The sequence below is a fragment of the Clavelina lepadiformis genome, chromosome 6, assembly GCF_947623445.1.
Source record: "Clavelina lepadiformis chromosome 6, kaClaLepa1.1, whole genome shotgun sequence".
NCBI lineage: Eukaryota > Metazoa > Chordata > Ascidiacea > Aplousobranchia > Clavelinidae > Clavelina > Clavelina lepadiformis.
In genome coordinates, this window is record NC_135245.1 from 4,232,016 (window position 1) to 4,372,505 (window position 140,490).

General features: G+C 36.8%; 16 protein-coding genes and 2 long non-coding RNA genes across 22 annotated transcripts in view; 11 read left to right on the plus strand and 7 right to left on the minus strand.

Annotated features, from left to right (window-relative positions):
- Positions 1–1,915: 1,915 nt before the first annotated feature.
- Positions 1,916–5,158, plus strand: LOC143462909 (retinoschisin-like). The gene is made up of 9 exons (XM_076961223.1): positions 1,916–2,220; positions 2,530–2,595; positions 2,962–3,072; positions 3,218–3,412; positions 3,505–3,618; positions 3,739–3,858; positions 4,074–4,214; positions 4,466–4,635; positions 4,899–5,158. The coding sequence occupies exons 1-9, from the start codon at positions 1,953–1,955 to the stop codon at positions 5,046–5,048; spliced, it is 1,335 nt and encodes a 444-aa protein (XP_076817338.1). The 5' UTR covers positions 1,916–1,952; the 3' UTR covers positions 5,049–5,158.
- A 9,158-nt stretch (positions 5,159–14,316) lies between these two features.
- Positions 14,317–17,890, plus strand: LOC143462904 (EGF-like repeat and discoidin I-like domain-containing protein 3). Its single transcript, XM_076961218.1, has 10 exons — positions 14,317–14,400; positions 14,576–14,877; positions 15,180–15,245; positions 15,618–15,728; positions 15,874–16,068; positions 16,160–16,273; positions 16,391–16,510; positions 16,727–16,867; positions 17,120–17,289; positions 17,590–17,890. The coding sequence occupies exons 1-10, from the start codon at positions 14,360–14,362 to the stop codon at positions 17,731–17,733; spliced, it is 1,404 nt and encodes a 467-aa protein (XP_076817333.1). The 5' UTR covers positions 14,317–14,359; the 3' UTR covers positions 17,734–17,890.
- A 2,875-nt stretch (positions 17,891–20,765) lies between these two features.
- On the minus strand, positions 20,766–35,461 carry LOC143462903 (UTP--glucose-1-phosphate uridylyltransferase-like). Of its 3 annotated transcripts, none has more exons than XM_076961215.1 (12): positions 35,107–35,461; positions 25,792–26,000; positions 25,534–25,641; positions 25,097–25,282; positions 24,808–24,941; positions 23,724–23,923; positions 23,468–23,559; positions 23,057–23,254; positions 22,771–22,849; positions 22,462–22,628; positions 22,058–22,162; positions 20,766–21,705 (listed from the first exon to the last, which is right to left on the minus strand). In XM_076961215.1, exons 1-12 carry the CDS (start codon positions 35,267–35,269, stop codon positions 21,598–21,600), a joined length of 1,749 nt encoding a protein of 582 aa, XP_076817330.1. In that variant the 5' UTR covers positions 35,270–35,461; the 3' UTR covers positions 20,766–21,597. The 3 variants fall into 3 exon arrangements, with proteins under 3 accessions (XP_076817330.1, XP_076817331.1, XP_076817332.1); XM_076961216.1 differs by lacking the exon at positions 35,107–35,461 and adding an exon at positions 31,673–31,805; XM_076961217.1 differs by lacking the exon at positions 35,107–35,461 and adding an exon at positions 28,962–29,592.
- LOC143462902 (protein O-mannosyl-transferase TMEM260-like) lies at positions 30,667–43,905 on the plus strand. 2 transcript variants are annotated; one of them, XM_076961212.1, is made up of 15 exons: positions 30,667–30,958; positions 31,334–31,365; positions 37,722–37,873; positions 38,161–38,356; positions 38,669–38,782; positions 39,079–39,170; positions 39,674–39,886; positions 40,045–40,143; positions 40,361–40,470; positions 40,547–40,626; positions 40,797–40,957; positions 41,121–41,300; positions 41,389–41,525; positions 41,653–41,900; positions 42,067–43,905. In XM_076961212.1, the coding sequence occupies exons 1-15, from the start codon at positions 30,772–30,774 to the stop codon at positions 42,427–42,429; spliced, it is 2,364 nt and encodes a 787-aa protein (XP_076817327.1). In that variant the 5' UTR covers positions 30,667–30,771; the 3' UTR covers positions 42,430–43,905. The 2 variants fall into 2 exon arrangements, with proteins under 2 accessions (XP_076817327.1, XP_076817329.1); XM_076961214.1 differs by having other exon boundaries at positions 41,653–41,909; positions 42,067–42,203.
- On the plus strand, positions 43,559–51,553 carry LOC143462181 (bifunctional glutamate/proline--tRNA ligase-like). Its single transcript, XM_076960236.1, has 19 exons — positions 43,559–43,692; positions 43,870–44,001; positions 46,097–46,266; positions 46,495–46,607; positions 46,710–46,841; positions 46,996–47,124; positions 47,267–47,460; positions 47,783–47,927; positions 48,085–48,207; positions 48,370–48,522; positions 48,689–48,790; positions 48,871–49,029; positions 49,182–49,253; positions 49,448–49,573; positions 49,884–50,057; positions 50,169–50,324; positions 50,460–50,543; positions 50,702–50,766; positions 50,986–51,553. The coding sequence occupies exons 1-19, from the start codon at positions 43,559–43,561 to the stop codon at positions 51,137–51,139; spliced, it is 2,517 nt and encodes an 838-aa protein (XP_076816351.1). The 3' UTR covers positions 51,140–51,553.
- A 40-nt stretch (positions 51,554–51,593) lies between these two features.
- Positions 51,594–53,130, minus strand: LOC143462926 (uncharacterized). Its single transcript, XR_013118227.1, has 2 exons — positions 52,250–53,130; positions 51,594–52,132 (listed from the first exon to the last, which is right to left on the minus strand). It is a non-coding gene; the product is annotated as an uncharacterized LOC143462926 (long non-coding RNA).
- Positions 53,131–54,223: 1,093 nt separating this feature from the next.
- Positions 54,224–55,049, plus strand: LOC143462928 (bifunctional glutamate/proline--tRNA ligase-like). Its single transcript, XM_076961243.1, has 2 exons — positions 54,224–54,281; positions 54,486–55,049. Exons 1-2 carry the CDS (start codon positions 54,238–54,240, stop codon positions 54,637–54,639), a joined length of 198 nt encoding a protein of 65 aa, XP_076817358.1. The 5' UTR covers positions 54,224–54,237; the 3' UTR covers positions 54,640–55,049.
- A 3,298-nt stretch (positions 55,050–58,347) lies between these two features.
- Positions 58,348–72,005, minus strand: LOC143462929 (bifunctional glutamate/proline--tRNA ligase-like). Its single transcript, XM_076961244.1, has 32 exons — positions 71,862–72,005; positions 71,567–71,669; positions 70,766–71,040; positions 70,516–70,637; positions 70,233–70,403; positions 69,937–70,011; positions 69,613–69,805; positions 69,313–69,484; positions 68,915–69,070; positions 68,394–68,471; positions 68,023–68,167; positions 67,366–67,476; positions 67,000–67,152; positions 66,145–66,336; positions 65,857–65,969; positions 63,586–63,755; positions 63,252–63,364; positions 63,018–63,149; positions 62,750–62,878; positions 62,415–62,608; positions 61,949–62,093; positions 61,679–61,795; positions 61,369–61,521; positions 61,100–61,201; positions 60,864–61,019; positions 60,620–60,691; positions 60,295–60,420; positions 59,813–59,986; positions 59,546–59,701; positions 59,342–59,425; positions 59,120–59,184; positions 58,348–58,915 (listed from the first exon to the last, which is right to left on the minus strand). The coding sequence occupies exons 1-32, from the start codon at positions 71,896–71,898 to the stop codon at positions 58,762–58,764; spliced, it is 4,338 nt and encodes a 1,445-aa protein (XP_076817359.1). The 5' UTR covers positions 71,899–72,005; the 3' UTR covers positions 58,348–58,761.
- Positions 72,006–73,526: 1,521 nt separating this feature from the next.
- Positions 73,527–76,342, plus strand: LOC143462654 (radial spoke head protein 9 homolog). The gene is made up of 5 exons (XM_076960891.1): positions 73,527–73,857; positions 74,931–75,096; positions 75,451–75,580; positions 75,690–75,836; positions 76,080–76,342. Exons 1-5 carry the CDS (start codon positions 73,631–73,633, stop codon positions 76,238–76,240), a joined length of 831 nt encoding a protein of 276 aa, XP_076817006.1. The 5' UTR covers positions 73,527–73,630; the 3' UTR covers positions 76,241–76,342.
- On the minus strand, positions 76,310–81,563 carry LOC143462655 (serine/threonine/tyrosine-interacting protein B-like). 2 transcript variants are annotated; one of them, XM_076960894.1, is made up of 7 exons: positions 81,225–81,563; positions 80,817–80,903; positions 78,763–78,860; positions 78,555–78,692; positions 77,316–77,366; positions 77,141–77,210; positions 76,310–77,051 (listed from the first exon to the last, which is right to left on the minus strand). In XM_076960894.1, the coding sequence occupies exons 1-7, from the start codon at positions 81,249–81,251 to the stop codon at positions 76,947–76,949; spliced, it is 576 nt and encodes a 191-aa protein (XP_076817009.1). In that variant the 5' UTR covers positions 81,252–81,563; the 3' UTR covers positions 76,310–76,946. The 2 variants fall into 2 exon arrangements, with proteins under 2 accessions (XP_076817009.1, XP_076817008.1); XM_076960893.1 differs by having other exon boundaries at positions 77,141–77,213; positions 81,225–81,548.
- Positions 81,564–85,276: 3,713 nt separating this feature from the next.
- On the plus strand, positions 85,277–89,204 carry LOC143462020 (uncharacterized). Its single transcript, XM_076960015.1, has one exon. The coding sequence runs from the start codon at positions 85,340–85,342 to the stop codon at positions 87,356–87,358; it is 2,019 nt and encodes a 672-aa protein (XP_076816130.1). The 5' UTR covers positions 85,277–85,339; the 3' UTR covers positions 87,359–89,204.
- On the plus strand, positions 88,727–90,024 carry LOC143462022 (uncharacterized). Its single transcript, XM_076960017.1, has 2 exons — positions 88,727–89,204; positions 89,736–90,024. Exons 1-2 carry the CDS (start codon positions 88,727–88,729, stop codon positions 89,927–89,929), a joined length of 672 nt encoding a protein of 223 aa, XP_076816132.1. The 3' UTR covers positions 89,930–90,024.
- Positions 90,025–90,164: 140 nt separating this feature from the next.
- LOC143462021 (mitochondrial ribosome-associated GTPase 2-like) lies at positions 90,165–91,897 on the minus strand. Its single transcript, XM_076960016.1, has one exon. It carries the CDS (start codon positions 91,848–91,850, stop codon positions 90,666–90,668), a length of 1,185 nt encoding a protein of 394 aa, XP_076816131.1. The 5' UTR covers positions 91,851–91,897; the 3' UTR covers positions 90,165–90,665.
- Positions 91,898–95,295: 3,398 nt separating this feature from the next.
- LOC143462873 (melatonin receptor type 1A-like) lies at positions 95,296–102,107 on the plus strand. The gene is made up of 8 exons (XM_076961178.1): positions 95,296–96,220; positions 96,495–96,643; positions 97,017–97,180; positions 97,399–97,475; positions 97,793–97,955; positions 99,795–99,876; positions 100,542–100,813; positions 101,489–102,107. The coding sequence occupies exons 1-8, from the start codon at positions 96,094–96,096 to the stop codon at positions 101,697–101,699; spliced, it is 1,245 nt and encodes a 414-aa protein (XP_076817293.1). The 5' UTR covers positions 95,296–96,093; the 3' UTR covers positions 101,700–102,107.
- A 142-nt stretch (positions 102,108–102,249) lies between these two features.
- Positions 102,250–112,509, minus strand: LOC143462316 (protein-tyrosine sulfotransferase 1-like). The gene is made up of 7 exons (XM_076960432.1): positions 112,258–112,509; positions 111,007–111,170; positions 110,663–110,818; positions 109,515–109,637; positions 107,105–107,314; positions 106,135–106,324; positions 102,250–104,484 (listed from the first exon to the last, which is right to left on the minus strand). The coding sequence occupies exons 1-7, from the start codon at positions 112,453–112,455 to the stop codon at positions 104,413–104,415; spliced, it is 1,113 nt and encodes a 370-aa protein (XP_076816547.1). The 5' UTR covers positions 112,456–112,509; the 3' UTR covers positions 102,250–104,412.
- A 5,940-nt stretch (positions 112,510–118,449) lies between these two features.
- On the plus strand, positions 118,450–119,888 carry LOC143462254 (uncharacterized). Its single transcript, XR_013118147.1, has 2 exons — positions 118,450–118,551; positions 118,938–119,888. It is a non-coding gene; the product is annotated as an uncharacterized LOC143462254 (long non-coding RNA).
- LOC143462253 (uncharacterized) lies at positions 119,304–125,206 on the minus strand. The gene is made up of 6 exons (XM_076960334.1): positions 125,046–125,206; positions 122,907–123,103; positions 121,398–121,504; positions 120,845–120,987; positions 120,565–120,768; positions 119,304–119,955 (listed from the first exon to the last, which is right to left on the minus strand). The coding sequence occupies exons 1-6, from the start codon at positions 125,107–125,109 to the stop codon at positions 119,906–119,908; spliced, it is 765 nt and encodes a 254-aa protein (XP_076816449.1). The 5' UTR covers positions 125,110–125,206; the 3' UTR covers positions 119,304–119,905.
- A 2,975-nt stretch (positions 125,207–128,181) lies between these two features.
- Positions 128,182–140,490, plus strand: part of LOC143462616 (14-3-3 protein epsilon-like) — an 18,261-nt gene continuing 5,952 nt past the window's right edge. The window contains exons 1-2 of the mRNA XM_076960842.1: positions 128,182–128,363; positions 135,809–136,014. Coding sequence (XP_076816957.1) covers positions 128,291–128,363; positions 135,809–136,014 — 279 coding nt within the window. The 5' untranslated portion in view covers positions 128,182–128,290. The remainder of the gene's footprint in view (positions 128,364–135,808; positions 136,015–140,490) is intronic.

The window sequence follows — 140,490 nt, forward strand, 5'->3', positions numbered from 1 at the left end:
AGCTACATTGGGTTGTTAAAATGGGTCGCGGTATGAAAAAGGTTGAAAACCACTGGTCTAGACAAAGGACCATCCAAACAAACAACCACTGCTGCAATGTCAAATGTGAAACTTTGCAGGATTTTATTTTGCATCTGGGTTATGGTAGTTCATCAGCAATGTAACGAAATATTTGAAAATTTCCAGGAAATAATTTAGGTTTGATTCCAAGATTTTGGGTTACCCAAAAGTGCTTGCCCTTATTTCAATTGTCAATATTCAAGAAATAATTTCCTTTATTAAACATTTCTGCTACTACATGGCGCCAATGTTACTTCAATTTAAGTTTATAAATGCGTTTATGGTTTGTACTTGGCAGTGAGCTTTCTGGGAAACATTATGGCAAAAACAACTTTTAATGCAAAACAAACTTGTTGACCACATTTAAAACGTCAACGTCAGGCAAACAACTTCCACATTTCCATGTACTTTGAACTGCAGTGGAAAATTTATTTTGTTGAAATATATTTTGTCATGAGTTTTTGTCATAAGAGGTGCACCAATTATGAAAAGTTTTCAGAACTGTCGATATGCCAGCAAGCTGTTTTGTGACTGAGTTCCCATATATTTATTACGTTTTGGTGTTATTGACGTTTCACATTTTTTTAAATTTACGACAAATACTATTACCAAAACACACAGTTTGTTTTTGTTCATTTGTATAGGTGAAACCTCTTTCAACAGCGGAATTCAAACTTTAAAAAGTAGCCATCATGACAAAATGCTTTGCAAAATAGAATTTTCTCTTAAGTTTATTTCGTAAATACAGTGTGTATTTGTAAAATAACAATATAATAGTCTATAAATAAACCGTCATTACATCGCTGCAACAGAATATACGCTATACGTGACTCAAACACAAAGCATGCAAAAACGAACATAACCCACTGCATACTGCGTGTAACTCAGTATTTCATTAACGTGTAATGACTTTCGTCAGCATTCCTGTTTGGTTTATCTGGTGACAGAGGATCTCAGGGTTTCGACTTTGCATAGTTTGCAGTTTAAATTTAACACCAGGTACTTAAAAATTCCCACGTGAAAAGATTTGGTTCCACGATTTCAGATTTCAACGATGTTGTTGGTCAGCTCAGAAACAAATATTTCCAACATACAACTTCCTTTGTGACGTATTTCTTTCAACTACTGGTGTCATTGTCAACCACCTTGTGTTTTCGAATAAGTTGTTTTCAGCAATGTTTTGGAAAAACTTAACAAAAATAGTTAAATACCAGAGAGAACTTTTTGATCAAACATTTTGAATTTAAATTGACTTATTCGTGTTAAAATTTGGTAAATTTACACTTGAAAAATTTGATCAGTTTTTACAACAATGTTCTGCATGTTCTGCAATACTGCATGAACCAAGCGGCACTTGACAAAACATTTGAACTGACTACACCACGTGGGCTAAACGCCTTATTGTGACAAGATTTTACAATAGCTTATATGTGATTTCGTTTCGTAAGCTTTGTGGCTCACAGATTGAGTGCTGGAAATGAAAAAAAAATTGAAAAGAAAAAAGAAAAAGGTTTTGTGCGTTATGAGAAAAAGGATTTCCACAATTTTTAGTTCTTGCATGCTTGTGGTATAAACTGTATTTGTGAGCGCCTTGAAGCACATAAAGACAAAGAAAAATACTTCTGCAATGCAGTTTTAATGCGTAGATCGATGGAGGTGCTGCAAGTTGAAAATATGAGGTTTTTAAATTTTGACAAAGATTTTACCTTTAGTTGCACAAAATATACAAAATAATGTATTCATCACTGAAGGGGACCTCTAAATACGTGCAGTAGCTCCAAAATTATTGTACGTAGAAAATGTTTTCAGCAAATAAGTTGAGAAACTAAACCGTCTGTCTTTAAGTTTTTATTCTCAGATTTGAAGCATCGAGATTTGTTGCAAAATTTAAAATGATTTCTCCACGTATTTTGTGGATATTGCTGATGACGTGTTCCTCGTGGAAAGGAGTGATGAGCTTGGATAGAGAAGCGTGTATGCCCATACGATTATCACCGAGCCGGCAGGATTCGTTACCAGATATGGAAACGTTAAGGATTCAAAGAGGATTACCTGGCAAAGCTGGAGGAATTGGGCCAGTTGGACACCAGGGAGCTCAAGGACCCAGGGGATTTCCTGGCACTTGTGCTTGTGATCCGAGCGAAATTGCTCAAATACATGGTAAGTTCGAAAATCTGAATTTCATATTTATTTAATAATGACTGAAGTGTTTAAACCGAATAACTTCAACTGCTTGGTTATATTGATGACAGCCCAAGAAATAACCTTGTTTGTGATAAATTCAAAGCCAATTAATATCTATATATTAATCGAATGGAAAATCGTCATTTGTTGTTATAGGAAATGCAAATGTTTGTAGTCTTCGGATTTTGACTCGTTCAAACTATATAAGATCATGTTTAAAATCTTTTCAAACCACTTTCAAAAATTAAAAAACTATATAAAATGACTTGTGTTTTATCTTCTTAGTTTTCCTGGGAAATATAACCGCAAAGCTCGAAAGTTTGATTGCTTTGCATCATTACGCTCTAAAAGGTTGGTCTTACTTTAAATATAATAAGTTTTTATAAAAATATATTATTACTGTCGAAAGTTTCTTTTACATTTCTTTTAGATATATTATTATAGCTAAGTGACAAGAGTAGTTTTTAAGGGTTGGAACTTAATCGTATCCTTTAACCACACTTTAATCTTTCCAATTTATTCGTTAATCGTCGCCATTTTGTTTTAACGCTTAAAGAGCTGATTAAGTGTTCACATACTCCTTGAAATTTGAAACAATTTAAAAGAGCATCACCTATATTCTTCACTGTATTATGGCTTATTTCCTACCATGATATCATTTGTGGCTTTTTATCGTTTTTATTGCCAAGTTAAAATACATAATGGAAATATATTTAGTCGATCAATGCGACCACATGCCATGTAAAAATGGAGGAACTTGTATCAACGATGGAAACTCGTATATATGCAACTGCACTGATGGATATGAGGGAAATGACTGCTCCATAAGTAAAACGTTTTCGCAATAATAATATTAAAAAATTTATTTGAATTGACTTTAGTGATACTTTTGGTGACGACGCAATGGTGGTAAAAAATGTTTCCAATTTATTTGTATAGCTCGGTTTAAAAAAAATTGCATTATTTTGCGCAGGAATCCAGTGCGTGGTGCCGTCGGCGCCCAACAACGGAACGATCTCTCGAGAAAGTGGTCAGCTGGTTTCTTATAAGGAAAACATTACATACAGATGCAACGATAGACACGTGGTGGCGTATCAAGTGAATAATTTTCTAGTTGCAACTTGTCAGAAAACTAAACAATGGACAAAAGATACTCCAGTGTGCGTGGGTAGGTCTTTTAACTGACTTTAAATTTGTTTTTTACAAACAACAAGTCTAAATTTTGCATCTGTTTTTTTCTAAACTTGTTAAAATTTCCAGTTGATGATTGTAATCCCGACTCATGCTCTGGAAGAGGAACTTGCATCAATCAAATTGGCCGAACAATTTGTGAATGTGATGAAGGATACGGAGGAAGCGATTGTTCAGTTCAAAGTGAACTTTCTTGAAACAAACTCGACAATTATTGCAATAAATTCAAAGAAAGTTGTGATTATGACGTAATCGTGAGCTCAATCAACTCGAATCACTCATAATAATAGAAAGTGTTTGTAGATAATCCCTGTGATCTATCTCCCTGCGGTCAAAGAGGAGTTTGCGTGTGGGAAGAAGATATGAACTACACCTGCCGATGTCGCCCTGGATATCATGGAACAAACTGCGAGACAATTGTCGGTTTGTAAATTTCTTTCACATAAATAAAAAGCCGAGATATGGGTTCGGTGATATTCGTTTTAAAAAAATTCAAACTTAAATTTTTTTATTATGCGCTAGTCGGATATGCTTTTTCAAAATTATTTAGTAAGAACTATTACATTTATATTGATTTTTACAACCATTTAGGTTATACCTTTATTTAACTCATGTTTAACTCATTTTTGTAATTTCAGCAAGTGATTGTGTACGAGCTGTTGGTATGGAGGACGGCAGAGTAGGAAATAACGATATTACCGCTTCACGGTCACATACCAGTTTCCCACCGCATAAAGCCCGATTGAGACTAACTGCAAGTTGGCTGTCACCACATCTACGTAAATGAGCAACTAGATGAAGTTTTCATTGTGACTTGAAAAACTGCCGCAGTTACCAAATCTTGTTTTAATAATTTTGAATAATGTTTTTTCTGAACACAGAAATATATTAAATATTGTTCGAAAATTTTGCTTTGACATTTATGCATTTTATACGTTTGTAATAAAAATGTTTTACTTTAATTCGACATATATACGAGGAGAATGATTTGCCCACATTTTTCTTTATAGTTTTCTTACTTGTTTGTTAGCTCAGCGCGATGAATGGCTTCAAGTGGATTTAAAAACATCTACCACTGTCGTCGCTGTTGCAACTCAAGGTTTTTCATATGGTTCATATTGGACGACAAGTTACAAAATAGCGCATGGCTTCACCGAGAACGATTTGCAGATTATACAAAACAATGAAGGACAAGATTTGGTAAGTTCATTCTTGTGATTGCTAAATGATTGTTTCAGAGAGTTGACCGCAGCAAAAACTAAATTACGTAAACACACATGAATAACTAAGTTAATTGTTAGTGTTTATAAATTGTTACGGCAATGGAACAGAGGCAATCCAAGGTTTCTGAAACGTGCATTGAAACAATGGTAGCAATTTTAACCATTATCGTTTTAAGTACTATATAAGCATTTCAGGTTGATGTATTGCAAACTTTTGTGCTTATCAATTTTATCCTGCAGATTTTTCAAGGTAACCGGGACTACAATAACGTCGTTAGAAACAATTTTCCGGCTCCAGTGACCGCGAGATATTTCCGAATCCTTGTACTAACATGGCGTGGCCCTAGTGGCTATTACGCAGCCCTTCGTGTAGAATACTATATCTGTTAACGATGAAGAATTTCTGTAAAACTTTTCATTGAATGTTTGTCATTTGCTATTGAAACTTTCCTCTATGTACCGTGTAAATTTGTTTGCAATCTCATAATTTATATTATTCACGAGCAGAGTTTCTCCTGTACAAAACAATTAACATACACATACTAGACATGCTAGCTCTTGATATTGTGCTATGTGAGCATGATGCAGTGCAAACGTTCGATTGAAGTGGTTGTGAGTATATAGCTGCATGGTTGTGAGTATATAGCTGCATATGTCCAGGGCAATGTTAAGGGAGTTGAGTTGTTTTGTAACTTTAGAATTTGTGGCACATTATCAAGGAATGGACAACGCGGCTCAAACGTAAAGAAATTGACAAATATTTAAAGGACATAAAATTGGGAAAACGCAGCACTCTTAAAATTAACATGTCTTGAGAAACCTTGTCTGCAGAATGTTAGAGAAATTAAGCTCAAGAAATTAATTATATTAAATTTCCTCCTGTGTGTGCGCATAGACCTCACTGCAGCGGTGGCTTTAGGTTTGGTTGGGAAGACAAAATTTTTTTCTGAAGATTTTAGAAAGTTGCAACCATATTGCAACAAAATATTTCCATGTTTAAAAAGTTAAGCTAAATAATACCTAGTATATTTGCGAATTCAATTTGTACAAACATAGAAAAAATATTTCGTAATTTCTCACATTCCGTAAATTAGTATCGCCTTACTCGGTTTCCTCTTTCCGTAAATTAGTGTTGTTTTGGTCTTGGCATGATGTTTTAAATCACGTGACCGTTTAAGCATTATTAAAAAGTTTGTTACCAAGCAAATAGCAGCGGAAAAGCTTTAAAGCATAAACAATCGCCAACAATACATTTCCGGTCGTAGAATAGTTCCGTTCGCCTTTAATCTTCTTCTTTCGTATGAGGTCGGCTCAAGCATATTCGGCTACCAATTGCAGCCATCTCTTCCCTTCCTCATCAGGGGTCTTTAGGTCGTCTTGGCCCATGGGTGGGTGCAGGACACGGCAGTCGAAGAGGATATGTTCTGCTGTTTGTGATTCTGCACCGCAAATGCATGATGGTGATGTTTTGAGGCCCCATCGGTGCATGCATTCGCCAAAACGACCTACTCCAGTTCTGAGGCGGTTCAGGGTTGTCCAGGCCTTTCGGGGAAGGTCTGCGCCAGCAGGGGTAGTGGTGGAGGGCTCCACATTAAACTGGGGGGGCGGGACACTTCTTTCCAGTCGTCGCACCATGCAGTGTTGATGTTGAAGCCGGCGGCCACAAGTGCAGTAGCATGCCTGCTAAAGGGGCGGCGAGAAACCAGCCGCTGACGGCCACCGTGGGGTTGGCCGCCCAGGGTTGCGTGTAAGGGATGGTTGATGCTATCCATGGCTTGGCATGCAATCTTGTGAGTTGCTTGTGCTCTCCGATGTTTGGAAGGAGCGATGCCTGCCAGCACCGGCATAAACGCAACAGGAGTGGGACGGAGGCAGCCAGTAATGTTCCTGAGGGTCTCATTTAAGGTGGTGTCCAGTTTCTTTGCATGTACACTTCTACACCAGACTGGAGCAGCGTACTCCGCAGCACTGTGGACAATCGCAAGCGCTGCTGTACGAAGGGTGGAGGTGCATGCACCCCATGAGGATCCAACCAGACATCTTAGAAGGTTGTTTCTTGCCGATATCTTGCTTCGGAGGGCTGTAATATGTGGTTTATACGTTAGCTGGCGGTCCAGTGTCACTCCAAGGTACCGTGGTTGCTGGCTGTTAGGCAGTACAGTCCCATTCAGTTGGATAGCTAACTGGCGGTTCGCCTCCCGGTTGTTGAGGTGGAACGCTGTAGTTGTTGTTTTTGCCAGGCTCAATTTTAGTCTCCATTTTTCAAGAAAGTCCGCGATGTTCTGCATGTCCTTTGTCAGGGTCTCTTCCACGTTATTCCAGTTTGTGTTGGCGTAGAGAAGAGCCAGGTCGTCTGCGTAGCCATACTGGTGTGAAGTTGTTTGTGGCAAGTCGCTGATGTAAATGTTGAAAAGCATTGGCGACAAGGTAGAGCCCTGGGGTACGCCATTTTTCAGCCGCTGTTTTGTCCATCCCTGGTCTTGAGGGTGAAACTGCGGTTGGACAAGATGTTAGTAATGAAACGCACTAGGTGTCTGTCAGGGATCATCCGAAGGAGTTTGAGGGTTAGGCCTTGCTGCCACACGGTGTCATAGGCAGCAGTGAGGTCTACCAAAACAACACCCGCTTTCTGTTTTCGCTCGAAGCAGTCCTCGATGTTGTCGGTGAGCTTCAGCACCTGCTGGACTGTCGATCTTCCCCGTCGGAATCCAGCCTGTTGTTGTGGGAGCTGCGGGTCAACGACAGGGTCAAGGCGGGCCAGCAGGAGCCTCTCCATGACTTTGTAGGGGACACAAAGTAGGGAGATGGGACGGTAACTCTTGGGGTTGTCTTTGGGTTTGTTAGGCTTTAGCAAGGCAATAACATTGGCCCTGCGCCAAATCTTTGGGATCACCATGCGGCAGAGGCAGGATGAGAATAGGTTGTTGAGCCATGTTTGACATTTGGGTCCACACTGTTTGAGGAACTCTGGGGGGATGTTATCCGGTCCTTGTGCTTTCCCATTCTTCAGCTGCTTGATAGCACTGGAGAGCTCCTGGGTGGTGAATGGCGTGGAAAGATGTCCGTCCGGTCCAGGTGCCTTTAATGATCGATTGTCATAACTCATAAGTAAACATTTGTGCGCCGCCATCAACTTCCTGAGATAAGACTCAACCAACGGCGACATCTGAAGCGTCGGTGTCGAAAATAAAATGTTTATTAAAATCGGGGTAACTTGAAACAGGTGAGCTTATTAAAACACGTTCTGGCACTTGCCGGTCCAGAAAAACGTTTTTCCTATTTCGATAAGTTTATGTAGAGATGCTGCAATCAGTGCATAAAGTCTTGAATGAATTTTCTATAGTAAGAAGTCAATCCAACAAAACGTCTAACGTGTATGACGGACAGCGGAATTGGCCACTCCGTTACAACGCGAGCCTTGTCTGGATCGCATTTTTTGACCTATTGGGACACTAGGTGATCAAAAAATGTGAACCTTGATGTTAAACAACGTACATTTCGTACATTTCTCCGGTGTTAAACAACGTACATTTCGTAGGCTGAAGAGTGAAGCGCGCAACTTTAAACCGCTCCAGAATTAATTCAGCCTATCCAGGTGTTCTTCAAACGTACAAACATACACAATTATGTCATCGAGATTAGTTAAGACGCCGTTAATTCCCCTGCACGCCATTATTCGCATAAGGCGCTGAAAACTGGTAGTAGAGTTATTCACCCCCTTAGGCCAAGACTTCTCAAACTTCTTGGGTCTGCGACCTCAAATATAGAAACGAAATTTCTATGCGACCCCTTGAAGGGGTAGCCTACATGTTAAAGATATTAAGACAATAAACGCCCAATTACAGATCTCAAGTGGTATTTTGTCTCTAGCAAAATCATACAAGTGCACACAATCCACCGAAGTACAGTGACTGTAGCCTGCAGTAATAAAAGAATCTCGTAATGGAAACAGTAAAGCGAATAAAAAATTGACAAAAAACAATTCAATTTTTAAAAATCGAATTTGTTTCCCGACCCCAAAATTACATTTTGTGTTTCCAAACGCGGTCGCAACCCACAGTTTGAGAAGCTCTGCCGTAAGCAATAAATTGAATTCAAAACGACCGACATGGCTTGTGAAGGCCGTAACCTTGCGCGATGGGTCTTATACATGGCGTCCGCCAATACTTTTGACTTTAAGCAGAAAAGTTTTTACAACCTGCCAACTCGTCGAGATTATCGTTAATGCTGCAGTCCAGGAAACTATTTTTCTTGGCTTTTTTATTTACCTGACGGTAGTCGACACAAAATCGCGTCACACCTGCTTCCTACTTCACGAACAAAATTGGACTGGACCTAAGCGACTTCAAGATGCTTATTGGGTCTTCTTTATGCATGTCTTTGATAATATCTTCCACATGTATTTTCTGGTGAAATCCCGTCCGCCCTGCGTCTGTCGCGTTGGATTGGCGCCCTGTATCTATAACATGGTGAATAAATTCAGTGCAGCCAGGATTGTTTTTCCAAACTGAAAACGCACTTTGGTTATTTTTTTAAAGCTGCTAAAACCGCTTGTGTTTGCTTGCCAGACAGTCCATCGTTGAGGTTAACGTCACCTTGTATCTTACGTGCCAGTGATCAGGATTATTTTGCAGAGCCTCCGCGATTACAGTAGGTTAAACTGTTCACTGCATAAACACATCCGTAACCGATATAACTGCAGTACTTCCGAATAAGATTCTTAATTTAGGCAAGTAACTTCCGGGCACTTTGTAAGCCATGTTACTTATTACAGTGATCGGGAAAACGGTGGCAACTTGCGTACCATTGGACATTATAACGCTGTCATCACTAAAGTTTGTCATCAACACTGGAACACGTGCATCCAACGAAGTCACAATACAACTAGCTGTAAAAATTCCATATTTAACCCAAAATTCAGTATTGAGCTCTAAATAGTTTGAAAAGGTTAAAAGATATTTTCTACGGACGTCGTTGTTGAGTTTAATGACGCTGATCTCGGAAGAAGGCAGAACGACTACGATCGCTGTCACAAAGATCTTGTTGCGTTTCGGGACGAGCGGCCGTTTTAGCAAAAGGACTTCTGCTATGGACATGCTCATAAAAGTATAGCACAATGCCCAATGATGAAACTGAAGAAGATCAAGACCGATTATAAAATCAAGCACTATATTGGAACAAATAATATGATCAACGAGTGAACGAGACTTTACCTTTAAGCTCAATGACGAAGTCGCTGCCGCCGGCTCAAACAAAATGCGTTTCTACCGCTGATGCTGACATAGGTGCTTTTTCAACAGAGTTCAAACCATCCCGAAGCGATTTCTTGATCAGGAATATGCTGGCACCAGTATCTACCAAGGCACATATTACTTTATCTCGGAAAATCATGAGACAAAACGGTGCAAATCTGCGCTGGCCTTCTGTCCCGCAATGATTACATTTTCAGTTATCGAAGAAATTTCTGTCCAACCGTCCACCGGTTTGCCTTCCCTTCGGACATCGTGATGGCTGTAAACAGACGAATCAGGATTGTGGTTACTAAATCGCGGACGCCCCTTAACAAGATGCTTTACGGAACCGCATCCAAAACATTTATGACGGCGCCGGACGGTGTTGGTAGATAGGCACCGACCATCATCTTTATTCGAAAAATCCTTAAGCATTAGTTGCATCGATCTGTTCGTTGGCTTATCTCACTTATTAGTTCTGAAGCGGTTTCACAGTGGCGTTCTTTATACGCTTTCGTCTCTCGCTCCATACTTTACTTTGCTTAAAACGGCAGAAACGTCTTGGGATGAGGGCAGCTCTGAACAAGTTTGAGACGACTCCAGCCCCACTAAAACATTGGAGTTTGCGTTGAACACTGTGAGGCCATAAAATCACGTTCATACCTGAACGTTGCTGGTATGCTGGAGGCCAATCGCCGGTCTCTCTAACGCTTGTTCAGTAACAAGTGCTGTACTTCGTTCCTCAGACGGTTGTCGTCGTCTTACGGGTAACATCTATTACCGAGCGCTTTCACCGCATAACAAATTCCGGCAAATCTTCTTGTAGCTGTTCGACACGCTGGACCAATTCCAAGCGCAGCTTGTGACATATTTTGGGCTGTTGCTGGCTTCGGTGGCCCTTTCGACTAAGGTTTAAAACGAAATCAAGCAGATGTATTTAGTATTTATCGTCGCTTCGAATCTTCCACTTCAAATCGTGATTGATGGCATTCCAGAACAAATGCCTTTTAACATCTTCGGAAGCATGAATAATAACACAATAAGATTTAAAAACTTTAAAACCTTTACCAGATCATCACCTGGATTGAAGCGATGCGGTGTCATCAATAAGTCAGGGACCATTTCACATCAGCAAAACTGGTAATCCTTGAAATAGTGATTAATCCTGGAGCGCTCGCCAATTTGTTACAGAATTTGTCTGCCAGATACTTTCTTACAGCTTTCACGGTCAACTACAAACCAAGCGAACAGAATAAAAGCAGCTCGCAATTGGATAATAATGTACAACTCGTCGATTAAAAAATGTAAGAAGAGTCACTAACGTACTTGTACAGTAAAAGCGATGATTAAAACTTCTTTACAGCGGACTCGTGAAACACAACGAGAACGAAGGCTTTCACTCTGGGCCCGTACTTCTGGAATGTCCTCTCGAGCAATGTTTTGCATCAAAGGAAAATCCAATTTTACAACAATGCCAGCAGGCCATCAATCAGGAAAAGACGCCTATAGCAGTTATGTGGTCAACTGTATTGAAGCGTTAAGCGGCAAATTAAATAAAAATCCACAAAATAACGATAACGTGCATAAAGGAAATCTGTGTACGAAAAAAACGTAAAAATACCAGAAACAACAGAAATTCGAAAGAAAGAAAACATCGATAATAAAAGCAAATACAATATTTAGCCACAACTGTACCAGGCAATCGCTTAATTTTTGCTGTTGCAATGAAAGATGATGCTTTTACCCCAAGTTATCAAGACTTTCTCCGTAATTAACTCGTGACACACTGTTACAATCGAGTTGGGCAACCGTTTGAGCATGACGACCGACTCAAAAGCAAACTGATGGTTTGCAATCGACCTATAGTTCGCTAAACACATCTTTTTTATGCGTTAATCATACATCTGTGTGTTGTTAAGTCAGTGGATTGGTCACAAACCGCTTTCTCACGGCGGGGTGTAAAAACACCAAATTTTTACAAAAGGTACATTTTGACACTTGTCAAATTATAAACTCTATCGATTTTCGCTTAACTACCGAAGCGCTAGGCCAAGAGCAAAAAATTATCCACATCCTTTCTCTTAACCCATTTTTTCAAAAGAAGATGGAAAAGTGCGCGTGCTGCACCTACACTAAATTATGATTGACCATAATTAATGAACAAATTTTGATTACTTCACCTAAAAATAGAATTCATTAATTTTGATGATTAAAACATTTAACAAGGCAAAGCATTTTTTTGTACTTTGTAATCGATAAATCCGACGTTTACAAACCTACTGACCTACTGCAAAACCAGAACCAACAAACAAGCCTTGTTACTACACGTTAGCATTGACATTACACAAATGAACTATGATATCTATGGCCAGTGCAAATATTTATAGTCTGAGTTAGCAATTAAAGCAGGTAAAGTAAAGCTCATGTCCAAGTAATGACGTTTGCACATATATTTTGAACGCTTTGTGAAAATATTATTTACTAATGCAGTACACATACGCTAAATGTGACCCAATAAATAATTTACAATGATAATAATAATTACTTTGTAGAAACTAATGGTAGATTCAAAGTAGCCTACTGTACATGAACAAAAACGGTGAGAGCACTTCGCCGTAGTCATGTCTTCAAGGAAAGCCAACGATCGACAATTTGCAAACCATGGGCTTTAAAAATTGACTCAGAATTTGAAATCAGCGTAGGTGTATCCAGTGACGTATAGTTTACGATGTGGCGGAAATTGCGTCCACAGTACCACATAGACATCTAAAATTGGGTTTGACCTCAATTAATTGTGTTTTTCCATAGAATATTATATATTGTTATAGATATAATATATTTGTTATAGCAGTCTATGGTTTTTAGCTTTTTATTGACGTGTTTTCTCATTGGTTTGTTTGCGTGTCAAGGTCTCTGACCATGTTGACCAGTTAATATTTATTTTACTCATGTCACTGACAGGCGCACAGTATTTTATTTTGAGCGTGAAATAACAAGTGAAATACGGTACACATTGGTTTATGCGGCATTAGTTAAAGCTCTAGTTAAGGTACGGTCTAGACAAAGGGCCATCCAAACAAACAATCACTGCTGCAATGTCAAATGTGAAACTTTGCAGGTTTTTATTTTGCAGCTGGGTTAAGGTAGTTCAACAGTATTGTAATGAAATATTTGAAATTTTCCAGGAAATAGTTTAGGTTTGATTCCAAGATTTTGGTTTACGTAAACGTTCTTGCGCTTATTTAAATTGTTAATATTCAAGAAATAATTTCCTTTATTAAGCAGTTCTGCTACTATATGGCACCAATGTTACCTCAATTTAAGTTTATAAATGCGTTTATGGTTTGTATTTGGAAGTGAGCTTTCTGGGAAACTTTATGGAAAAGACAACTTTTAATTCAAAACAAACTTGTTTCCCACATTGTTTCCCACAAAACACACAGTTTGATTGTGTTCATTTGTATAGGTGAAACCTCTTTCAACAACGGAATTCAAACTTTAAAAAGTAGCCATCATGACAAAATGCTTTGCAAAATAGTATTTTCTCTCATGTTTATTTCGTAAATACAGTTTGTATTTGTAAAATAAGAATATAATATTCTACCCATTAAACCGTCATTACATCGCTGCTACAGAATATACGCTATACGTGACGCAAACACAAAACATGCAAAAACGATTAAAACATAACCCACTGCCTAATGCGTGTAACTCAGTATTTCATTAACGTGTGATGACTTTCGTCAGCATTCCTGTTTGGTTTATCTGGTGACAGAGGGTCTCAAGGTTTCGGACTTTGCATAGTTTGCAGTATAACTTTAACACCAGGTACTTAAAATTTCCCACGTGAAAAGATTGGTTCCAAGATTACAGATTTCAACGATGTTGTTGGTCAGGTCAGTAACAAATATTTCCAACACACGACTTCCTTTGTGACGTATTTCTTTCAACTACTGGTGTCATGGTCAACCACCTTGTGTTTTCGAGTAAGTTGTTTTCAGCAATGTTTTGGAAAAATTTAACAAAAATAGTTAAATACCAAAGACAACTTTTTGATCAAACATTTTGAATTTAAATTGACTTATTCGTGTTAAAATTTGGTAAATTTACACTTGAAAAATTTGATCAGTTTTTACAACAATATTCTGCATGTTCTGCAATACTGCATGAACCTTAAAGCGGCACTTGACAAAACATTTGAACTGACTACACCACGTTGGCTAAACGCCTTATTGTGACAAGATTTTACAATAGCTTATATGTGATTTCTTTTCGTAAGCTTTGTGGCTCACAGATTGAGTGCTGGAAATGAAAGAAAAAATTGAAAAGAAAAAAGAAAAAGGTTTTGTGCGTTATGAGAAAAAGGATTTCCACAATTTTCAGTTCTTGCATGCTTGTGGTATAAATTGTATTTGTGAGCGCCTTGAAGCACATAAAGACAAAGAAAAATACTTCTGCAATGCAGGTTTAATGCGTAGATCGATGGAGGTGCTGCAAGTTGAAAATATGAGGTTTTTAAATTTTGACAAAGATTTTACCTTTAGTTGCACAAAATATACAAAATAATGTATTCATCACTGAAGGAGACCTCTAAATACAGCAGCTTCATAACTATTGTACGTAGAAAATGTTATCAGCAAATAAGTTGAGAAACTAAACCGTCTGTCTTTAAGTTTTTATTCTCAGATTTGAAGCATCGAGATTTGTCGCAAAATTTAAAATGATTTCTCCACGTATTTTGTGGATATTGCTGATGATGTGTTCCTCGTGGAAAGGAGTGATGAGCTTGGATAGAGAAGCGTGTATGCCCATACGATTATCAAACACCCAGCAGGATTCGTTACCAGATATGGAAACGTTAAGAATTCAAAGAGGATTACCTGGAAAAGCTGGAGGAATTGGGCCAGTTGGACCCCAGGGAGCTCAAGGACCCAGGGGACTTCCCGGAATTTGTGCTTGTGATCCGAGCGAAATTGCTCAAATACATGGTAAGTTCGAAAAATTGAGTTTCATATTTATTAAATAATAACTGAAGTATTTAAACCGAATAACTTCAACTGCATGGTTATATTGATGACAGCCCAAGAAATAACCTTGTTTGTGATAAATTCAAAGCCAATTAGTGTCTATATATCGAATGGAAAATCGTCATTTCTTGTTATGGGAAATGCAAATGTTTAGGCTTCGGATTTTGAATCGTTCAACCTATATAAGATCATGTTTAAAATCTTTTCAAACCACTTTCAAAAATTAAAAACTATATAAAATGACTTGTGTTTTATCTCATTAGTTTTCCTAAAAAATATAACCGCAAAGCTCGAAAGTTTGATTGCATTGCATCATTACGCTCTAAAAGGTTGGTCGTACTTTAAATATAATAAGTTTATTTATAAAAATATATTATTACTGTCGTAACTTTCTTTTACATTTCTTTTAGATATAGTATTGTAGCTAAGTGACAAGAGTACTTTTTAAGGGTTGGAATCTATTCGTATCCTATAAATAATCACACTTTACTCTTTCCAATTTATTCATTAAACGTCGCCATTTTGTTTTAACGCTTAAAGAGCTGATTTAGTGTTAAAATACTCTTTGAAATTTGAAACAATTTAAAAGAGCATCACCTATATTCCTCTCTGTGTCATGGCTTATTTCCTGCCATGATATCATTTGTGCCTTTTTATCGTTTTTATTACCAAGTTTAAATATATAATGGAAATATGTTTAGTCGATCAATGCGACCACATGCCATGTAAAAATGGAGGAACTTGTATTAACGATGGAAACTCGTATAAATGCAACTGCACTGACGGATATGAGGGACATGACTGCTCCATAAGTAAAACGTTTTCGCAATAATAAAATAAAAAAATTTATTTGAATTGACTTTAGTGATACTTTTGGTGACGACGCATTGGTGGTAAAAAATGTTTCCAATTTATTTGTATAGCTTGATTTATAAAAAATCGCATTATTTTGCGCAGGAATCCAGTGCGTGGTGCCGTCGGCGCCCAACAACGGAACGATCTCTCGAGAAAGTGGTCAGCTGGTTTCTTATAAGGAAAACATTACATACAGATGCAACGATAGACACGTGGTGGCGTATCAAGTGAATAATTTTCTAGTTGCAACTTGTCAGAAAAATAAACAATGGACAAAAGATACTCCAGTGTGCGTGGGTAGGTCTTTTAACTGACTTTAAATATTATTTTATAAACAGCAAGTCTAAATTTTGCATCTGTTTTTTTCTAAACTTGTTAAAATTTTCAGTTGATGATTGTAATCTCGACTCATGCTCTGGAAGAGGAACTTGCATAAATCAAATCGGCCGAACAATTTGTGAATGTGATGAAGGATACGAAGGAAGCGATTGTTCAGTTCAAAGTGAACTTTCTTGAAACAAACTCGACGATTATTGCAATAAATTCAAAGAAAGTTGTGATTATGACGTAATGGTGAGCTCAATCAACTCGAATCACTCATAATAGAAACTGTTCGTAGATAATCCCTGTGATCTATCTCCCTGCGGTCAAAAAGGAGTTTGTTTGTGGGAAGAAGGTATGAATTACACCTGCCGATGTCTCGCTGGATATCATGGAAAAAACTGCGAGAAAATTATCGGTTTGTAAATTTCCTTAAGATAACTAAAAAGCCGAGATATGGGCTCGGTGGTTTTCGTTTTAAAAAAATTCAAACTTTAGGTTTTTTTATTATGCGCTAATCGGATATGCTTTTTCAGAATTATTTAGTAAGAACTTTTATATTTATATTGATTTTTACAACCATTTAGATTATAACTTTATTTAACTCATGTTTAACTCATTTTTGTAATTTCAGCAAGTGATTGTGTACGAGCTGTTGGTATGGAGGACGGCAGGGTAGGAAATAACGATATTACCGCCTCACGGTCACATAGCAGTTACCCACCGCATAAAGCCCGATTGAGACAAGCTGGAAGTTGGCTGTCGTCAGATCCACGTAAATGAGCAACTAGATGAAGTTTTCATTGTGACTTGACAAACTGCCGCAGTTATCAAATGTTGTTTTAATAATTTTAAATAATGTTTTTTTCCGAACACAAAAATATATTAAATATTGCACGAAAATTTTGCTTAGATATTTATGCATTTTATACGTTTTTATGAAAAATCTTTTACTTTAATTCGGCATATATACGAGGAGAATGATTTGCCCACATTTTTCTTAATAGTTTTCTTACTTGTTTGTTAGCTCGGCGCGATGAATGGCTTCAAGTGGATTTAAAAACATCTACCACTGTCGTCGCTGTTGCCACTCAAGGTTTTTCATATGGTTCATATTGGACGACAAGTTACAAAATAGCGCATGGCTTCACCGAGAACGATTTGCAGATTATACAAAACAATCAAGAACAAGATTTGGTAAGTTCATTCTTGTGGTTGCTAAATAATTGTTTCAGAGAGTTGATCGCAACAAAAACTAAATTATATAAGCACACATGCATAACTAAGTTAACTGTTGGTGTTCATGAAATGTTACACGAATGGAACAGAATTAAGCAATCCAGGGTTTCTGCATCGTTTATTGAAACTATGAGAGCATTTTTACCATTAGAGTCTTAAGTACTATATAAGCATTCCAGGTTGATGTTTTGCAAATTTTGTGCTTATCAATTTTATCCAGTTAAATCCTTGAAATTGTTAATCAGCATTTTCCTGCAGATTTTTCAAGGTAACCGGGACGCCAATAGCGTCTTTAGAAACAATTTCCCGGCTCCAGTGACCGCGAGATATTTCCGACTCCTTGTACAAACATGGAATGGCTCTACTTACGCAGCCCTTCGTGTAGAATACTATACCTGTTAACGTTTAAGAATTTCTGCAAAACTTTTCATTGAATATTTGTCATCTGCTATTGAACCTTTCCTCTATTTACCGTGTAAATTTGTTTGCAAACTCATAATTCATATTCTTTCGGAGCAAGGTTTCTACTGTACGGAACAAATAACATACGAATACTAGACATGCTAGCTCTTGAGATTGTGCTATGTGAGCATGCAGTGCAAACGTTAGATTGAAGTGGTTGTGAGTATATAGCTGCGTATGTCCAGGGCAATGTTAAAGGATTTGAGTTGTTTTGCAACTTCAGATATTGTGACAAATTGATCAGGGAATGGGCCACGCGGCTAAAGCGTAAATGAATTCACAAATCTTTAAAGGACATAATTTGGTTAAACGCAGAAACCTAAAAAATAAAATATCATGGGAATCCTCTTCTCCGTTTAAATTTCTTTAATTTTCCATACAGTCAATACAGCTAATTAGCATTAACCAATGATTCCTGTCCTAAAAAAAGGTGACTATAGTTAACAATAATACTCGTATGCAATAGAAACAAATCAAGATATTACATTGCATTGTTCAGAACTAGCACAAATTTCAGTAAAACCATATCTTATATCTAATGACTTGACGTCTATCAGGTTAAGTCGATAGTAATGAAAATTTCTCCAGCTGTCGTGATGTCTTTTCCTGGCTGCCATAAAACCTACGGGAAGTCAGCGGGCGTTACCTCCAACTTGGCTCTGCTTAGAGCGTAACTCGATGTACAAGTTCAGATTCATTAGCGAAAAAGTATTTCACCCATCTTGGACACTGGCCGTACATCTCCTTCGATTGCCAGAGCCAATGGAGTGAAGCATGATCTTTACGCAAAAGAAATTTTTTACCAAGCAAATAGCAGCAGAAAATCTTTTTACGGGCGGCATGTGCGGCAATGCCGACAAAAAAACATTCAAACAGAAATTCTTCGAAGTCACTGTTGGAATTGTATTTTGATGAGAGCACCACCGTATTAAAAGCCATTATCGGTTCTGTGAGGGCAACCGGCAAACAAGACGTCAACACTTCGCGCTCGCCAATTTACGTTAGACTTCTTCCACTAACGACCAGTCACATCAGCCAAATCTTATTAAAACCAAACTTATTTGCCGGCAAATGACAGCATAACAAAGACCTTCTCGGTCAGGCATCACATCCAGACTAACAAATAAATTACCGTCGCGTCGGTCTACTTATTTTTCTACAGCGAGTCAAAGAACGCTGCGTTTCATGCCTAGGGAAGGACAGCTTCAAAATGAAGTGGAGAAGAGATGTAAACGTGTAAACGCTTGAAAACGTGTACAGTCAAACCTATAATGAGAAATACTGGAGAACAACTTAAAAAGTACAAAACATTATACAACATGACGTATATCTATATGTATATCCGCAACATGTTACCTGCTTTTGTTTATCGTACATCTGATATATAGCCTATAACTGCGGTATAGTGAAAATTCCGTTGGAAATACGCCACTGATTGCAGGGCGTACATTTTTTTGAAAGCAAAAGTGGGGCTTGGGACAAAACGTTTAAGAAACACCGGCTTATTTTGTTGTTATCTAAACGTAAGAACCGTATATATACATATATATATATATATATATATAATACCATACAAATAAGTTACTGGTGTAGGCATAGCTCAGCTAGCCGGCATAAACCGGTTTGTGCGGGAAGATTGCTTCCCACACACAGCAAGACGTCAGAATTAGCCATACTGCAGAGTTATAAGTTACGTCAAGTGCACACCACAGTTATTTGCACGCCAACATTGTTGCACACCAAGGCGTATTTGCCCATTCCAAAAAAGTTATTTTTTCATTATATCCTTAACAAAATTCCAAGCTAAAGCAAACTATTTTCCGTTTTAAGATTTAGCTCATTTTATCACTGATACCAAAAATCACACCTTGCACAATTTGTACTTTAGTAAACGCGTTAAATTACTTGGACATATGAATGGCGGCCATCACTTCGTCAAAACAAAGGCGAAAACAAAGGTTTCCAAACTTTTCTGATACGTTTTTCTTATAAGTTTACAGCAGCAGCACTCGGTTTTTCTTGGTTTCTTCGTTCTGTTGGGTTTTGGCAAAACGTCTAATATAAATGGCTATTAATAAACAAAGTAAAATTATAAGACTTTATGAAATTTTGAGTTTTTAACTTTTAATTAATTTCATTTTCATTTCGTTTTAAAAGATAAGATTTTTTGTTTTATAGTAAGCTATTACTTTGGATTTATTGAAGAATACAACTTTAGGAATACAGAAAATGTCGAGTTTGTACATGATTTGTTTTAAAGAAATGTAATTAAACCCTCATACGTAGTTGTCAGCATGCATGGCAATTGTCAAACTAATTTTAATTTTTAAAAACTCACTCGTGTTCAAGACACAAGTATACATCTGCCGCAAATACGATATTGCAAACTACAGTAAAGATCAATTATCTCAAAAGTAAAAACACCTGATAAAGTATATCATTTATCTATTACTTTTCGAACAACGATTATAAAATAAGTCTTTTGATATTCAAACGGATACTCAGGAACTATTCTACGTGAAACACGAACAAGTAAAAGTAGTGCAAGTGTAGTCGTGACAGAAAATGTTCAATACGACAATTTATTCAATTGTTTTTAAAGCAAATTCTGTGTATTAGATTCTGTATGTTCAAGTTTTCCTTTAAAACTTTGCACCCAAGCTTCATCAGAAGACTAATGATTTGATCAAACTTAAATGAAATTGTTTGACTTTTGGCAAATAAAAGTTCTTATCAAGATTACTGACGTCAGCACATATGCCTGTAGTGTATAGTGAACAACTGACCATGCCCTTACGCAAACGTGATAGGGTATATCAATTTTATACATCATGACTTTTACGACAGGAAGCAAGATTGTTAAGCAACTTCACTTTTTGAATAACTAACTGGATATACCGGAACCTCGAACCAATCTAACGACGGTTTATTTCCCCCAAAAAATTGGTCTTTTAGAAAATAACAACAACTCATTTTCTGTTTCGCGATAATTTATTAGATTATAATTATGCAGTCCGATTTGCAATGACAACTGAAACTTGTCAAACTAAGACATTGGCCAACTTCAGGCCGATATGTATCAAAGAATTTTCATTGTTAAGAGTAATGCAGCAATTTGAATGAATTAACGCAAACACATTGAACAACAACTACAATAAATAAGTCTACATAGAAGCTATAGGTATATCAGAATCTTACAAAAACTCGCAATTCCTGGATATTTGGGTGAACATGAGGCGTTTACCAGAATACAAGAGTCTTACACAAACAAACGAATAAGAAAATGAACAAGCAACTCTGAAAATGGCGCACAATTACCGAATTTCATTGATCACGACTTAAACTGAAAAACAGAAGTATTGTAAGTCTCAGAGACTCATTTGCAACAGCATATAGGAGATGAAAAGCATAGAAATCTGTTGAGCTTACACCAAGCAGAAAAGTGGAAGTTGCCAAAAACTTTCGGCAAATAAAATTGTATTAAGATTACCGACACCAGCAAGGAGCATATGAAATAAGTGTACACTGCGCATACTCTTACTCAACAACGACACAGCAGCAAGTTAGCAAAGTAGGTTGATAACCTCAGTTCGCTTATCTGGGCAATTTTGATAGAATGAAAGACAATTCTCAAACAACTTTTACATACGGGAAAGATTTTGTTTTGGATTTTTGTTGAATTATGAAAATATTTTTGCTTTTCATAACAAATTAAATTTTCCAGAACGCGCTTTGCATAATTTAAGATGTCATGTATAGGAGGACGGAAGAAGAAAAAAACCAAGTTGATGATGAAATGAGAATTCAATGATCGAGGATACGGAGGTTGCCGGATACGATCTTGTTCTCCAGGAAAGCTCCGGATGGGATATCGATCCTCTCTCCGTGATTAGCGATGATGATAACAGTTCCCTGATGAGAAGGATGAAAAAGATTAAAAATCCTGAGGAGAGGTTTTGATGAAGAGATGCGTAGTTACAAGATTCATGATGCGGAGACAGCATATTAACAATAATATTTATTGTTATGCAGAGACAAGTGTAATTTTACATGAAAAGTTGGATGTTGACATTAAGTAGTTTTCGTCAACTTAGTAAATTTTTAATTATTGCTGTACAACTGAATGCAAGTGCTGCAGATAAATTCGGTGATTTGATAAAAAAAATATTTATCTGGAAGATATGACATAACAAAAAATATTAAGAATAATCCAAAACCTCAATAGTAAAGTTTTAGTAAAATATGAGCAAAATGCTAAAATCACCTTGAGAGTGACATCCTTGCCAAACGTGACGTCACCACTGACCGTGAGATGATCTAATTCGAGCATATCAGGGATGTTTGCGAACCGACCCAAAAACTTGTGAATCTGAAACGATAACTTCGGATGAATTAAACTGGTCAATAAGATTGCACATTAAAACATTCTAAATAATCGAACTGATAGAAAAACGCTCAGACGAGTAAAAGCAAACAATTTTAACGCGCTTCATGAAATTTTAACTCGAACCATTAGTTTGAAATCGTTTTATTCGTTGATGAAAATAAACAAACAATGGAAAGTCACTTATACCACAGCAACAAAAAGTACAGCACAGAAGAGCATCTATGAAATAGGGATGCACTTTAGCTGAAGAAACAACTGAGTACTTTTACTGCTGACATTACCTTGGAGAAATGTTCGTCTCCAAGCTTGACCAGCGGAGTGGTCGGGAATTGTCGATGACTGCTCATCCTCATACTGCCGTGAGTGAGCTCGTAGAGGTTGCTCATCACAAGGAGGAGGTCCGATGTCTTCTTCACTGGGAGGAAGCGGCTACGCGGGACGTTGATGCCTGGACGGTAGTCAAGGAAGTTAAGATTGACGAAAAATCCGTTAAATTTTGCAAATTTTCATTCAAAAGACAATGAGAGTTTTGAGTAGTTTAAATGAGACAAATATCAAAAACTTTTGGGGTCATACATGTTTAGACTTACCAATTGCATTATTAAAATTTTTTATTCCAGCGCCGCAAGCAGTCTCTAGCTGAATGACGTTGGTGCCGTTTGACAATCTCTGTCGTGTATAAACAAGACAAATTTCTAAACTTCATAAAAAATGCTTTAATGACATGCACTACGCAGAAACAAATCCACACCAAGGAAACGTAAAATAACAAAACTATGACTAATCAGCAAAAGTATTAAAGAGACCAGAAACAAATGCAGCAAAAATAAATTATATTTCGTCAACGCCAACATTTAGGAGGGATAAAAACTTCACCTTATTATTAACAATGACTTCCATGTCGAGTTCACTGGCGTCAGAAAGACGTTGGACGGCTGACATCTTCATCCATAAATTGTTGGTGTTGAAAATCTTGAACTTGGTGACGCTCTTGAACTCATCTACGTGTTCCTTGGGCACTTGAGCGATCTCAAGCAAACGGAGTTTTTTCTCATACTCAATCAGAGTTCCTCCCTGTGAAATGAAAATGTTTCGGGATGAATTTAAAGTCATTTAACAAAGATATGAAATATTTGCAATTGCAGAGCTAAACAACGTTATAGACAGACGCAGTATTATCACCGTTGCGGTTATCCCTTGCAATTATTACACTTAACCACTACCAACATCAATGACTATTAAAAAGCTATTTTATTAGTTGACTGAAGTTTCGAGTTAATTCCTTACTTTGACATCGGCTCGCGTCTTATCAGTTACTTCCATGACGAATTCGCAAGGTTTTGATTGGTCGGCAGGGTTGGCCAACATATTCAAGATACCTTTAACAAGATCAGTTAAGAGAAAACATAACATAAAGCTTATACTTCTTAATATTATATTTAACGAAACCAAAATGACTAAAAGTTTTTAAACTAGATCAACAACTGCCGCTAGACGTCGCCAATAAACCGCCGGAAATGCGTTGTTACTGTTAAAAGGATACGAAGGTCAACTGTAGCGCCGAGGTTGTCGATATTTGAAACGAACATGAACTCTCTGCCTTCGTCTAGAAATTTCTTGAGTAAACCGGATTTGGCGAAACACTCGTACACATCGCCGTGACCTGGAGGGTACCAGGCCTCCAGCGGGTCATCGCAGGTTTGTGCAATAGGAAGCAGAGACTCCTTGTTTATTCGCGGATATCTGTGGTAACAAAACACTTTTAATGTGAAAATCGACGTAAGATACAAGACAGTAGCCTGGGTTTGCAGCACCAGCAAACACACCGAAGCTTGTGACGATGTCACACAGATAGTGTACGTAGTAGCAACAAAACAACAGGTTTTTGAAACAATCACATGCATATTTAAAAGTATGGCGAAACAATAGGGTTTGCAATAAATTATTTGCATCTAAAAATGCATAGAATTTATGTTACACGAGAGCGGCTTCTACTTCAGGGTAGCTACGAATAGTGACCACAGTATTGCGCCACGCGTAAGAGCGCCAATTTTTCTTGTTATGACGTACTTCTGGGTAACTCGATGGTTCCCAGATAAATTTTACTGCGGCGCCCTTCAAAACGATTTAATGCTTTTGCGGCGTCACAGCGAAAAGCTTAAAAGGGCCATAAAACGGGTGATTCAGCATCAAAACAAATCGTTTACAACAACACGTTAATTGCCCCAAATCAAAAACATACACACGCAAATAAATTTCGATTTGTTTGCGACTTTGAAAACTTTACCAATTGCGCTTAGTAAAAGTAGCCACCTATGGAGCAAGGAAATCAGGCTTAAACTTGTCTCATCGTTGAATAAAATTAGCAGTATATACTAACCGCGTAACCCATCTGGTTTAGTTGTAATTGTAACCTTATAAGGTTGATTATTACAAGAGACGAAAATAAAAGTTTTCACAATCGAGAATGGATATAAATTACGCAAGGGTGTAATTGCAATCGCGCAGAACAATCAGACAAACGCAATCATTGTTTCAGCAAAGTGTTGCACAATTACATAGTTTTGTGGAAATTTTTTTTAAATCCTGTGCTGGTGACATGGCGTCTGAATGCCAACTATACTAACCTGTTCTGATTAAAAGTGTATATTTTGACATTGCATGACGAGTATTTTCGCAGAATCATGTTCGTGTCGTCGTGGGTATTGAAAGAATTCATCAGCACCAACGGCACGCTAGCGTCGTACAACTTGTTCAAAGACTGGAATAAAAGACATCGCTTTTCAGTGATTTTTGTTTAATGGAAAAATTTACCATTTGGTTTTCCTTGCAGGCTACGACGTGAAGTATTTCTTCATGTTAGCTGCCTTACTGTGTACGTAAGGGTGACAGTGTTTAACTCTAAAGATGTCTCACCTCTATCTGTTGAACGGTTAAGTCCAGAAACGTTAGGCCACTTCTCACAGATATAAGACTTTTCGGTCCAGTGCAGCCCATACTTGTACCAAGGCCGCCATTGAGTTTGACTACGACCAATTTGCTGAGCAGCTCTTGTTCTGAAGATTGCATGGGTCCGGCCGATATTTCGCCATATGACCTAATCTATAAATAAAACTCGCTAGTTGCAGTGAAACATTAGAAATGTTGCTATAGGGGAAGTAAAGATTGAGGAAAAATCAAAGACAACGCAAGTTAATGTAAGTAACCATACTGTACAAAGATGAGACAGAGAGGAAAACCAGATAGCCAAAATAGCTCTTTGTAACACGCCCAGAAACCACCATGGTGTTAGTGTTCACATTGCCATGTAAATTTTCGTTATCAATCAACTATTTATCAAAAACAGAACTTACATAACCCTCTGGTGGTGATTTGATTTCGTTCCATACAATGGAAGGTCCAGACTTGAGTAAAAACCTTTTGAAAAGAGTCTCAAAATTTTCGAAATCTCTCTTGATTGCCTGCGACAAGATCACAGCAAATAGTGAAAAAGCAACGGCGGCCATTAAGTATCAGCACAGCGTATTGTACGCATTTCCATGAATACATAATCCCCTTACACGGCACGTAAAAGATTTAAACAGTCTAGGCACATTGACAAACGCTAATACCTCTTTCTTGTCAGTGCTGGCAGTATTTCCTAATCGGTCAAGCTCAGAGCGCAGTGCTGACTTGGCATCGTTTTTCATTAGCTGTTGAAATTCCATAATGCTCTGAGTTCTTTGCATAATAGTACCACGAGACTGACTGGCTGCCACTTGAGGGTCTGAGAAAAGCAACTCCCAGTCGACGTAGTTTGTGGATGATTGGCGATTGATTCCTGATGGATATAAAATAGTTAATAATTAACCAATGCACCCAACGAATTAGTAAATCAAAGAATTCAACGCTCATTCAACATCAAAGCGTTCAAGGCAGACTGGCAACAACTATGTGTTGAAGCCAGAGCATAAATTGTGCATTGTTTACACAAAAAACAGTAATAAAATATCATCAATAGCATGAAACACCTGTAATAAAGAGATAACGAACCTACCAAATAGGGTCATCAAATATGCAAGAGCGCACATAAAATGTTCTTCTGGGTAACAGTAATTTGTGGTGACTGGTAATTAACATGTTGTAGTATTATATACATTTATGGAATGACTTGATCTCGAGTAAAAGGCAATTATTAGAAGCCAATAGGTAGCTCAAAACATTCCATTCTTTTACCAGTTTAACCACAAAAACGTGTTAAAATTTACATTACAGACTTACAGTACCAATGGCTCAGCAGATTAAAGCCAAATGGCTTCTATGGCTGCAGTCTCTACTAAAGCTCTGAATACTATAACACTCCTGTGGGAAGCACATTGTACGATAACGAATCTTAAGAAGTTAAGAATCGATTATAAAAAGATTTGAATCCGGTTTCAATATATTTTCTGGATGCTAGGAAGAAAAAATCGGATCTTTTCTTTTATAACTAAGTGCTATCATTGGCACCTGCAGTCGATTTTCATTTCACATTATAAAAACCAAGCGCTACACATGTTGGTCATTATGACTTAACCTGCAACAAGCCAACTTGATAATTTTTATCCCTGCACTCACATCATCAAAGGAAAGTCTATAAACAAATTACCACAACAAAGGCACCGTTTACATGTGCACACACTGCAATAGTTCGCCTACGCAAAAGATAGGGATGTAAAACTTAAATTTGGGGCTAATTCCAAAATTCTCAACAATTTTTCAGAGATTATGACAAGTTTAGAGTAGAACAAGGATTCGCAAATTTCTCACCCCTGTTGCCCACAGGGGTTTCAAATGACAATGTCGTGACCTTAATGGCACAAACATCTTCACAAAAATTCATATTAACTTTAAAAGGTTATAGAACTAAAAAAAAATGAACACATGAAAATATGGATCGTTTATGTTAATCATGAATAGTGTTATAGTAGATAGAATAAAATGTGATGCTGATCTCTTTGTGAATTGAAATGTGTAAGTTGAATTCTTTAAACAACTAATTCATCAACCTCAAAATAGCTGAGTTGATGGCAGCTACTATTACAACAGACTTGACAGGTTTCCTTGGAAGGGACGCGCTAACAGCAAAATATTTAAATATTTCATATATTACAGAACAATTGCAATATTGTGTACATCAGATATATGCAATTATCTGCCTGCAAGCATCCACGTACCATGGCTATGTTGGGTTTCATAAAGCTTTGCAAGATGTAACAAAAAAAGCACTTCACGTAACTGCAGAATTGTGTTTCAATATATACCAAACAATTTCCACCAACCCTTTTGTACATTATCTCAGTAAATGAAATACCTTGTGGGAAATATAGGTTTACGTTATGGGTTTAACTAATACAACAGATACCACATCTAAGTTAAGGCTATTTTACTGCGTTGTTTTGGTGATCCTACTTTTGAGTGATGGCATTGAGATCAAAGATCTCTGGGTTAGAGGGATTGCAAAGAAATAGCAATCCTTCAAACTCTTTGCCTGTTTGGCTCAAAACAAGCTTTTAACTGGTACTGACAATGGATTTTGGCCTGAAGCAAAGCAAAATTAATACTTAACCATTGTTCATTCACCAAGTTGATAACAGAAGCATAAAACAAAATGTTTAACACCCAACACTGTAAATAAACTGAACCCTACTTTATCAATGTAATATATATCTACTCTACAGAACTTATTTTACATGTAGCATACACTTGGGCTTGGTTTTTTTATTCGAATTTTATAATCTATCAGCTATAGAGAAAGATATGGTAAATGCACACATGAGACTAAACAATATACAAGGCATACATTTTCATACCAAGACAAATTTAGTTGTTTGACAGACAATTTAAAGTAATTAAACTGATGCTAGTGTCTCTATACCTTTGTAAATACTACTGTTTCAACAATATATAAGTACTCGATATTGTTATATTATAGTATTGCAACCAACTGGAAAGTATGGTGGCTTTCGACAAGAAATCGCACATGCAAAGACAAAATTTTGGCATGCACTGAAGCCTCAATTCTTAGTTTATTTATCATAAATTGGCGTTTTAAGCAACCAGCTCTGCCAGGTTTGTTTATTATAAATCAGCATGAACATGTTTAGTTTGGCATCCACGCTGATGAGTGTCGTGTGTGAATGTTCAGCATTTTCCACAAGGGGTACTGAATATGTATCCTATGATTCGTTGAAATAAAGTAAATGCTATATGCATATCTATACCAGTTTCTAACCTGTGATTTTTATATGTTTCAGTAAGGCCCGACTGGAAAACAAGGCAGTTTTCTACGACAAATTGTGCGTGCTAAGACGCAAACTTTGGCATGCAGTGAAGTCTCAATTCTTTGTTTACTTATTATAAATCGTCGTGAAGATAAAAATTTTGATGAATTTTGCACATGTAAATGCCACATTTTTCACTATGGCCAGTAGGCTATTGCGTGATATTTTATCTAAAAAATATACTGACACCAATTATAAGATGACTGTCTTTGTTTCCAAATTAGTTCATATGGGAAACTGCCTTGTTATTGTGTTAACACATGAATTATTATACAGAAAACATAAGTAGTTGAGTAAAATTCACTATTTAGAACTACATACATAGTTTGGGTCTAGTGCAGAAGTACATAACCAAGTGATCTCATAATTTGAGCAGCTTGGGTCTAGTACACCTGTATACCAATGCATCCTGTGGTTATGCACTTCAGCACCAGACCCCATAGTTTAATACTAAAGCGTACCAAAATTAAACAACCTACCAGCTAATGAATAACATCAATAAGAAATGCATGCAATCATGAAAGGCAGCTAGCTTAGTCTTTTCTCAAAAACGTATTCAGCAGCTTCGTTATACAGTATTTTGCAAGACTATGTTTGCCCTGTTTTAATAACCCTTCTCTTAAAACACTTAGAAAATTCGTCAAACGCACGCAACGTTCTGTGTGCTAACGGCCACATACAATGTGACCCTGATACAGGAAAACGTTGGAAACGCTTAGCAAACAGCGCGAATGTCTTTGGTCACGTTCTTATTTCGCGCAGCGCGCATATAGCCGGCGTAAGTTTAAGTATCTGCCTAGCTTCTCTATGTGTGCATACGACCAAAACCCAATTTATGACAATGATTTCTTCAGCGTAGTGAGTGGCAGAGCAGCGTTCCACAAGTCATGTCATGCCAAATTTGTTTGCATTGTGACGTAAAGAGATATCGCATGCCTCAGCATAAGTTTTCAGCAGAAAACATGATGACATAAAGGCGTATGTCATATGATTATTACCAATAATACTGAAATTTGTAAAATTCAGCGAATTAATTCTATAGGAAACTGTTTTTTTAAAGAAAAGCCTGTTTCATGCATTCCAGACCTTGGACTACCGAAATTTAAAAATCCTATGATATGTTCATGGTAGGCAATGTACAATGTACATTCAGAAAAATACACTTACGGCGGTATAGTATGATAATAATTTTTATCCCCGGACTGAGGAAAGTCTTTGCACGACTAAAACCCTGCGATGATTCCTCGTCGCTCGATCCCTGGTAACGAGCTATCTTTCGTGCAAGTTCCAATTGTCACACATTTTTTATTTTGTTTTTTCATTTTTTATGTAGTACTGCCCAAATTTACAACTGTTCACCAAGTCCACTGAACAGGATCAAGCGTCATTAATGCCTAGCCACGGGCATTGCAACGGTATGAGCTCCGTGTTCGATACCCATTGGTATCAAACAAAAGCCACCGAGCTGAGTATGGGTGTGATTTTCCGTTAGTTATATTTATTTAGTTAGTTAGTTAGTTTCCGTTAGTTATATTATATTTAGCTATTTTTCAGGCTGGTACAAGGAACTGAACAAAAAGCAGTTAGACATCAAAGATCTAGAAATAGAAGAAAACAAAGATCTAAAAAAGCAGTTAGAAAGTAAACTTTGATAACCTATCAGTAGTTGTATATGTTTGGAGCATTTAGTTATAGTTTCAGCAGAAAAGTATGGTCTGCTTGCACTGTAGCGTAAATATCAAGGTGCGCATGTAAAAGCTAGCCTGCATGCATGCAATTTTTCTTAAGTGTTGCTGTGGTCTCCTTCGACCACTTGCGTGCAGACAACTCTTACCATAAGTTTAAACACGTTAGTTTAGACTGAAGATTGCGCCCTTTTGGAAAACGGCCTTAGTTCTTAAAGGTACATTTAAGAGTTTAAACTAGAGTGAAGCCGAATGACGGTTTTTTGCCGATCGAAAACTACATCAAAATCACAGTTTAGGCAATTTTTCATATCAGCGTCAGCCAAACACCGTCATTCTTACCGTGATGTCAAAATTACGAAGGCATTGTTGTTGAAATCTCAAGCCAGCTTTGACAAGGTACGTAGACCCAGCATCTTATTTAACTGCCAATTAACGTCTTTCCTGGAAACTAAACGCATTGTTTAGAGCTCATCGTTTAGCTGTAATCAGCCCCGCTTTTAAAGAAGTATTACTTCAATGAAACGCTTAATGCAGCGTCAGTAAGTAGGTAAACAGACAGAGTAACCCAAGTCTAGAAAGATTTGAAAATTAGTAGGCTGTAATGTATACACGTCAAAAACCACGAAGACAGGGTAAAAAATATAGCAATACCGACGTTGCACACGCTTTGGTAGAAAAAGCCCTGGAATCAAGTTATACAGGTTTTCTTTTATCGGGTACTTGTTTGTTTGGAGTGTCTGCTCTATATGTTTCAACTCTCCATCCAACAGTCGTTGGAGGCAACTCAGGTACGCTGGTATACCAAATTAATAAGTGTAGACCAAGTGCTGAGAATCGTAAGACGTTGTTACAGTAATTAACCAATTTCGACTCGATACAATTTTTTTTAAATCATTTTTGGTGTAACCTATATTCTGCCAATGAAGCCTTTTGCATAAGCTGTCGTCAAATCGTTTACGGAATTAACAGCGACAAGCCTTTGCCATGTTTGAATTGGGAACTTGTATTTCAAATTCAAATCCAACTGCCAAAACCGTTTTGTATTTGCCTTAAGTTATATAGGCCTAGATATGCCATTTCCGATTACCGTAATGATAATAATCGGTATAGTTGAACAGTTAGTGTACGTAGGCCTAATAAAACAAATTGCTTTTATTTTACAGGCGAATTAGTGTCTGCCATTTATGAATGGGGGGTGAGTTTTCGAGTTATCAAAATACTGTTTTTCTGTACGTGTTACCCTTATGGTTCTTAGTAGCCTATAAACTTTAAGTATATAGTCTAGCTTCGGTAGTCTGCCATTGCTAGTCTCAGTAGTTAGTAGTAGCTTATACAATACTTTTACAATACAGTACACTACAGGTATAAGTGAAGTTTTTTTAGCAGTGGCTTGTAAGTAGTAGGCTAGTAAAATGCACAAATGAAAAGTAGTGAAATAATAAAATCTTTAACTCATGACATCGATTCAAGATTTCAAGTGTTCTCAACTGATAGTCACTTACCCAACATAATGGTAGTGCTGGTGGTGATGTTGTACAGTAAGTAAGATTATGTACCGTACTACACAAAAAGTATTTACAACAAACCACTAAATTTGCTTAAAGGATTAATCTACTGTAAAAGGAATGAATACGTCAATATTTAAGGGCGACAAACGCAAGAGAAAACGTTTTACAATCAAACAAAGGGATATTTTCAGTGAACATAACTTAAGCGTTCCTTTATCATTATCGCTTTATTGAAATTAATAGTTTTTATGATCAATTTCTTTTTCGGGAAAAATGTGCAAAAGTAATGCAGAAACACCACCTAAATGTGAATTTTGAAGTCACGAATATCAAGCGTCGAAAGCAATTTTAAGTATAATCACGGGATCACAGAGATTGTTTTAAAAACTAACTTTAATAATTTATAATAGTTAATCAATACTTTTACGCTTTAGTGTTATAGATAAAAGCGCTGCTATCTTTTGCTATAAACTGGTCAAGCTCTTTGCTTTGTAATAGCATTAAGTTACTTGCCCAAAAAAAACTGCTCACACGTGGCCTGCGTTTCTAGCATGAAGAAGTCGTACTTTTCTTTGCCGTATATCGCCTTTTGCGCCCTGTCTTACGCCGCATGAACTTATAGTAACATAAAACGCAACAAATCGACAACTCTCACATCATGTTTTTTTTTTCAATAATTCCGCTGTACAATTCCCTAGTTTTTCCCGGAGTCAAACTCTGCAAATACGATCTTCCCTATGCAACGTCAATTTGAATCAAATGCTCGCGTTGTGAAGTTCAGAGATCTTTAGCGAACATTCTTCCGACAAAAATGCTAGGTTATATACGGCCCAAAGCTGATTAAAACTTTTACAGCCCGGGGCTTTAATACCAGCTAAGTCACGTTAAACCAGTTGAGAATAAGCTGAGACACAAATCGCAAAAGGCTTTCTTGTCTGCCTGCAAAACCAGTCGGACCTTGACGTGTTCACCCCGGTTTGGCATCATAACGGACGTGCATGCTCCCTGAAGGCAACACAAAGACATAATTCATGTCAAGATGCGCATTTGAATGTTTAGAGTAAAATGCAGAGGTGGTTATTGCAGACGTGACAAAAAAACAAAATACCAACTACCAAACTTCAGTAATTATGGACAATTAATGTTTATTGCAATTAGACTATGACTAATTGCTTAAACAACTGGAGAAGTTCAAATTGAAATATGAACTTTATTGGGCATCCGTGTCAGAATAATTTGGTGATGTGAGAGTTTTGAAACGTCACCAAAAGTGACGAGTGCCAACCAATGGCATGATTGAACGTTACCCGGACGTCATTGCCTACAATATACGTCACACTTGAAGCCTCAGGGAGTGAAAGTCTGAGCGTCGACATAAAGGACTCGTAACAAGTTTTCATTGGATTAAAACCCGGGTGTGTTCCATTTAAAAAATTTTAATCAGAGCGTTGTGCCAATGACGAGTAGCAACGGGTTATTGATGTTAAATAGAGTGTCGTAGCTTTAACACAAAAACGGCTTTTATGTTGTCTTACAATATTTCAATTAAAATGAACTTAATTAGAGCCATTTGTTATGTTGTTATAAATACAAAGAAACAAAACCCTGCACATGTTACAAGCAATTATTGGTGAAAAGTAAACCAAAAATTGTACTATAACTGATTCCGACACGAAAAAACCGCTTTGGCAATGGCATATTCCCAGTTTAGCTTAATTTAATTGCAACTACAATGGCATTAAGGTCCAAACTTATTAGTTAATATCCCTTTGCAAATCACGAGAGTATGGCTAGTAATGATGTCAGATCACATGCAATATTACGAAATCAGGTTATCGTATATTGCATTAAAAAACATGTTTCCCACGTGAAATCGGATAAGAAATTATTGTGTATCATCGATGCTCTGAAGTCGTTATGCTTTGTTGTTTGCGTTTTCTGTTTCTTGTACACCGATAGAACTCTTAAAACACTTATGAGTTAATTAAGGCAACGATCAACGATCAAAGAATCTAAATACATATTATATTACATATGGACAAACGTACTGTCGTTTGACAGTTTTTATCCTTAAAATGTCGACTTTCTGCCATAATGCGTCAAGAGATAACTTTTTGCACCTTTTTCAAAAAAATATTTTGTACTCAGTAAACGTAATGAAGGGAAACATGGCGGTAAAATTAAAAAGTTGTCATATATCTTGATGCCTTGCTACACACGGACCGCAAGGTTTTCTGCTCAACAGCCTAACATTTTACAACAACTGTTACCTGCGCTAATTTAACAAAACACCACATCAAAAACCGACCTTTAAAACAATTATGAAACAATTGTCACATTTCCCACAAAATTAGCTATTAATTTTGGTCATATATTATTCACATTAAAAATAATTTAAGCCCTGATCCATTGTATTCACTTTCTTAACTCCCATTCTATATTTAGAACTTAAGTTTTCCAAAAGTTTGCTTGGAAGCTTTGTTCTTATTTCACCAAGCACGCAGACAAGAAACGATGACAGTAAATCTATCCAATAAACCTCGCCTCACCAGTGATATCGCATTCTGCAAAAAACACTGCCATAGACCGTTAGAAAATTGGAAATAATGATTCACGAATATGGAAACACTGATAGTGAATAAACTTTTCAGTGTTGGTATTATTGAAAATATTTTCAGTGTTGATTTCTGCGTTTAGATCCTGTGTATAGAATTGTACAGCAATAACAGAAATACGGAAATAATCCCCTTGCGTATCCATATCAGGCCCGCAGCCAGCCAGCTTGTAATCTGTTGTGTGGTAACTACATTTTTAACTGCATGGTTTAGTGATAACGCTGTAAGGCTGATTAAGCTGAGATGTAATAAAATTAAAAGTTCTTGAGCTACGTATATCTCTGTAATTTTCACATAAATGCAACTGTAGGAGAGTACACTTTCAAGGGAACCAATATTTGAGTGTCCTTTCTTCTATATATAATATAATATTTATATAATATCTCCATAACATCGCAACCAGCCTGCAAATCGTCACTTTGTGCGATATCATTAGTGTCGCCTACATCACTTGTTAATTTTTGTTCAGCAATCAAAAGTCAAATAGTATGGAACAGTGGTTCTCAACCTTTCGTGGTTCGTGGCCCCCTTAGATTTTTCGTGGATGTGAGAATAATACGTGGTGAAAGAAAATTCGTAATTGCACGACAATAGGGTTAAACTATAGATACTATAGATAGAACAATACAATAGGCTAAACTTACGACAGGATTGGTGGAATATGTGCAAACAATTTTAACATCTTAGCTTTTACCAGTTAGTTTTCACTAAAAACTAGTTGGTTGTTGGCACGAAGAATAGCAATGGATGACAGAATTACTCAGATCAGCATAAACTATCATATAGTTCTAAAAACTGTGCAAATCAACCCACCTTCTGACTGAAAAATGTCCGTGAAAGTTGGTGGTAATTCCGGCGACGAGGAGCCGCTTTCGCTCGATGTGCTGATCGGGCTTTGCCTGGCATTCGGTGCGAAATAATCATGTGGTGCTGATAAGGCTGACGCGAACTCTAATAGTGTTTCTTTGACCGACATGCTTTTTTGACGCTTGTTCACAAGTAGGTTGATGTTACTGCAGTCCACAGATATCGAACAGAAGTGGCTTCAGACAAGCCAAGAATCCTGCTGTTGAGCTTGTGGGTTGTTTGTCCTTTATAGAAAGGGCTAGGGCGTTTCTGCTGTTTGATTAAATGGCTTGGGTCAACACCTTCGCGACAAAAGTAAAAAGAAAACTATTTCAGGAAATTCCAAACTTTAACCGCAAATAACCTGCCTCCTTTTTTCTGGACAAACAAAATTAAAAAGAAATTTTTCTGCAAATTTGCCTTTAAATGTGATTTATGTTAGCTTTGAGTGACGTCAGAAAGTCGTTTTATGATATGGCGCTTTTTATCATTAAATCAACTGTATATCTATACTATGCTATAATATAGATAATAAGACTAATTGAATTAAAATATTTGCCTTAAAACGAGCAATTTTATTCACGTTAATTCATGCGTACATGAAAAAATCTATGTCGTGCCAGAACACTTTGCTAATATCCAAAGGTCCAGCATTAAACGAATCTAACGCGTTATGCAATTTGCCAAGGTAACATTCATAGTTAACAGGTACCAGGCCTTCATACGTCCACTGCATTTTAAGTTTAACTATATATATATATGACTGCAGTCTAACGTGGAAACATTTGAAACTAAACCTATATCCGTATTGTGTATCCTCTCGCTGTACAAGCTGTAGCTCTTGTTCTTTGCACGATCAAATGAACAGCGCATTTGCGACAACTCAATTCATCTTATTCGAAGCACTTCAAACATCACCAGCCAAAAACACTTCCTGAGTTTCGGGAAAATATCGTAAAAGCTATCGCAAAAACGACAAATAGCATATCTTCTGCAACGATTCAGGTTAGCGTAACATATATAGACCTACAGTTCCGAACCATTACCTGAACCACAGTAACGTTACTACACGTGAATTGTGTCGAATCGGCCGGAACCCATTAACGGAAACGGTTAAACAAATGATGTTATATCACTGCAAACATAAACGTGGTGATAAAACAAAACACTGCATAGTTGTCGTAGAAACAATGCCTGGTATTTATACGCAATAGAGTTCTGTCAATATGTTGACTTCGGTATTTCAGTTATGACAAAAGCTCGTTGTTAACGTTCAGAAAGACTTCAGAAACCAAAATGTTGCAGCAAGTTGACTGTTGTCGTTTTATAACTTAATAGGCCGATTTAGTAGCACTTATGCTGCGTCTAACATTCTTCAGTCCAGGGCGGATCTTCCCTGCATAAATTGGTGAAACCCCTAATTTGAGGAATAACTTATTTTTGTTTTGTAAGGTAGGCTACGTGCGCTTTTATCGCAAATATAAAAACAATGTGAAAACACAGGTAAAAGATAAAAATCATATAACGAAAAGCAACCATAACTATATGACGCGTGATCTGATCTGACCTACCCACAAGGTGTATTAGGTGTTCAAAATAATTCACACATGGTTTTCTCCATAATCGCTTCCTAACCTAAATTCTCTGCTGCGATAACCAACAAAATCTTTGAGATAAAAGCTACAGACGCACTCCAAGATTTCACTTTGCTTTTTATGACTTTTGATGTGTGAGGGTGCGTAGATATACGCATGCAAAGTCTAAACTCTAAGAGTCTAAGTAATTAAAGGTTAATTTTTTAAGCTAAAAAATAATAACAATCAACCCAGAGAGTAAATAGTTACATACTGTAGGATGTAGCAACATTCTTGTCACAAATAAGCTTCTCATGCACGGCCACGTTCATGCATAACTACGAACCTGCTAATGAATAGGGCATTCGTTACATTTTACAAGTTACAGCGGTGACTGAAAAAATGACGAAACTTTCTTATTTGTGAACTCATTGCCATTGTGTGGAGTTCTTACTCTAAGTGCAGAAGTTAACAAAAAGTTTTTTAACGCCCAAGTAGCACACGCCGTTTCGAGAGTTTTTTGTCTTATACGCGTTGGGTAAGCGCCTTAGACAAACAAGATAAATTCTCTGCGTCGGTGAAGATCTTTTCTCAAATAAACTGTGCGTAGAAACTAATCACGTAAAATGCGTCATTACGCATTCCAAATAAAAGTGAACTAAAATATAGCAATAGTAATGATGTCGCCCAAAGAAAAGAGGATTGTTTGAACGCCAATCCCTCCCATATTTGCTTTTAGGCGTTAGTTAATCCACAAAATACACAGAAAACGTAACACAGCATGCTCCTTTTTATGAATGGCAACGAAGGCGGTTCGTATGTCGCTTTAGGGAGACCACACAATAATCATAACTCTACAGAAAAGTTAGAAGTAATACTTTAACTCTTTGCAATTTGCACGACAAGTTAACAAAACTGAGACCATGTGCTCTCTGCATATTCAATTTTCAATAATTTGTGGCCTTGATGTCAAGTGATGAGAAGAGTTTCATTTCCTCTTCATTTCAGGTTCCTCATCCACCGGGATACCCGATCTACATCATCCTTGGAAAAATCTTCCAAGTTCTCTTCCAATTTTCCGATCCGGCATGGGCAGTCGGACTCTTGAGCGCTCTTACCGGTGGTGCAGCCGGTTCTCTGCTCTGTATGATTGTTTACAGGTATGAGACTAAAAATTAAAAAAAGACCGCTGAATAAAGCTGGCTTTACTTCAGTCTGAACGTTTATAAAAGTTTTTGATTTTTATAATGTTTAGTTTATTTTATGAGAACGTTGACAAAAGATGTTTAAATAATGGTGTGGTTTTTGCTTTTGGCCCGTGCAAATTTTCAGTTGTGAAATTAAAAAAAAATTCGACAGATCTGTGCTAGTATTCGTGTTATCAGCTAATGTAAAGCAAAATGTTCATTTCCTGCCAATAACACATTCACTTTTCACACATGTTCAGATTGACCTCTTCGCCGTGCTCTTCTGTATTTGCTGCACTCTCTTTTGCCCTCTCGCGGCCAGTATGGACTTGGTCAATCACAGCAGAAATATTTGCGCTAAATAATTTGTTTGTCGTGATGATTGTTCTTTGGTCAGCTAATGCTGCGGACACTATTAAAACTGAGGAAAAAGCAAGTAGTGGAACTTTACAAAAGGTAAGAAGATTCACGTTTAACTGTATTTGACTAAGGCAGAAGATGCTAACCTCATACACGGTTAAGTTAAAAGAGAAAAAAAAAACTGAAGTAAACACCAACATAAATAAAACAAAGATAAATGTTAAAACTGAAGCGAGCCACCTAAAATCTGGGAACGAAACCGTCAGCGCATGAAAATGAATTTATCTTTACAAGGACTTTAGTATGTAGCCCCTATATCAGAAGGTTGGTTTTTTTAACACACGTGATAACTTTAAAACGGTTTGTATTGCATTGAATTAAAACATTCTATCGTTTTAATCATTACAGGTGGTTTGTCAGATTTGGCTACTTTTTGGACTGAGTCTATGTAACCAGACAAAAATATTTGTTTACGTCATATTTATAGCAGCCTGGTCGGTTTTGGAACTTGTCTTTGAAAAGGTAATTGCGTAATTGCAAACAATTTTCAGAACAAAACACTTCTTTTAAACAAAATAGTTTTAAATCATATATCTAAACTTTAAAGTAATATTACTTTTAGTTACAGTATATTGCAATACCAAAGACATACACTGACTATGTATGAATAGGTTTTAATTTTTAAGTCCTTGTAGGCTATAGCCTATAGACTCTTTCTGTTAAAGATTTACGCACACTTGTAAACTTTGACAAGTAAAAGTCATGTAAAACAGTTAATAAACTGTGCTGCTTTGAAGACAATTGAAATTTTCTTTCAGTTACTTTCTGTACGACTTGCTTTGAAAATGGTTGGGTCCCTTGCCTTAGGGTTGATGCCCTACATATACTTACCCATTGCAGGAAATTTCAGGTAATTATACCGGTAACAAAATTTATGAGTGTAAAGGTAAAAACTTGACGGAATTTAAGTGTTACATGACGTAGGCTATTATGCAGTTAATACATAATGAAAAGAAAAATTATTCTGTAAAAGTTGAATGTGTTGTCCAGGTTTAGTTAATGATAGCCAGTTAATGCATGCAATGTGCAATGTATCAGACAAAACCTAACTACCGCAGAGCCCCGCTTCAACCTCTCATTATTGCTCTAAATTTGCGTTTTTATTGTTTGATTTTGTTAAAAAATACTTTGTGAGAATAAAATATTTAAAAAATAAAAATTTATTCAAGCAATAACTAAAATAATCAAATAAATATTTATATAGTCTAACGTTTTATATATACGTTGGTGTGTAATAAGAATACAAAATAGCAAACTTCTGTCAGACACACAAGAGCTTTGAAACTTACAGATTTTACAGCATACCACCGAGCACATTTTTACATGCGGGTAATTGTGCAATTTAATCCGCAGCAAATCCCAAGTTTTGTGGGGTGACCATTCCTCCATTGGCGGGGTGTTATTCCACGTGTTTCGTTGCGATTATGGATCGTGTGACTCGCGGATATTTTCAACTAACAAGAATTGCATGCAAAATAATCTTGTTAGGCATTCTGAGAGAACGGTTAACGAGTTCACTTGGCCGGTCGTGCTATTGGCTGTTATAGGAACACTATGCGGTCATAGGTAATTATATGTTTTCAAGAAGTATTTATCGATATATGAAATATCATTTAGTGTATTTTTCAAAAACTTTTACTGACTATGATCTAATCGACCTCGTGAGCAACAGGCAATCAATGGTGATAGCAGTAAATAAAACCTGGCTTTTCTATTTCATGCAGATTTATGCGTCGCCATTTTCGGAGGTTGCTGCTCGTTTGGACGGTCATGGTTCTTGTTTACATCATATTTCTCGCCTGGCATTGCACCTCCAACATTGAGTAAACTGGTTAAAACATTTTCACAACCAACGGAACTACATTTAAAACAATTCTTTAAATAGCTTTCAAACAAAACAAAAGCAAAGGAGTTTGTGAAGATAAAAATATCTACGAATCCACTATTATTGTTTTATTTATTTTGCAGATAACAAAAAGAGATAAACAATATTTTTTCGCCACATTTCTAAAATATTTTTCAAGATACCTTTTGTTGTAGAAAACCTTATGTTTTCGAAATGACGGAACGTTATTGGCTGCAATCTGACGTCATGTTGTGTCTTTTTGCTGGTTTGGGACTTTCGGTGGTTATCAAATGGTTTCAATTTGGTAATTTTCTCAGCTGCTATGTTTAGCTTATTTCGGTAAAGAACTCAAGCACTAATAAAACTTTTGCTCATTGCAGGCAAAGAACACACACGGCTAAACTTCAATGTACCTTCAAGATTGGGGCAGTTTTTCACAGCGGCTTTGATTGCCTATCAGGCAGGTAGCTAGTTAGCTTTTGATATTGGCAATAAAGTGAATAAACACTAGTATAAAAACACAAAATAAAATGCACTTAATTATAAGTCAGTTATGACGTCGTCTAATTTTTATCATGACTGTTGCGCAGTTACGCCACTTTGCTGATATCAAAAATATTTTTTTTACAGCTGCAGCGCAACTGGCCACAATGTAATCAGTCCCAAAACACATTGATGAGAGATTTCGCCAGGCAAGCGTTGGCTGTTTTGCCGAAAAATGCAATAGTTTTACCTGAAAACGACATGATGGCCATGCTGTACAGTTATTCCCAAGTTTGTGATAGGATAAGGTACAAAATACCAAGAAATTTACAGAACATGACAATAGAGTAGAGAATAGACAAAAATCCCAATAAAATAGAGAAAAAAATTTCATCTGTAATCTCCAGTTCTGTTGTTTGCATACGTTTGCTATATGGGAAAGTACAGTGACAACAAATTTCTACCGAATAGGCCTGACATTCGCCTCTTGGTTCCTGCAAGCTTATCGCTACCCTGGTACGTGAAACGAATCAAGTCAAAGTATAAAACAAAGGATCTCTACGTCCCCGGAGACATTTTGGCGGTTGGTCGGCAAAAGACCGAGGACATGCTTCCATTTACACTGAAGCATTTGTTTGACGCCAACAGCGAGTAAGCTTAATATCATTACGAGCCTCCCAAGAAACTAAATTAAAAGCCTATATCATTCTGGGGTCTGATTCTTCTTTTTGTGTTAAAGCAAAAAGATATTTTTTTGTTCACGTCCTGTGTGGTACTTTGACAACTCCTGGATAAATCATTACCAGGCTGTACCCTACGGACTCTGTAGGCAGCTGCTGAAGCCAGATAAAGTTCACAGCAAAATTGACCTGGACGGTTAGTATTTATTGCCTTCAAATGCAATGCAGTTGCAAGTTTACTTAATACAAATAGAAGAATTGTTCTCGTAATAGCGGCTGCTTTAAAACTCTTTTAAGACTATAAAACATGCACCATATTTTAGAGTATATGCAAGTGGGTCAACACATATACAAATGGAACGTCCCGTACAAGTTACCGCCGGTTTTTACCGGTTCAAATCCGACCAAATTTCGTTTGTCAACCTCTGACGAAACAGTTTCCGACGTCCTCTGGAAGGGCAGGGAACACATGATCGCTCACATTATGAAAGCGGCCATTCAAGTCAATCCAAAAAATGATGAAGCGGGAAAGATACAGGAACGCTTACGACTGCTCACGTTTTGTTACCAGGTATAGTAGGTAAATGTTAACATCGTTTATATCGGGTGGTCTGTGAAACCGGCATTGCATTACCCACTACATAGGAGAGAACAATATGGTAAGCAACGCAAATTACACGTTTTTAATTGCACTTGCTTCGTTAAGGGTTCTTTTGATGTGTTATATTTTATCTCAGAAACTTCGGCGTTTGTTAGAGGTGGAAAGTAAAAAATTTTCCGTTCGAATCGGGGCGTTTCCCCACTCTTTGCTCCCAGTCCCGCCTGTCTGGTACAGGGACCTTGCTTTCACCACCATGTATATCTCGAATACGAAACCACGGAAGCGATTGGAGTACGCCAAGGAAGCTCAACGTTATTTTGCTATCTTCTTCCACCTCACTGAGATCTACAAGAACGAAATCAGCAAGGAGGACATGAGACTGGCCAAAAAAGCAGCATCTCAAATCGATCCTGTAATTAGAAACCTAACCAAGAATCAACAGACCGGAAAGAAGACAAAGGGTAAATCTCCTTCAAAAAAGAGTTGCAGACATGCGTGATTTGATGTGGTTTTGCTTGAATGATATTTGTTTGTACATAACCGATGGGGTATTTAACTGCTTTCCAAAATACTACCAAGATATTACTACACGGACGAAGTAGCCTATGCAAGTCAAGTTTTTCAATTAAAGTTTTTTCAAACAAATTGCGTTATTCTGAGTAACATTTTAGATTAATTCAGTACCACCCCACATAGATAAACACTAATGATTGGTTCTAGAAATACTGGGTTTCTTACGTCCCAACATGTTTCTTACCCCTCACATGTGTGGGGTAAAGTGGACCACCGTAAGTTTTGAGTAAACAAGGCAATTTGTTCCACATCACAATCAATTTTCTTACAAATTGTCATCATACGCAAAGTAGTTAGGAAAGTAATCGCAGTTCACCATCAATTTAAAAAATCATAATTCACAAATAAAGTTGTCATCCTCTTTATTACACCCAGAGCAGGCTTCATGCGCCCATCGCATGCATTTGGAGCACTGGATCCAACCATCATTCTCGGATGATTTGGAATACAATTCGTTGCAGTAAAAGCATTCTGCATCTACGTTGTTATCACTTTCATCGACTGTGTCTTTCTGCTGCATTGATGACCTAGAAACCTTAGCTTTCCTCATAGAACGCTTTTTCGATGAACTTGTTTTACTGCTGTTGCCAGATACCGCGGATTGGCTACGATTCGTTGCAGCCAACTGCTTCTTGTATGTTGAACTGGTTAAAATAGCAGTTGCGCCTCTCTTAGACTTCCTCTTTTGGCGAGTGTGAGCTGCTTTCGGCATAGGAAGCACTTCAACAGGACTTATAATTGTGAAACTGGAATTTGCGTCTTTAGGAGAGGACGGTTGGGCTACATCTATTGGCTGTGCACTGGTCCACTTTACCCCCACCCCTTGGTTACTATTATTTTGACTGTTGGCAAAATTTTGGCTAGTCAGTAAGCGGAATGAACCTATGTAATTCGTACGTGATACAGTAAAACACCTTTCTACCATTCAACCGAACTTCTACCTTATGCATGTAAAATAAAATCTAAGTAACAAGACATACCTTTCAATAGATCAGAGAGTACAAAAAACGAATTCTGTCACTTTTCTTGCCTACTTTTCCACGTAACCTCGAATAATGGCGTCTGCAACCACGTTATGTCATGCTTCACTAAACTTAGTGGTATCCGCGCGGTTAAAAAAATTTATTAAGAAAGTAAGAGTGGTGTGCCACTTTACCCCGTTGCTCCGCTTTACACCACCTTCCCCTAAGTATTACAAGAGTTCTATCGGTGTACAAGAAACAGAAAAACAGCGCAAACAATAAAACTTCAGAGCATCAATGATACACAATAAATTTTTATCCGATTTCACGTGAGAAATATGTTTTTCATTGCAATACGATAACCTGATTTCGTAATATTGAACGTGATCTGACATCACTGCTAGCCATACTCTCGTGAATTGCAAAGGGATATTAACTAATAACTTAATAAGTTTCGACATTAATGCGACTGGTGACATCATCCAGATACAAAGGAAGGGATTTTACAGATGCGACCAGGCCTATCTTCCACCGAGGTAATTTAAGTGCATGGAACGTAGATGGCAATTTTTCCGTTTTTTCGTAGTTCTATGCTCTCGCAGCCGAATAACAATGAGAACGCTGCAACATTGTGACTGAAAGTATTGTAAGGGTAGGGAATAGTAGTGTAGTACAATACCGCAACAGTGACGTAAAAAAACTGCGTTTACAGAAATCCGAAATGAATTGTTCTTTAAATAAAATTTTCTGCCTATTAATTTCGTTGCTGCATTGCAGCACTTGAGCAAATTCATGGAGTTATTGCTGTGGCGTGGTGTGGCGTGAGAATCTTTGATTTCGGACAAACGAAATCTTTACGCGACTTAAACTCGGCGATGATGCTTCATCACTCCACACTCTCGATCACTGTACGCGTGCAATTTCCTAAAGATGTATTTTAAGCTAGGAGCAAAGTGTTGGGTGTTACGCGACCATTACATGGAACGAATAACAGAGTCAAGGTGGTCTTGTTGTTTTTGTTGTCTGTTCAAGACTACTCTATTCGTTGCAGTGTGACATTATCATCAATTTGTTACAAGGGTACTCCCGCTACTACAGAAGGCAACGAGTTCGTTTTCCTTTGATGCAGAATGGATATAACAATGATGAACCTGTGTATTTCATGACAGTTTCCAACTTAGTTTTAGTAGAAGATATTTAAAGTACTCGCCTGTTTGAAGAATTGACTTGATAACGGCAACTTTTCTTAATATTCCGACCGCCACCGCTGTATGTTAATTTCGTTTCGAGGCACATATCGGGAAACTTGCATCCATGACCATTTACGCCGTTACCAGTTATGAGACTGTGATAATAAAGGGATGTTACAATGTACAAATCGAATAAAATACAGAATTCTTATTTTCAGACGTCTGCTTTAGGAAACATGACGTCAATGATAGATAACATTGCGTACCGATAACTCTCTGTTTTCCGTTGTCGTGACATAAATATCGCGCCTGCCTATTGTGTGTGTTATGCGCAGCTGTTCAATGCGTTCATTCTACTGAGATCAACCGTATAACATGGACGTCTTCATGCTGTTGCTGTGCTAATGTTTTATCTAAATGTAATTGTTCAAAGAAACTTCAATATAATCAGTATATACAGTTGTCATTCCTAGGCAACCATTGTTAAATTCTATTTGAATAAGTTCAGTTTTCAGGTAGACAACTTTATTGTCATCTTCACATGGTAAGAAGGAGTTTGGTTCTGTAATATAGCAAGTCATTAAAACAAGTCATTATAATATTGATCATTGCTAATTGAAGCTAGTCATCAGACAATAAGCCGTCAAGGTGAACAATTAAATCTATGGGTGAGAAAAGTAGACAACGACCTCATGAGACTCATATATCATCACCCGCAATAAATATTTCAACAAGTACTTGTTGTAATGAAATGGGTCAACCTCTCAATTTCAGGTGCCATATACCCATTTTCCATTACAAGACTGTACGCTAGTAAGCTATGTTGTTGGTTTCATGACGCTAGCGGCAGTGGCCTTAGGCTAAATGTTTAACTTATATTATTTTACGGTTTACTGAAATACAATTAAAGAAAAATTTAATATTGCGCAATACTAGTTAAGTTATACGCCGAGAATATTTTTCAAACAATAAACGCGTAACTTCATGTAATTTCACCGACGTCAGTTTTTATCTAACGGTGTGCTACGTCATGTGTAACCAATCAGAAACGTGTTGGTATTTGACGTCATAAAGTGAAGCATGTGAAACTTTCTCTCGCTAACTTCACTGAAAAAAATCAACCGGTGGTGTTACTGTTCTGTCAATTGCTGCTACAAAACCGCAATCCGATATTTCTTTCAAACTCACCGTGTGTGTACAGCAGAGAGACTCATAAAGACAGTATTCAATTTCTAGGTGTTGCATTATGAGAGTGCTTTCTGTTTGTCAAGTTATACATGTTTGCTCGGTGTAGAGTTCGCTTCAATGTTTTTCAAAAAGACCTTTAAGATTCAAAGTTTTCTGCTATGCACGTTTAATTAGTATAGGCTGCTATGCATTTGTTTGTTTTATCTTAAGTTTGTTAACGTACTTACCATTTATTAATGTAATTCGAACTCAGCATTCACACCAGCAAAGCAGCTCCTTGCATATTATTCTTTATACCTGACGGCCATACAAAGGAATTACCGAAATCCGGTGCAAAAGCTGACAAGAATTCTAAAACCCCCGCAAAGGGAAAAGGTGGAAGCAGCAGTGGCCAATCTGGCAACAAAAAGAAGCAAAAGAAAGGTGCAAGCTAGGTTACATATACTGTTAGTTGTTAGTCTTAAGTGTTAGGGCATGGGTTTAAGGGACGTCGTTCAACGTTTGGTTGTCTGCGATCATAAAAGCATAGCAGCCCCTGGGGCCTGGACTTTTTCGTTCAGTTAAACTCGATCATATTTTACGAACACAATAGAACCAACACGTTCCCTCTCTTTGAAGTATTCAACTAACCGGTCATAACCTTGCTTGCAGCGAGCGAAGCCGCAAACGCAACTGTGGACTCCGAGGAAGCAAAGCAAATCTACGCTAAAGTTACAGGACAAGGAAATGAAGTCAGAGAACTAAAGGCTGCGAAAGCTCCGAAGGTTTAATGTCTTAAAATCGGGAATGTTTCTGAATGATACCATCTTTATTTCTTAAGTTTGAGTTTGATTTTATCAAAGCATCTTGTGCTTTGTTTTAAACAGGAGGAGGTCGACGCTGCCGTGAAGGGACTGTTGCAGTTAAAAGCTAATTACAAGAAAGCGAGCGGAAAGGATTACAAATCCCCATCTGCTGGTGCAAGTGCGTCAAAAAACAGCAACAACAATAAGAAAGGGGTTTGTTAGGACATTTTTTCTCATTTTTTTTGTCCAGCTTTGCTACTTTTTTACCGTTATAAAAAATTTTCTGCTAGCTGAACTTTCGGTGAAAAATGGTACAATCGCGCAGTCTGTTACGTGAAATCAACTGCTTGTTGTGATTTATTATTAGGACGACAAACCAATGAGTGACAGCGCTCAGCCCAAAGACCTTTATGAAAAGGTCACGCCGCAGGGTGACACCGTCCGAAAACTGAAGTCGGAAAAAGCTTCCAAAGAAGAAGTCGACGCAGCCGTTAAAGTATGGAAGACAGCGAGGAAACAGAATTGTGTTACAAATAACAAAATCTGTTGTTTTTCTGTACCTCGTGATGTTTTTTATTCACGCCGCTTTTTGCGGTACGAGTATCATTGAAATGTAACATTTGATTTGTATTTTACAGGTTTTGCTGAGCCTGAAAGCAGAATACAAACAAGCAACCGGTACTGATTACAAACCACCTAGTGGTGCTGGTGGCCACGAAAAAGGTGGTTCAGGAAAGCAGGAAAAGAAGGGAAAGCCCCCGAAAGAGAAAGCTGCCCAAATCTCAGCACAGGCGAAGGGTGACGACGGAAAAGCGGCGAAGAAGCAGACAAGGTAGGATGCTAAGACCCGCAAGTTTCGGAGTTGTCGCTGAAGTGTTAACACGTTTTTTGATGAGTTCGGTATGAAAAAGATGCTTTTAAATTGAATACCGTGAGATTTCAGCCCGATTGTTACAAGGAAGTCGATACTTGCTTGCGTAGTTAACCTTACGTTACTTTAGTTCATTGAAAGCAATAATTTGTCAGTTATTTTGTCTAACCAGCAATAAAGTTTTTAAACTTGAAGTCGCGTGGTGCGACTCGCTATAGCCTTGATCGTTAAAGTAAGTCTCTTAGAACAAGCTATTTCATCTTAAAACTGTCATCTCACTTAGGCTGGGCTTGGAAGCTACGAAGAAGGGCGATTTGACGGAATGGTACAAGCAGGTCATCACCAAAGCCGAAATGATCGAATATTATGACATCAGCGGTTGTTATATTTTGCGCCCGTGGGCTTACGGCATATGGGAACGAATAATGGTACGTTGAGGAGGAAACTAATTCATCAAAATGTTATTGATATGAAATTAAATTGTCGCTGTTATCAACTCATAGCTTAAACTACTTTTATGCGAAGTCGCATTATCTGTCAGCGCCAACTCTTGTTCATTTGAATAAAAATAACATTGTTTCGAAGGATTTCATTGATGAGGAAATCAAGAAACTTGGCGTGGAGAACGCTTACTTTCCTATGTTTCTTTCGCAATCCGCACTTGAGCAATTGAGAGAGAAAGAACACATTGCCGACTTTGCACCAGAGGTTTTTATTTTGTTATTTACGATTTTACGTAATACTGTAGTATCATTAATAAGCTGAAACATACAATTGTCACATTTACAAATTTTTATGCCCGTATAATACCCTTTTCCCAGCATTGCTTGCACTTACAAGACCAAGTACTAAACTTGATGACGTAAACAGGTTGCCTGGGTAACCAAATATGGCCAATCGGAACTGGCCGAGCCCATCGCGGTCCGTCCGACCAGCGAGACGATTATGTACCCCACCTATGCAAAGTGGATTCAGTCGCATAGAGACTTCCCGATAAAGTGCAACCAGTGGTGTAATATTGTGGTGAGTTAGTTATTTTTGAATGACCGAATGATCAAGGAAAGAAATTCTATTAAAAGAATTTTTTATCAAGTTTAAATTCAGTTTCTGGGAATGTTGCTTTGCGTTTGCAAGCTGTAAAAACTCCAGACACAAGCGGTCCGGAGATTTATCTACTTCTATCTTACAGCGATGGGAATTTAAGAATCCTCAACCATTCCTAAGAACACGAGAGTTTCTCTGGCAGGAAGGCCACAGCGCGTTTTCCAATAAACCGGAAGCCGAAGTCGAGGTTCTTTTATAGTCGTTTGTCATAGATAAAACTTTGTATGATGTAACAATCCAATTATCCAACTATCGAAATTCGTTTAGGTGATGCAGATATTAGAATTGTACGCTCAAGTATATGAGGACTATCTCGCGATTCCTGATGTGGTTCGCGGCAGAAAGACAGAGAAGGAGAAATTTGCCGGAGGAGATTACACGACTACGGTGGAAGCTTTTATATCAGCGAGCGGTCGCGCGATCCAAGTTCGACATTTAAATTATGTTATTATTTTTATTATGTAATTTATATTATGTTAATTTTATTATATTTTAATCTTCATATCATGTTAAGCTGCTGATGAGTCTGTTAATGTATATCGCCTTAATTTAATGGCTATTTTTGTTCCTTTCCACAGGGAGCAACCTGTCATCATCTCGGTCAAAATTTCTCCAAGATGTTTGACATCAGCTGCGAAGATCCCAACGCGGTAAGTCGATCGTTGATTCTGCGATCGGGCGGTTACTTAAAATTTTCGATAGTTTTTTTAATAATTTCTCCTCTTATTATGCAATGACTGTTCTATTGTTAAAACTCTAAAGCATCGATTGGAGTTTTCCTATTTCTTTTATACCTGTGGCGTAACAAAACATTCGATTGCTTGACTTAAAATATCAATGACAGCCTGGTGAGAAGTTGTACGCCTTCCAAAACTCGTGGGGACTCACTACCAGGACCATCGGAGTCCTTATCATGGTCCATGGCGACGACAACGGTCTTGTTTTGCCTCCCCGCATTGCCAATGTTCAGGTGAGTCTGAAGATTTTTGGAATTAGTTCGAAGATTTTCTCATCCAGTACCCGCTGTTCAAGTGGAGAGATGTTCAGTTGTGTGATTTTTTGAATTAGTTTGCTCTTCACCGCAAGTGTTCATTATGATTGCACGATTTTGTGTTCTGGTGGATTGCAGTAGACTGATTGTTAAAAAGTTTATGATCACTATTTAGACTTCATCACGTCGCATTGACTGCTCTATACTAAAAACTAAAACCCAACAACTAAGACAAGAACGCTTTCTGTCCGCCAGTTATTTCAATTCAACAATGAATTTGCTTTCATAGGTCATCGTGGTGCCCTGTGGAATCACGGCATCGACCACTGACGCAAACAAGAAGGCCATTCTTGATAAATGCAACGATTATGTGACACGTTTAAATGCTGTCGGCGTTCGTGCAAGGGCAGATCTTCGCGAAAATTACTCTTCCGGATGGAAGTTCAACCACTGGGAGTTAAAGGTGATTATAACTTCAACTTAAGTCCGTTGATAAAGTTACAATATTCGTTGACGCAAATGGGACGCACGCAGATTAGAGTAAAATTTAAAATTCTACCGCGTTTGAGTGCAGGGTGTGCCGGTAAGGATCGAAGTTGGACCTCGGGATATAAAGCAGAAGCAGTGCGTTGCTGTACTTCGTTACAACGGCGAGAAGAAGACGGTGGGAGAAAGTGACCTAACCAAGTCCATAGCTGAAATCTTGGAAAGAATTCAATCAGACATGAAGGTTCACAACCATATCCTATTTATCACTACAAAATACTTGCTGTGTTATACTGTTGCTATAAACTACTGCTGTGTTATGCTCTACAAAATGAAGGTAAACGAACAATATCCGCTCAATCATACAATTGCATTGCAGGCAAAAGCCGTAAAAGATTTGGAAGAAAACATGGTGGTGGCTGATAATTGGGAAGACTTCCTTAAATATCTTGATCAGGGCAAGGTGAGGACACAGCTCAGTTCCTGTCGCATTTCACGATGTGCTTATGCATAGATAATTACATATGTTGTACCTTTATTATACCGCTTTATCATAGTAGTGCAACAACACGCAATATTTAGCTTTTTGTTCTGTCATCGTTTAAATATTACTCTGATTAGATAATTCAAGCTCCTTTCTGCATGGAGACCGAGTGGGAGGACTGGATAAAGAAGAACAGCGCAAGGTAATCTTTTGCTCAGGATTCGTGAAATTAGTCCGTAAATTGCTGTGAAATGAATGAATGAATTGAATGAAATGAATGAATTGCCGAAGCGTCCGCGGTATCTGGACAATTTCAGATTCCTCGGTTCGCCCATGAGATTTTCTAAGTTATTTCCCGCTTCCAATATCTCTAAAACCTCTTTACAACCTCAATACTTCATTGCATCACCTGTTGATTTAGGGATCAAGACCTTGAGCCTGGGGCGCCGTCGATGGGGGCAAAGAGCTTGTGCATCCCCTTCAAACCCCTAAAAGAACTGCAGGAGGGGCAGACGTGTGTTAGCGGGTGTGGTAAGCCTGCTAAGGGTTATTGTTTGTTTGGGAGGAGCTATTAGGTTTCGCCAAAACACTGGTTACCATTTCATGGCGTGTGCTCTTCTTCTTTGGCGAACTTGATTGTACCATAGGCCTTTTTGTGCTTTTTGGTAGAAGGATTTTGACGAATGTTTTTGATCGCCTTTTCAGCTAATCCTTCAATAATTTTTATAACATAGCTAAATTGCCATTTGCTTATTAATTATTCTTTTTCATCAAGTTCGGTTCTTGGGCTATTATTAGACGAAATAGACAAACGTTTGCTGCCCTTTCTAAAACTTTCATACCTCGTGCTTGCTTTCATTTAGAGGTGAATTTGCTTAATATTTTATTCAAATTATTATATCAAAGCTGTAATGCATTTGCACTTTAATGTCAATTATCAGGCCCCTTTGTTTCTGCTTCGTAGGAAATAAAATAGGTGCAAGCAACGATCTCCGATTTTATACAGATTTGCTGAACGCACAAGCAACATCATCTCACAACGGTCGTTGTATATTTTAAAAATAATGAAAATCTAAGAACATCAACCAAATAACAGCAGAATGTTAACCAGAAAGTGTAAAATGTTGGGAAACTTTTCCCTTGTTCAGCTTGTTTAGGTTTGATATTTCCGACCTCTAAGAAACTTCATGATACCGCGACTTTTAAAGACCATCTGCTAATTTTCTGCTGTAGCTGCACAAGTATAAACTTTGAGTAACTTTTGGAGGAATTAAAGAGATCGTTTCGTTTCCCGAAAAGACCATTAAAAATACTCTGCCCTTGTTATGTGAGAGCTTGGAGAGCCGGTCATTGGCAAATGCTGGGATGAGAGAATTCTTTACAAGATAATTAAAAGCCAGAGCGGCCAAGACGAGGTGCATGAGAACGAAGAGGAATATGTAAACCCGGAAGCAGATTGTGTCGACAACACGCGCCAGACGTCGCCAGTCCGCCTCGCTTCTTGGTCTTCTTTCGTTCTTCCCGGTTGGACTGAAGCTTTTAGCAGATCTTCTCCTGCGGCGGTTTGTCTGGTTGAAGAAAAAAATGCAACAAGATATCAATGATGATAAAAAGCAACAAAGAAGTCTTACTATAACATTTTGATAGAATATCACTAACTCTTGTAGAAATGTCTTCAGTTTTACCGAGTCTATTGTTAACACATAACCAAATATGCTTCATCGCTACCCAGGTAAGCACTCATAAAGCTTTCACCAAAATTCTCTTCACTGAATGTTCCTTCCACTACCAGGAGGTTGCTGTAGAAATGCGTTGTATATAAAAACTGGTAATAATTGTAACCGCGCCCCACACATTTAACTGTAACGCACAGCTGTTCATTCTTGATAACGTGTTGATGTTAACTTCGTAATTTTAACGAAGTCCATATCAACCTGGAATTGGATTTTATTTTTAAGACAGTTAAATATGAAGAGGTTTAAGCTCGGATCAAAAAATGTGACGTAAACTCTGAGCATAAGCTGCTGTAAAACAGTGCAGTTTAAGGTAATTGCTAGCGGTTGATTCCTATCTGTTAAGCACGTTTTATATTAGACAAAGAGTTATAGAATGACGATTTAAAGAAATGCCACTGTGACGTAGCCTCCCACAATGTGTGATTGCCAGGACAACAACAAGCTAAGTTCTCACACATTAGTCTTAGCGACGTATTTTCCAATTGTCACAAATCATGCGAAAAAAGCCGTAACCGTGATAAAAACTCGGATATTATAGAAATGCAGGAAGATTCTTTGTTGTCCATAACCACCAAATTTTAGATAGCTTATTAAATAATTTACGTGAACATGAACAGTGAGATACTCAACAACTATCTTCTCTAAATAAACTTGAAAAAAATCAGTGTAACCAGCTATTCACAAAGCACACTAAAAGCCAACACATTATTTATCATCTGTCAGGTTGCATTCCTCAACTTAGGTCTTGGCTGTCGTCATTTGAGTCCGCTTCCGCTTGCATAAAGTAAATGTGAAGTACCATCACCGTCATAGCAAGGTTTACAACGAGCAAACCCATGCACATTATGTAGTAAATGCACGAAAACGCGATCGTTGTTCCGGGAAGTGTGTCACCCGCAGCTATGAGAAACACCTGTCACCCAAAAAAGCAATTTCTTATGCTTTTTTGGTAGTAAGAAACCACAAACAGCTGTGGTTCGGGCTCTTACTACATGACGCAAGCGATTTAACCTATAGGCCCACACTCAACAAACGCCTTATAAACAATAACAAATTAACGTCATATGCGCACAGAGTCAGAACCACTCTTACTTTTTTTATCGTGACGTTGAGCGTAGGATCTTTCTCACAATCGGAGTGTCGCCGTTTCAAACTGCTCAAAATGGTACTACAGGCCCTTAAACAAATGGCTGATTCTCATTTAGCCTGTGGGAATTGTAATTATAACTCTAGGGCCTTACAGCTACAATATTGTTGTGATAAGTTACGTATAGTTCTTAAGATGTCGAAAAACTGAACATGCAAGGGGTTTGCGTGATGGAATCTTTACCAGACTGTATTTATTTAAACGCTAATTTTTAAACTTTTAATGCATCTTTGCCGCTGGACACGGTTATCTTGATCAAAATTGTTATTAACTGGATTTAAAGAATGACAAAACATCAGTGTAACAAAATGGAATTTGCAAAATAGACGGTTGGAGAAAGTGACGTAACCAAGTCGATAGCTGAAATCTTGGAAAGGATTCAATCAGACGTGAAGGTTCAAAATCATATCCTATTTATCACTACAAAATACTATCTTTGAATAAACTACTGCTGTGTTATACTTCACAAAATGAAGGTAAACGAACGATATCCGCTCAATCATACAATTGCATTGCAGGCAAAAGCCGTAAAAGATTTGGAAGAAAACATGGTGGTCGCCGATAGTTGGGAAGACTTCCTTAAATATCTTGATCAAGGCAAAATGAGGACACAGCTCAGTTCCTGTCGCATTTCACGATGTGCTTATGCATAGATAATTACATATGTTGTACCTTTATTATACCGCTTTATCATAGTAGTACTGTACAACAACACGCAATATTTAGCTTTTGGTTCTGTCATCGTTTAAATATTACCCTGGTTAGATAATTAATTCAAGCTCCTTTCTGCATGGAGACCGAGTGGGAGGACTGGATAAAGAAGAACAGCGCGAGGTAATCTTTTGCTCAGGATTCGTGAAATTAGTCCATAAATTGCTGTGAAATGAATGAATTCGCAATTGCCGAAGCGTCCGCGGTATCTGGACAATTTCAGATTCCTCGGTTCGCCCAAGAATTTTTCTAAGTTATTTCCCGCTTCCAATATCTCTAAAACCTCTTTACAACCTCAATACTTCATTGCATCACCTATTGATTTAGGGATCAAGACCTTGAGCCTGGGGCGCCGTCGATGGGGGCAAAGAGCTTGTGCATCCCCTTCAAACCCCTAAAAGAACTGCAGGAGGGGCAGACGTGTGTTAGCGGGTGTGGTAAGCCTTCTAAGGGTTATTGTTTGTTTGGGAGGAGTTATTAGGTTTCGCCAAAACACTGGTTACCGTTTCTTGGCGTGTGCTCTTCTTCTTTGGCGAACTTGATTGTACCATAGGCCTTTTTGTGCTTTTTGGTAGAAGGATTTTGACGAATGTTTTTGATCGCCTTTTCAGCTAATCCTTCAATAATTTTAATAACATAGCTAATTTGCCATTTGCTTGTTATTATTCCTTTTCATCAAGTTCGGTTCTTGGGCTATTATTAGACGAAATAGACAAACGCTTCCTGCCCTTTCTAAAACTTTCATACCTCGTGCTTGCTTTCATTTAGAGGTGAATTTGCGTAATATTTTATTCAAATTATTATATCAAAGCTGTAATGCATTTGCACTTTAATGTCAATTATCAGGTCCCTTTGTTTCTGCTTCGTTGGAAATAAAATAGGTGCGAGCAACGATCTCCGATTTTATACAGATTTGCTGAACGCACAAGCAACATCATCTCACAACGGTCGTTGTATATTTCAAAAATAATGAAAATCTAAGAACATCAACCAAATAACAGCAGAATGTTAACCAGAAAGTGTAGAATGTTGGGAAACTTTTCCCCTGTTCAGCTTGTTTAGGTTTGACTTTGGCGACCGCTAAGAAATTTTATGATACCGCGACTTTTAAAGACTATCTGCTAATTTTCTGCTGTATCTGCATAAGTATAAACTTTGAGAGACTTTTGGAGTAATTTGAGAGATCGTTTCGTTCCCCGAAAAGGTCTTTAAAAATACTCTGCCCGTGTTATGTGAGAGCTTGGAGAGCTAGTCACTAGCAAATGCTGGGATGAGAGAATTCTTTACAAGATAATTAAAAGCCAGAGCGGCCAAGACGAGGTGCATGAGAATGAAGAGGAATATGTAAACCCGGAAGCAGATTGTGTCGACAACATGCGCCAGACGTCGCCAGTCCGCCTCGCTTCTTGGTCTTCTTTCGTTCTTCCCAGTTGGACTGAAGCTTTTAGCAGATCTTCTCCTGCGGCGGTTTGTCTGGTTGAAAAAAAAAATGCAACAAGATATCAATGATGATAAAAAGCAACAAAGAAGTCTTACTATAACATTTTGATAGAATATCACTAACTCTTGTAGAAATGTCTTCAGTTTTACCGAGTCTATTGTTAACACATAACCAAATATGCTTCATCGCTACCCAGGTAAGCACTCATAAAGCTTTCACCAAAATTCTCTTCACTGAATGTTCCTTCCACTACCAGGAGGTTGCTGTAGAAATGCGTTGTATATAAAAACTGGTAATAATTGTAACCGCGCCCCACACATTTAACTGTAACGCACAGCTGTTCATTCTTGATAACGTGTTGATGTTAACTTCGTAATTTTAACGAAGTCCATATCAACCTGGAATTGGATTTTATTTTTAAGACAGTTAAATATGAAGAGGTTTAAGCTCGGATCAAAAAAATTGACGTAAACTCTGAGCATAAGCTGCTGTAAAACAGTGCAGTTTAAGGTAATTGCTAGCGGTTGATTCCTATCTGTTAAGCACGTTTTATATTAGACAAAGAGTTATAGAATGACGATTTAAAGAAATGCCACTGTGACGTAGCCTCCCACAATGTGTGATTGCCAGGACAACAACAAGCTAAGTTCTCACACATTAGTCTTAGCGACGTATTTTCCAATTGTCACAAATCATGCGAAAAAAGCCGTAACCGTGATAAAAACTCGGATCTTATAGAAATGCAGGAAGATTCTTTGTTGTCCATAACCACCAAATTTTAGATAGCTTATTAAATAATTTACGTGAACATGAACAGTGAGATACTCAACAACTATCTTCTCTAAATAAACTTGAAAAAAATCAGTGTAACCAGCTATTCACAAAGCACACTAAAAGCCAACACATTATTTATCATCTGTCAGGTTGCATTCCTCAACTTAGGTCTTGGCTGTCGTCATTTGAGTCCGCTTCCGCTTGCATAAAGTAAATGTGAAGTACTATCACCGTCATAGCAAGGTTTACAACGAGCAAACCCATGCACATTATGTAGTAAATGCACGAAAACGCGATCGTTGTTCCGGGAAGTGTGTCACCCGCAGCTATGAGAAACACCTGTCACCCAAAAAAGCAATTTCTTATGCTTTTTTGGTAGTAAGAAACCACAAACAGCTGTGGTTCGGGCTCTTACTACATGACGCAAGCGATTTAACCTATAGGCCCACACTCAACAAACGCCTTATAAACAATAACAAATTAACGTCATATGCGCACAGAGTCAGAACCACTCTTACTTTTTTTATCGTGACGTTGAGCGTAGGATCTTTCTCACAATCGGAGTGTCGCCGTTTCAAACTGCTCAAAATGGTACTACAGGCCCTTAAACAAATGGCTGATTCTCATTTAGCCTGTGGGAATTGTAATTATAACTCTAGGGCCTTACAGCTACAATATTGTTGTGATAAGTTACGTATAGTTCTTAAGATGTCGAAAAACTGAACTTGCAAGGGGTTTGCGTGATGGAATCTTTACCAGACTGTATTTATTTAAACGCTAATTTTTAAACTTTTAATGCATCTTTGCCGCTGGACACGGTTATCTTGATCAAAATTGTTATTAACTGGATTTAAAGAATGACAAAACATCAGTGTAACAAAATGGAATTTGCAAAATTAATTATTTGTCTAACAAGCAACTTAAATCGTTTGCGTCATGTAGTAAGAACCCGAACCACAGCTGTTTGTGGTTTCTTACTACCAAAAAAGCATAAGAAATTGCTTTTTTGGGTGACAGGTGTTTCTCATAGCTGCGGGTGACACACTTCCCGGAACAACGATTGCGTTTTCGTGCATTTACTACATAATGTGCATGGGTTTGCTCGTTGTAAACCTTGCTATGACGGTGATGGTACTTCACATTTACTTTATGCAAGCGGAAGCGGACTCAAATGACGACAGCCAAGACCTTAGTTTAGGAATGCAACCTGACAGATGATAAATAATGTGTTGGCTTTTAGTGTGCTTTGTGAATAGCTGGTTACACTGATTTTTTTTCAAGTTTATTTAGAGAAGATAGTTGTTGAGTATCTCACTGTTCATGTTCACGTAAATTATTTAATAAGCTATTTAAAATTTGGTGGTTATGGACAACAAAGAATCTTCCTGCATTTCTATAAGATCCGAGTTCTAGAAGATCTGTTAAAAGCTTTCATTACAACCGGGAAGAACGACAGAAGACCAAGAAGCGAGGCGGACTGGCGACGTCTGGCGCGTGTTGTCGACACGATCTGCTTCCGGGTTTACATATTCCTCTTCGTTCTCATGCACCTCTTGGCTGCTCTGGCTTTTAATTATCTTGTAAAGAATTCTCTCATCCCAGCATTTGCCAATGACCGGCTCTCCAAGCTCTCACATAACAAGGGCAGAGTATTTTTAATGGTCTTTTCGGGGAACGAAACGATCTCTTTAATTCCTCCAAAAGTCTCTCAAAGTTTATACTTGTGCAGCTACAGCAGAAAATTAGCAGATAGTCTTTAAAAGTCGCGGTATCATAAAATTTCTTAGCGGTCGCCAAAGTCAAACCTAAACAAGCTGAACATGCAGAAATGTTTCCCACCATTCTACACTTTCTGGTTAACCTTCTGCTGTTATTTGGTTGATGTTCTTAGATTTTCATTATTTTTAAAATATACAACGACCGTTGTGAGATGATGTTGCTTGTGCGTTCAGCAAATCTGTATAAAATCGGAGATCGTTGCTTGCACCTATTTTATTTCCTACGAAGCAGAAACAAAGGGGCCTGATAATTGACATTAAAGTGCAAATGCATTACAGCTTTGATATAATAATTTGAATAAAATATTAAGCAAATTCACCTCTAAATGAAAGCAAGCACGAGGTATGAAAGTTTTAGAAAGGGCAGCAAACGTTTGTCTATTTCGTCTAATAATAGCCCAAGAACCGAACTTGATGAAAAAGAATAATTAATAAGCAAATGGCAATTTAGCTATGTTATAAAAATTATTGAAGGATTAGCTGAAAAGGCGATCAAAAACATTCGTCAAAATCCTTCTACCAAAAAGCACAAAAAGGCCTATGGTACAATCAAGTTCGCCAAAGAAGAAGAGCACACGCCATGAAATGGTAACCAGTGTTTTGGCGAAACCTAATAGCTCCTCCCAAACAAACAATAACCCTTAGCAGGCTTACCACACCCGCTAACACACGTCTGCCCCTCCTGCAGTTCTTTTAGGGGTTTGAAGGGGATGCACAAGCTCTTTGCCCCCATCGACGGCGCCCCAGGCTCAAGGTCTTGATCCCTAAATCAACAGGTGATGCAATGAAGTATTGAGGTTGTAAAGAGGTTTTAGAGATATTGGAAGCGGGAAATAACTTAGAAAATCTCATGGGCGAACCGAGGAATCTGAAATTGTCCAGATATCCCGGACGTTTCGGCAATTGCGAATTCTTTCATTTTACAGCAATTTACGGATTAGTTTCACGAATCCTGAGCAAAAGATTACCTTGCGCTGTTCTTCTTTATCCAGTCCTCCCACTCGGTCTCCATGCAGAATGGAGCTTGAATTATCTAATCAGGGAAATATTTAAACCATGACAAGACCAAGAGATAAATATTGAGTGTTGTTGTACTACTATGATAAAGCGGTATAATAAAGAACAACATATGTAATTATCTATGCATAAGCACATCGTGAAATGCGATAAGAACTGAGCTGTGCCCCCACCTTGCCCTGATCAAGATATTTAAGGAAATCTTCCCAATTATCAACCACCACCATGTTTTCTTCCAAATCTTTTACGGCTTTTGCCTGCAACGCAATAGTAAGATTGAGCGGATATCGTTCGTTTACCTTCATTTTGTGAAGTATAACACAGCAGTTTATTCAAAGATAGTATTTTGTAGTGAAAAATAGGATATGGTTGTGAACCTTCATGTCCGATTGAATTCTTTCCAAGATTTCAGCTATGGACTTGGTTACGTCACTTTCTCCAACCGTCTTCTTCTCGCCATTGTAACGAAGTACAGCAACGCACTGCTTCTGCTTCATATCCCGAGGTCCAACTTCGATCCTTACCGGCACACCCTGCACTCAAACGCGGCAGAATTTTAAATTTTACTCTAATCTGCGTGCGTCCCATTTGCGTCAACGAATATTGTAACGTTAACAACGGACTTACGTTGAAGTTATAATCACCTTTAACTCCCAGTGGTTGAACTTCCATCCGGGAGAGTAATTTTCGCGAAGATCTGCCCTTGCACGGACGCCGACAGCATTTAAACGTGTCACATAATCGTTGCATTTATCAAGAATGGCCTTCTTGTCTGCGTCAGTGGTCGATGCCGTGATTCCACAGGGCACCACAATGACCTGTGAAAGCAAATTCATTGTTGAATTGAAATAACTGGCGGACAGAAAGCGTTCTTGTCTTAGTTGTTGGGTTTTAGTTTTTAGTATAGAGCAGTCAATGCGACGTGGTGAAGTCTAAATAGTGATCATAAACTTTTCAACAATCGGTCTACTGCAACCACCAGAACACAAAATCGTGCAATCATAATGAACACTTGTGTGAAGAGCAAACTAATTCAAAAAATCACACAACTGAACATCTCTCCACTTGAACAGCGGGTACTGGATGAGAAAATCTTCGAACTAATTCCAAAAATCTTCAGACTCACCTGAACATTGGCAATGCGGGGAGGCAAAACAAGACCATTGTCGTCGCCATGGACCATGATAAGGACTCCGATGGTCCTGGTAGTGAGTCCCCACGAGTTTTGGAAGGCGTACAACTTCTCACCAGGCTGTCATTGATATTTTAAGTCAAGCACTCGAATATTTTTGTTACGCCACAGATATAAAAGAAATAGGAAAACTCCAATCGATGCTTCAGAGTTTTAACAATAGAACAGTCATTGCATAATAAGAGAAGGAGAAATTATAAAAAAAAACTATGGAAACTTTTAAGGAACCGCTTGATCGCAGAATCAACGATCGACATACCGCGTTGGGATCTTCGCAGCTGATGTCAAACATCTTGGAGAAATTTTGACCGAGATGATGAGAAGTTGCTCCCTGTGGAAAGGAACAAAAATAGCCATTAAATTAAGGCGATATACAGTAACAGACTCATCAGCAGCTTAACATGATATGAAGATTACAACAAACAACGAAACACATTCACGCATAAATATTTGTACAAACGCAAAAAACCACTGTCAGTTATATCAAAATGAAAATGGCAAACCTGGATCGCGCGACCGCTCGCTGATATAAAAGCTTCCACCGTAGTCGTGTAATCTCCTCCGGCAAATTTCTCCTTCTCTGTTTTTCTGCCGCGAACCACAGGAATCGCGAGATAGTCCTCATATACTTGAGCGTACAGTTCTAATATCTGCATCACCTAAACGAATTTCGATAGTTGGATAATTGGATTGTTACATCATAGAAAGTTTTATCTACGACAAACGACTATAAACGAACCTCGACTTCGGCTTCCGGCTTATTGGAAAACGCGCTGTGACCTTCCTGCCAGAGAAACTCCCGTGTTCTTAGGAATGGTTGGGGATGCTTAAATTCCCATCGCTGTAAGATAGAAGTAGATAAATCTCCGGACTGGAGACTGTGTCTGGATTTTTACAGCTTGCCAACGCAAAGCAACATTCTCAAAAACGAGTTTAAACTTCATAAAAAATTCTTTCAATAGACTTTCTTTCCTTGATCATTCGGTCATTCAAAAATAACCAACTCACCACAATATTACACCACTGGTTGCACTTTATCGGGAAGTCTCTATGCGACTGAATCCACTTTGCATAGGCGGGGTACATGACCGTCTCGCTGGTAGGACGGACCGCGATGGGCTCGGCCAGTTCCGTTTGACCAGATTTGGTTACCCAGGCAACCTGTTTACATCATCAAGTTTAGTACTTGGTTTTGTAAGTGCAAGCAATGCTGGGAAAAAAAGGGTATTACACAGACATAAAAATTTGTAAAGGCGACAATTGTATGTTTCGGCTTATTAATGATACTACAGTATTACGTAAATAATAAAAGAAAAACCTCTGGTGCAAAGTCGGCAATGTGTTCTTTCTCTCGCTCAAGCGCGGATTGCGAGACAAACATAGGAAAGTAAGCGTTCTCCACGCCAAGTTTCTTGATTTCACCATCAAAGAAAGCCTTCGAAATAATGTTATTTTTATTCAAATGAACAAGAGTTGGCGCTGACAGATAATGCGACTTAGCATAATAGTAAAGCTACGAGTTGATAACAGCGACAGTTTAAGTTTTTATGAATAACATTTTGATGAATTAATTTCCTCATCAACGTACCATTATTCGTTCCCATATGCCATAAGCCCACGGGCGCAAAATATAACAACCGCTGATGTCATAATATTCGATCATTTCGGCTTTGGTGATGACCTGCTTGTACCATTCCGCCAAATCGCCCTTCTTCGTAGCTTCCAAGCCCAGCCTAAGTGAGATGACAGTTTTAAGATGAAATAGCTTGTTCTAAGAGACTTACTTTAACGATCAAGGGTATGCGAGTCGCACCACGCGACTTCAAGTTTAAAAACTTTATTGCTGGTTAGACAAAATAACTGACAGAATATTGCTATAAATGAACTGTATTAACGTAAAGTTAACTACGCAAGCAAGTATCGACTTCCTTGTGACAATCGGACTGAAACCTCACGGTTTTCAATTTAAAAGCATCTTTTTCAAACGAAACACATCGAAAAAGGTGTTAACACTTCAGCGACAAATCCGTATCTTGCGGGTCTTAGATTCCTACCTCGTCTGCTTCTTTGCTGCTTTTCCGTCGTCACCCTTCGCCTGTGCTGAGATTTGGGCAGCTTTCTCCTTCGGGGGCTTTCCCTTCTTTTCCTGCTTTCCTGAACCACCTTTTTCGCGGCCACCAGCGCCACTAGGTGGTTTATAATCAGTACCGGTTGCTTGTTTGTATTCTGCTTTCAGGCTCAGCAAAACCTGTAAAATACAAATCAAATGTTACATTTTACTGATATTCGTACCGGAAAAGGCGGCGTGAATGAAAAAATTCGCGAGCTACAGAAAACAACAGATTTTGTTATTTGAAACATAATTCTGTATTCTCGCTGTCTTCCATACTTTAACGGCTGCGTCGACTTCTTCTTTGGAAGCTTTTTCCGACTTCAGTTTTCGGACGGTGTCACCCTGCGCCGTGACCTTTTCATAAAGGTCTTTTGGCTGAGCGCTGTCACTCATTGGTTTGTCGTCCTAACAAATCACAACAAACAGTTGATTTCACGTAACAGACTGCGCGATTGTACCATTTTGTACCGAAAGTTCAGCTAGCGGAAAAATGTTTTTTATAACGGCAAAAAAGTAGCAAAACTGGAGAAAAAATGTCACAAACCCCTTTCTTATTGTTGTTGCTGTTTTTTGACGCACTTGCACCAGCAGATGGGGATTTGTAATCCTTTCCGCTCGCTTTCTTGTAATCAGCTTTTAACTGCAACAGTCCCTTCACGGCAGCGTCGACCTCCTCCTGTTTAAAAGAACGCACAAAGTGCTTTGACAAAATCAAACTCAAACTTAAGAAATAAAGATGGTATCATTCAGAAAGATTCCCGATTTTAAGACATTAAACCTTCGGAGCTTTCGCAGCCTTTAGTTCTCTGACTTTACTTCCTTGTTCTGTAACTTTAGCGTAGATTTGCTTTGCTTCCTCGGAGTCCACATTTGCGTTTGCTGCTTCGCTCGCTGCAAGCAAGGTTATGACTGGTTAGTTGAATACTTGAAAGACAGGGAACGTGTTGGTTCTATTGTGTTCGTAAAATATAATCGAGTTTAACTGAATGAAAAAGTCCAGGGGCTGCTATGCTTTTAAGATCACAGACAACCAAACGTTGAACGACGTCCCTTAAACCCGTACCCCAAAACTTAAGACTAACAACTTACAGTATAGGTAACCTAGCTTGCACCTTGCTTTTGCTTCTTTTTGTTGCCAGATTGGCCGCTGCTGCTTCCACCTTTTCCCTTTGCGGGGGTTTTAGAGTTCTTGTCAGCTTTTGCACCGGATTTTGGTAATTCCTTTGTATGTCCGTCAGGTATAAAGAATAATATGCAAGGAGCTGCTTTGCTAGTGTGAATGCTGAGTTCGAAGTACATTAATTAATGGTAAGTACGTTAACAAACTTAAGATAAAACAAGCAAATGCATAGCAGCCTATACTAATTAAACGTGCATAGCAGAAAATTTTGAATCTTAAAGGTCCTTTTGAAAATACTGAAGCGAACTCTACACCGAGCAAACATGTATAACTTGACAAATACGAAGCAGTCTTATGTATAACCTAATCCCTTTCCTATAAGTTGAAATTTTACATTTTACAATATGACGTAGTAATTATATATAGAACCAAAAAACTGATGCAACACCTAGAAATTGAATACTCTCTGTATGAGTCTCTCTGCTGTACACACACGGTGTGTTGGAAAGAAATATCGGATTGCTGTTTTGTAACAGCTGTTGACAGAACAGTAACACCACCGGTTGATTTTTTCAGTGAAGTTAGCGAGAGAAAGTTTCGCATGCTTCACTTTATGACGTCAAACACCGACACGTTTCTGTGTGGTCACGCATGACGTAGCACACTGTTAAATAAAAACTGTCTTCGGTGAAATTACATGAAGTTACGCGTTTATTGTTTGAAAAATATTCTCGGCGTATAATTTAACTCGTATTGCGCAATATTAAATTTTTCTTTAATAGTATTTCAGTAAACCGTAAAATAATATTAAATTTAGACTAAGGCCACTGCCGCTAGCGCCATGTAACGAAAAACATAGCTCACTAGCGTACAGTCTGATAACTTGTAATGGCGCAAGTGGTCATGGATACAAGTTTCCTGACATGTGCTTCGAAACGAAATCAACATACGGCGGTGATGGTCGTAATATTATGGAAAGTTGCCGTTATCAAGTAAATTCTTCAAACAGACGACATTATTATTACTTTAAATATCTTATGCTATAACTAAGTTGGAAACTGTCATGAAATACACAGGTTCATCACTGTTATACCTAGGGCGATTATTTTTTGACATAAAAAACGAAAGTTTTTGACCTAGAAATCTGACAAATTTTGACATTAAAAAACTTTTTTTTGACAAATTTTGACGTATGAAGAACTCAAGTAGTTAAATTAAGCATTATTGTACAAAAAGTTAAAATTTATTGTAGCAAAAAAGAGCAAAAATATGAAAACAGACTTAGCCTTTTCTGAAAAGGGAAATGAGCAAATTACAAATCACTGCCAAAAATACTGCAACTAAGACACTACAAAAACTGTTCAATACATTTGTCTAAACTAAAGATACATGAAGTATCTAAAGCAAAACCGAAGCAAGAGCTGATTCATAATAAGTAGAAAATGGGCCATTTACAACAGTATAAAGTAGGCTACAAGGTGTACAATGTAAAATGACAAGTTCACCTACAGTGCAACCTCTATGACACCACGACAATGCAGTTTGTAAAGAATTTTGACTTGGTAAAAAATTTTGACTTTATAAACAATTTTGACAATTTTTGACCTAACGCTGTAAATTTGACAAATTTTTGACTTGTTTTGACAAATCAAAAAATAGCCCTAGTTATATCCATTCTGCATCAAAAGAAAACAAACTCGTTGCCTTCTGTAGTAGCGGGAGTACCCTTGTAACAAATTGATGATAATGTCACACTGCAACGAATTGAGTAGTCTTGAACAGACAACAAAAACAACAAGACCACCTTGGCTCTGTTATTCGTTCCATGCACTGGTCGCGTAACACCCAACACTTTGCTCCTAGCTTAGAATACATCCTTCGGAAATTGCACACGTACAGTGATCGAGAGTGTCAAGTGATGAAGCATCATTGCCGAGTTTAAGTCGCGCAAAGATTTCCTTTGTCCGAAAACAAAGATTCTCACGCCACGCCACAGCAATTACTCCATGAATTTGCTCTTGTGCAGCAATGCAGCAACGAGATTCATAGGCAGAAAATTTTATTTAAAGAACAATTCATTTCGGATTTCCGTAAACGCCGTTTTTTACGTCACTGTTGCGGTATTGTACTACACTACTATTCCCTACCCTTACAATACTTTCAGTCATAATGTTGCAACGTTCTCATTGTTATTTGGCTGGAGAGCATAGAATTATGAAAAAAAGGGAAAAATTGCAATCTATGTTCCATGCACTTAAATTACCTCGGAGGAAGATAGGCCTGGTCGCATCTGTAAAATCCCTTCCTTTGTATCTGGATGATGTCACCAGGTGCAAGGGCAGCAAGACACGGATCACCAATCATTGCTGTCTCTTTCTGGATATGAAGATTATAAAATTTAAATATAAAGAAACACAACAAATAGAAGACTAGAATATAAGTAATTCCATCCAAATGCATTATTGGCAAAATTAATTACTAACAATTCATTACTAATCCCAAACCATTATAAAACGAAATTCGACGTAAAAGCGTACAATACAAAACATACCCTGGTGTTTTTGTTGACAAAGTTTTTAAAGTCGTCATCCTTGCCTAAGATGGGTTTGCTTATGATGTGGTCGAAGTAGACACACAATGTTGGTATGGGGGCAGCTTTGGTGCTATCAGCAAGCCAGGTCACTTTCTGGGTCTTCTTGTAATCTCTGTTGTCAAGATTCAATTTTGCTTCTACTGCTGTGATCTGTGGAAGTTGCAATTATAACAGAACTTCGCATCTCAAAAGAGCAGGATTTTTCTACATAAAATCGAATTCTTATCATCCGAGGGTCCAGCTAAGGGTAAGGCAAGGTAGTGTCGCAACCATCAATATTTTGCAATAATTTTTATGTTTTAGATCATAATGTTTTTGATGATTTAGTTTTGACCAATTCGATTTATTCACCCCAACCGTGTGATTACAAACTGTACTACATGTTTGGTGTTATTTCAACATTTGAGCTAAGATCAGGAACCATAAGTAATTTGCGGTTTACTCCTACATTTGATAAGAAAGCAATTTAGAAGAAACTAAAATGGTCATTTTTGAAAAACATGGTTTGAATGCAACAAGCTTTACAAGTGTATGATTGCAGGATTTCATTTAAAACTGAAATCGGCACTGTCAGTTCATTTTTGTTTAAGAAGTTCAGGAATGGAAAAGTTAATCAACAATCTCAAAAACTATTGCTACAATAATTGCATCTAATCTTATGAGATATAGGTCGAGTTACTAGAAGCTCTGAATCACGATAAAAAAGTGCGTGCATAACTGCATATTGCAATGGTGAGATTCTAAACTCGCACTTTTTTTACAAGCAAACAAACAAGTTTTTAGGTGCAATGTTGAGAAAACTAACAAACTAACTTTGCCGTTTTCGTCTTTCTCGATTTTTGTAATTGTGAGGTTGCCCCAGTTGATAAAAGTCACATCTGTGCCAACAACAAAGCTCTCGACGTCTTCACGTTCAACCAGCACATTTGGTCCGTACCAAACAGGCTTCTTACCGATATCAGGGTTCTAAAGAAAACAGTTGTTTTGTTTTGTTTTGGAGCAGATTTTCAGAACAAATGGACGTTAGCTGTGGTTAATTATTAATCAAACTAACTGGTTATTAACAACTTAACTGAAACCGATTAATGTGAGCTAAATTTTGATAACATGCAATGAACTTAGCAATGTGAAGCGAAATAAAAAAATTCTTACGCAAGAAAATGTTCAAAATTGCCAAACCTTTGGATGCTTGGCAGCATCTGCTTTCACTTCCTTTGCGTCCACCACATGGACCGGGATCGCTGACTCACGTGAGAGAGCAGTATAACGGGGTGCGATGGGGTCAATAACCTGAAACGATTATTTAATAAACCAGTTAACTGAAGTGCAAAAAATCTACTATCCAGTCAATCACAATCCACGCCCTGTAGCATTTATGTCTTATTTATTTATGAAATGCTTCCTTTTTGACTTAAAATATCTCGACAAAATGTTAAACAAAAATAAAGCAAAATATAAAAAATAATGCAATAAATAAAGTATTTCAATAAAATGGTGCAGATATATTAACACCAAAGTAGTTGTATCAGACTGCAATTTTAAAATCTCAAAATGTCTGTACAGTGTTTATAGTGTCTACAACCTGACAAAGAAAACAAAACAATGAGCACAAAGTGTAACACACATGAATTCACTGTACAATGTGCACGAACTAACTGGAACAATTACAAAACTAGAAATTAAAAGCACCACTTTTAACATGATCTCAAATACAAGTAACTTAAATGCACTAAAAGTTGAGGTTTATCGACGTGGGAGGGCAAGGCACACAAATCACCACAGGCAAATAGTTAATCAAAACTCTACTTCAACCCAAGCCGTTAGTAGGCTCCTGACCTTCTTATTAAAAGCCCATATCTTGTCCCATTCCATTGTGACGATTGCTCGCGATGATCCTTGAGCTATGATAAAGTTTCGCAAACCTTCGACAGTCATCCCTCGTCTCAGGACACCACGAACTGTCGGAAAGCGAGGGTCGTCCCTTAACGTCCATCAAAAACAATTCAAAGTCACGCCAGGTCAATTTGATATGATTTATACAGAACACACCACACGCATGTTGTGTTTGCTTCTTTGAGGAAATTTTCAACGATGATTTATTTACTAATGTTTATTGGTTGTTATTATTTCTTAGTTACTGGACACTTACTTGTGTATTGCTTAGAGTTTAAATAATCACCTAACTAGTCTGCTATTATACTGCTTACCATCCATCCACAAGACCATTGTTGACAAACCAAGTGAGTTTTCTTTTACTTAAAACCGTGTTCTGCAGGTTTAGACGGCTGGGTAAGAGAAATGGTAGGTTATATTGTTAGATAATTAATCATATTTGCTTGATAAAACGGCTAATAATAATATACTATAAACTCAATCTTGTCCAAAATTGCATGCCAACTTTGCTAACATATGTTGGTGACAAATTTTTTCAAAAGAGTGAAAGCAGTTTACGACTGTTTGTCAGGACGTTTTGTCAATTGTGCAATATATTGCAACGTACATGTGTTTACAACTGAACAATGGCAAATGTACAATTGTACATATGACATACTTTGATACTATCTATGTACAGTATATGACACAGCTGCCGTTAGAAAGGTCCCACAAGACGGCATAAATTCCTGGTTTTCATTATGTAGGAATATCACATTATGTTAGAACATTTAGTCCACATATGGTTATAGTATTCAATCTAAATACTAATCGTAGTGATTTAAACATTATCTACCTGTATTCCCAGATGTAAGGCTTTCGGATTCCCATTTTTTCAATGAACCAGTAATATTGCGCATCGCGATCATGGTATTCACTAGTTCTCAAAGCATGAGTTACACCCTCCACGCTGTCCACTATAGGACATGCAAAGTCATATGTAGGAAAAACCCTGTGAATTATAGTCAATTATTTATATTATAAATATTGTATTATACAGACTTTAACTTCGAATACTTTAAATTCATGTCGTATGACATTCACCATCGATTTCAAACTCCAAAATTTTTGTTATTAGTATACAAAATAGCACAATTTGCCAAACAAATGCATAGTAATGCAAACCTAATATATAAAATATGTTACTTTGTCACGCACTAACTGATAAGTCATAACACACAGCATTTCACCTACTTAAAATTTCGACCGGTTTTGGGATGAGATTCCAGCTTCCATCTGTACATGACAGGATCTCGCAAGCACCCGTTATCAGATTGATAGTCAATCTTTGCTCGAATACAACATTTTTTACCATACTCTGTTTCATTTTTCATTTCTTCCCACATTTTCAAATTCTTTTCAATGGCTGCACACAGTTGCAAAAGGAAAATTAAATCCTGATCATCTTAATGATCTCTAGCCTTGACCTTCACCATTGTTATCATATATAATCATTTTATGCCTTTGCCAGCCTTGATTATTTAAACAATTTACAATTATCTCTGTTCTTTGACGGTTCCCGTGTTTCACGTTGTTGTTTCATTAGTTCGGGATTAGTGTCATCAGCAAAAGCATTTCCGGCACGAATAAGATTTTCACATTGGTCCATGATGCGTTGAAAATGATCGGATGTGCATGAGAAGATGTCATACTTCAATCCAAGCATCTCAACATCTTCCAAGATAACCTGAAATGACGCAAGCATCCAATTGATTAGTGTCGAGATTAGAAAATGTTTGATTATTATGAGCTGGCTACTCTGGCCAATCAATGATAAACATTAAAGAGTTTAAAAATAAATTAACAGCCCATAAAAACCTTTTCAAAATGCTCATTTTCTTTAGCCGGATTAGTGTCATCAAACCGCATGATTAATTTTCCTTTAAAAGTGACCTGAAACAAAATTGAGCAAATCAGATTTCAGATATTGAGAGGTCAATATTAGCAATAAAACAGTCTCACATGTGAACCTAAACATTATGGTTATAAATATGGTTATACAATGTACATACACGACATTACCATCATTGTGCAAACTATTAGAATAAGAACTAAGGAAACAACAAAAAACTTACACTTTGATTGAAACCTTAAAAAATTCTAGCAGGAGTTACCTGATAAAACTGATTTAAGAGAGCTGCTTTGGCATGGCCAACATGAAGATAACCACTTGCTTCCGGTGGAAAACGAGTAACAACTTTCCCTTCTTCTGCTCCAGGAAGTTCAACAAATTTTCCTTCATCTTTCATCTTATTGCTGCTGTTGTTGGTGTCTTTGCTTTGTTTCTGGTATAATGTCACTAAGGTTAATGTTATTATATGCTTTTGTGGTCTCATTTCGGGTGAATTGGTAACAAATTTTATGGTTATATTTCAATTGAGGTACCCTCCGACTAACCTTAGACAAGTTTTTTTCAATAGACTGAAATTCGGGTTGACAAGTGAGAAAGTTATACCACCGCTTCACATGACCGTGGTCCTTGTTCCCACTATTTAACGAGTTCAACCATCTGTTGCAACCTACACAGCATAATCAACAACAGAATCCTTAAAAACCATCCACTGGGGAACCATTTAATGGTGTTAACAGCAATGATGATCAGAAAATCAATAATACTTTTGACAAGGTGGGACCAATTGAATTTTACCTCTCAAAGTTGCCCATACAACAACATCTGCCAGGGTGATTGAGTTTCCCACAAGAAATGTGCGAAGAGCAAGAACAGAGTCAAGTGCTTTCAGTGACAAGGTGAACTCATCACCATTCTGCCTCTGAAGCTCACTAGAAGTGGCAAAACTAATCCAGTGATCCACCTCCGTCTTAATGATTGGAGAGTCACCAGTGAGATTTCTTCCACCATTTTGATTTGTGATCAACCGAGCAATGAAACGTGCCACTTGAATATCGCCGCGAAGTTTGACACTGAAAAGATTAATTGATAAATATAATCAATGATATAATCTTGAAATCAGTCCAGTTCTTTACACATGACTCAAATTCTTTTCATAAATTTATTAAATTTTATTTCATAATTCATGCTATTATGCAAGATTTTGCTTATGCTAAATTTATCTAACACAACTCTAGATACTTTCATTTCAGGTATATATTGTGTATTTTTACGTACCTAATTACATGTTATAATTACCGTGTTTCTCCAAAAATAAGACCTAGCCTGATTTCGAGAATTTTTTTGACAAACATAATTCTCAGCTTTGTTTTTAATAAATGAAAATAAAAGATATATATACCTTAAAATAAGTCCTAGTGTCATATTTTTAAGCAAAATAATATAAGCCCTGTCTTATTTTCAGAGAAACACGGTACCAACACGTTAAATGTACCTAAAACAGCCATAAGCAAACAATAAGCTTAGTCAGTGTCAGTAAAAAGGGGAGAAAAATCACTACAAAACAACAAACAAGTATCTTCAGTTTCTATTACATACTTTTCCAATTGCACTGAGGTTTCCTTGCCCTTAGTTAGCTTGATGTCAATGATTGATTTGTTGTTGTTGGATTGTTTGTTATATTCCAAAATCAACAAAAGACCTATCACAAAACAATCGTGAAAAGTATAAATTTTGATCTCAAACTAACTTCAACTCATTGAAATTAATTTGAAGCTTTTCAAATAATTTTGTATAATGAAATATATAATCCAAATTTTAAAACACACTCAATTTTGCATCTCATTTCACAAACATTGAGTAAACACATGTAATACATTATACATATACTTACATAATGGATTATCTTCACCTATATTGATTGATACCATTATCAAATCTTAATTTCTGAGAAGCAAGTATTAAACTAATACTGTTGCACATACACCTATGACGGTACCTGTAGTAGCAGAACTTGACAAAATTTGTCAATCAAAGTTGCATTAAAAATTAAAACTGGTGTAGGTTTCTTATTGTATGAGCATGTTTAAAAGTTTGGTGTGCATGATTGACTCAACAAAAAGGGCTAGGCCAATCATTCTTATTAAAGTAAAATTCTCTCTCACGCCTGGAGTGTACTATGTGTCCTGTGCAAGTGTGAGTTGGTATATATTTTACTTTTTGCCATCTAACCATATAAATAAACATATATATAAACTTGCACAAATACGACGAGGGTTCCAGAGATGAGGAAACATCAACTGTGCTCACTGCTAAGTTCGTCATTTACGTCATGCAAAAACTGTCCTCAGTCCAAAAACAAACATCAGAATTGGTTATTCCCTACTGCCAATGAGTGCCATACCACACAATGATGACATTATTCAGTTATTGGTGTACCAAAGGAATTCCGTCTTTTTGCTGACGCAATGTGTGTTGCACATGCTTACAATACCATGTCGGTTGCGGGTGGTTTATTTCGTGTTTCCGTCTGTGGAAATTTAGCAAAGTATGCATCAATTATATAGAATATTTCACACAAACTTGGAACCAATCGAAAGTTATATTTAAATACACACACACAAAATGTTTAAAGACTGTTTGCTTATCTTAGAACTTTTCACAAGTAAGTATAGACTTCGTCGAAATACCTTTAATGTTTTTCAGATTATCTGATAAAAGTAAATCCTGATTACAACAATGGAAACGTTGCAAATTCATAGACAACCTATATTTAAGCATTTCATACCTTTTAAGGGTGGATTTTAAAACTAGTGTTGTGTAGAGAGGTAGATAAAAGCATATTCAATACATTGTATTTTCTATGATAAAAGTTTAGGCTTTAAATACAATATTGAAGCTTTTATGGTTCCTTCTACTTGCCAAAAATGTTCGAACAATAGAATTTATGTAGGATTTTTAGTCGGCTCGGTGGCAAAGCGGTTAGGAGACGGGCTTGCAATTTCTGCAACCTATGGTCGATAGATGATACCCAGTTCCGATACCTTCGTAATGACCTTGAGAAAGTCATGAACGACACTATCTTATGATAAGTGTTCCTTTTGAACAGTTCTGGACCTGAACAATACGATTCCCAAGTCAATAAACAAATAAAAAATGCATAGTCTACCGGAGCTTGCACAAAATCCTGCTCTGTAACCGGAAATTGATTAATAAATGATAAAAATCATCCCAAAGTTTTTGTCGAGCAAACATTTTACTGAGTAGAAAAAGCGTTTAAACGTTTCGAAATCATGCCATACCAAGATAGATTCCAAATATAGAAACAATTGATAATGTTTCGTTTTGACATATTACAACGAATTCAACATATAAAAAGTTATATGAATCATTTATTAAAGGCAAAGTATTAAACTATTAGCTCTATAAAACAAAAGAATAATAGCATAACTTTTTCTCAAAACAACGGCAAATGTTGAGACAACAACATATTTTTACGAGAATAGTAAACACTCGGTGCCGCCAAAGAAGATAGTTACTATAACGACCAAGAATTACCATTACAAACTGCCACGAGAGATTGTTAGCGACCATTTGCAAGCATAAGGTTTTCTAGTACATTTGATTTAACTGTACGGTAACTGTATACTAGTCATTCTGAAAATGGACGCAGAAGGGCTTCATCTTTCTCTCGACTATTTATCTGGGAGCGGAGTTATTTTGAGTCCGGAGAAAAAAGCTGCCTTGCAAACATCTTTAATAATTTTAAAAACGCACTACAAGTTTCAGAGGGTTGTTCTATGGGGTAAAATATTGGGAATTAAAGATGATTACTTTATCGCTCAAGGAGCTGGAAGAGATGAGCTTACTGACAGAAAAACACTTTACAGGTATGAAGACTGTTGTTGTGAAATTAAACCAAAAGTAAATCTTTGTCCTCGAAGTTAAGTGAAGGTAAAAAGGAGGGAGGAAGGTGTGTAGTAGACAAGCGAACAACCACAGGACATTTTTGTATGTTAGACCTCAGCTACTCAAATAGTGTCGTCTTTTTGTGCACTTTTTTGTATACTAGACCCCAAAGGGGTCCAACTTGCTTTTTAAACTTCCACATGAAAGCCTTAACGGAAAGAATTTATGAGGTAACGCAGAAGAATATAGGACTTGCTTGAGCCTCTTAACTAACTGAAAAATATTAGGTTAATTTGGCTTTGACTGCTAAAGCCTAAAATGTACTATTGCCTATAGCAGCAGCCTAGTTGTATATTGAAACTGGTAAAGTTGTACCAACAATGAAGTTGGATTTTCCTAAATTTTTTTAATTAGAATTTTTCCTAATAAAGTTTAAACAATATCGATATTAATTATCATTCTTAACCTAAGTTAAATTTTCCCACTAATTTAAACATTATTAATTTGATATATTTGATTATGTTTGCATTATAGTCTCTTAACATAAAAATCATCCAACTGTTTAGCTAATACACACACAATATTTTCAGTTTGCATAAATATGCACACCAAAGATAATTTTTCATTATTAGTCTTATACTCTTGGACACCTCACTTCAGGTCATAATAGCCAACATTTAAGTAGGCTACTTCTCGTCCCAACTGAAGCCTAGAATTTGACTTATGATGGCTTTCTTAACTTCTGACGAAGATTGTGCGTCCTAACCAATCAGCTTGAAACGAACAAAACTTTACTGATAATGTTTCAACAAAAACCTGAAACAGCACCTTCTTGCTAGCATGTGGGGTGCAAACTGCCTTAATACAGGTTGCAATTAATAACAGAAAAGCATGCTGGAAAGTGAAAGATTCTGATAATTTTATTGTATTTAAAATATCTTAATTACCTCTGAAGTGCAGATATTCATTTGGCGTTAACTACCGCTCACTTGAAAATGACAAACATTTAACTATCTTATAAAAGTATCACAAAGTTTGTATTTTTATTTTTTAGCCTTAACTGCATAGACTGGCACCTGCTACCTCCTGCAACGTCTGCAATGAAGGAAAAAGGAGCTTTGGTTCGTGGTCGACTCATGGGCGACCCATCGTATGAATATGAACACACAGATGTTCGGCGAGTTCGTGATGGTGATGAATACACTGAGGAGGAAGTAACTGTAAGAAGTTTATGGATGCATTTCACTCTTGTTGTTATCATATTGTCATATGCTGTTAAACACTTAATGTTTGGTGTTCAACTTAACTTCGATTGCTTAATGCAAATTCATACAAATTTTTATTTTATGCAATACACACGTCTTTCTTCAATCCCCTAATAGGGGATTAGTTAAATATCCTCTAAATAGTTTGTAATATTACAAACATTTTCATGATGCGAGAATCTATGATTACTAGTATATTGTACTTTTGTTCAGAATCATCCTTTAGCGCATTTCATATTCTTTTGATAGTTGCTCATTGGCTAATGATAAGCTTGAATAGGTCACCATCAGTAAAATAATTTACTTCAGATTCAAATTAAAGAGGAAGATAGAATCGCAGCAGTAGTGGCCACAATTGATGAAGAAGCGAGCATTGTTCCTAGAGGAGCTTACATAAAAACTCCTCTTGGTGAAGTACATGCCAATAGAAGTTTTGAAGGTGATCATTTGACAAAGTCCTATCATTAGGAACAAAATGACCTTATAATAAAGGCACGTCATGTTTGTGATATCTTGTCATTTTGAAATGACATTAATTTTTCTTGTAGGTTTACCCGTTACTGAAAGCGGCAAGCTCAACTCTTACATGCACTTCCGAGCAGCACAAAAGTTAGCATCAAAATCGATCAAGGAAAAAGCTGACTTAGATCCATCAATAGATTTTATGGATACCATTGAAGATGATATTCCCAAAGGTTGGTCAAAGTACGATTAGATAAGCAAGCTTTGTTGCATAACACCACATTCTGCTGATCCATGTTAGCAAAGATACCCAGTAAAATACTAAAGTACGGCTGAAAATTAAGTTAAATACATTGGTGTTATGGTTGATATAATTCAATCAAAAAAGTCCTCCATATTATTTTGCCATACAAGAAAGAATGAAAGTATTAGCCAATTGCTGCTAATGGAGATAGCTTTCATGTTGCATTTTGTAGGTTCGTGGAGTTTACAGTTTGAGCGGGGAAGTGGTCTGGTCTGCTTGCGTAGCCTGCTGTGGCTTGGACTCACATTTTATCATGTTCCAAACACAACCAAATATGGATGTTTGTACATTGGTACTGGGGAGAAGAACTTAGATGTTCCCTTCATGCTGTAACTGTGGTGTTTCATGGTCTTGTTTTCTTCCTATTTTTGTACCGATGTAAATTGTTTGTAAAAGTTAATGTTTTTGTGCATAAAGTATACTGCATTTTATTGACATGCTTGCATAGGCTGTTTAAATAGATAAATGTGACAACAATAGTCAACAATACTGATAAAACAGAATTATGATAAAAAATCGAAAGCGTTGTAAAATAGCAGGTAGGTATGCTTGCTATAAAACCGAGCTAGACAATCAGATAGAAAAACAAATGCAAGAAGAAGAGTTGAGTTGGACAGCGGTAGTAAATTGGGCGTATATAGTAACAGCCATTGTCGATCATGGTCCTCAAAACCTATCTGTCATAGGACATGTGGATGAAGTCGTTGTTTTTAATATTTCCATCTGCGGCCCACATATTGAGATATACCATTCTTTGTGGTTCTTTACTTCGTTTTCTTCTGTAAAGCCCAACAGTGCTGCTTTCTCCAGATCTTCATGTCTATGTATATATCCTTCGAATTTCATTTGCCATTCTTCATTATTAAAGTCCTATACATTCTTGCTCATTTCAGTACTTCTTCATTTGTTTTCTTTAACATTCTTCTCAAAAAACAAATTTCTACAGCTTCCAGCCTTTTTTCGATTTGTTGCTTATGGTGCAAAGAACAACATTCATCCAACATTGGTTTTTATATATTTCTTTTTAATTCATGGAAATTTAACTTTCTATATCTTCAATGCTTCGCTTTTTTCCACTGTGATAGGATGTAGGTTGTTCTTTTTCCAAAGCCATACATTTTGCTTGATAGATTGGTTCATATTCCTTTCAAAATTAAAAACAGAACTGTTTAATAAATTGCAGTACTGTGTTAAAGCTTGATCCATTGCATTAAATTTACTGATTTTACTAACTTTGAGTTGTGCTAAGAATCCCATGTTTGGTTTGATACAGAATCGCTGCCCTTGCACTAGTTCAAAAGCTCTTCTGGTAATAATAATAATATTATTATTAAGGTGCAATTTCAATATTTATTGAAACTTTAGTTAAACAATAATTGCTTAATGAATCCATTTAAATTGAACTTACTCAAAAGTGCTGTTGTAGTGAATCATGATGAACGCTATCACAATGGTAGCACTGCAAGGCAAAAAAATGTAAGTGTTTTCTTCATATCACAATTATTTCATTTACCTTTACAGTAACATCTTATAAACATTTAAAATTCTCATCTAAAGATATTTTTTTAAATTACTTTATTTTTTCTCAAGCAGTGTTTCCAAACTTAAAAATCGCCGTACAGTTTCTGGGGCTACTGAAAGTTTACTTATTTACAAGTAATATAAGACTAAGACCACATAATGACATAAATTATTATTATTATTGGAATGGTTAAAGAAGAATTTCAACTTAAAAACCTATCCCAAAAGTGCCGTGAGCTGCGTTTCCACACAAACTAACAAATAAATATATTTTTCATTAATTATACAGTTAAAATGACTTCAGATTTGACTAGTCCAATGCAAAAATTGTAAAAAATTGTATCAAAATTTATAAAACCTGATGCAATACCTCATATTAACTTCTTTAACAAATATTGCTAATATTTTCGATAAAATCTTAGGGGTACTAGTTTGCCCAAACTTATCACAAAACCCACTTTGACAATTTAAAGAGCTTGATCTGACATCTAGGCTGGTGTGCAGTTTTTAGCACTCATGCCTCGTGCCTATCTTTCCTCAAAAGTTCTGTTTTCATGCAAATTAAATACTTTTAAGGGAGAGACAGACAGCTTGGGTCAATCATATAAATCCATATTAAGTGCACCTGTCACCGCTCACATAATGATAGTGGATACAATAGCAAAAGAAATCACTTGCATGAGGGCACAATATTGTGGCTATGCGATTACACAAGACAAACATAAAAGCTTTATGCCACTCACTCAGCAATAGGACTCAAAAATTACTGATTAATGATTCATGTCGTATCACCAATTGGTTGTTAAGTTATGTCTTCATCCCTACCATGTAGATTGTAGAACATAACCATTTTGAAATCATAATATTTGCATTGTTAATGAGTTTATCCTGGTTTACGGTTTGGAAATAATGGAAATCTTACGCTTGCTGAATAATTGTACTGTAAAGCGCAAAAATGAGGCTGCTGATAGAAAAAAAGGAAACACTGCTTTAACATGATCTGTTTGGTAGGAAAACCTAAGTTTCAAGTTTTATTACTACAATAATAATAATAATTAATATTTTATTACAAACAATTAATTGCAATGATTTTTATTGTTGAACTGCTGTCTGGTTGCACATATACCTCCTAGATATGCCACCATTTCCATGAACAAGAACCTTTCCACCCACTGAAAAGCACTCGTCTATAAATGCATTTGATCTTGTGAAATATTGCATAATATTTTCACAGGGATTGTCAGCAACATCGATAACTAGATACCTGGAAAAATAATCATTTTTTATCCAATTGTTTTTTGTTGCTGTTCACATACCAATGGTGGGAAGCCTACTTGAAAGATTCCGGAAAATTTGGTCGTATAAAGCGAGCTTCTAACTGGTGCCTCAGGCAGATGATATGCGTTATTCCGTTGTCATGCAATTGCTGACACTATGAAAAAATTATGCATATTACTCTCACTGAAAAGAACTTGTTAAAATATTTAGTAAATGCATGACAGTGCCAGCTTGGCATGACGTCACATTTTGTATTGTGTTGTTTATTATTTGCCATTAACTGTGTGGAGCAAAAGTACGATGCTAACCGTTGTAGTTATAGCACAATACGCTATGTCATTAGGTTCCGTTTGCAATAACGCAAATGTAGTGAAACTAGTTGGAGCCTACCTGCCCATTCGTCTATCAATTAGTTGATGTTGTGTTGATCTACTTCTTATTTTTGCACATTTAAAATACAACAGTGGTTCAAACATTTTAACTCGTTTTGAATCATTGAGCGAAGGTATGCTTTAATGTAACAAAGTGTACTAAACTTCTTTCAGCTTCACATGTGGTGCACGAACAGTTACGTAAAGCCTAAACAGGAAAAAAGAAAGAAATAGAGATTTCATGGTAAAATTATTTCTAAACATCTGCAAGACTTCATCACTCGTGAGAAGAAGAAACAAAAAATGAGAGAAAAGCAAGAAGGAAAACAAAAAGAGGAGAAATTTTCTACCAAAACCCCTGTGAAAAAAGTGTATCAATATCCCCGTTAAAGATTTCATATAAAGTATATCAACTAAGCGTTTTAGAAATGCTCAATGCTCATGTGGTTCACGTTCTGACTTTTCAAACGTTTTTAAACTTTGCTGACAGATGCAGTCACTTAGTCACAGCCATGTAGCTTTGCATCTCACACTTTCCCAAAAACATAAAAATGCCACCCATGACTCTGCAAATGGGAGTGGCAACCTCCGCATCATATGAGTGTGGCATGGAGGAGCACACATCTAATTCGGGTGACAGAAAAATTGTTCACACCAAGGCATTGACAACTCTTCAAATCTTTTCATATGCTAATGGACCATGTTGGCTTTTTTAAAAGCTAAAAGATAAATCTAGTTTTTGTTTTCATCTGTGAAGGACAGTCAATGATCAAGATTTACCTGTGATTTAAATATGCTGAGTTTGAATTTTTATTTTTCAGTTAGAGAGAACTGTGACGTGGATGAGTGCATAGGTGCCTAACTTTCTAAATTCCTGGGCGAGTCTTCACATAAATTGGGGACTCCCCTGTAATTTAAGAAATAGTTGTACCGCTTTTTTTTAAATGTAGGGTATGTACATACAGTATGGTTTTATCGCAAATTTAAAATTAATGTGAAAACGGTGATAAAAGAAAATGGAAAGAAATCAAAGTTTGTACCATGTGACCTGATCAGACCTGACAGTAAGAATTCAAGAGTGGCAATTACAGGATAACATAAATGTATAATGGTTTTTGTGGTTTGTAAAGTAAAAGGTAATGGTTGGTTAGTTTTCAAATTCCAATTTGTTACCGTTGCGCAACAATAACGATTACAATTTCATTGTTACCGTTATTGTCACCAACTAAATGCAAGAAATTCATTGCGTAACTTTTAGTAACACTGTTTGAAAGACGACAAGACAAGTGCACGAAACGACAAAAAAGAAATCTGGAGTTTAACTGCAAGTTCTACAATGAAACTACCTAGACACCTTTTTTTCTTTTGGCACAAGACTCACCCTCACATAACTCGCCCACACCGTACACCTTGCACATCTTGTTGTGTTGTACTGAAAGTGGCATTTTAAACAAAGTCTCCAGTGTAAACAATGCAATAACAAGTGGATAAAAAATTTTCTGCTACGTGGTAGGTCGGTTGCTTTACAATTGGCATCATAACCAAAATCCTAGGGCGGAAAATGCCACCCTACCCGCCCGGCTTAGGCGCCTATGGATGAGTGTATAGAACATAGAGGACAATCTGCTTCTGGCAATTAGCCACAAGCAGAAAGAATGAAATAGGTAGAAGTTAGCATGACCTGAAGTATATCATACATTTATATTATATTCATGCATTCTTAAACAAACTGTTCCGACCTTTGACTTCGTAGCTGCAGAAAAAGGTCCCAAATACAGTCCAGGTATAATCATTTGCATGTCCCTTCTCATAGAATACGTCCAATCCTGCATTTAAATGGAACAATTAAAATCATTTTAAATCAACATATATCTACATATAAGTTTGCTAAGTTAAAAAATCTCAGTTTAATTAAAATAGAAACATTATTTTTAATCATATTACATTTTACCACTGACAAGTCATAGGGCGCCAGCAAAATAGGTTCAAAATCTGGTGTTTTGTTATTAAATGATGTTAAGCCTAGTAGTTAAGCCTAAAAAAATGGAGCTAGCATAACACATTTCCAAGCATTTGCCTTTGCATTGAGATAAGTCCTGTCGTATTCGAAAATTTGTTGCATGGGAATATAACTCGCAAAAACTAACCGTTTTACAACTTGTATCCAATTCCATGTCTGCATCTAGAACCAAACAGTGCCTGTTTCATAGATTCTGCTCACCACTTTGGCAGCGGATTTGCGCATGGGCACACTCAATATTAATTTTCATGAGATTCAGTGACACACTTCAGGTGTATGCATAGATGCCTAGGCACACTTATTCAATGGCAAACATACCTATACCTATTTAGACTAAATCAGTTATAGATTCTTGTTATAGCTTTCCATAACCACCATGCTACACCCTTGTCCCTTACGGGTCTTTGTGCACCTGGAATCTTGTCAAAAATGCAGATTTATTGTCTTCATATGAAATAAATTAGTTTTTAACTCCAATTGTGGAGAGCAAATAACTCTTGTTGCAAAGCATAATAAAAATAATGATTACAGGTATAGACAGGTATTATTACTCGAATAAGCATTGGATTATTTCTGCAGATGTATGAACAAAAAAGCAACTGCCAAAGTCATATGTCTATTCAACTAAATGCAACTTTTTTATCAATTTTCACCTTTTTTCACTGGGGGCAAAGGTTATAGTTTAAGTTTTCTATGATATTAGTATGCTTATCCAGTAGGGATTCAGAACAAGATTTCTTCAGTTTTTCTTGTCACGTTTTTTCTTGTATTTTTTTGTTTTCTTCTCACGCACCATGTATTTCAATGTTTTAACTGTCAGCTAACAGAAAATTTTAAATTTACACAAGATATCTCCGTGCGTTGATCAAAAATAAAACAATAAAAACTTGAAAAGTTAAGCGTGCCCTATGTGCATGTAAAAGGTGTATCAAACTCAAAGCACCATTGTATCATAATTATATTATACCATAGATAAAAAGTCACTTAAAATGCCTAACAATGAAAGACTAAGACAGTATGATAGGGCTAGTATATCTGTATAGTTATAGTGTAGATAGCAGATTAGCCAATAGAATAGACTAAGTGAAAGTACCTGTGTAGCGGCCGATGGGTGTCTGTTTGTTTTGTCGCTGGTTGTCGCACTCACAATGCTCCGAGCACATATTGATTTCAGCACTGCTTGTTCGTTTTACCGACCCTTTTCCGTTTTGCACCGCTTGTGCACAGGACGTATGAGTTTTAGTAAAGGTTAAACTCAGAACCTCGTGTTCATTTACTTTAATATATGAGCGAAGGAGACAGTGAACAGCGATAGCAACCTTCTGAGACAAGGAGTCAACAACGCAGCATCGTAACAGCATCGCAACAACACCCGCACAACCTACCTTCGCCATACCTGTCTGCGAAATTTTGCCTAAAATTACCAATTAGATGTTCATTTTTGTGTTTCTTAAAATGCATTTTCAAATGCACAATTTGCGGCTTTTCTGCAAACATGCCAATTTTAATTCTCCAATCACAAAAGAACATTAGTAGAACATTAATTTAAGAAGAACATTAATTTAAGAAAGGAGGAGACTGGGAAAACACAAATTTATGGTAACTGAAAAAATACGGAACAATACCAAAACTAATTTACGGAACGTGATAAATTTCAACTTTTATTAGCCACGATTTTTCGTTTGTACCCTGGACGCCTACCACTTGGTGTGGTATTAAAATTACTTCAAACAAAGGTAGAAATGAAAAGAAACGTTGGAAATGCATGTTTTGGAAACAAAAGTTTTCATGTCAATAGATATATGGCAGATATAGCTTATCTTATGCGTATAGCTTATCACATATAGCTATATTTATATATATACATATCGGATATAAATATCACAACGTTTATGTCCTGTCAAACTACCAGCGTAACTTTTTTATGTTAAATATGTTTAAATTGTGTGTTTTTGTATTAAGTTGTTTAAATGATGTGTTTGTAATTTGGGTTTGGTGGCCGTGCTGACGCTAATAACTTTTTTACATTCTCTGATTGGTCCTTAATGCACGTTTTTGCCTTCAAGGCTTTGCCACATTTTTCTATCCAATTTGTGGAAATTATTGTCAATACTGTAACTATAGTACTACTAGTATGTTAGCGACCACCTGCGTCAGCACAATTTTTTCGTCCCCCACATTGAAGACGAAAAATAAAATGAATGTATCAATGAATAAATCTTGCTAGCTCATTTATCAATGCTTTGGAAATATTTCGAAAGTCTTTCTAATATGCTCTTAAATAAATCACTTATTAAACATGCGGTCATTTGCATTAATATGGGCCAACTGATGCATAGCCTACCAGTGTACAACGACTTAACGAAAAGGTTGGGCTGATAAGTCTTTATTTGAGTATGCCCACGGCAATAGTGTGGCCTAATCGTTCAACTCCAAAATTCTGAGCTGCTTGTAGAAATGGTAACCCCCGTCTTGTTGCAAAATGGCGATTGACATCATCACTGATTAAACATTTGTAGCGTCACTGAGCCGTGTTTTTAACAGGCCGGAAGTTAGCGTAGGCTGTAGCTTTGGTTGGTCGGGTCTCGTTTGCTTTTGCAAACTTACAGGAAGGCCTGAATGGTTAGGAGTTTGAGGTCACATTAGAAGTAATTTGTCAAAATTAGGCTAGGTCCTGATATTGGAGTGTGCAGGTGTAGCCTAGTCTATGAAAGTTTCACTGTGTTATAGGCTAGTTGGCTAACAGACATTCATAATGAAGCCCGTTCATTACTGTTTTCAACGTATAACCTATACTGCTGTCTGCATGTCAGTACTGCAGTAAAGGCCTATAGCTTGTGTAACCTAATGATTTCAAGACTTGTTGAGATTAAAAATGTAGGACACTGTAGCAATGATGACAATAAAAACAAGATTAGCTTGACATTGGGTGTTTGGATGTCTATTTATTGTAAATAATCAAAGATATATATTGCAGATGTACCAGTATACAGTGCATCCACAAACAGTTTGTTGTTTGCCCCATAGCCCCACTGCAAAGTATGATGTCCTATTATTTGAATTACTTTACAACAATTTGGTTATTACTGTATTAATATTTAGAAAGCACTAGCATTTTGGGTCTAGTCTTCATAGTCATAACTCTTCATACTTGTATCAATCATATGTGTTTTGTTGATAATTTTATCGTTAACACTTTCTAGGTTTGGAGACTGCTAACCTCTATCGTTATAGCACCACTGCAGTTAACATTTTGACATTTTAAGCCACTCTAGGGCTTTGCCACTTTTTTGTTCTCTTTGATTGTTAATTAACATATCATTCTTTTTTTAGCATCCTACTTTTTCACTCTCCACAGTCAATGGTAAAAAAATAATTAAAAAAATATCCAGTCTGGGTTTGTTGACCAAGCTAGCTCTTCATTTTATCGCAGACCACAACTTATCTAAAATCTTGTTCCAAAGTAGCATTTTTGACCTCATTCCGGTCACTTAGTTGTGAATAATATGCTGGCCACATAGGCATCATCGCTTGTTATAGTTTATTTGCAGCTGCATAAACAGTGAATGCTATAGTATGGAGCTGGGCTTCTAGTGACATTGCGCATTTTTTTCTAACTGCTCTCTTTATGTCGACTGAGAATTTCATTTTTAGTGTCTTTAACACGGCACAACCTATGAATCGAACCCAAGTTAACTTCACCGAAGGCGCATGTTCTAATCAATAGGCTGTTGGTTGGTACTAGGCTTTGAGTGCAAAACCTCAAACTGAATCTATACACTTAGTTTAGCAAAATATCATGGCGCTAATGAAACGGCAGTGACTTTTATAACACTACTATTATTGTTAAAAACATTGTTATGGTTGATAAAAAATATTTTAAGTTAGAGGCACAGAGATTATCAGTTAGAATAAGAAGAATCATCTCATAAAAATAAGATTTTTTCATATGCTTTACTAAAATAAAGACTATGCATTGATTTGAAGGGGCATACTTAAAAATAAATACTTTTTCACTAATTTTTTCATCCAAAAAGTATGGTGCAACTTTGAACAGATGTGGCTTATGCTTGTTTTGTTAGCATGCTAAAGTAATTGTTTGAGAAAGCTCAACTATAAATATTGTGTGTAAAGTCTATAACCTGCTTCATCTTATTTGTCACACTGTTTATAACATTATTAATAGTTGTATTTAATTCCAGATATTTAATTTGTAAGTACACTGTGTTATGAATAAGTAGGATGATTTCTGCACTTCACCATACCAATGTCAAAAGTACCAGAAAGATTATTGAAGAAGCAGAACTTTCTGGTGAGCTGTCATTGAAAAATTGTAAATTAAAAGATCTTAGCATCTGCGATGATGGCACCTGTGATCTTTTAGATGTAACTCATGTTAATTGCTCACACAATTGTTTGCCTGAAGTACCACATGAATTTCATGAATGGCACTCTTTGAAAAGTGTTAATTTGTCGCACAATTTCATAAAGAACATTCCGGATTTTCTGACAAATCTCTGTTTGCTGGAGGTGTTAGATCTAAGTAACAATTCCTTGAACAACCTTCCATCAAGCATATGTGAGTTAAAGGGGTTGATTGTACTTGAAGTCCAAAATAATAACATTTTGGCAATTCCTAAAACAATTGGCTTGCTTGGTAAATGTCAAAAACTGAACATCGGTGGAAATGCGCTAAAGATTTTACCCTCTCAAATAGCAGAAATGAAGTCGCTGTTACATCTAGATGTTTCCAGAAACCACTTGGAAGAATTACCGAGTGAAATGTCACAACTTAAGCTTGTGCATCTGGATGCGAGTTCAAACAAATTGGCGACAGTACCACTTAGTTTTGAGAATATCTTTTCACTGCGCTGTTTATTGTTACATAATAACCCACTGCTGTTTCCCTCCCTGGGTGTTCTGAAGAAGGGGAGGATACACATGTTTAAGTCGATGCGAAATGATGCGCATAGAAGCCACATCCAAAACAACTTTGTTGAAAACATAAAGCAGTTTACAGTGATGAACAAAGCAATGCGTCAGAGTTCGGATGATCTGAAATTCTGCATTGACAACTGGAATGAAAACAATGGAAGTACTCGTCAATCATTGAAGGATCGATCAGGTAGTATGAAGGAAAAGCCTCAGAAAGAACCCAAACACCCACCCAGTCTAGTTGTTGTTGAACATAAGGAAGACACATGGGAAGAATGTAGGGAAGATCATAAAGAACCTGTGGTGGTTAGTTCTGTTGTGGTTGAACCAGATATTCAGCATAAAACCACTGATGAGCTGTCCGCTAAAGAGGACAAAACAATATCTGCTGAACATAAAATTACAGAATCTCCTTCCAAGAAAGACAAGCCTGTTCATGTCCAACCACAAGAAGAGAATCAAAAGGAATCGCCAACTAAGGCAATCAAAGACAAGACAACCGAAATAGAAGTTGTGGAACACAGTTCACCGAAAAAAAGAAGTCCAGAGCATATGACCCCAAAGCAAGTGTCAGAACTTAGGTCACCTGTGAAACAGCCAAAAACAGATAGAGTAAAACTAAAAGAAGTGGATCACCGTGGATCTCCTCCAAAACGTATGAACCCAGAATTCAGAGCAAAAATCAAAAAGTTTGACTTTCCAGGGTACACACCATCCCCTATCGCACATAACAAGCGTTCTGAGGTGAAAACAACACAGCCAACTGAAGTTTCAGATCAGCCTTATTTTCTTGAAGTGATAAAGCCCCGTACTGCTTACATTGGCCGTAGAAAGCAGTCAGATACAGAGGAAGACATGTCATTCACTATGAGAAGAAAAACAGAGAAGATTTATGAGGAATTAGAACTGATGGAGAACTTGCGTGTTAGAATAGAATCAACTCTTAAAATGCCCCTTCCAGCTGATCCACTTCCTGCTCTATCAGACGGTGTAGTTCTCTGTCACCTAGCTAACCATGTGAAAGCTCGTTCCATTCCAACCATACATGTACCCTCACCCGCCGTCCCAAAGCTGTCAATGGCCAAGTGTAGAAGAAATGTTGACAACTTTCTGGATGCATGCGTTAAAATTGGTGTATCTCGGTCTAACTTGTGTAATGCGACTGACATAGTGAATGGCCGCAGGATCTCGAGAATTGTAGCTACAGTGAATGATCTATTGAAACAAGACAACACCAGAAGCAATACGGGAAGGGAGTTTTCTTCACCATCAGTAAAAATTGCTCCATCATCGATGTCAGTACACAAATCACAGACTTTGAACTGATTTTAAATGTTTGCTCCCTTAAACATAGCATGATGCAATACTCGTATTAATTACTCAAGAATTTGATTTTTTACTTGTAACATTTGCTCCAGTCAACTGTGTTTTAATGCATGACACTTGTGTTTGATGATGATGCACACGTAAAGAAGTGCTCACATCTGTGCACTTGAACTTTAAAGGGTAATCTAAGAGTTCCTTATTTTTACATTGTATTTTTATCTTGCTTTTGTTGTCTGTGTTGTTTTTTGTATTACATAGAGTAATCTCAGTTAATCGGATTTATTTAGTTTTATTTATTTGAAATCAGTCGTCTGTCTTTCTATTTTTTGGTGTATGGTGATTATTTTAAACACACACTGTTATATTTTAGTTTCTAATATTAATAAAACCAGTTTGGCACTGCATTTGCTGCAGAATATATGTTTAAGGTTTTAATTGCTTTTTGCATGTCATACTGTTCTTTTCCTAAGTAATCATATGACTATGTTGCCCCCAAATAATCAGGTATAAGTTTGTGTAACATATTGGATACGCAGTGTGTAATGTGTATTACAGAAAAAATTTAAAATGATATAGCACAGTATAATAATTTGCAAGTTATGCTTGATTGTGACTTTAAATTTCCAAGCTGGAAAATTTTTTCTTGTAATTTCCTTCAAATATGTTTTTTTACTTGTCAAGCTGTTGTATATTTCGTTTTCTGCACTATCAATTCATCTTACACAGAAGTTATTAAATCTGAAAAAAATACATTGTTTTGTTTTTCCTGGAAATTTTGCCCAATGACTGACCGCCCACATACTTTTATAGGATGTTTCTAATAACACTTAAACTACTCAATTTATAAATGAATAATAAATCGTGCATTGTGTATTCAAATAATGATGTTTTTGATCACAGGCATACAGTTTGATGATGCTTATTACCAACAAACTTGCACTGCTTCCGTTATGTTGTCTTCTTTATTGCTGTTATCAACATTCATCAAGGTTTTGTAAAATTATGTCGCCTTAAACACTTTTTACGACACCTTCCTGTTTATGATACTGTGTCATTAAATTTATGTCAATCAGAACAACACTTATTTCAGTAAAATTAGTTTTGGAAACTATTAACATACTGTACTTGTGTTCATGAAGTTTCTTTGGTCAGTTAAAACTATTTGGCTATGTACTAAAGTGGAACATGGTTCTTTCAGCAAATGCATTCTTCTTGCCCTGTATTTATTACATATTATTGTGAAGGTTTATTCGTCAATCAACTTAAAGCCTTACTCTTATCTCCTCCTGCTTTTGTGTAGACATAGTATGAAACTGCCAACAGACACTACTACTTGAATAGTATGAGGTGACACAAGCTACAAACATCATGTTGACAACAAAGATTTTCCAAAGTGAAACCAGATTTCTAAAAGCGAGATGGGGTTATAAGTTGCTGCATAAATCTATGTCATCAAGAGAAAAGCGCCAACTGTATGCTGTAAAACCTGAAATCCAGAAAATTATGCAGCAGGAGGCAAAACCTATTGCTCCAAAAAAAACTTGGTTTAAATCCTACTCATCCATTGTGACGTTTATATTTTCAATGGTCGTCTGGACAATATGTGGAGTTTATGCATATGAAGTACACCAAAATAAAATCAAAAACCAAACGGACGATTCAATTGAACCTGAGCAAGCTGATGTTACTGAAGAGGAAGAAAAAACATTTCCAAACTTAATTAAACCCAAATCCCTTAAAAACAGAGGAATAATACTTGGTTCAAAAGGGTGGGAAGACTATAGAGACAAACACAAGCCCACAAATGTCTTTAATAATCCTTTTGTACTCATCAATGAAGAAGATGGTATGGTTAATTTTGTTCACATTTGATAATAATATAGTTGACTGTGATATTTGAGCAACATGAAACATGCTTGACAAACTTAAAATCAACCTTGTTTTGTTTATGAAATCCAGACAGTATTTTTCACCATCAATGAAAATTGTCAAACTGGCATGTACAAATTACATTTTTATCAGATACATGTTAAATTTTGTCATCAAATATTATCTGGTATCATGTGACCTGAAACTGCTCTCTTTTACCCATTGTTTTAGCAAAAAAGTCAGTTTTAGACCTATCTTTTATCGCAAACAAATAATTAGAAATTAATCAACCTAATGTTTAAAATTTGAACTCAAAAAATTAACAGGCTTATACAATTTACCAAGCATTAAGATTTTTTTGACTTTTTTAAAACTAATCTGGTGAAATAATCATAAAAAAAATGTTTAGACATTCTTTATGTTTGTTTGTATAATGAAGTGTATTATCAACAAGCAAACCAAACTCGACTTATTTAATGATAGTATTTTATTTAAATTTTATGCACAGAAAAAGTGGAGATGGTTCAACGCGTTTTCAGTCAGCTGACGATGATCTCAGAAATTCCATTTCATCGAATAGAAAGAGATGAGGAAGGAAACCTTATGTTTGATAAAGATGGCTACCCGATTCAGAAACCACATCGCTTTATAGAATTAGTGAACTATTTGCGTGAATCAATAACCTCCTTTATTTTTGATTAAATCAAAGTGTTCTGTATGCGCAGCAAACCAAAGTATGTCATTCAATTGGAACTCACCATCAATGCTATGTTTTTTAATAAACTACAGTTATTTCATATTAGAAGGAAGATTCCGGATGTTCCCCTAAAACATTTCAACCAGCTTAGTCACGGTGCGTACGACATCTGTTTAAGAGGGGCAGAATGAAAAGTTTCTTATCCAAAGCCTGATGCAGCATATGAATAGCAGTATATACAATAAAGCAGGGGTCGGGAACCTATGGCTCGCGAGCCAGATATGGCTCTTTTGATGACGGCATCTGGCTCGGAGATAAATCTAAGCTGGCATTTCTTAGCACAATTGTTACGAATAAAACTTTTCTGTTATTTGTAGTTTTGTAACTTCTGTACCATGCAGCACCAGAAATCGCATTAACAGTAATTAGCATGTTATTAAAGAGTAAATTCAGACATTTACCGCTGTCTAAAATAGTTGGTTTTGCTTAAAAATGCACACGTTAGTTGCATTAGGTGTTGAAAAATATTATATGGCTCTAACGGAAATAAAAATTAACAATATGTGGCTTTCATGGCTCCTTCGCCAAAAAAGGTTCCCGACCCCTGCAATAAAGTCTTGATCAGTTTAGGCAGGGTATGATTGAAAGACTTTTTATAGTAAAAACAGATCACAAATCACAAAAATTTAAGGTCGAACAATTGTACTGTAAGTTAAAAATTTTCTTGGAACAATAGAAACATTACCATTCCAAAGGAATAGTTCTACCATACTGTTTGCGTTCCGCCATGTCAATATCATACTTTTCTCTTATTTTTAAAATTATATCTTCAATATACTGTCCAGTTTTTCCCGATACCGGTATCACTTCGAGAGATTTTTCAAGTTTATCGATTTCCCTTTTTAATTTTGGGAACATCTCTGTTGCCCCAGGCAAGTCCACTTTGTTGGCCAGTACTATGCCAGGCCTTTTGGATAAACTAAAGTTGAAATGCTCAAATTCATACTGCATTTGCTCAATCTGTTTCCATGGGTCTGGCATGGTGAGATCTATTACATAAAGAAGAAAACGGCAACGTTCGATATGTTTCAAAAAACGAATTCCACGTCCTCTATTTCTATGGGCCCCTTCAATTATTCCGGGGGTATCAGCAATAGCTATTTGAGTGAAGTCTTCGAAGTGCATTATGCCGACATGTGGAGTTAAAGTAGTGAAAGCATATGCTGCCACAGCGGGCCTTGCTTTTGTTAAGGCACGAAGAAGTGTTGATTTCCCAGCATTTGGAAAGCCAACCAATCCAGCATGTGCCAAAGTTCGCATTTCAACCCATAGTTCAGCAGTTTCACCCGACATACCTGAAGTGCACTGTTGTGGAGTTGTATTTACACTGCTGACAAAAAATTGGTTTCCTTTGCCGCCAACACCCCCTGTACAAGCAAGGTAATCATCCCCATCTTTTGATAAATCAGCCAGGACTTCTTCCGTCTCATAACACCGTACTAATGTACCTAGAGGAACTTGGATGACTATGGATTTTCCATCTCTTCCAGCACCTTCTTTAGTTCCCCCATCCTTGCCACTTTGAGAATGGTACTGAGTTTTGAGATGCGCAAGTGTCTTGCAGTGCTTTTCTGCTACAATGATAACATCTCCTCCCCGTCCACCATTGCCTCCACACGGACCCCCAAAAGCAGTAATTTTGTCCCTTAGAAAACAAGATTTTCCATCACCACCTTTTCCAGCATTTACGATAATTCGTTTTTCATCAACAAATTTCTTGTATAACTGCTTCTCTGTCAAATTGGGCTTTGAGGAGGTGACTTTCTGCTTTCCACATTGTTGACATGACCAACCAAAGTTTCGACTTAAGTTGACAATAGCTGACTGAAGCAATTTCATGGAAGACAATAATTTCATTTCAAGCATTTATTCATGCAAACACTTTAGTACCTATAAAGACTAATATCTAAAATATAAACTAAGATGAAACAGTGTATATATGAGTTTGATATCAAAAAAGATATTTTTTAGATTATGGTGCAAGAGAATACAAATGCTTGGCTTGTTAAATTTATATTATGTAAGAAATCACAGTATTTCTACGCTACTTTGTGACATAGATTTAATTTAGAGGTTGCATATATTTCTTGTTTTCCATGTAGACTTAAACTTCTCTGCCTATAGAGCTATTGGAACAAAGTTCTTTTAAAGCTTGTGAGGGTTACGAAAAACATGATGGTAGGTTAACATCGCCACCAAACCCACAAAATAGTTCAAGTTTAACAAATTTGCATTAAGTATTACAAACAACGATAAAAGAATATTATTGGGAATATAGCTAGAGCATTTTACCAAACATTACAAACACATATAGTAAATCGTAGTTTGGAGTACCGTAAGCGCACAATACATGGATGAAGAACTCCACCCCAGGGACCGGAATCCTGTATCTATGGCCTAAAGATGAACAAACTCGGACCAGAATATAAAGTTTGCTTGCTGTTTTTGGGTGAAAAATCCCGGCGCAACAATAGCCATAACATGCGCAATTAATTTTTATCTAACCTAGCTCTTAGTACACTTTCTAATCTGGAACTCAGGTATCTCATGTTAAACATCATATGTATTTTTCATAATGGTATTTTTTTTCACATGCCCAACTGCCCGAGGCTTAAATTTTCTCTGTAAACAGTCAACTTTGAAAATATTCCTGTACTTGAAATTAAATTTGCCTTTAAGCCCTGAACTGCATAGTATGGCCGTTTTCAGCAAGATCTTGGATGCGCAAGAATGCTCAGACCCATTGGAAGTTCACACTTAGGTGTGCAATTAACCAGTTTAACTTGTTCAACCTGTGCAATCAATTGAAAATTGAGTGCACAGAAGTTCTGTCCGAGTCATTACATACAAAACAACGCACCTTTGTGTGGCACTGGGGCTCATGAAAAGCAGTATTTAGGTTTGTGCACCTATGCTAAATTCTGCAATCTGGTCTCGGTCCAAAGATGGTAACAAATCCTTAACAAATAACGTGTTTTCTATTAAAGAGTGACTATTTATTTAGGCTAGGTCACGCAGCCTTTTGTTAAAGATAGGCGTTTAAGTCAGGAGAATGCAAAATGCAGAAAGTTCAGATTACAGTTAGGCTATTTAGGTTAGGTTAATATTTTATAACAGTTATAAAATCTAAGTTATGTTAAACAAAAACTGTGAAAAACAGCTTCGAACTCACGATTTTTCCGATTTTTTCTATTACCGTGTTCACCCTGCTTCTACTGTATAGTGCTTCAGGCTTTCAGTTTCTGGAAGGCATTGTTGGAAATTTTGTTTGGGGAAAATCCCTTTGCGAGAACTTGCAAAAAGAATTGCACATTATAGCAAAACTTGAACGCATTACATCAAATATAAGGTGAAGTGGGCAGTCGGTACTTCTAAAGTATTATTCACCCTATTAACCTGAGAAGTGAGGACAAAAATTTTATATAGATAATACGCCGGTTAATAAATGCAAACTCTGTTTTAAAAATCGCTTTGCCAGACCACGCAGCTCACAAGTAAAAAGATCAGTGTCTGATGAACATACAAGTGATATAACATATTGATACTATAGTGTCTATTCTACATTCTTTACAGTTATGTAGTATGCTATATTCTATGCATACTATCAAGCTTTCTCCTGGAGGGCATTTCAAAATGTTTTCAATGGTGACGAAACAACAACTATTAAGAGTAACTATTTCATAGTTAAAGATAGGCGGTTAGGTTAAGAGAATTCGTATGCATAAGCTTGATTTTAGACATTTAGAGTTTAATTAAAGTTACATTCAGATTAGAAGGTAGATTTAGGTTAGGCTTAGGTTATTATGTTATAACATTTAAGTTAGATTACCAAGGAACTGTGAAAAATAGCTTCGAATACACGATTTTTTCCGTTGAAACACATTGTTACGCGGTTTATGTTGATTCAAGGTGAAGTATTTTTAAGCTGGACTGATTTAGTCATAATTATGGCACTAATTTTAGCATTTTCAGCAGTGTTTTCGGTGCGTCCTTTTATAAATCAGCGGCTTAAAAATTAAAAATCGGTTGGTCCCAAGCTGGATTTATTAAGGGGATTCTACAGTATTTTTTTTCATGCACGATGCACTTGACCATGCTTTCACAACTAATTGGTGGTGTGAATGGCGTAAAAGTGCAGAAAAAATAGTTTTCCTTCGTCTTTTACGACAGAACAACATTAAGTATTGAACCATAAAGACCAACAAATCGGGTATAGGCTATGTAGTTTCTTGGTACATTGTGTACGATGTTTTTTAGTCCATTGCTGTCATTCACCAAAATATTTGATGTAGCCTATTCTATCTCTCAACGGCAAAACAAGCCAAGAAGTAAAGGTAACTCAAATCTAGAATATGTTTGCCCAGGATAAACACAGGCTCGCAAACGAATTGTTTTGATTGACACATGCTCAAGATATTTAGCAACAGACAAGCCAGGAATTGTCAATAGGCAAACACTTTCAGGATTGTTCTCTGGCTTCCATAATATTCCTTTTCTCCGCTTTGGTTGGCCTTTCAGTAATTAGCTAAATTTTACGCTTCTGGGCATTAGTCATAAAGCGTATTCAAATGACGATTGCGGGTAGATTCCAGACTCCAGAACTTTGTCATGCCTGCTCTTTATTTTGCAAAAGGCAACCGAAAGTCCGAAACGACTAACTTGGGTAATAACTACGAAACGTGCGTATTATAGAACTAAAAGAATGAGCTCACTATAAGTTTACAGAAATCATTACGTAATGATGACATACATGCATGTTCTGTGGCCTAATCTTTTAAAAACACTGTACAAAGACGGTTGAAAAGTAATGGTCTACAACTTTTTAACATTAAAGATTTGTAACACCAAGAAACAGAACAGTTGGAAAACGTTGTCACAGTACAGTATATTGTTTTCTCCATCACGCCGAGGTGCCAGATTTGTATCTCTCCAGGCGAGGGTAATATTTACACGCCGGTAGTCACGATCAGCGACAAAGGAATTACTACAGGTTTAGCTCATAATTAAGGAAGCGATCGATTAAGTTCGAGATAATGGAGAAACAGCGATAAACAAGCGTGACAAACGGATGCGAGGTCGAAAACGAGAGCTTGCTTTGTTTGTACACCAATCCTGTTTTAATTCATTTCGTTAATCTTGTCCCCATTTTTTCAGTGCGTCGCGCTCGAAATTTTGCGGCCATTGTTGTGAATGATTCAAGCGTGACACACTGAAAAGCCCAGATAGGTTGCGACATACGCCAGATCATTGACATAAAACTGAGTGTGACAGTAGAACGTGTTTCGTCTCAACTTGTTAGAAGTGTAGTTGAAGGCTTTGTAAGTCTGTGTAAGTGGTCTACACCGTCTTTTATATAAGATGTGCTTGTGATTTCGAACTCAGATAACGTACAGCACTAGCAAGCAAGACGTAGGCTCGTAGGCTTAATGAACAGATTACTTTTGCTTAGAGTGCCTTTATGCCATAGTTTATGTCATTTTGAGTAACGTTAACATTAGTGTTATGCCTCACAGCTTACCAACCTTAAATACGTACGAAATACGTGACTTGTGACCGTTTTCACGATGCAACGTTTTAGATAGTTATCTATAGTTGAGGGGGGATTTGCCATTTTAAAAGCAGTTAACTTGCGTGCGCCGTAAATCAGATAAAAGCAATTAATAACTTATTTAAGATTAAAGCGCCCTTTCGTGCTTCAAGCACCACAGATTATATGCGAGTATTCGTCACGAATATATTTAAAAAGATAATAATTAATCTACGCTGTGCATAAGAGGTGAGTCAAACGATGTTACATGGACAGTAGTTGGTAACTGCAAGTTTCTTACTTAACGGTGTAATGTTTTGAATGTTGAGTGATATCAGAGGTGCTGGTATGGCGGTTGACATACGCCCACATGTTTTGATATTGCTTATGTTTTCACTTTCGGTGGCAGCTTTACTAGAAAAGCTTTCTTTGGGTGAAATGAACATTTTGTTATTAGAAAATTAAATTCGATGTGATTGCCGTTTCTGTGTACAGCAACTGATAAGCTGTAAGTAGTGCTGTTACAAGGTACGTAGCATACACTGGGGATTTTATTTCCGTGAAAGTGTATCCAACGGCACAATGGCTACAACTGACGCAGTAATTGAAGGTACAGGAAATTGTTCATCCACCGCTACCTGCTCAGACGAAGATGTTTTAATGAATCCGCACGTCGAGATACCGTTTTTGATCATCGTTATTTTAATTGGTAAGTTAAGTAAATAACTGCATGCAGCTTTCTATACCTCTGTTGTTGTTTGTCGTGGAGAATAATTCTATTAATATACCCCTCTATAGAAGTTCAGTAGGGTATTGCTTCATGATTTCTGTATACGCAAGCTGTATAATCATTATTTTGAATACCTTTTTTAGTATAGCCTTAACAATTAATATTTGAAATTTAATATTGCGAGTAGTCGTATTTAACGAATTAGTTACCATATTTATGGAGTCAATAGCTTAACGTTGTTATGTTTTTTCAGGTATAGTTGGTAATGTATTTGTAATTGGGGCCACTTTGGTTGAACGACAACTACGTAACATGGGCGTAACCTTCATTATCAATCTCGCCGTTGCTGATCTGATCATAACAGCTTGGTATTTACCAGTCGTACTGGCAAACGTCATCGCGGTAAGTGTTATAAATTTGACCGCCGCCTAAGCGCCAGAAAGAAAAGTTTATTACTTTCAGATTTCCCATCGGCGGTATTGTTTTGTGTACTCTTAGTTTTAACCCTTTTCATCGCTATTTCGGTTTCCTTGCCATTCGAGGAACGTAGAATATCGAATTGCTTGTTACCCTTAAATGTCCATTTCCCAGTAGCTATGTGCTACTAATATAAAGGAGATGTAGGCAAAGTACAGCTCCATGTGTGTTTTGAACTAATTTTAAAACCTCAACAAACATTGCTCATCTGTTGGGTTGGTATGTTGCGTTTCTCCCTAATTGCAGTGGTCCTGCAACTGTCTAACTCTAAAGGTCTTGTTTTATGTTTTGAAAACAGGGTTACAGAAACGTTTTCGCGCATGCACAGTGGTTGTGCCACGCCACAGGTTTCTTGTCTGCATGGTGCTGTCAAGTATCTATGCTGACTTTAATGTTTATTGGCTTCAACCGATATTTCAAAGCAACCCGTGGTGAATTACATTCAAAATGGTTCCGAAGGAGGTAAGCCCAATGGTTTTTGTTTGGTTGAAGTTTCTGGTAGCGTAACACGCATCGGATGAACATTACGTACCTGTACTTCATTTCAAATGTTCTACTTACACATCAGGAACACCTACATTTAAGCTCTTTATATGTGAGTTTTCGGTGCGTGTACGAGATGATGTTCATTACGAATACATTGTTGACTCTCTTAACACTTAACTCATCCTTTTTTCCAGATTGATAACATTCTTCGTCATTTTCATATGGGTCGAGTGTTTCCTGGTCGCACTGCCGTTAATTATTGGCTGGTTTGGTGAGTCACAACACATTTGCTTATCTTAACCTTTTAGGATATTCGAGTAGTACAACAAAGAAATTGTCAAATCCAAGTGATAATTGAACGTTAATGGAAACTGTATTGTAAAGTAATCACATTTTATGGTTTTTACTATGAGGTTAGGAATGTCCAATAAGAAGTAATTTACTGTTAGGTAAAAATTTCTATGCTGTTTACCTCGCGTTCATCGATTAGTCACCAGTTACCCATAAAATGGTCAAAATTAAATCGATTTGTACCACTTACGCGTAATAACAACGTGAAGCGGCTCACCCCAACGTTAATATTTCCAGGTATGGGAGAGTCCACCACCCCGGCAATGATTCGTTTCGATCCTCAGATGGTGGCTTGCATGTGGAACGACCACGTCGCCCCCGGATATAACATCTTCCTCGTGGTGATCGCCATTTTCATCCCGATTCTGGCAACTGTCTTCTTCTACATTTCCATATTATTGTACGTATAGCATTAGCGTAAGATTGACTTTGATATTGATGTTACTTGACGCGATATACGCTTACTACTCGTGTTTTTAAGCGGTTGACCTTAGGATTTGGTAGCTTCTTTCGATCTTCTTCACACAGATTATTTTCCAAATTTTAACTGCGCTTCCAAACAATTGACTTTTGGTGATTGATGTGTGAAATGAAAGAGACTTTGCTGTCTCTGCTTTTACGTACTTTCACAAATGCAATTTAAAGCAAGGGAATTTATTAAGCGCAACAAAAACGCAGGTTAGGTCTACGTAGGTCAAAGTGCTTGATATATACAGGCCAACACCAGGTTATACGTCAAAAGGCATAAATGTTTCATTTTAGTTGCGCGGTATTGATCAATCGTTTGCGGTTTTATCCGCATCCGGTATTTTAGTACCAGCCCAACATCAGAACGGCGTGATAGCGGAAACGAAAACAGATACAAACTACTATCCTATTAGTAATACTATTAACTGATTTAATTTACTTCTGTTCACTTACTTCTATTAGGCTACATTTACAAGAGTGATAGATGATGCGTACGGTTTTGTCCTGTTAAGCAGGGTCTTTGTATAGGCGCGATGAACTAGTGAACGCATATAGGTTATCGGATTATCTTAGCCGCCGCTTTTTTCCGGCCAATAAATCTTATTTGTTTATCCGTTGTGAATGCACTATTTAATTTTGGTGCGCTGTTGTGGAAAGCGGTTTTTCTTCTACTCATTCTGAGTCGTGTTTAACGAGTGGGCGAACGTGTAGGTGTGCTGTGTGAATACCAACCCAAGTGACAATTCTTGATTAACTTACATGTAGAACCTCAATCCAATTGCCATCAAGATTAGCTGAGCTTATTCGAAAACTAAGTCAGCTCTTAAATCGCGTGAGTCATTACCACGCTTGACAATTCGTCATTATGACATCACTATAAGTAGTTAAAACCATTTCACCATCTGTGGGCCTTGCTTCGAAATTTGATCTGTCCTTTTATTAAAAAATAGTTAGCCATCTGTCTTCGTTTTAACGAGCGGCGACAACTTCTTTTTTGAACTGTGCGCTTTAGCTCCGTGAGAAACTGTTTTCCCTGTTAGCTCGTACAACAAAAAACGTCCATCTGTTGCCACTCGCGATATTAGGCCATGGGTTGCCTATAAGTAGATTTATGTTAAGACCAACGAAGGATTATATCTAGGCGTGTAGAATTATAACATGTGTTATTATCCCTACTAGTGGTCCAAATTTATTCCAATTTCACTCAAAAGGATTTAGTGTTATATATTTATGGAATTTAGCCTAATTCCTAAGCACTAGCTTCAATGCAACCTTGGTTTTCTGATGTTTGCCGGGTTTTTGAACCAACCGACATGAACGATAAACAGCTAACATGGCCGTTGTTGCCGTACCCAGAGAAGTTCAGAAGCTATAAGCCAGGGATGTCCAACCTGCGGCCCGCCTGAGATTTTTGTGCGGCGCGCTAGTCATTTTCACTCCAAAAGTAGTATTTTGAACTTTGAATCTTAGCCTAATTAAAATGTACCAGTCAGCTTTTAGGGGCGCAGTAATAGTATAATATGGAAGCAACAAGATTATATATAACTATAAGACTCGAAGAATTAAAGCACGCGTTTAGTACTTGGGTAATTTTAATAGGTTCTGCGGCCCATTGAATTATTTCAAGTGACAATGCGGCCCAATATAATAAAAGGTTGGACATCCCTGCTATAAGCGAATCGCTGCAAACGCCAACGATTCTAATCGATGAAAATCGTCATAAGTGGACCTTGTGCTTTTGTTTGTATCAAGTCAATGTTTTATACTGCAGACACATCAGAAGAAGCCGCGCCACACCGCGAGATATAGCCTCCCCTTCTGGAAAAGAAATTCGATTTCATCCCAACAACGTCGTAAGTTTGTCGTATTTTGAGCAGTTGAAGGCCTTTTCCCGAAAATTTAATTTTCTATGCCTTTGTTTTGATCATTTGTTCCCCGTATTGTAATGTTTTCCCCTTTTATGCAAAGCAATTTTAATAATTGATGTCGAGCAAATGTCTATGGCGCTGTTAAGGCAGACATTTGCGTCAATGTTTGTGTTTATTGTACTTTAAAAAATATCATTTCATCCACTTCAATGTAGCCACGATCAGCATCTGAAAGTTGTTGACTTAGATAATAAATCAATACATTCAAGAATAAAGCTGTTTTACTTTCTCTCCCCGCGTCATGCTTATTTTTAATTCTGTTTTTCTATAAAATTAATTTTGTGTGTAAATCCGATTTTGGCGTCCGTCATGACGTGTTTTCCACGGTGGCTATTTTCATTTTTTTAACTGTAAGGCGTCGTTTTGCTTTCCAAATTCGTTCACTTTAACTTTGTTTCAGTTTAATTTTAGGTCACTATATCTTTTCTAGATCTAATTTTAATTACAGTAATTTTGAAATCATAACGGCATGCATTTATGGTATGCATAGTGTGCAGTGTAACGATTTTTACTCTGTGTAGTGCTAATTGTGCATTACCAATGCTACCACTTTATCAGTTTCGCTTATAATCAACGGTGATCTTTTTCAGCGGCCGGCAACCGACATGTCATCCTTCTCCGAAGAGCAAGGAGCGTCTTCCAACATCCGGACACACCACGCTCGGCATAACTCCATAAACAGCCACAAAACGGCGAGATCAAGAAGGGCAGAGGAACGGGAAAGGCACCTCGTACTGACTCTAGCCGTTGTCGTCATATTTTTTGTTCTCTTTTGGATGCCATATGCTCTAATGACATTATTTACCACTCATGCCAGCACACTGGCCAAACGTGCCTGTGGATGGTTAGCTTTGAGCAACAGGTGAGTTTTGAAGTTGATTTTTGCTTCAACTAACTGACTGATTGTGAAGTTAATGCTTTTTGGGAGTAGAAATATCGATAAATATCATACTGCTTGCCTATTGGCTATTATCCTCAACCTATCCTCCTAAGCATTTTCTCTTCCGTTTTTGTGTGATTTGGCAAACCGGTTGATAACTTTGTAAATCTTTCAATTTGTTGTCCGATTGAATTACGCTTTTCTTTCAATAATTAGAACTTGTACGCAAAATACTTCCCGGTCAAGCACTTTTTCCGTGACGTAATAGATAACTTTGTGCAATGTGTTGCTCACTGTTGATGTCCAATAGCGTTTAAGTTTTACTGTTTTATTGGGGCTTGGACTGTATAAAAACACCTGGAATTTTAGTTCTTTAAGTGTATTGCTGCATATCTGGGACAGATATGTATGGATTACGTACACCATGCTGTAAAAGCATCGTCGTGCTGCGCTTAGTATAGCCTTGTAACCTGCTTGCATATAGGCGATACGTTGGGTGGTATCATTTGCTGATTGTCAGGTAAGATTCGGCTTCACGCTGTTGAGCACCTATGCATTACCAACCATACGAAGAGCGGTGTCTGTTTCACCACGTTTTGTCTCTCTACATTTGCCGTATTTTCTCTTCCCGCATAACCGTATTCATTTTTTCTATAGTGCCATAAACAGCATCATCTATGGAGTTTTCAATCGAAATTTCCGAAGAGGATATGTGAAACTCTTCCGGAAAATGTGCTCTCTCATCTGCTGCTGCTGCTCCGAGACGGTTAAAGACTTGCTTGAAAAAGGCCTCTCGAACAACATCAAAATGACGACCTCGGCCAATGACGAATACAAACAGTATAATGTCAAATTTGGAAAATCATAGGAGCGCTTAGCGGTGCTATGAATTTACTGATCAAAGGGTACTACGTTTTGATTTTGTGGTCTGACCTCACAATTATTTAATTTGCCACGTCTGCCATTCGTGTTTTACGACAACCGTACTTATCATTTACGTCCGAAACTACCTTAGCAGTTGGCAATGTTTATATTACTGAGTGTAATTTTTTAATCAGGTATACAGTACATGCATAAGGAATGCCATATTCTAGTGTTCGCACCATGCACTCGGTCTATTACAGCTGCACATAGACATGACCTATCCGCAAAGTTTATTTAAAATTCTATTGTTATTCTGAAAATGCTTGCATCGCACAAGGCAGTATTTAATGTGAACCGATTTATCTGTAACCGTTCTTGAAATAAAATGTTCGTGTTTGTATTCACCACTGGAGTCTGTGTATGGTTTGTCCGCGAAGGGGCGGTGTTCGGGGCGCTAGGCGTTTAAAAGCCAATGATACTGCATCTATATCACCTCAGTTGTCCACAGATCACACAACTCCCTTCTTCGCTTCTCGCACAACACGTCACTCAAACCCATTTTTTGAATGCATGTTAAGAAATTACAAAGATAATAAAACAAGCAACTGTAAAACATTAAAAGAAACGTTATAAAAAAGAATCACGTTGTTACATGCTAGATAATAAGAATAGTATCGCCACAGCCGATCGATACTCTGCAACAAAAAGACTGTAGTTCAAAAAAGCAACACAAGGCTTGGTTTTGGTCGAACAACGTCCGCAAAAATACTGTAAAAACATCGACTTTTTAACACTGAAAATTAAGGGAACATTGAAACATTTAGTTTTACTCAGTATATGTCAAACAGGATGGCAGAGGTGAATCTAATGTGCTCCAATATGTTCAAATAACCAAAAGCTCGCCAATGGAAGGGTTTTTGAATGAACAGGATGAAATGCACCATGTTTTAAATTTTGAGGTATAAACGTCAATTTGGCAACTGCCGCGGACGTTAGTTGGACATTACAAGCCTTCCAAATGACTTGCCTATAGCCAGACATACGTATCCTAAGGAGTCGCCCAACAAAATCGGCGGCGTAAAATCCTCAATGTCGAAACGAAATAATTACTGTTCACCGATTGTTGAGTGCAAAATTTCATACAATTATTTAACCGATATATGCCACACAGCGGCTTAGGCCGAAGTTGGACCAATTTCTTTGTCTGATGGCGGAGTTTATCGAGAAGATTTACAAATGCTTTGGAGCTTTATAAAGTGAGCAATTATAGTATGATAAAAAAAATGCAACACAAACAAGAAATAAATGTGGTAAAATAAAAATTTGAAGCGAGTTGAGCGGCGTTTGCATTAGAATACCTAACAAGCGAACAGGATTGTGACAACAATGCTTGCAAAAAATATGATACGTGGAGCATGCAACACGGGTACAACATCAAGAAACATGCATTTCTGTTTTGACGCCTAATCGGGCGAGAAAATCAAGGACGCACATTGTTGATCTTGCCAAAATCAGATAGTTTCGAAAATTATCCAACTTTTTATACCATCGGCAATGACGCTTTGATGCATTAGATGCGCCTAAAAAGCCGTTTTGAACGAACTGAGTTTGTCACGTAGCTTAGAGGCACAACACAAAAATAATAATAAACAACGTGGTAGGAAATCTAACGCGAATTTGTGTATGGGTACGTCACTCAACTATAATCCAGACGTTCAACAATGCTCTTTTTCAAGACGTAGAACGTCAGAATTATTTTGAAAGCTAATTGAAAATTAAAATGTAGTGAGTTCAACCTCCAATAATGAGAAAAAATATACAAGAATGGCGAGTTGAAAATTTTGCTAACAGGACAAGAAAATGTAGGACATTGCCTAAAAGCGACAGAAGTTCAATAAAAGTTAATTTTTGTCAAAATCAAACGAAGTCTTATCAAAATAAAGTCGGCACTAGGATATTTTTCTAATGTGGTTTAAGTATTTGCTGCTTATAATGTGTACTTCGACAGATGTTTTTCAGGCTTGTCCATGAGAAGCGGACATTTGGAATCACATTTTATCTTATAAACATTTTTTAATACACTGAGATATAACAAAATGTAGTAAAACTGCTGAAGGCAATTTGCTAACATTTCCTTGTCTTTTTCTCTCCACATGAAGGAATGTTTTACATTATTGTCACATTACAGAAACTGCGTGGGATAGCATAGCAGCAGGAAGTATTTTAACAGTATGTAGCAGAAATATTCCGCACTTGAATATCATTATAAGCGCATACAGTAGGCGTTAAATCTGGGGATTAAACGTGAAACACGGCATGTTGAAAGTCGTATGAACAAAAATGGTAATTCCATGAGATCGGATGAAACTGAGCAAAGCGTCCCATGGACAAGCCTGGATATTTTGCGTTCACACATCCGGTTAAAACCGTTTTCCAAAACAAATAATACAGAGTGGACAATGGCAGCTGAACAGAGTAATACTGTACGGTTATGTCAAAATACTGCATGTTTTGTGAAGTATATGCCGTGTCGTCACGTGATCCAAAGCGTGTTGACTGGAAGGCACGAAAGTCACAGAGTTCCGAAGGAGATTGAAAAGTGACGGATGTGGTCCACGGATAACACCCGCTCCGTTACAGTTTTTTTGGAGCTTCGTCCGGCTAAAATAACGTAGAGGTATGATCAGCGTTCAGTTGTTTGTAGCTACGCGCGTCCGCTATAACCTTGAGTTGTCTCCTAATACCAAGTTACTGTTTTGGTTATTGACGTTAGGATTGACTTGTCTGGTCTGAAAAATACAGATAGTTAGTATGTTATTACCTTATGACAAGTTATACTGTCGATGAGTAAAAACTTATACCGGCTTCACAACAACCACTAATGGTTAAAACGAGTAGGTTTCGTATGCATATCTAATCTGTCTGTCATCGCTCGAAATAGTCGCTATTTACAGTAAAAGCCTCTTTACGAAACGCGCACAATCTGATGAAAATGTTCGGGACTTCCTTGAAATTTAGCAAAACGTTTGTTGGCGAACTGAGAGCAATTGCACGGTAATTACGTGCAAGAAATCAGACAACCATTGCAGCAAATAAACAACAAATTGCGCTTGCAAGTTGGAACTGGCATAAGGCAACGCAAAGACTTTGCCAAGTTTCATGGCTGTGATTCAGCTAAAATAACCCATTGACGTAAGTGGAAATCGCATGATACAAAACAAACTCGTTTTCGAACAAGTACACCGAGTACATGCGTTGCACGGATTCCAAAGTTGAATGTACATTGCAAAATACTTCGCAAATCGATTTTCAGAACTAGACATTATCGGATAAGGAGTTGTTATATCAATATATCGTATCGTTTTGGTTATCTTTGAAATATGAACAAAGCCATCGGAGCGACTGGAATAAACAGATTTTTAAAACAACGTTTCGTTGCATCACCAGCTCTTACGTGAACAGCCAACATTTCACGTTTTTTGTGATCATACGTCACTGTTTCTAATTTCACGTCCACGTCACATAGTTTACGCGGAAATGTTATGTTTTCGACATTTACTGTGCGCATGTTAGATACTTTTTTATGACGTAAACTCAACCTGACCCCATGTGTAATTGCACGTGGAAGTAGCTAGTGGAAAGGTTTGCGTGCAAAACCGTTGCTGTAGTGCACGCGATGAGAAGGCGGAAAATACGAAATAAAATCCGGAAATACATCTTTTGGTAAAACTGAAGCGCTGAACTGAATAAAATAGTAACTGTGGTAATATTTATCTGAAGGAATTTTTTACGGTTAAATGGTGAATACTGCGTGTTCGACTGACGTGTTTTTGCATGGAACCTTAGCTTTGCTTTGTATTCGCTTTAAATATGTGGGTCTTTCTGCTTTTTCTGCGCACATACCCCCTTGGATGATCGTCACAGGAAATGACAGAATGATTAGATCAATTACCGGTCCGATATCCGTGACATGTGTGGGACGTAAAATTTTCGACATCACCGATTTTATTTCTATAGAATTCATCAATTTTTAATTCGGTCCAACCAGACGCCTAAACACGTTTCGTTCAAAATCCAATTTCGACACCGAACATCACCATCATTACAAGTTTAATATTGCCTAGCTACATAGCACGCTGCAATACTTGGAAGTGAGCTTTCCCCAGTAATTGAGTTAAATAAAATAAGGAAAACTTCAGCAAAAAACGTCGTCATGAGGCTGCAATCGCGGGAACGTTACCAATAAAAACCATGCTAACCGTCTCCTACACACGATTTAAGCCACACCTTTAGGATTCCCGTCCAACAAAACGCCAACGTCTCGATCTTCACAAGATTTCGAGCTAGTACCTTCACTTACTGTTATATTGTACCTCATACAAACGTATAACTTCACGCTGTAAGACTTATTAAATACTCGATAAAATTTTATTTCTTACGTTGTTGAGCACAAGTTCATCTGGTTCTCCGTATTTTGGATGTGGGTCATTTGGGTCATAGCCCAGCGTGCGAAGCATAGGAGCGATTTGGGCCATGTCGCGAGCCACGTCCTGAGGAATGTTACCAAACCAGCTGGACAGGGCGTCAAGATACAGAGGTCGCTGGACCTGGTCGGTTGATTTCTCCACACTAGATCGGGAAAGTGTTTGAAAAATAATAAAGGTTTCATTTTAAGATAATGACAATTTTAAGTTAATATGTTGAAATACACACAGGACGCAGATATCTAAATATAAATTCAAACATTCAAGAAATATTTAACCGACGTACTGTACTAAAACTTAGTCTTTAAGAAAGACAGGCATAAATTAAGCGTTTACATTTTCGGTAACATTTTGGTATCAAGATGAACTACAAATAACAATATTTGTAAACGATAACTTTATTCAAGCCATCGTAGCTTAGTAATTTTCTAGCACAAGCTGATTTTCGAGTGACCTGAGGCAAAAAAAAACCTATGCATTAATGGCTGAATTAAAAAATCTGAATTACGATTAACAAGAAAATAATGTAGTTTGTCGTTATTGCATTTTTATAACACGCAGACACAAATTACGAAACGTCACAAGCAACTCTATTATGCGGGGCATAAATGGATTGCTCACGGAAAGCTGATTTGGGATGCACGAAGTATCTGCATCGCACCCACTGTACGTGCGCGAAAAGGCTCGCAAGGCATATAAAAACAAGACTGATTATTTAATTATGAGCTCTCTGAGGGCTGCCTAAAAAAGCTACTTTTTTCAGATTTTTTGCCTGGAGGGTTTTAATTGCCTTACCGGCAGGGATTTCAGTTGCAAAAGCCTTTAATTAATTAAAACTTTTCACGAAGCCCGCAAAAAACTAAAACGGGTTTAGTGAGCTTATCTTTACATGGATGGCTTGTGTACCGATAACTACAGTACTTACTTTGATAAAGAAATGTTGGATAGATATTTCTCGTGGTGTAGGACTGCTGGATTGTAGGGAATCTCCAAAAACGCAAGAATGCGCCGGGTTTCAGCCATAGGTTGTAGGACCAGTTGTTCGTAGCGTACAGGAAGGCATACGTCCTGGCCTATCTCCTGGCATTGACTGTACATGGACTCGATGGCTCGATTCCACTTATTCAAGACGTCCCTGAATTTGAAAGAAAAAACTTCAATTTCAAATCTTCTGCTTTTACAATCGATCTTAGTGGAAAACTGGAGATGCATTGTGGCTGTTCGAGCTGTATGTATGTATGCATTATGTTCGAGACATGTTAAAAGGACCACCAAATGCGCTTGAATCGATTCGGGTTGTCTGCTTGAGTTTGAGTATATGTTTTGAGTCTGAGTCAGTCTGAGGCTCAAAAGGTTGTGGCTATTGAATGATATTTAACTTTCAACATTGTTCAACATGTGTGCACAATCGCATCCTCAGACAAACTATGTTATTTTAGTGACGACTATTTACCGCTACCCATATACCTTTACAGTAATAAATTGTAATTTCAGTTTGAAAACCAATTATGAAAATGAGTTGCTAAAATAAGGCAAGTGAAATTAAGAAATTTCTTGTGAGCTACAAATGATTTTCGCATGGGTCATGCGAAGTTTACGACTGGGCAAAAAAATAAGCCAACACTGCTTACGCCATTTATTTATTAACGTCACCTTGGGTGCTCAATGAAAAATAATTATACTTCGCTAATAATACACACGGTTGATCATATGACGATTTTAGAGTTTAACCAATTTTTGCAAACATCAGCCAGCTGGTGCTACAGTATGTATCAATTATGTGGGTAAAACTGTTCTCCTGGTCATTTCTTAGACTAGCAGTCCAGATAACAAACGGACGAACAAAATCCAGTGTAAATACATGGAAACCTAGCGGCAAGTAGTTCGGTTTAACGCAACAGTGGTTATGTGAGTGAAGGCGAATCTCCAAACCTACTCAAACAAATCAAGATCAAAACATTCGATTTCCAAATCACTTAGACCATGACTAGAAACAAGGCAGCCGCAGGCCGTCATAACCGAAAACCTGTCAAAAGTTCAGCTAATCCAACAGATGGTCTTATATTTGGGAGTGTTTGGGCCGAGATGCAATTACATGGGTGTTCTTGCGTTATGGCGGGCATTCGGTCGAAATCACAGTTCATCGGTGTGGTAGAGTGACAGACATCTAAGGCTTTATGCTACTTGCCTCAGGTGTACAAAAGGAATTATTCACGCATCATTATTGGAAAATGACTTACGCGTCTGTATAACACTATGTGTGAAAACGCGGTTGAATCTAGTGCTGCCATTTATATGAGTTTTGCCGCTTACGTATACTAATAATAATACAACGCCTGCGTGACAAACTGTCAATTACCGAAAACATGAGCTAATGCAAACAGAAACTGTGAAGATTTTAAATACTCGGAAAATGTTTGTAAAATAGAGTTGAGTTGACGTAAGCACGCACCTAATTTGGCTTCACAAAGAGAAAACCCTAACAAGAATGGCAGCAAACTTGAAAATAAATACACAAACCACCATGCGCTGTCTTTGTTTAATCTTTCGCCACCCAATTGACCATGAAATTGATTGGCCTATTACATGAACAGCAGAAAACCAAAAGAATGCAAATACTCTTGTTGCGTTAATATCGTTGCCTGCAGCGTCATCAAGAATTCCCAGAGTGAAAATAGAATCTTTCACAGGAAGGATTCTTTCGATGAGAATAAACGAAAATAAGGCCACGTTTCCACTATTTATAAATGTTTTTTTACACTGACGTTATGAAAGTCCAACCAATTTCAATACGTACAGTAAAGACAACTCCACTTTTAATCATAGGACAGAGACAGTACAACTTGCTTTTGAGAATGAACTACGGCGTATATTAAGCCTACTAAACAGTGAAAGACATCGGTGGAAATATCCACTGCAGAGCATCGCATAATAAAGACCTGAAACCGGAAATAACCTTTACACTGAAGAGAAAAATAACCTCCGCATGGTTTACTTATCTTCGTTTATATTACAGCGTGGGCATTTAATTCCACTAACAATAACAGGAAGAGAGACAGCCAAAAGAAAGGCGCTTTGCGTTGGCGTAATGCGAACAAAACTTTGTTGCAATGTGAAAACGGAAGTAGAGGTTTTGTGTGTACGCCGAGATGCTTTGCTGATGAATGTGGTTTCATTTGAGACATGTAGTTCCAAAAAACAATCGTTTTGCTGCACAACTACCGCAATAGCGCATTAGTCTGTATTTACATATCCAGATTTTGAATATCATGTGCGATGTTACGTTAGTACTCATTGATTTGTCATATCACAAACATATCAAAACTTTTTTTCACCTGTAACTGTTAATGTCAAAGCCGGATATCGTCACCTTTCTGGATATGATTGAATGGGCAGTCGCCCTGCCATCGCGCAACATGAGGATAAATTTGGCGTTTGGGAAAAGCTCACGCAGATACCTGCACATATTAAAATAACTGCATTAGAAAGATGCATTTAATATTACACCATTCATAAACGATTGAATTAATAATGTCTTTAAACAACGCAATTTCAATATCAGGTCACTTATTATACCATACTGATGTACATACTTATAATACAGCCATGCAGTGCATAGTATACAATTATGTACATCAGTATGGTGATACAAATAGGGGATTTCTTCAATAATATCCTTGTTTTGAGGTCCAAACAAGCAGAGTAGCATAGCAGGCTGGATGCGCAAAACTGGTAGAAGCATTTTTTGTTGCATTTGCATCAGTTATCAGCAACCAAATGTTAAATCAACAAACGTACTTAACAGCATACCAAGAAAGAAACATAAGATAAGACGTCACAATTTAAGTAGCTGGGGTCTAGTATACAAAGGCATCCGCATCCTGTGGTTGTGCACTTGTATACTAGATGCCAAAAATCTTCATAAAACATGTGCATTAGCTCTTGCAAGAATGGGTTCTTCACTCGCAAAAGTGTTCCAGGTTGAATGAATTGAATTCTTTTGGTTCATTCCAAACACCACCACAGCCCTACTTCAACCCATTTTCGACTTCCAAAATTTGATGAATGATGAAAAAAGTCAAATTATTTCATTATTCTCGAATGAACTGAATGATTTCGCCTTTGAATTTTGTTTATTTGGGCTCAGATGACATAGCTGTTTACATAATGAATTTTTTAGAAAAATTGCTTGAAGAATATACTAAACCGCAAACATGCTGCAGAAACAACACAATACGGCATACAAATTAAAGCTAACAAAATTTGCTAACTGTTAAGGTTTTAAAGAACACAAATGTGTTAAAATCATAAATTATAGCGCATTCACTGAGTATGAATGGAGGGCAAGAGACGAATGCATGTAACAAACATATTGATTTCCCTGAAAAAGCAACCAATTTCTCTACCACAAACCACACTTAGCTAACAACGATTGGGATATTGAAATCATTTGGTGACGCTTATAACATTACAATGTACTTACTTGCTTGACTTCAAAGTGAAGGGATCTTTATTACATAAATATTTCGCAGGGTGCCCATGCTTCACAATTACTTCTAATATAAACTGAGTAATGGCATCGTTTATTACGCTGTTCGTAACGCCAGCTTCTTCCAGTCGATTTCTTTCTTTCGCAGACCTTCGTTTAATAAATGTAAGTTGTAGAGAAGCTTGCAATAAATTTTCAAACTAACCACACAAAAACTTTGTGTTACTGCTTACTATGCATGTGTTACTATACATTATGTTACTACATATTACTATGCATTTATTACATTATTCAGTTAAAAGACCATTGCATTCTATCACACACTTATAACGACTTACTTTAACCAATTTGCTCTCATTCCAAGAATACGAGGAATTATTCTCGTTTCCTGACCACATCGAATATCAGGATGAGCATCTAACATCGTTCTCATAAGCGTAGTTCCACTTCGTGGCATTCCACCAATAAATACCAACGGCATAGACTTGTCATACGCTGCAGCCTTGATATCAAAATAAAATATTTATAATTTCTTGGGCAAGAAAGTTAATACAGGCTATATATTGCATATAAGTAGTAGATTGAAATACAGTATTACATACTACAAATTATGTAATAAACATGTCTTGGTATGATTTGGTATATATAACCACCTGGTAAAAATTGTTTAAAATTAGTTTAATAACAAATTTACATTTAATATTATTATTTACGGAGCACATATAAATCTTGATGAAAGGAACAGTAGCCAATTTTGTGAACTTTAGCCATCAAAATTGCTAATAAATACTAAGTGAAAGCTTATTACATGAAGCTAGTGCAGACTACTTTGAGTTTCCAATGTTGGTGAAGATGATAGAATTTGAAACATGTGTGAACTCAAGACTAGCCTTGACACTTTGCTAACATCACATCACAAATTAAATAAATATTAATTTTTGAATCAAACTTGAATAAATTTTCCAAATAGAAATCTAAATGGTAAATTCTGGCAACTTAAAACACTAATACGATGAACACGAATAATACAGCACGACATTAATAATTAATTTAGAGAGTCTGACAAAACATCAGGTGTACCAGAAAATTGTATATATCTTTTTCTCAAAGACATATGAAACAAATTCTGGTTTTCGATTGTGGACAAACAATGCTTCCACAGTTGCTATGCTTTCAAAAACTACAAGTTTAAGAAATAATGTAAGGCAGTAACTCAAACAAAGCAAAGTAATGATTATACAATATTTAGTTTGCTTTTGACAGCAATATATTTCACATTCGTTTATATGAAACTGACAGGCCTATTTCGACAAACACTGGTGAAGACAAAAATCTCTGTAATCAATCAATATCTTGAGTTAATAAGAATCAAGCCTTTGATTTCAACGGTATTTATAATTAATATACATATACTACATAGGCATTACATAAAAATTTAATATATACAGTACATATATATACAATATTTTTCATTGGTTAAGCTATTTCAAAATATGCAAAATTTTCAATTAAGGAGAACCAAGTTAACAAGCTTGCATTGCGTATACTGACTTATATAAACAATAAAATTTCGATTAGAAGCAACATACCTTATCTTGATACGTATATTCATGCCAGGGTCTGGCTGAGTTTATCTGCCTGCTATGGTGAGACTGAACACCACTAGATGCCAAGGAGTGTTTTGATGTATAAAAGTAGGTGAAGTAGACAGAAGACATCCAAAATGCAATGATCAAAAGCTTGGCTGTGCTGCCGATTCTTGTACCAGTGCCTCTAATAAGTCTCATTTTACCATAGAATTTAAGCAACTTATCACTGAAAACTACAAACAAAACAATGCCTTGACTTTAAATTTTACTGGATAAAATGTTATTGTTTGATCATTTCACCGACGTCCGTTTATTAATTATCAAAGTTGCAAAATCACAATAACATTGCCTGTACATTTTCGCTTATAGGTCTATTACTCTCGTTTTAAATGAAGGGTCTATATCAGGGGTTCCCAACTGGGGGTACTCGTACCCCTTGGGGGTACAAGATTGAACATCAAGGGGTACGAAGATCCTTGGGCCACAGAGCAGCTTTTCAAACACCGCTTTTGAAATACCGGTTGAACGTTTAATTGAGCTATAAAAGCAATTTAATTTAGCAATATATATATATGAAAAATTCCATCAGAATTTTTTTGGGGGTACGAAGAATGCTCTGACCTGACAAAGGAGTACGAGCAACAAAAAAGGTTGGGAACCCCTGGTCTATATGCTGAAGGTCTCAAGTATGAATCTTGCTTATGCTTGACAATTTTTCTTGTTCAGATTTATGTTTAATATAATTTGGTCATGAGAAATGAAATTTTCAGTCAGAGAGGATTAGAGCAAAATAAATTACAAATTTGGACAAAAAGGTTACTTTAAAGATGCGTTTACTTGAAAAAATACGAAGGGCTTCAAAAAACATGTTAAGACCGTTCAGAAGGCAGCATGGTTGGGTTGTTTTTAAGCCTTGGAACTCGCTTAGCAGTGGCACATATCAAGGTTCTAGGTTGCATGGAAACATTGGATAAAAATTGGATAGAAATTGGCATGAAAGAGTAGGAAATTTGTGCTTTTAGGCCCAATAATCTATTTTTCACTTTGGGGCTATGTAATGGGATAGAGAGAAACGTTACTTTTTCCAATTCCAGTTTCAGGTAGTATCAGGTAAGACTAGTTCACATGCAAAGTTCAAGGATTCCTATGGAGCAATTTTCAAGTAATTGCTTTTCTAATAATTTTACTATAGGCCTATAAAGAAATAAACAAAAAAATTGAGGTATTTTTATAAACCCCTAGGCCTATGCCTCTTTAACTAACATTTACTTTAATTTGCAGTCTAGCATGGTAGCCTAATACAATCATGAGTAATGAGAGTTAGCGTCAAAGGGGACTAGTTTAAGAATACTGTTTTATAATACTCTTTGAAAAAAGTAGTATGTCATTTTAAACTGAAATTTAGCACACATTTACAGACTAGCCTAATTGCCATTTATTGTGATTCTTCTATATTACATCATAGGCTAATTCCTTCCAATTCAGGCGTTCACGTATAGGAGTATAAAATTACAAGTCCCCTAAGTTTCAATGCTCGTGGTCGCATAGGCTAGGCCCTAGTCCTAGTCCTATAACATTACAGTCGCGCCCCGTATGTTTTACCGGTTTACGCCTTTACGGTACCATATTTTCATAAGCCTTAAACGCCATGGGTGCAAAAATGTTGATACTATCAGAATAACAACCTTTAGCTTAAAAACCAATCAAAAGCTGCTTATTTCGTCACAATTTTTCACAGCATTCCTGCACGCTCCACTTATTACCTCAGTACTTCACCGTTTATTTTTCGTTTCACAATCTTCATCAAGCCGCGTAGTGGTTCCCAAACTTTTCAAAAAATTGTGCATGATGCTCGCAATTTTTTAATGATTCAAATTCATGGATGACGGACCCCTGTAAAATCAACAAAGAATTAAATGGAAGCTAAAATATTAATAATCGTGACGAAAGAAATTTGTTATGTCATAATGAAGCAAACTGGAATCCAGTTTAAATACCAAGTCAAAAATCTTTTGTATAGTATCAGTATTAAAGAGTACTTTTTAGTTGCCATCGCGGTGGGGACGAAAAAATCAAGCCAGTTTTTATTAGCATGACTTCAGAAACTGCTGCACAAGTGCACAGCCTAGTTTTTTGTTAGCGACTAGCAAATATTCATACTTTTCTTTTAACATTTCAGCCTGCTTTTGATTCCAACACTCAGGAAATTCATTATTTACGCCACATTCGTTTGTAGCGGCCTGGGAGCCGCTTTCAATACCAATATATCATTCGTGGGAACATATTCGCCAGTAATTTATTGTGATATTGTTTACTGATAAAACCGCAATTATTGTCGTTTAATATTTGGAAACTTGCTCTAAATAACTTTATGTGAAAACGCCGTTTAGTACGTTACCAGGTGATTTCATAACATCCTAGTTTTAACTGAATGTAATTCCCATTGCCAACGCTTTGTTTTTATCGTGCACACATTCTGAAATGTTCGTGTATTTTGTGTTGAATATTTCCGCTCACATCGCTCCGCTTTATAAACTCGAACTTCTGCGCGAGTAACGCCGCAGACAGAGATACCGAATCGTACGAACGTATTACGTTAGTCGTGTTAAATGTAATTCGTTAGACTTGTTTTAATTGGTGAATGCTAAGTTTGTGATTGTATTATATTCGGAACCTGTACAGTTCCTACAATAAAGGATTGTTTCTGATAAACTGTATCTGTTAATCGTAAGAGCTTTCGGTTAGTAGACGTAAGGTTAGAGAATTCTAACCGCACGCAACCACGGAGTCAGATCATTAATTCGGCAGGTAAATTAAGTCCGAATATCATAAGTTAAGACTGACAAGCAGTGACCTCTGCACGTTCTCTCCATCATCTATTGGTTCAGCTTCTGATGTTTTGTCAAACGTTTTTTCATTTTTTGGTGGGTGCTCTGAGAATGTTTCATCTGTTGCTAAATTCAATCCATAACTCGTGTATTCTGATTTTTCTTTATCATATATTTTTTGAAACTTGCCAAAATATCAGTTATATTCTGCTGTCGCTTCATCATAAAGGGTGTTAAAATCAGTTAAATCTTTATCAAAAAGCTTCCTCGTAAATAGCGATATAGAAAGTATAATTTGTTAAAGAGCATTATATTATTACTAGATGTATAGCCTACTTTTAAGTTGCTGGCAAATATGCATTTGTAAATATATGCACGAATAACACTCGAGCGTCTACTAAAGGCATGTTGTACTGTAGTATTGACGGTGGTACAATTAATTAGTAATGGAGGTATAGAGGCTTCCCCGTGAGAGTGAGTCTAACTGTCTAACGCGGGAGCGGTGTAAACACATTTGAACAGTAGGCTAACTGTACAAAGAATGAACATGTTTAGTTTTGTATTCTCCAATATGATTTGTACGTATTAAATTATTACATATATTTAATATAAATAAGTTTTATATATACATTATAATTTAATCAGTGAGTGCACAATGAGGCTAACAGCAAAACAACTAAGCCTACCAAAGCACGTGCTGCAAGGAGTGCTCTAAGTTTGTACAACATAAAAAAACACACAAAAATAAATTAAACCATATAGCGTGTGACAACAAAATAAACCACAAAACAACAAACGTATATACAAATTCAATAGAAAGGATAAGATAACTGAATTCAACCAACGAGTGTAACTAGCTTAATAAGTAACAAAATCACGTGCTTGTTAGAAATGCGAAAGGAGAATTGACGATATAATGCCCAACGTTAGCTCATACTAAACGTAGAGTTTCGACAAAAATACCTGGGTCTTTATACAAATGGTCATAAAAAAGATCTGTGATTATATTTCACGGCAAAGATCCGTGAGTGTATGACACGGCTTTCACTGTAAGTTGCTATTGTGACGATTACGTCACGACTCACGAGTTGTTTTCGAGACGTTTGGAATTTAATTTGGGAACTTGTAATTCAGTGTTTACCAGACTTGAGTTTTCCTTAATGACGTCAGATAAATTTCCTCGATTGAACTAGTTTGCCACATATATATACTGTTGTAATGTTTACGATCTTCCCTTTCCCTTTTACCGTTTCACGTGTTACTGAGCGCGATGTAACATTCAGCAAGATTTGCCCGAAGGCAAAAGCCTTTGTGTTATAATAAATAAAATGGGAACTTTATAATTTAGTAATTTGTATAGACAGAATCAAGCAACTAACAGCATAGTCACGCCGTCTGAGAAATGAGAACTCAAACATCGAAGCAGAAGTAAAACAAGTTATCAACCATAAATCGTCCTCGCTCATATTCTAACAATAACCGCCAGCATTCGCGGTCTTTATGGCAGATGAGTTTATTGTGTAATACTGTACTTCACACGAGTAGTGCACAAGCGAATTATTTCTTTGTCATACTATCAATGGTGTAGTAGGGTGCTCTTAATGAGGTCTATAGCGACCATCCATGTTATTCTGCTCGGTTGCCTAACTCACTAAAAATCATAATGTGACCTGTCTTAAATTGATTTCATTGATCTGATATGAGTTTGAACGATGTTTGAAAACCAACGACCTTCGTGACGTCTTATCCGCTCATCGCTCAGTTTTTTGAAAACGGCTTTGCCAATAACTCCTTTACAAAAAAAATAAAGGAATTTCGTTTATAGTATCGGAATCAACATATTTTTATCATTTTTTCGGAAATTGGTTGAAAATGACGTCAGTTTTGCTTTAAAATAGAAGGAAAACCATTATGTCAGACAAAAATCAACTGTAAACTTTGGTAACCTACTAGACTGCCGGTGCTTGTGTGATAAAATAACTTTGCATTTGCCTTAAGTTAAACCAGAGGTCGGGAACCTATGGCTCGCGAGCCAGATGTGGCTCTTTTGATGACGACATCTGGCTCGCAAATAAATCTGAGCTGGCATTTCTCAGCACGACTGTTACGAGCAAAACTTTTTCTGTAATTTTTCATAACGCATTAACAGTAAGAAGCATGATATTAAAAAGTAAATTCAGACATTCATTGTCGCCTGAAATTGTTGGTTTTGCTTAAACATGCACACGTTAGTTGCATTAAGTGTTAAAAAATATTACATGGCTCTGATGGAAATACAATTACAAATATGTAGCTTTCATGGCTCCCTTAGTTAAAAAGGTTCCCGACCCCTGCATTATATAAATCATGTATGAAATTAGCCAATCACAATTGGTTAATTTTTCTAAAATATTTTTAGCCATGCTGCATGCAGATTAGTCCCTTTGGTTAAATTTAATCCAGAATCCCACCACTGGGGCTAGCGCTAGAGCGACGAGGAATCAGGTACATTCTTTTTATTACCGGTACCGATTAAAATAAGAGAAAATGTTTATGCTTGAGTGATTTTGAACCTGTACGCCGGTGAAGTGCCAAAACCTGTGAGCCAAGAAAATGAGGACAAAGTGTTCAATAGCTTAACTCGGCCAACTGTGCTCGCCGCCAGTCAGAGTCAGGTTGTGACGATTACGTCACGACTCACGAGTTGTTTTCCAAGATGTTTGAAATTTAATTTGGGATTTTGTAATTCTGTTGTTTACCAGACTTGAGTTTTCCTTAATGACGTCAGATAATTTCCTCGCTTGAACTGGTGTGTTACATATAAATACTGATGTAATGTTTTCAATCTTTCCTTTTTACGTGATTGGTTTCACTGGTTACTACAGCGCTATGTAACGGTCAGTAAGCTTTGCCCGAAGGTGAAAACCTTTGTGTGTTATAATAAATAAAATGGGAACTTTATAATTTAGTAATTTGTATAGACAGAATCAAGCAACTAACAGCATAGTCACGCCGTCTGAGAAATGAGAACTCATCCATCGAAGCAGAAGTAAAACAAGTCACCAACCATCTATCGTCCTCGCTCACATTCTAACAACTACCGCCAGCATACGCGGTCTTTATGACAGATATGTTTCTTCTGTAATACTTCACACAAGTAGTGCACAAGCAAACGAATTTCTTTGTCATAAGGTTACACTTACAGCTCATTTTCTGCTCTGTCAAAATCATAATTAAATTTCAATTTTATGACGTCACCATGTTGTAACAAGTTTTGGACACGGGAAAAGTTTTGGAACTACACTGGCAAGCTTTAACAAAAAATTTTTCCACAATTTCATAAAGAAATCAAAAATAAAAGTTATATATATATATATAGCTGTGGTTAGGATTCTGGACTGTATCTTTAACAGAAATCTGATTGCTACCACCAATAGCTCTCCTTCATCGGACGCGTAAAATTGCAGTAGGCTACTGAAAAATGACGGTAATCAGTGTTTCCTTTCAAAATATTGCAATATATATGTAGGACTATGGCTATGTAGTACATGTAAAACTATAACATATGTGTAATAACTGATAAATAATTATTTACAATTAATATTTTATTATTACATGCGTAAGTGTAGCGATACAAATACGTACGTAAGGTTTATGTGATTTTTAATTGTTTCAAAAACGCATTTAGGTAAAACTATACGTATAAGTAATACGATTCTTCTAGTTGAGTCATAGTCATAGCGTTTGCTATTTTTAGTCAGTTTCTAAATTTGTTCACTGAATTTGTTGCTTCTAGGTTAGCAACAGAGAGCGTTAAAAAGGTGATCGCCAGCAAACTAAATTTTTTAATCTTAAAATTTATGTATTTTATAGTTTGGAAAAGAAACACTGGACACACACTTTGCAGTGATTATATCATAATTTTCGAACTTCGCTTTTTCTGATCGTCTGAGCTGTCGATTTGCGTGGCGAGATTGTTCATCGTGACCATTAAACAGAAGCGAGCGCGGTAAAATGGAACTGCTGATGGGCATGGAGTATAGGTTCGCATAATTGCAAGCCCGGTGCTTTAACATCTCTGGTAACGTGTGTTATTCCGTTTACTGACTGGATATCTTAATCAGCAAGTTCTGGGTCGGTTACCACTTGGCAGTATAGATTACCTTAAATCACTGGCTGAAAAACTGCAAATGAAAGTGTTGAAACCCTACCTATGACAACGAAAATTAAACCAATAGAAATATTAATGGGTTAGGTTTACTAATACACACACAACTACAGCAAAATGAGACCATACAATAATTCACTGCTAATGCTAATCAGCGTTTCCTTCACAACAGTTTGCCATTGAAATCCATTTCTTATATCTTATTAACCGTGAAATGAAACTTCACAATAACTTTATATACACTCCTGTTGAAACTGCAAGAACTGTATGCAACTAACAATGGATACAACATATTCATATGATACTAACATTAATGACACAAATTAATACTACTACATTCATTAACAATGAAAGCATGCCGGGTTGCGCGAATTTAAATTGGAGTGACAGAAGCAAACCAAACTGAATGTTATTGCTTTCAAGTTTAGCCAAGTAAGAAAACAGTATTAACACCGTAGTGCATATAGAACATCAAGCTTGATTCATGGATATAATAGAGCATGCCAACTTTTTACAAATCGTGCTGAATAATATATGGGTTCAATGCTAAAACAGATGAGTCTTAAAAAGAGCAACTCCTGAAGTACCGGCGGCTTGGATTTGCACATTGAGTAAGTAGGAAACCAAAAGATATGATAGCCGTCGGTTGAAATCAACACATGTTTTATGCAAATTAGGAAGCTTCCGCATTGTCATCTTCACCCTGCTGCTCTTGTTGGCTGTCTGGAGCACAAATTGAAGGTAACTTGACTATTGCTAGTTGCTACAATATTTATAATTAACTATTATTAACGCTTAAGTACAAAATGTTGACAGCTTACATAAGAGATAGGTATGGGTAGAGTGCTGCTTAGAGATTTTGGGCACTCGGTATAATGCGTCAGTGAAATGTTATCATTTGACAACAATGTTATTTGTCTACAGTAAAAAAACTCAGTAATTCGACCATTGCCAAATGGTTGTATTCACTAAAATAGAATATTCCAGATTGCATTTGAGTGGTACTTACTAGTAACATACTAGCAGATCAGCCAAACGATTTGCTGAATGAAATAAAGCAACCCAGCCTTAAGCATTGCCTATTGAGGATTGTCTTATTTAGCTTTCAATTTTTTTTGGAATTTCTAAATTTGGAACAAAACTCTTCCAGAACAGTTATGCCTTTAATATTGTACAACCCTAGCTATGTCTACGAACAAGGACAAACTCTGCTTAGTCATAGAAAGAAAACATTTAATCTTTCCTGGTAGCTCTGCAAGTGTTGTGGTAAAATATACATGTAAATAAGCACAGAAGCAAACCTAATTGCTACAAAAATCAATTCCAGCCCACCTTCAGTCTGCTGCATGTCTGACGTCCACAAGGTGAGATTATCTCGCAAGAGTTGCATGATCAATGTGGAATCTTTATACGAATCCTCTGACAAGGTATCTAGTTCAGCTATAGCTTCATCAAATGCTTTCTTAGCTAGCGAACACGCTTTTTCAGGTGAGTTTAGGATTTCATAGTAAAACACACTGAAGTTTAGAGCCAGACCTGCAAAAAAGAAAATTTGGTTTACATATGTGTATAGCTTTATTCTCAAACCCATCAGCTTAACGGCATAACTTGCCTAATCTAATTGGGTGAGTTGATGGTAAACTATTTACTGCTTCTTTATGAGCATTTTCATATGCATCCAGACTTTCACTTGCATCGGCTTTGCGTTCAGCGCCCTCCTCAAATTCTGCCAAGTACCTGTAGTAATCTCCTTTCCTATAACACATGCAACATTCTTAAGTGCATACCAGCCAGCAAGAGCCCCAAATGCTTCAGCAAAAAACTTTATAGGTTTGCTCATATGGTAATTAAGTTTTACCCAGCAGATGTAATTACATAGTTTAAGTAAACCAAAAACACAACAACCATATTATTCTTGGAGAAATGTCAATAAAAACAACTTTTCAAATTATATACCATTATAGCATATGCTTCTGAAATTATGTCTAATGAACATCCTCTGTCACATTTATTTTAACGTATACAAATAAATATGCCTAAATAAATACTAAACGCTACTATGCTTTTAAAGAACATAGTAAATCACATGCATTGCTATAAATACAGTAAAAACAAGAGTTTCCTGTAGTACACTTAATACATGTTTACTGCTTATACATACGCACATTTTGTAATAGAAAACTTTAGATTCTCCTTGTGTTGCTGATGGAATGAGATGGTCTTTAATTAAAGACAAGATGTCATCACAGATGACTTTGAGTTCTTTTTCAATCTATTTACAAGTTGAAAATTACAATACATACAATAAAAATAGGTAGTCACCTGTCAATAATCACAGTAAATGGAAAAATTCTTAGTTTAATGTTAGCATCCATTTCACCGGCTGCTAATGTAAAGTTGACACTTATTTTACCAGTCACCATTAACAAATAAGGAAAACAGGAATATGACAATTGCGCTAATCAGCGAATTGAAATGTATGCTATTTTCAACTTAAAACGACATGTTAATTGTTCCAAAGTGTACATTAACTTAAAACGAATCCCCTCGGACCCAAACTCTCACTTCTCATGTTTGAATTATTAAGCTAGGCTGGGAACTGAAATAAAGGCTATTTTTGAATTTAAACTCACATTTTTCCATTACGTCTACGCTAATCCATTCTAACCCAAACCCATGACTAAAATAGATCAATAATAAATTTAGACAAAAATGCAAACCCGAGAAATCCAGCATACAAGCCCCATGGTTAACCACATTGCTTTCTTGTCTAAAACGAGAGTGATATACCGGTCAGCGAAATACTGCCGTCACCGTATTATGATTCAGCAACTTTAGTAAACGGACGATGGTGAAACAGTCATTTCATTAATTTTAATGTTAAGACCTAGTTTAGCAGACCTTAAGTCTATACAATACAGTGGACTCCGCTTAATTCAGACACTTTGGTTCCGCTCACTTTTGGCCTAATTAAGCGGGAAACGGCTTTGTTTAAATTAAGCGAAAAATCAATTGTTCTTCATTTCATGGTCATGTGTAAAGGCAGACAACACATTTAAAATACTGTACTGTTGTGTAATAAATGAATTGCAGCTACGCTATACTGCAGTAATTGGCACTGATCACATAAAATGCACAAAAGTTATCAAAGTACTTTTTGATATCCCCACCAACGCAGCTAACTGCCAAACTGTCAAGGAATCGTCTTTATTTTTTTCTTCGTTTACTTTAGTGAGCAATTTCACTTTTCTGCTAAACGTTTCTGTACCATTCTGTTCTACAAGATGGACGCAATTGTACCGAAGTAAAAGCGACCATGAAGCTGGCACGGCCTTATATGAGTTCATTGTCGATTGTTACTGCATGGATCGTCATTGTTTCATCATAACCACTCATAATGCAATTGCACCTTGTGTTAAAACGAACGAAGTACTGTTTATTGTGTCATAACCTAACGATAGGAATTGCGAAACTGTGTCCGAATTACGCGGAGAATTGTCAGAATTAACAAGAGTTTTTACGTTCAATTTTTAATTATGTGCCGTTCTCGAGCATTTTGGCCCAATAAAGCGGTTGTCCGGGTTATCCGGTGTCCGAATTGAGCGGATTCGACTGTATATGAGACTTTAACAAACAACATGTTAACAGTCTGAATTGACAAATTTATCACAAACCTCTTTACGATATTTTTCCACCAATACACGATAAGTATCATTATCCGTTTTGTCTTTTTGCTCGATGCTTTTAATAATTCTCCAAGATGCACGCCGAGCTCCAATCACATTTTTATAAGCTACAGAGAGTAGGTTTCGCTCTTCAACAGTTAAATCCTCTCCAGCTTGGGCGACTTCTTTCATAGATTTCACCATTTCTGTCACAAAGTCATTTAATAAATCATGAAAATACAAAAACTGAAGCACAACAACACAGAAAGTTTTTGAACTGGTAGTCTACAACGGCAAGGAATTTGAAATCTGCACAGTATATGCTACTTGTAACATGGTTTTGATGCTTGTTGCGCAGAAGATTTCTCCCACACCTTGAAAAACTTACTACTATTAAAAATAATGAAAAGTGTTTCTCTTACATGCCGCTATATACTCTTAGATGTTTTCAGTATTAAATTTTTGGACTATTTTTTTATTAGTAAATTCATCCTTAATCTGCAAACCTTATCTTCAAGCGACATAGCAAAAAGTCATGTAAACTTAAAAAATTGTTTCTTTCATACAGTGGTTGAATATTTAGTCTACGATGTGCAGCAAACACGAAAACGGTTGGTACGCTGAGAAGTTGAGGGATACTTTCAATAAACAAAACAAAATGATCGCATTAAAGTTAAATTTGATCAGAAAACCTATGGTATGCGCAACCTGACCAACCGAGCATACTTTCTCTGCCTGTTCAGCAGTGGAAAAGATCATCGTCATGAAACGGGCATATTTTCTCGAATATTTTTTAATGCAAAGGTAAATAAGAGCAGAGAGGTGAATGTGCTTGATTTAAAATATGTATATATGTGTGTGTGTGTGATTTAAATCGGCATTCAAATATCTTTTTAACGTATCTAATAACAATGAATTTTGGCATAGCCTATCTTTTTCATACACTGGCCTTTGCAACAAAATTCAGACCTGAGCGGAGAAAAGTAGTTAAAAAAGAAACTTACAAAAAAGATAACTCCACAAAAATTGAAAGAAACATAAAGGAATTAATGAGCGAAAAGCGTGTTTGTGCAAAAAAGGACCTCTATAACTCATTTCTTTCGTGAGATATTATTTTTTTGCGCTGGACATAAAAATTTCATTTTTGGCTTAAAAATCAGGTTTTACCGAAGTGGGCGAGTTTGACACGATGGAACTTCAGAAGTATAATACATAGACTTGAAACTTGGTGTACAATTAGAAGAGGAATTGCTTACTACCTGCAAGAACTCCATTTAACTGGACCAAAAATTAATGTTGAAATAGGGAATTTTATATAAGGTTTAGACAATGGGTACGTTCGTAGAATCGTTACCCAACCCTACGTCGTAGTTTCTTTTCTATTACCTCATAACTCCTTCCCATTCCGGCCTTTAAGTCGGTGTGCAAAAGTAAAACACCCCATTAAGTTGAGTCAAATTAAGTTGTTTGAAAGCCAATTTATAATAAACGATTAAGGCTTTAGTATAACTTCAAACAGTTGAGTTTATTGTAAGCTCTAGTGCAAAGCTTCTTGTTTGAGCAAAAACGATTTCTAAAAGACAATTATTGGGTCTAGTATACAAGTGCAAAACCAGTTGTAGTTGATAGGAAGCCGGGCTGCAGAGTTTGGCATAAGCACACACCTCTGCTTTTCACGAGCTTCAGTGCTGCACTTAAGGTGCGTCGTTTTACGCTTAATGACAAAAACAGAACTTCTGTTGCACACTCAATTTTCAATTGATTTAAAGATTGAATAAGTCAAACTGTGTAGCCTACATTGCTAAGGCATTGCGCACTTCCATTGCGTTTAGGCATTTTTGTGCACACAAGAATTCGCTAAAATCGGCCATACTCTGCAGTCCAGATCGGAAGTATCATTCATCAGTGGAAATTAGGGTATTACTCGCTTAGGTTTAATGGTGGGTATATAGGTAGAAATAACTTAAAAACTGTATTTTCAAAATTGCCTTTATTTCCAACATGTATTAATAGTAATGAGAAACATTTAGTGCCAGCTTTTTTGGCCTAAAACCTGTTAAAAACTTACATTTAAAAAAGGTGCGCCCAAAAATGATAATGTAGTACCCATAAAGACAAGGCATATTTATATTTAATTTCTTGACATACCATCATATCTTTCGGCTTGCTCGGCCAATTTGGCCATGTAGATCAGTTCTTCTTTATTTGCCATCTTTTTCGGTAAAGTTTTACTTCGATTTAAACAGATACAACACTGTCCTTAAATTTTTTGCGAACTCTTGCTTTGCCACACCCGCATAAAAAGACACAGACTGGTGCTAAGTTTTTATATTACTTTAAGTTAAGTCTCTACACGGAAATCTTATAACCGAAGAACTAAATAGCAAAGTCACACAATGAATAGTTTTCTATCTTTACCTCAAAATGCACTTTTTCCCAAATATATGTTTAACTGTTTCATAATCATATTGGAACAAGGTTTAACTAAATTTTCATATAAAACTTAAAAAGACTGCAGTAATTTAACGATAATGTCTGCACACAAATACATATTAAAAAAAATTAGTATTAATTTTAATAGCAAATTGCATTTAATAGCATATGCATTTAAAAGCATTGAAATTTTGTTCATGTCACTAATTGTGTTGAAACCTATTATAAAATTGTAGGTCTTTTTTAAATATTTTTTGAACAAATCGATTTCATAAAATTGGCATAAAATCGCCGTTCAGGAAAAGGAAAAAAATCTTAAAAACTGTTCAGAGGGTCCTTCATTTATCCTCCTAAATACTCTTTCAGTCTAGCACCAAAGAATTTAGGGAGGGTGGATTGGGACATACTAATTTGCAGTGTTTCAAGGTCAATGTATAAGACTTTCCAAATTGTGCACGGCGTCTAAAAAGTGAACTTTATATTGTCCTTATAAATATGAAAGTACAATTCGTTTAAGGTGTTTTAAAGCGGTATTTTAGCCACAGACACAAAAACTTTGCGATTCGCACATTTTGGTTGGGGTAGACAAGCTCGGGAATTTTGAAAACAACTTTTAAAACCTTTTTGTTTGGTGCTGGAGTGCAGATTTACACAAATAAGAAACAAAAATAGTGCAAGACATTGTCACATAGTGTCATGCTGATGATGAAGTAAAATAATTTTTTATACAAAAGCGTCTTATTTTCTAATAGTTTCAAATCATTATATTTACTGCAAATACTGCAGATTTTTTTACATATTTTCAAGATAAAAGACTGCAACCAGTTACTGGATTGAAACGTCACCACTACCGCCACTCAAGTCTTCAGCTTCGGACCAAGAGGAGTTACATTTCAGCACTACTATTTTACCTTTCATCTATTGGATAGCATTAGCATTTTTTCCGTACATCCTTGTCGATGTACCAGCGAATTTTTCATTTTGCAACGAGCAGTATTGTCATTGCTGTACATCCTTGCTGTACCAACTCGGGCTGATCAAAATACCCTTCCTTAGTGCTATGGCCACCAGAAACCGGGCTCTTGCCTAGGATGGGGTGCCTATTGCGGTGGATTTCTTTTGCCCTTCTCTGATGGACAGCACTGAAGCCATTTTCATTCATCAGTTGCTTGAACACACCACACATTCGTCTGCTTAACTTTTTGCTTTTTCGACTTATGTTTTATGGATTTAACTAATTATTGGTTTAGTGGCCGTGCTCAGTGCCGGATTTACCAATAGGCTACGCAGGCGGCTGAAGCCTAGGGCCTCAAAGTCCAGGGGCCTTGAAATTCAATTTTGAAGTTTGGGATTGATGCCGCTTTAATTGCTTTAAAGAACCTTACGTCGTATTTTTAGGGCAGGGGTTTGTCTTTTGGGCATTTTGACACCCTTGGTATACCATTTTGTACCAAAGACATCCCAAAATTAAGAACATGCAAATAGTGTCTTGATTTTTTGTTTTTTTTAGGAACATTGGTTGTTGATTGCTTTGCACGCACAGTCGAATCTGACTTTAAAAATAAAATAAGGGGCCTCACAAATGGAATAGCCTAGGGCCTCTCATGGTCTAAATCCGGCCCTGGCCGTGCTAGTTATTACCAGCAAATATCAACGTTATTTCTCTTGACCACGTTTTAACCGTTTTCGGCTTTGTTACCTTTTCCTGTTCATTGGCGTGTGTTAGTAACAACTGGCTTGATTTTTCGTCTATATCGCGCTTTTGGCGAAAAATAAAATGATGATATTGATTAGGGTTTGACATAACGGTTCCGAGCAAAACATACGAAATCTCACGATGTTTTTCGCTAAGGCATAGAGAAACATTGTCGTGTTCGTAACAGTAGGACTCCTGAAATAACCAACATAAGTTTTCCGTTTAACGTCCCTCACTCCCTGATACCCTGACGTGAAAATTGACTTGAAAGTTGACCACCCCTGACGTGATTGGATAAAGGCAAATCCTGTAGGCTGAGATACTGAGGTTGATCACAAAACCCACGGTAGCAAAATGTGCACTACCGGATACAAAAAGTTGGTGGCCTATGGTAAGGTAGGATGATGTTTATCTTCGGACTGAGGAAAGTCTTTGCACGACTTAAACCCGGCGATGATTTCTCATCGCTCGAGCTTAAGTTTTCAGGTTCGCAAGTCAAAGAAAACTTTACTTTCACTTTTCTTGACTTGCGAATCTCACTCTCATGGTAGGCTTGCTGAAACAAACCTTTCAGCTTCGGCGTTTCTCCACATATTTACCGTGAGCATTGAGCAGGGTTTCTTGAGATTGAAAAGCGAAGTAGGCCGACCCAGTTTTTTTATGCTCAATTTCATTCCAGAGAAATCGCAAACAGTTGGAAAACGATCGAGCGCATGTTGATCAATCTCTCCCTCTAAACTTATCTTGCTATGGCGCTTCTGTGGAAACAGCATTTTGTTGTACTAAAGCCCGTTAATTTAAAGAAATACGTTTTTTATGCCCTCCTTTAAACTGCTTGCTAATAGGAATCACGAACCTCATTTTTATTTTGTAAGATGTCTGAAAAATATTTCAGCTATCCTTACACTTGCCGCTTAGGAAATTTTTAACTGATTCTTAATTCCAAATTTGGGTTTTCGATATGTATTCATCCGCTTACCAGTAACGCCATTTGCCGTAAATTTTATCCATGTTAATCGCGTTAAATTTAATAAAATCAGCAAGTTATTTGTTTTCTAGATAAAGTTGACGCTTGTTTGTATAACTTTTTTGCTTTGTTAAGTAAGTTAGAGTTGTGTTTCGATCTATTTATTTTAGAGTTACGATATTAGTTAGTGCAAAAAAAGCCGGTACGATTATTTGTGCAGAAACGAACGTGAACTAGAGTGTGATAAATCCGTCTTAATCTTAATCTCAGTAAATCGAAGTTATTTAATATCAAAAAATGGGAGAATCTAAAGATAGAAATGAAACAGTATACCAGGCCAAATTAGCTGAACAAGCTGAAAGATACGATGGTATGTTGTAAAATATTACCAGTAGGCCATGGTATACCGTCGTTTATGAAAATAGCTAGGCCTAATGCTTGCTGGTACAAAAGCTATTGTAATTTGTTTTGTTTCGTTTAAATTTAGTAAAAGTAAATAGATTATTGTATAATAGTATAACTGTCATTTGATTTGGACACTCAATGCTTTGATTGATTTTTAAATCTGGGCGGCAAACTTCGATGACCACAAGGTCTTTCGTCGCCCCACACCAAGCTGCTGTTAGTATTTGTAAAGCTGCGTTATTAATTTGTTTGAAGCTCGAAAACAAATTCCTTCTCTCTCAGTAGCGTAATGGTTTCATTTAACCAAGCTCTACCAGAAAGTTTGCTTTCAGTAGGCAAGATAAATGCACCAAAAATGTAATACTAAAATTTCCACCATGCCAAGGGTGCCTCCAAAAATTAAAGGTTCGCTTGGATTGCTAAATTCACTTGCATCATTCGGTTGGAGCGCTTATATGGCTTGAAACGTTTTGATTGTTTTGACAACGGAAATCGTTTGTGGATGGATCGAAGCTGTAAAATTGAAGTAGTCTATAAGCTGGTGCTGTGTAAATACATCTCACAAACTTAAATTTTTAGTGTAGGGACATTAAGTTATAGTTGGCGTCTCCCACTGGGAATTTTGTATGATGTGCCGGCATAGGCGCCGAAGTTTACAAAGTGTAGGGTTTTTTCTTTGCAATTTAAATCTCATGTTAAATAAGTTTGCCTGGGGCTAGAGAAAAATTTTTTCACCAAATTGTGCAGAATTTAATCTACTTTTTTACTATATATAATTTTATATTATTTTTTGTTAATGCAAAAACAGAGCAAAACAATTTCTTCCAAGACTACTTTTTTCGGGTAATTGCGGTCACACATCTCCATAAATGCGTCCGCATTTCCCTACTTTTGCGGACGTATTTTTATGAAGAATTTAGCCTTTTACAGTATTGCGGTTTGTTGTGTGTAAGACTGAAGAAGAACATTGGAGTTAAAAGCAATGCAAAATAAACTGCTTTTATTCATTGATTCATCGAATAACTGTATAATAAATATATGTATGTATAAATATTGTAATAATAAGGGAGAAGAATATTCAGGTAACTTGGTTTGTGTAAAACGATGCGCAACCACTACGATTCGTTTTTACTTTTGCATTTATATAATGGACGGGTCAAGTTTTAAACGTTTTTAGTATACCTTGCATATCCTATAAGCGTAACTTAACCGTAACGATTATCGTATGTTTACAGTGTAATGCAAAATTAAAAGTAAGTCATTACGCTTAGCCTGCATCGAGTACAAGAAAAATTACAAAGGAATAAGGCGGCAAGCTTATACTCGTGTACATGATAAAAATTCATGGTACAACATGTTTTCTGATAATGTATTTGTTTATTTCATGCGACAAGAAACAATTCAAGAAAATACTTCTTGAGAATTGATGCTAATAAAAGAAGAACCGAAAAACATTTTATCAGCACCATTTTCACACACACATATCACAATACCACTGCACGTTTTCAATTTCATTCACCTCGATATTGAGGTTGGTGCATTTGGTATGGTCCCAGAAATCACAAGCTACCCATGACGGTTCAGCCGGACCTCTTTTCCATTTTTGCAAATAGCTGAAAGAGCTGCATTTAGCGTTACTTGATCGTAAGAGTTCCTTGATTTCTTACTTGGTAACTCCATATTGCACAAGTAGACTAAAGTAAGCAAATATTCGCGTGCAAACAAAGCATTTGATAAACGAGAATGGCCACGTTATGCTGTCCGCTTTTTGGGGGTTGTTTTGTAATTGTGATGACACACAGAAAAATAAAAAAAAAACATTGAAAAAATACACATAGACATATAAAATTTTGTACATACACAGAAGAAGGATACAGTTACTCATGTGCGAAAAAAGAATGAAAAAAGAGCAAGATTTGCGGGAGAAACAGCAGTTTAGTTTGCAGAGTGTAAAAAAATTTTTTGCTGTTTTTCATATCGTTCTGGTCTTTGTTTGAGATAGTCACGCTCTAAGGGTAATAACAAACGTTTTACTTGGAGTAACTCCCTGAAATTTTCTGGAGTTGTTTATTAGAAATATTAGATGAGGCTAATTTTAAGAAAAGATTTTTCGTTGTAAAATTTTTCGGTAATTTCAGAAACAATTTTACTGGCCGCAATAGCGCCGATTGACCCTAGCACAATTGTAATTCTATTCATGTCTTAGTGCTTAGCCACTTTTTTTGACAACGAATCGCTGGGAGCATGTTCTTTGTTCTACCATACGTCGTACTTTTAGTTCTGTGAAGTTTACGGCAAAAATTTAACGACATTTTTATACGAATTATTCAATCATTATCTATTATTTAATTATTGTTGGTTTTTTAATTTATTTGCATCAAAAAACATAAACAGATCTAACAAAATTAGCAGCAACGATTACTGAATATACTTCTATTTGACACATAATCAAGAACAATAAAAGTTTGAACCCTTCACTAAAGTATCTCGTCTGTGATTTTCCGCACCCTCTTCTAGTTTTGCACTCGCTATTCTCTTTAAACTCTTCGCATGCATCGTCCCAAGGTTATTTTTGGTCATTATGTTTGTCTGTACAGACGTTACTTCCGTAACACCAGAGATTGTAAAACACTTCCAGCAAAAGCATATAAGCCTATATAACCTTTTCACTCAAACTGTATTCATTTGAAACATACACGCAGACATAACATTCAAAACAAGAGTAATGAAAAGTACATAATAAAACACACTGGGAAGTTAAAATAATCTCACTTGGAAAAAGTATTCTGGCGAAAAGAATTGCGATCAATCCATTCATTTATTACAAGATTTAAGTCAAGTTTGTCTGCTCGTTCCTTTAACATGTTTAAAATGCAAACGTGAATAAGCCGTTTCTGAGACATGGTCGTACGCAAATAAGTTTTCAGACGATGTAAAGTACTGAAAGATCGTTCTGCTTCACAGGCGTTACATGGTAATGACAGATAAATGCGGAGCAAGGTCAGAACATTTGTAAATAAATTTTTATAGCATGCATCCGTCTTAAAAAACTCACAATTAAGTCATTCACAGAAACCACCTCAAATAACTTTGCCTCAGCAACTATTCTAACTATTACTTCAACTAAGTAAACCTATGTCTAGTTGCATTTCCAGATTAAGACGATTTGTGTCCAAATCGTTGCCATACAGCTCTGCAATGCAACTAGAAATAGGTTTGCTTAGTTGAAGTAATGCATCTTCAACCGCTGAAGCTGACGTCAAATCTTCCTGAGGTACTTCCCCTTCAGTGCAGCGCAGCATTCCTGGAAAACTTTCACATAGAGAGACGCATAGTATTCTTTCGCAGATTGCAAAAATTGCCTACACGCATGCCACGACGTTGGACTTCAACAGGAATATAGAACCACGTTCATCAGAAGAAATTGTAAAACTTGAAGCATGAAATAAGTTGAAAATTTCTTCATAGAGTGGAGATGAGCATTGGCATTACTACGTGTGGAACTGTCAATTGATAAATCGTTTGACAAACTCGCCAACCAATTCAGAACGCTTTGATACTGAGAAAGGAATGAATCCAGAGCAGGAAGGTATAAAACCCACCTTGTGGGACACAACGGTCGGAGAGATTTAAATCAGCTGCAGCCGCTATTGAGTTTAAACTGATTGTAGCTTGATAATCATTTAGGAGAAGCCATGATAAAATTCACCACAGCACTTTAGGGGCTGTTGGCCCATCCGAAGCCCTATCTAAAACAATGCAAAGTACCATTTTTCAATTTGAATTTGCTTCTAAACAAGCCCGGTCACCTCGCTGAGTTTTTGTATCCGCCGAGATGTAGGATAAAAGAACTTAATGCAGTATTTTGAGCGAATTCTCGTATCTGGAATTCTCACACCAAATGCTTCAACTTTTTAACAACTTTTTTTCTTGTATTTTTCCAAAAAATCAGCCAAGAAGCCTTTACTTTGAACCAACACAAAACGTCAACTTTAGCCTGAACCTAAACTCCGCACATGCCATAACAACAGCAAACCTTCACAGATTAAGGTCACGTGCGCACTGGACCGGAACCATTGATACTTTTTCTATACTGACGTCTTGCATGCAACCTTCGTCACAATCGCCGGGTTGCCATTTTAAAACTGCTCAAAATGGTACTACAGGCCCTTAAGATTCTAATGGCAGCAATACTCTCAATGGTGGTGTTGAAAGCATCTTGTATAACAAGATTTATTTGATTACCTGCACAGTAAATATATGTCATCGCTGGGTTAATCTGCTTAAACCACGAGATGGCCACGCATGTTAGCTGCGCCATCATTTGTTTGCCTTCGACAATTTTTCAAGTCTAATCCAGCTGAAGTAACGCAGCTCTTAATAACGTTAAATAAGGTGAAAGAATCTGTGCTATCGGTTGCATAAAGCCCTAAAATATGTTCTTGGACACATAAATTCTCGTCAACATACCGAACGCAGATGGAAACCTGTTCCTGATTTGAAACATCAGTAGTTTCATCTGCAATTATACTGAAAAACTTATACTGCTGCTTATATTTCATCTGCAATTATACTGCTTTATTAATATCGGCTACGACACCGCGGATTACTGCCTCTGCTATCATTTGCAACATTTCATTTTTTACATCATGGCTTATCCATTTCGGTTTTGCTGATCTTTCAAAACAGAGTGACACATCTTCATTATATTTCCTCAGTAGTGTAAGCGTTTACACTAAGTTCGACTTGCTGTCGTCATGTCCTCTCAAAGCTAGACCTTGCTGAGTGAGAAATCTTATACTCTCGAATATTGCCTCAAGTGAAACCCTATTTCGCTTGAGATTTTCTTGTGCTTTTGAATTAACTAAAGCGGCAACGTGACTTTCAGGCGTAGTTCAGCTTTGTGTCAAGACAGAGCTTGTGAAGGGAACTCTCGCTGTGTTTCTTGGCGGTACCTTTGATGTGCTTCCAATCTATGCATCCTGTCAGCCAAACTGGTTACTCACGTTTGAAAGTCGAAATAACATCGGGGGTCACATGATTTGCTGAAGAAACCCAATTGCACACAGCACAAATAGCCACGATAGCGACTGCACCTTTTGTCGATCATATCTTATCCATTCGTGCTGTTATAGCAATCGTAAAACATATTTTTCACTAATAGTGAAACTTTCGGAACAACCAGGAATAGACGGATCTGAAGTCGAAACGTCTTCTTTCTCATGCGGCAAACTAACTTCATTGTCGTTTTCCCCTGGTCTATTCTGAGCGAAAAACGACCTAATAGATGTTTGCCTGCCTGACCTTTCTACATCCTTACGTTTAACAGAGCTCCTCTAACTCGCATTGGTCATTTCTAAACAAATTTAAATGAAGAGTTGTTAAAATTTAGCCTAATCTTGGCATACTGGTACTTGTAAAATTCTGTATTAAAGTAGTAAACGTAGGAAAATTTTGTGATCACAATTTTCCAAATTGTAAAATTCCGTTTTGGAAAATTGCACAGTGGAAAACTTTATTCCCCTATTTTTCTTTTAGAATTTTTCACTGGTCATCTTATTGTATGACGTGTTTAATTTAGAGTGCATTTATAAATAAATTGCATTGTTGTAATAATGGTTATTGTATCGCGAGAAAGTCACCTGTTACGCCATAAAGTTTATTATGTAACGTGTAACAAGTAAATGGGTGATTGCAGAAAGTCCATTAGTTTTGGATCGCATTGATAAAAATGTTAAGTCTACAAAGCTTGTCGCATCTGCCATCACGGCAAGCAAGCTATGAGGAAATCTTAGTCGAAGTGACCGGACTGGAGTTGTCACTCTTCAAACCAGTAGCAACAATAAATTTAACCAATTTATCTTGATTACAAGAACGTAAAATCGCTATTATTTGTTAAAAAAATCTGCCCAAGTTCGACGCCCGTTTGTGCCGGTTAACTTCTTGGCATAGAATTGCCGTTTTGCCTTATATTATATTGGCGTGCAAAAAAACTCATATTTTTGGTGAAGTCTGTGATGTAAAAAGTTTTTTGTTCATTAATGGACACTTTTTATTGAAGGTTGAAATTTATGCTGTGAAATAATAAAATTGTTTCCGTACGCTCGTTGACACCACAGATCTGCCTGTTGTCATTTTGAACCCTGCAATTTGCAGTGCATTATGCGTGAGGAACGTATCTTGACCTCTTTTTTCTCTAGCTCGTTTTTCTTTTAACTCCTTGGTAAACGTTATTTCTTTCGTGCAAACCAAGGTGCCTAATGTAATGTAGATATTGTCGTTAGCACATTATTTGTTATCTGTTGTTTATTTCTCGTCATGTTTAACCAGGCATTGTTGTTTGAAAGTAGTAAAATGTATTGTTTTCTTCAAAGTTGCATCTGTGGAAACAGAAATAAGATTTTATTTTGTGAAAGTGATAATTGGGCCCATTTTGCGAGGTGTGTGTTCGTTCGATCTGTTCTTGTAGGTAGGGTCATTTACCATTATTGTGTTGGGGATACACATGAAAATGTTTCAATTACACCAAGCATTTACAGTTTCAACGTTGGATGCTTTAATAAGCGTTAATGCATAAGTACTTTGCTTTGACTGGATCGTTGTGTTCATATTCAAAAAATATTGTTGTACTAATTTCCCAAACAACGGAGTACTACTTGTATATATTGGAAATTCGAAAGTTTTTTGTGAATAAGCATTTGCAGTTTACATTTTTCGTATATCAAATCTAAACAACGTGTAACACTCTTATGATTATCACGATGTTTGTATGTCGTTTAAATGTAATTTTAAGAGTAGGTTAACTATAGCAATTACTCACTGCAACACCTGATATGACTTGTTTTGCTCATGTGTTAAGTTACTTGCATAACACCATTGACGTCACCATAGACGTCACACCATTGACATTATTTTGCCAAGCTGGCTTCAATGGGTTGGGTTTATTCTGGTATCCTAATTAGAACTGTCAAAGAGAGAGAAAATAAATACTAAAGCTGCTAATAAGCCGAGGTTTTTAATCAGAATTTTTGAGATTAAAGTTAAAGCATTATTGTTTGCGCTCGCCAAGGCACAAGGGTAGTGTAATGCAGCCGATACACTCAAAACTTTGGGCACCTGATCTACAGCTTCAACGTTTTCACCAGAACATTCATTTGTATTGATGAAGATTAACATAGGTCCCATGCACTCAAGAGTTAACTTGTGCAAGTTCACATTGGAAAGTACACACTATCCTTCGATTTTTTTTCAAAGACTAAAGACTTTCGATAAAAACTTGTCTGTTTGTAATATGTTTTGTAAAAAATTGTAATTCTATACTACAGTAATTACACATTATGCTTGTAGTTATAACATCATCCTACATGCTGGCAAGCATTATAAAATTGATAACTGCCACTTTTGCTTCAGAAATGGTCAAGTTCATGACTGAAGTCGCGAAATTGGATACGGAGTTGACTGTTGAAGAAAGAAACTTGCTATCGGTGGCATTTAAAAATGTTATTGGTGCTCGTCGTGCATCATGGAGAATAATCAATAGTATTGAACAGAAGGAAAAAGCTAAAGAATCTGATGAACGCAACAACAGGGAGCTGGCAGCCAACTATCTCCAAATTGTTAGTTCTTTAAATGTTTATATATTTATTGTATGGCATATGTGCTATGTCTTAATCAATTTTTGTTAGTCCAGACTTTGTTCATAACACTGGTCTGCATGAAAATTTTATTCTGTATGATGCCAACGTTTTCTAGCTAATTTTGGTGCGCTGATTTCAAAAATGCCATCCTTTTTGGCCTGTCACATCAGGTTTTAAAGTTACGGTCGAAAAACCGCATAATTTTTCTCTTTTACGTTTTACTACCCACTTTTTTGTCAAAAGGATATAATTTGTCAAGATAAATTTTGTTATCACAACGAGCTACGTATGTGGTACCAGAAAAAACTCAAGAGCCTTCCCTTTGGCGTCCCTACGGTATGTAGGGAGCAAAAAAACTATCGAAAGGACTGTTATTTTTGTATGGTGTATTAAGGGGTTTAACAGAAGAAACAAATCCAATATCAAGTACCCTAATTTAAAGTCAGCATTGAGGTGTGTACCACATTGTGATGAAATTCCTGTGCCGAATCCTCTAACAGAGATGCAAAGCTCCTCAGAATCTGAAAGAAGTGCAGGTGATGGAGAGCACTATCAGGAAGGAATAAACGATGACTCTCCAGAGCTGTGTTCACAAACTCAGCTGAATGATCTCACAAGAGAGTTATATCTTTCAAAAGTATATGCACAACTTCTAGTGTCAAGATTAAAGGAAAAGAATCTTCTAGAAAAGGGTACAAGTTTTGCGTGGTACCGCCACAGAGAGAAAAAATTTACAGAATTTTTTAGTAAAGAAAATACTCTGGTTTATTGGAAGAATGTTCAGGGTTTAGTTGAAACATTTGGGATATCATATTCAGCAGAATATTGGAGACTGTTCATAGATTCTTGGAAGACGAGCATGAAAGCTGTGTTGTGGTACAATGGGAAAACTGTGCCATCAGTACCTGTTGCACATTCTACTGATATGCCAGAAACGTATGAAAACACAGAAACTCTGTTGCAAATGATAAAGTACCAAGAGCATAACTGGTTGATATGTGGTGATTTAAAAGTTGTAGCTCTCATACTATACTACACTAAATTTCCCTGTTTTCTTTATCTCTGGGACAGTAGGGCGGATACTTCTCACTTTACTCGGAAATTGTGGCCAGCAAGAGATGAGTTTCTGCCAGGATCTAAGAATGTAAAGGCACATCCTCTTGTTGCTCCAGCAAAAGTTTTTTTACCGCCCTTGCACATCAAGTTTGAGTGCATGAAAAACTTTGTGAAAGATATGGACAAATACGGAGAAGGATTTAGGTACCTGCAAGAAAAGTTTTCTTCTTTATCCGAAGCTAAGCTGCAAGCAGGTATTTTCACTGGACCTCAAATCAGAGAACTGTTGAAGGATGAAGATTTCGAAAAAAAAGTCTATAACGGAATTGCAAGCCTGGAAGGGGTTAAAAGCTGTTATCCAGCAGTTCCATGGAAATAACAGAGCCTCCAATTACAAACAGCTTGTTACAGATATGCTCGATGCCTTTCAAAAACTTGGATGTAGGATGAGCATCAAAATGCACTTTTTACCCTCCCACCTAGACTACTTCCCAAATAACTGTGGGACGTTTAGTGAGGAACAAAGTGAACGTTTTCACCGCGAGAAAATGGTGATGGAGGAACGCTATCAGGGTAAGTGGAACGTCAGCATGATTGCTGACTACTGCTGGTGTCTTAAAAGAGAAGACTCTACTAAATATGTGAGAAAATCAGGTAGACACGCATTTTCAATAAAATAGATACCGAGGGAGTGAACCGCTGTGCTTTCAATAATAATCATTTTACTGGATTGCATGGTTATTGCTGTCATATTTCAAAAATCTTTATTGTTTTATCATAAGAAGACAAAGATGTGTAACAATTCTGTGCAAACTGTGAATTTTTTCGAGTCAAGCTTGTTGTACACCTTACGTTATTTGCAATTATTCACCAAAAACGCTATATCACGTGTAACAGTTATCTCAAAAACCTGATGTGCTAGAATAAAAAGGACCACAGATTCGGAATCAGCGCCCCAAAATTAGCTATGTTTGCATGTTTTTAGTGAAAAAAAAATTTTTAAGTTGAAAAATGCAGGCCAGTGTAATATATCCGAAATTATTAACTATTTAACAGAATCTTTTAAGGAATATTTTTCCTGTCTGTGTTAATATATTGTATTTAATGTAGTAATTATGCTTGAAGTAGTGATATGACGGTATTGGTCCATTAGGTTAAGTCTGGCCAAATATCGGTAGGTGTGCAAAATTGGTCAAATCAGTTATCGGTTGTGTGTGTACCAGTAGTTGTTAAGCTGGGTTTGTTGAGTCACTGGGGTTAATTGGGCTTTAGGATATATACTCGCTGTTTGTTTAATGTATGTTTTTGAATTTTGAGTTCAGTAAATGCATATGACATGAAACTTGAAGGGTTTACCACCTTGAACAAGTTTACTAACTACTGGTATAAACTCAGTACAGAGCCGGGGCAGATGTAGAAGATTTATAAGGGAAGTGTTCTGTTCGTCTGAAGTTTTGAAAATAGGAATTCCCCAAGAAACGGGAATTTTGCCAACTTTATTTTACTGCTGGTTTATTTGCTTTCGTATCACTGTCCATAGTGTATTGGTTAATGAGCTTAAGAATATGTGCTTTTTTCACATAAATCATTCTTAGCTCATTCCTATGCTTGCTTTCCCTGTTAAATTTTCCAAAGTATAAGACCACAAGCAAAATCACAATAAGAGTTGTTGGTAACCAGTGCTGACGCATTTTGTTAAGTCGTCTTTAGTCAGTGATACTTATGCAAAAATCTGCAATTGTCTTCTTACGAAACACTTGTAACTATTTGGCCACGTCAAAAAAAAACAATATGATGTCGGCACATAACAATGCAACATAACATTGTGACATCATAAACATTAGAAAAACACTTTTCAAAAAGGAGGTCAGTACGATGCATGTTAGCAAAAAGGCGACTCCAAATGTCTTCAAAATGATGACGTTATTCTTGAACCATCGTCACTTTCTACAGTGAGTAAATTATAGTTTTTTGAAACAACAGACAAGGCTAGTGAACGCAGTGCTCGAAAACAAACTATTTTTGCAGAAAATATTTCTTCTTCCACCAACAGTTTGTTTACTATGTTAATCCTTATGTTTTCAAGAAATTTAAGGTAACCATGCAAGCGTCAAGGTTACATTAATTATTATTTATATTTACTCCATTTCACATAAACGCATATCCATTTTGTCAGACATTTTTATGTGATTATCTGTTATATGCGTTTAAGCCGTCTGCTCTAGAAATCATTTTCACATAAATAGACGATTGTGTACTTTACAAAACTAAACTCAAACAAAATCACACAAACTTCACAACAAGATAAACCAGTATGTTCCATATATACTGGGGTATAAGCCTTTCAAAAGAAAAATATAAGGCTTGTAATAGACCGTAAGTATGATCAAAGCAGTTTGTTTCATTAGTTAGCAGGTCGATAGATACAGTCGAAATCGGTTATCGCATAGTCAATTTGCCAAGCTTTTTTATGCGACTAACCGATGTATAGTCAAGTGGGGCAAAAAAATGCAAAATTGACAAACTTTTGATTTTCTCGCTAAAAAATGGGCCAAAAAGTAAAGTTTTACCCTCTATTGATCAATATTAATATTCCATTGATGTATCCAAAAAATTGGAGCATTATGTTTATTCTTTTTATTTTTATCGAATATTTTGTGTTGCTTTTTTTTCCCCAGTGTTTGGGGCAATAAAAACCATGCTTGGGGTAAAAAAAAACAATCAATTTCAACAGCAAATTTTGTTTATTAAAAGCAATACAAAGCAGAAGAAATAGCAATATATACAGATGAGGATGAAACTGTAACATCTTGTTCAAACAAACAAAAAAGTTTATGCATTATGAAGTCCATATTTGCTTAGGAACACAAATTTTTCTTTCACTTCCTCTTCTTCGGCAAAACCAAAATATTATTTTGCACTTCCTTTGTTTGCCAGTCCCAATACACTGCATCTTCTGAAGTTGATTTCTTGTCCCAAAACTTAAATTCAGCTTGCTCAATCTTTCCATCAACCTCGTCTCTGAAGACCTTCAGAAGTTTTCCCCAATAATATGTTTTTGGCTTCTCCCAAAACACTGCAAAGTACTTTCCAACTTGCTTTTTGTTTATTTCCAATTTAAATGTTCTCTTTTCTTTCTTCTGTTCGTTTACACTTTCTTCAGTTACATCTCTTCTCTCTTCCTCTACATCTTCCATTCTAACAACTGTGTCTTCTCTTGTTTTGTCATTCATTTCTTCAGATTCATTGTCAGACTCTTCTACCATCTCATCCTCTGTATCTACTCTCCTCATGTCTTCATCCATTTCTCTTTGAATTTCCTGCTCCATCCTTCTTTCTATTTCTTCCTCCTCCTCCAAGTCCAGTGATTTTATTTCTTCATCTTCGTCTGCGTTCCTT

Bases quoted from the DNA above. Each gene is read 5' to 3' on its own strand.
- LOC143462909 (XM_076961223.1), top strand. From the start codon at position 1,953: ATGATTTCTCCACGTATTTTGTGGATATTGCTGATGACGTGTTCCTCG. The intron at 3,619-3,738 runs GTGAACTTTCTT...AAGTGTTTGTAG, and splicing joins AAGCGATTGTTCAGTTCAAA to ATAATCCCTGTGATCTATCT. The intron at 4,215-4,465 runs GTAAATGAGCAA...CTTGTTTGTTAG, and splicing joins TTGGCTGTCACCACATCTAC to CTCAGCGCGATGAATGGCTT.
- LOC143462904 (XM_076961218.1), top strand. From the start codon at position 14,360: ATGCGTAGATCGATGGAGGTGCTGCAAGTTGAAAATATGAG. The intron at 14,878-15,179 runs GTAAGTTCGAAA...TTATCTCATTAG, and splicing joins CGAAATTGCTCAAATACATG to TTTTCCTAAAAAATATAACC. The intron at 17,290-17,589 runs GTAAGTTCATTC...ATTTTCCTGCAG, and splicing joins ACAATCAAGAACAAGATTTG to ATTTTTCAAGGTAACCGGGA.
- LOC143462902 (XM_076961212.1), top strand. From the start codon at position 30,772: ATGTATACACGTCAAAAACCACGAAGACAGGGTAAAAAATATAGCAAT. The intron at 38,783-39,078 runs GTAATTGCGTAA...ATTTTCTTTCAG, and splicing joins TGGAACTTGTCTTTGAAAAG to TTACTTTCTGTACGACTTGC. The intron at 41,301-41,388 runs GTAAGCTTAATA...TTTGTGTTAAAG, and splicing joins TTGTTTGACGCCAACAGCGA to CAAAAAGATATTTTTTTGTT.
- LOC143462903 (XM_076961215.1), bottom strand. From the start codon at position 35,269: ATGTCGGTCAAAGAAACACTATTAGAGTTCGCGTCAGCCTTATCAGCA. The intron at 23,560-23,723 runs GTATCCTTTTAA...ATCTTGTTAAAG, and splicing joins CGGCGCTACAGTTGACCTTC to GTATCTTGAATATGTTGGCC. The intron at 22,629-22,770 runs GTAAGTCTAAAC...ACTACCGTCCAG, and splicing joins AAATTTTAATAATGCAATTG to GCATCAACGTCCCGCGTAGC.
- LOC143462181 (XM_076960236.1), top strand. From the start codon at position 43,559: ATGGCGTCTGCAACCACGTTATGTCATGCTTCACTAAACTTAGTGGTA. The intron at 44,002-46,096 runs GTAATTTAAGTG...ATTCGAACTCAG, and splicing joins CAGGCCTATCTTCCACCGAG to CATTCACACCAGCAAAGCAG. The intron at 48,523-48,688 runs GTGAGTTAGTTA...TCTATCTTACAG, and splicing joins ACCAGTGGTGTAATATTGTG to CGATGGGAATTTAAGAATCC.
- LOC143462928 (XM_076961243.1), top strand. From the start codon at position 54,238: ATGGAGACCGAGTGGGAGGACTGGATAAAGAAGAACAGCGCGAG. The intron at 54,282-54,485 runs GTAATCTTTTGC...CTATTGATTTAG, and splicing joins ATAAAGAAGAACAGCGCGAG to GGATCAAGACCTTGAGCCTG.
- LOC143462929 (XM_076961244.1), bottom strand. From the start codon at position 71,898: ATGGTATCAATCAATATAGGTGAAGATAATCCATTAT. The intron at 70,638-70,765 runs GTAAAATTCAAT...TATGCTGTGTAG, and splicing joins TGTATGGGCAACTTTGAGAG to GTTGCAACAGATGGTTGAAC. The intron at 59,185-59,341 runs GTGGGGGCACAG...TTCCCTGATTAG, and splicing joins AATATCTTGATCAGGGCAAG to ATAATTCAAGCTCCATTCTG.
- LOC143462654 (XM_076960891.1), top strand. From the start codon at position 73,631: ATGGACGCAGAAGGGCTTCATCTTTCTCTCGACTATTTATCTGGGAGC. The intron at 73,858-74,930 runs GTATGAAGACTG...TTTATTTTTTAG, and splicing joins GACAGAAAAACACTTTACAG to CCTTAACTGCATAGACTGGC. The intron at 75,097-75,450 runs GTAAGAAGTTTA...AATTTACTTCAG, and splicing joins ACACTGAGGAGGAAGTAACT to ATTCAAATTAAAGAGGAAGA.
- LOC143462655 (XM_076960893.1), bottom strand. From the start codon at position 81,251: ATGGAATTGGATACAAGTTGTAAAACG. The intron at 77,367-78,554 runs GTATATGTGCAA...TTTGCCTTGCAG, and splicing joins AATGGTGGCATATCTAGGAG to TGCTACCATTGTGATAGCGT. The intron at 77,214-77,315 runs GTAAGTTCAATT...TATTATTACCAG, and splicing joins CACTACAACAGCACTTTTGA to AAGAGCTTTTGAACTAGTGC.
- LOC143462020 (XM_076960015.1), top strand. From the start codon at position 85,340: ATGATTTCTGCACTTCACCATACCAATGTCAAAAGTACCAGAAAGATT.
- LOC143462022 (XM_076960017.1), top strand. From the start codon at position 88,727: ATGTTGACAACAAAGATTTTCCAAAGTGAAACCAGATTTCTAAAAGCG. The intron at 89,205-89,735 runs GTATGGTTAATT...TTTTATGCACAG, and splicing joins ACTCATCAATGAAGAAGATG to AAAAAGTGGAGATGGTTCAA.
- LOC143462021 (XM_076960016.1), bottom strand. From the start codon at position 91,850: ATGCTTGAAATGAAATTATTGTCTTCCATGAAATTGCTTCAGTCAGCT.
- LOC143462873 (XM_076961178.1), top strand. From the start codon at position 96,094: ATGGCTACAACTGACGCAGTAATTGAAGGTACAGGAAATTGTTCATCC. The intron at 97,956-99,794 runs GTACGTATAGCA...TTTATACTGCAG, and splicing joins TTCTACATTTCCATATTATT to ACACATCAGAAGAAGCCGCG. The intron at 99,877-100,541 runs GTAAGTTTGTCG...GATCTTTTTCAG, and splicing joins GATTTCATCCCAACAACGTC to CGGCCGGCAACCGACATGTC.
- LOC143462316 (XM_076960432.1), bottom strand. From the start codon at position 112,455: ATGAGACTTATTAGAGGCACTGGTACAAGAATCGGCAGCACAGCCAAG. The intron at 106,325-107,104 runs GTAAGTACTGTA...TTCCCGATCTAG, and splicing joins TCCAACATTTCTTTATCAAA to TGTGGAGAAATCAACCGACC. The intron at 104,485-106,134 runs GTAAGAAATAAA...TGTATTTTTCAG, and splicing joins ATGAACTTGTGCTCAACAAC to ACCAGACAAGTCAATCCTAA.
- LOC143462253 (XM_076960334.1), bottom strand. From the start codon at position 125,109: ATGGCAAATAAAGAAGAACTGATCTACATGGCCAAATTGGCCGAGCAA. The intron at 120,988-121,397 runs GTGCGTATGTAT...CATGTGTTATAG, and splicing joins AAAGTTTTCTATTACAAAAT to GAAAGGAGATTACTACAGGT. The intron at 120,769-120,844 runs GCAAGTTATGCC...TCTTTTTTGCAG, and splicing joins AACTCACCCAATTAGATTAG to GTCTGGCTCTAAACTTCAGT.